Source organism: Thunnus albacares, chromosome 20, assembly GCF_914725855.1.
Source record: "Thunnus albacares chromosome 20, fThuAlb1.1, whole genome shotgun sequence".
Lineage (NCBI taxonomy): Eukaryota > Metazoa > Chordata > Actinopteri > Scombriformes > Scombridae > Thunnus > Thunnus albacares.
In genome coordinates, this window is record NC_058125.1 from 25,777,260 (window position 1) to 25,919,995 (window position 142,736).

At 39.6% G+C, this 142,736-nt stretch overlaps 10 protein-coding genes across 27 annotated transcripts in view; 2 read left to right on the forward strand and 8 right to left on the reverse strand.

Annotated features, from left to right (window-relative positions):
• Positions 1-8,283: 8,283 nt before the first annotated feature.
• LOC122971098 (galanin receptor 2a) lies at positions 8,284-11,212 on the forward strand. The gene is made up of 2 exons (XM_044337586.1): positions 8,284-8,898; positions 10,429-11,212. The coding sequence occupies exons 1-2, from the start codon at positions 8,537-8,539 to the stop codon at positions 11,066-11,068; spliced, it is 1,002 nt and encodes a 333-aa protein (XP_044193521.1). The 5' UTR covers positions 8,284-8,536; the 3' UTR covers positions 11,069-11,212.
• A 4,193-nt stretch (positions 11,213-15,405) lies between these two features.
• On the reverse strand, positions 15,406-33,622 carry exoc7 (exocyst complex component 7). Of its 6 annotated transcripts, none has more exons than XM_044337579.1 (20): positions 33,404-33,622; positions 33,171-33,236; positions 32,043-32,227; positions 31,844-31,949; positions 29,996-30,218; positions 28,611-28,778; positions 28,264-28,275; positions 25,494-25,586; positions 24,040-24,185; positions 23,376-23,528; positions 23,161-23,259; positions 22,522-22,584; positions 22,232-22,298; positions 18,979-19,041; positions 18,739-18,859; positions 18,234-18,393; positions 17,046-17,087; positions 16,820-16,953; positions 15,624-15,766; positions 15,406-15,589 (listed from the first exon to the last, which is right to left on the reverse strand). In XM_044337579.1, the coding sequence occupies exons 1-19, from the start codon at positions 33,479-33,481 to the stop codon at positions 15,664-15,666; spliced, it is 2,082 nt and encodes a 693-aa protein (XP_044193514.1). In that variant the 5' UTR covers positions 33,482-33,622; the 3' UTR covers positions 15,406-15,589; positions 15,624-15,663. The 6 variants fall into 6 exon arrangements, with proteins under 6 accessions (XP_044193514.1, XP_044193520.1, XP_044193513.1 ...); XM_044337585.1 differs by adding an exon at positions 24,456-24,524 and having other exon boundaries at positions 15,406-15,766; XM_044337578.1 differs by having other exon boundaries at positions 15,406-15,766.
• Positions 33,623-35,517: 1,895 nt separating this feature from the next.
• tvp23b (trans-golgi network vesicle protein 23 homolog B (S. cerevisiae)) lies at positions 35,518-40,291 on the reverse strand. Its single transcript, XM_044337150.1, has 7 exons — positions 40,190-40,291; positions 39,060-39,136; positions 38,302-38,446; positions 38,119-38,208; positions 37,795-37,920; positions 36,572-36,700; positions 35,518-36,476 (listed from the first exon to the last, which is right to left on the reverse strand). The coding sequence occupies exons 1-7, from the start codon at positions 40,199-40,201 to the stop codon at positions 36,450-36,452; spliced, it is 606 nt and encodes a 201-aa protein (XP_044193085.1). The 5' UTR covers positions 40,202-40,291; the 3' UTR covers positions 35,518-36,449.
• A 3,104-nt stretch (positions 40,292-43,395) lies between these two features.
• On the reverse strand, positions 43,396-54,904 carry trim16 (tripartite motif containing 16). 3 transcript variants are annotated; one of them, XM_044337142.1, is made up of 8 exons: positions 54,830-54,904; positions 54,554-54,615; positions 53,433-54,252; positions 48,256-48,351; positions 46,788-47,021; positions 46,484-46,655; positions 46,025-46,120; positions 43,396-44,116 (listed from the first exon to the last, which is right to left on the reverse strand). In XM_044337142.1, the coding sequence occupies exons 3-8, from the start codon at positions 54,123-54,125 to the stop codon at positions 43,509-43,511; spliced, it is 1,899 nt and encodes a 632-aa protein (XP_044193077.1). In that variant the 5' UTR covers positions 54,126-54,252; positions 54,554-54,615; positions 54,830-54,904; the 3' UTR covers positions 43,396-43,508. The 3 variants fall into 3 exon arrangements, with proteins under 3 accessions (XP_044193077.1, XP_044193076.1, XP_044193078.1); XM_044337141.1 differs by having other exon boundaries at positions 54,554-54,894; XM_044337143.1 differs by having other exon boundaries at positions 53,433-54,445; positions 54,554-54,894.
• Positions 54,905-58,796: 3,892 nt separating this feature from the next.
• On the reverse strand, positions 58,797-73,036 carry fads6 (fatty acid desaturase 6). The gene is made up of 6 exons (XM_044337149.1): positions 72,742-73,036; positions 68,331-68,497; positions 66,476-66,656; positions 66,081-66,268; positions 61,151-61,330; positions 58,797-59,494 (listed from the first exon to the last, which is right to left on the reverse strand). The coding sequence occupies exons 1-6, from the start codon at positions 73,019-73,021 to the stop codon at positions 59,345-59,347; spliced, it is 1,146 nt and encodes a 381-aa protein (XP_044193084.1). The 5' UTR covers positions 73,022-73,036; the 3' UTR covers positions 58,797-59,344.
• Positions 68,417-85,214, reverse strand: ush1gb (Usher syndrome 1Gb (autosomal recessive)). 6 transcript variants are annotated; one of them, XR_006399338.1, is made up of 5 exons: positions 84,873-85,214; positions 78,859-79,306; positions 76,588-77,411; positions 73,488-73,556; positions 73,365-73,387 (listed from the first exon to the last, which is right to left on the reverse strand). XR_006399338.1 is itself a non-coding variant. In XM_044337148.1 (4 exons), the coding sequence occupies exons 1-3, from the start codon at positions 85,034-85,036 to the stop codon at positions 76,590-76,592; spliced, it is 1,434 nt and encodes a 477-aa protein (XP_044193083.1). In that variant the 5' UTR covers positions 85,037-85,214; the 3' UTR covers positions 68,417-68,497; positions 76,588-76,589. The 6 variants fall into 6 exon arrangements, 5 of the variants coding, with proteins under 5 accessions (XP_044193083.1, XP_044193082.1, XP_044193081.1 ...); XM_044337148.1 differs by lacking the exons at positions 73,365-73,387; positions 73,488-73,556 and adding an exon at positions 68,417-68,497; XM_044337147.1 differs by lacking the exon at positions 73,488-73,556 and having other exon boundaries at positions 73,302-73,387.
• A 4,862-nt stretch (positions 85,215-90,076) lies between these two features.
• LOC122971843 (cytochrome c oxidase assembly protein COX11, mitochondrial) lies at positions 90,077-94,973 on the reverse strand. Its single transcript, XM_044338599.1, has 5 exons — positions 94,820-94,973; positions 93,492-93,864; positions 93,251-93,406; positions 92,075-92,200; positions 90,077-91,175 (listed from the first exon to the last, which is right to left on the reverse strand). The coding sequence occupies exons 2-5, from the start codon at positions 93,807-93,809 to the stop codon at positions 90,987-90,989; spliced, it is 789 nt and encodes a 262-aa protein (XP_044194534.1). The 5' UTR covers positions 93,810-93,864; positions 94,820-94,973; the 3' UTR covers positions 90,077-90,986.
• A 3,348-nt stretch (positions 94,974-98,321) lies between these two features.
• On the forward strand, positions 98,322-102,198 carry LOC122971577 (chromobox protein homolog 2-like). 2 transcript variants are annotated; one of them, XM_044338288.1, is made up of 5 exons: positions 98,322-98,475; positions 98,560-98,603; positions 99,624-99,689; positions 100,468-100,537; positions 100,640-102,198. In XM_044338288.1, the coding sequence occupies exons 1-5, from the start codon at positions 98,410-98,412 to the stop codon at positions 102,074-102,076; spliced, it is 1,683 nt and encodes a 560-aa protein (XP_044194223.1). In that variant the 5' UTR covers positions 98,322-98,409; the 3' UTR covers positions 102,077-102,198. The 2 variants fall into 2 exon arrangements, with proteins under 2 accessions (XP_044194223.1, XP_044194224.1); XM_044338289.1 differs by having other exon boundaries at positions 100,643-102,198.
• A 13,541-nt stretch (positions 102,199-115,739) lies between these two features.
• On the reverse strand, positions 115,740-118,605 carry nog3 (noggin 3). Its single transcript, XM_044337844.1, has one exon. The coding sequence runs from the start codon at positions 117,447-117,449 to the stop codon at positions 116,778-116,780; it is 672 nt and encodes a 223-aa protein (XP_044193779.1). The 5' UTR covers positions 117,450-118,605; the 3' UTR covers positions 115,740-116,777.
• Positions 118,606-142,405: 23,800 nt separating this feature from the next.
• The window catches only part of ankfn1 (ankyrin repeat and fibronectin type III domain containing 1), a 146,348-nt gene continuing 146,017 nt past the window's right edge, over positions 142,406-142,736 (reverse strand). For all 5 annotated transcript variants that reach the window (XM_044337848.1, XM_044337847.1, XM_044337851.1 and 2 more), the window contains exon 25: positions 142,406-142,736. This exon is cut by the window's right edge and continues 858 nt beyond it. The gene's annotated coding sequence lies outside the window, so the exon portion shown is untranslated.

Consider the following 142,736-nt stretch of genomic DNA (forward strand, 5'->3'; position numbering starts at 1 on the left):
TCCTTTAAGAAGTCCTTCATCCTATGTGCCATCATCAGTGTTCTTAGCTCTGCAAAGCAACTGATAATATTTAAGCCATAGACATGATGTTAACTGTTTTTAATGCATAATGTGTCCTTGTCTCTATGTTTGTTATACTGACTGCTTTGCTGTCTCTTTCTTGTAAGAGCAAGACAATTTCCCACCCTGATGAACAATAAAGTAAAGTTCTTAGCTGAGGATGATGAATAAGACACATTTAATCAATCAATCAATCAAAAAATCATTTATTAAAGGTATACTATGCAGCATTAAAAGTTGGCTCGACCAGAGAGAGAGAGAGAGAGAGAGAGCAGCGGCGGTGGTCGAGCGAGCCGGAGAGTGAACGAAGACAGCGAGCAGCGCTGGCGAGAACAAAGCCATGAATCAGATAAATAAAATGTTATTTTCTTATTGTTTCCCGGCGGTTACGTTCGAAAACACAAAGAAAAAAACACACCCATGCTTCCACACAACCCTGTGGGAAAGTGCCGCATTGCCGGATTGTGTGTGAACGCAGAGCTTCATCCTGTCGGCTGCGGCCTCTCCGCTCTGCACGCGCGCGTATGTGTGTGTGTGTGTGTGTGTGTGTGTAGCTCAGCCCCGCCCTGCAGCTCTTTATGTATCCATGACGCAGAGAAAAGAGAGGAGCAGAGCGGAGCAGAGGAGGTCCGGTCACTACGCTACGAGTCCTGACCTCATACCCTGCACGCTGTCATCGGCTGGGGGGGGGGGCTTCACACCCACCGCCCAAAGGTTGACGCCCAGAAGCGAACACAGCAAAATAATAAGAAATTTACTCCGCCACACACTTCTAGTGGGTCATAAGTGATGATTGAGAGGGATTACTGTTGTATAGTATACCTTTAACGACCATACGACTGAGTTTGACCCTTTAATGTCAAAGTGAAAACAGGTTCCTACAAAGTAACCTAAAGTCATTACAAATATATAAAAAAATATATGTATAAAAACATAAAACATTACATTGTTTTACATGTAAAACCTTGATCTGATCAAAGTAACTATGAAGTGGAGAAAAAGTACAATATCTCCCTCTGAAATGTAGAGGAACAGAAGTATAAAGTAGCATAAGAATGGAAATACTCAAGTAAAATAAATACATATAGTACAGTACTTGAATAAATGTACTGGTTCATGCATTGCAAGCATCAGACGAACAGGCAGGTGCAGGACCATGACATGCTTTAAAAACAAGTAAGATCATTTTAAAATCAATAACTGACAGATAAGCAATGTAAGCACTTTAAAACAGGTGTGATGTGTTTTCTTCTTCAGGTCTTTTTTTTTGGGGGGGGGGGGGGGGGGGGTAGACCAGATAAGAGAGCATTACAACAACAGTCTAGCCTGCTGGGTATAAAAGCGTGCATCAGTCTTCTGTAATGATTTCTTCTGATTAAAGTCCAAATATTCCCATGTGTGGCCACTACGAGTCTGCGGCGTCTGGTTACCAGTCTCACCCAGCTTTCAACATTCCTGCGCTGCCAGTACAAGGAAAAACTCAACCCCCCCCCCCCCCATGATGTCATTTCCTCTCCGCGATGACATGAAGGTTTTTCAGTGCAGCAGACGGTATCTGCAAGGTGACTCATGTTCGTCTTGATCTGATACTCATGATGGTCAGGAGAAAACTTCAAATCAAATTTTAAACTCCTGTGTTTCCCAGATTCTAAAAATACACCCCCCTTTTTTTATCTTATGTCATTTCTTACGCTTCATCAGCTTTGACTAAACGCTCGCAGGAGAGCATCACGCAAAGAGGAGGTCATCTTTTGTCAGTTTTTATCACGACCCGGCAGGAAAACCCGACTTAATGCATCACAGGAGCTCAAAGCGCCCCGTGGTTTCCGTGAACGTGATTGGTGGATGGATGCTGAGACAGGAGTAAACATGAGCCACCACCATCTGTAGCTCTTCTGAGGAAACATCCACTGATGGAAGTGTGATGAGCCGCAACTTACTGTTCACTGTGCTGCTGCTGCCATCTGCTGGTCAACTGAAGAAGTTCATTTGGTCGACTCTCACTTAACTACTCAGGTCAAAGTTTTTACACTACAAGTTGGTAGTTTGTGTTTCACGGTGTGTGATGTTGTGTTGAAGGGATTCTTTCTGGCCTTTGAGAGTTTTGTGATGGTGGGAAGATCGTCTGCTTAATCGGTGCTATATATTAACAACAGGTGTGCATCATTAGCTTGCAATAAGCAGTGAGTCACTAGGCTCTGTCAAGTTGACGGGGGTGGTGGGGGGGTGGGGGGGGGTAAAACTGCTCTGTATAATTTGGTGCACTCATGGCTGTGCATGTGTGACTGCAGTAAGAGAGAAATTCTACATTAATGTTGTTCTACATGTTTTAAAAGTGTGGTAATCTGAGTAGATGGTACGTTCCAGTTAGGTGATGCTGAGAAGGTAAAAAAAGCTGTGAGGCTGCAGATTTTATTTGTTTGCTTCAGCTTTTAGTTATTTTTTGTTGAATTTCCCTTTAATTTTTTGCCTTTTTAATTAATATTTGTGTTAGTAAAATGTCATCTTTCTTAAACATCCCCTTAAAATGTTCCAGTACCAAACTACATAATCTGGCCTTTATATCGAAGTGAAAGTGCAGATAGATTTGAAACAATAATGATTCAAGAGTCTGCTGATTGATTTTATCTTATTTTATGAAAATGAATGGGTAAAACATGCACAAATACTGATATTAAACAATATCTGGGTATCAACATGTCAAATAAACTAGGAAAAATCCTAAAATATCACATTAAATAACAGGTGAAGAGGTTGTAATCTGGGAATTCTTTAGAGGTTGACATATATATATATATAACACAGCCTGCTGTATATTCTAGTAAGATCACGTATACTCTTTAGACTTCCTGAGCTTCCTCAGACTTCCAGGATGTTTGATCGTGGAGTAATTCAGACTCCCGGCGGAGCAACAAGAGGAGGAAACAAAAGCAACTGAGACAGCCGCTTCCTCCTGGATACTCCTGGATAAAAAAAGCCACCCGTTAAATTTAGTCTTGTGTGGGTGTTTGCATTTGTACAGCTGTTGGAGGACGTTAACGTGTCCTTGTCTGAAGGTGTGTGTGTGTGTGTGTGTGTGTGTGTGTGTGTGTGTGTGTGTGTGTTGGTTGGTAGGAAACTGTGGATCAGTAAAATGAGGATGAAGGGACTCAGACGGTGGACAGGCCAAACAGGACACAGTGAGGGGGGGGGGGGGGGATGTGGGTCACAGCGGTGGGGCCTTTGGGTGCTCAGACAGGGAAAGAAGGGAAACACTGCCCGGCTCCTCATTGGCTAATTTTGTTTGCAGACTATTTTAGGGTTTCTGACAAACAGTGTCATCGACCTTCAAGCAAATTCTGCTGATGGTGCTCAGACTTCTAACATATATATATACACATGTAACTAAATCAGCTATAATCTATATTATTTATAATATCAACGTATGACCTGTCAGTCTGTGATGTGTTTGGCTCGTAGTGATGAACCTACAGAGAATCATCAGTGACTCTGCAGCTTTATAGTGAGTTTCAGCTCATTGTTTATCTGTCCGGCTGCAACTTTACTGTTCTGGTTCACTCTCAGCGTCTCATAGCATCATTTTTAGCTGCAGCAGGCAGCTGTTTTCAGTGAAAAAGCTCTAAAAAGCCACTGTACACTACCTGCTCAGCAGCAAACAGCAAACAGACACAGTTAGCTGTAGACTAGCTGCTGAACATAGCAGACAAACAGCATCAGTTGATGCAGGTTTAACTAGTTCTTAAAGGCGACATGTCGTGCTTTTTACGATTGTCTGTTAAACATGGTTTAAGTTCCAAAACTTGAGGTTTAATGTATGTAAGTCAGAGCTTCAACCTGCTCTGAACGCTTCGTATGCAATGCCCCCTCCGCTTCCTCCTCATGATGACATCAGCGCCCTCGTCGACTTCCAACTCGGCACTCGCTATCTGGGGACTCCCCGCCGCCATGGTGAGCGTCGTTCCATTTGAACCTCGTGAGATCAAACCTCGGAGGGCCGAGGGAGTGAGTCAACAACGATGCTCACTCCAGAGGTGTATATCGCCCACAATGCATTGCAGTTATGCATTTGGCACAAGAAAATACATCCATTGTTAGGTGGCAGCAATGTACTCTGGTTGCTTACCACCGAAGAACACGCCAACAAGGCCAACATGTCATCAGAGCAAACAATGTAGGAGTGTAAAAACACAAATATATTTTAATTTATTCAACTTTTATAGCTCTGTGTGGCCTATTTATCTCACGTTACAGTACTGACAAAATAAACCTGTATATATATTTTAAAAAGGAAAAGAAAAAGATTAGAAAATGTTTGTGTTACTGTTGTGTTTGACCCCGTACGGGACCTGAAAACGACGCCCCCTGCTGGAGCTGATCAGAGACAGACGACAGCAGTGGTTTTCCCTGATGCACGAGGCAACTGGGTCACGGCCATCGATTAGTCCTCTGCTCCTGAATGTCCTCATGCACAGGGGAAGATCAGCCATCATCCAGCACAGCCACTTGTCTGCCGGGGTTCCCTGAAATCTCTTGTGAGGAAGGAATCCCACCTCCTCCTCCTCCTCCTCCTCCTCATCCTCCTCCTCCTCCTCATCCTCTTCCATCACCACAAGACACGTCATCCCTACAGCCTCACCTGGAAGGGCTGCATTCTACAGAAGAGATGTCCAGTCCGCCAACGTCAGAGAGATCCTTCAGTGGAGGTAATATTAAACGGAGGCTTGGAATTATCCAGAGAACAGTTGACAAGATGTAAATATAAATAATATATATAAATATTTTTGTTGTGATTTTCTAATAAGATTGTCTCTGGCTGAGATGTATTTTTTTGTTACTTATTATTTTATTATCATCTTCTAAAGAAAGAAACTGCTGTGTTTAATGTGACTTGATAAGTAGTCGTGGTCCAGCAGCTGATGGATGCTGCACAGCGGGTGATAATGACAGAGACAGATGTAGGGTCGACCTCCAGGGCCTCGAAGATGTTTTCATCATTTTCCAAAGGTCCTCTCGATGACATCCTCTACAATGAAATAACCCACAGGAGGGTGCGGGTGATTTGTGGGCTGTTTTTGAGCACTCTGGTGTCACGCACTGATCCTGGGTAGCCAGTACAAGGTTTCCAAGAACTTGCCTCCGCTGTCATAAACAGCTTGGAGCTCAGTGAGATGAGATAGTTTTCTGTTAACGTGGTCACCGGAGGCGGTTGGTAGCACCCGTCAACAGCACCCACACGTTTTCTGAATGCCTCATTCTCCAACTGTGATCCAGCTCATGAGTGTTTGGGAAATGGATGCAATGCGTCCTCATGTCTACTATTTTATCAGCAACCTTATGAAGAGAACAGAAGATGCTTGTTTTTGGAACAGCAGATGCACGGGACACTCACACTCACACTCACGCCCACACACCACAATCTCCAGTTGAGGTTTCCAGTCATCAGATTGTCGATGGCATCACGAGACGGCCTGTAATCTGTCTTCATATCCTCCTCATCATCAGGATAAACCTTCAGTAATGGAAGTTGAAGTGTTGCAGTGTCACATAGAGTGAAATGCTGCTTTCCTCTCATTTGAAATTGAAGCAACCACCATGTAACCGTAGTAACTCCAGTTCAAACACCTTCACTCGCTGAAATAAGTTTCACTTCCCTTTCAAAACTCAGTTCCTTTAAACTTTGCACATTTCTGTATCTTTTTTTATTCATTTTTTTTATTTTAAAGCAACTCTAGCTGCATAGCTCCATAGATGTAGATGACTGAAATATCTCAACAACTATTGGATGACTTTTCATTAAATATTTATACAGACAAAGAAAATTTAAATTTGATTATAAAACATTATGTACCACACAGTAAACATACTGCCAGTACAGTAAAACTCCTGTAAGAATTTAATTATACACCTTTTGCTATTAATACTTAAGTATTTTCACACAAGAATTAAAAATAATAGTACTCAGTGTCATTCACAAGGGAGGGAAATAACCTCTGACACACAGTATTTATTTATTATTTCCACCGACGCTGCAGTGGTTGAGTATGAACTCAGGAGGGCAGGCTGCTCTCAGCAGACATGAAACAACCAGAGAGTCAACCAGCGAAACATCTGAATCATTGCTGCTGTCCATAAGACAATGAAATCCAAAATAATTATTAAGAGTATAATAATATCCTAATATCAGCATTAAGAATGTGTCTCTGGAGTTTTATTGTGACCAGATCATAAGAAAACATTGTTCTTTGTACTTTACTGTATGTCTTGTATGATGCATATTATAGTTTCTACTTATTCCTGAATAATTAAGTTGTTTTTTTTTTTACATATTCCTCAAATCTTAATAAACTGTGTATAGTTTCGTCTTCTCATTGTCATAAATCATCAGCCTTTAGTATCAACAAACTACAGACTTGTATGTTTTGTTTTGTTTTAAACACAATTTTATTTCAGTGTGAACATTTCATTTATTCATATTCTACTGGACAATCTCAACATTTTCATCTTCCTTTAACTTCCAGTAATGTGATTTTGTAATTTTCATTTAGATACACAGTAAAAACCTGCATATTGTCCATCACTTTGTTTACTTTTAAAAAACAAAACAAGAAAAACATCTTAAACAAATATTAATAACTCATCAAGTACAGTGTTGACTGTTCAACAACTGGCATGAAAAATATTTGATTATTTATATGATGCTTTTACACTACTAGTCAAAAGTTTTAACACCCCCATTATTTCACTTTTATTTCAAGTTTAACTGTTCAAATCCAGTCAGTAACCTTAAATGGTGCACAAGTAAGAATTCAACTGCCAGAGATTAAAAAAAAAACAAAAAAACAAAAAACGTTTCGGTTACTACAAACTGAAAAATTATGTAAAAATAAAACAAAAGAAAACCTAATGTTTTCTGCAGCAGTGGATTAACTGAAGCCTTAAAAGTTGATGCACATGATTCCTACATGTGTCCAAACTTTTGCTCATCAACTTTCTGTCTGTATAAAGTAGGGGTGTGCCCGAATACAAATACATTATTCGGCAAAGCACAAATAGTGGGTTTTATACAAATATTTGTTTCATACAAATAATTAAAAAGTGATTAGTTGGGGGTGTTCCCCAGAGATAAAGCTGAGCTACTGACACAAGCAAAGTGGTCCCAACAGACTCTCCATCACCTGTTGTTCCTCTTCTCCTTTCCACAAAGTTAGGTTGTAAAAAATAGGCAATAAATGAAAAATGCAAAGCAAGAATCACCTTTGAAGTTCTACTACATGTTAAACACTGTGCTGTCTGTGTGTTATGGGTGTATAAATAGGTAGAGGTCTGTCTGCAGTGAGGTGATGAGTAAAGTTTTATCTCAGTAGTCAGCGCAGTCGTCTATGATCTGGAGACTCCAGTTCAATACCTGGTGTGCGGACCTCCTTCATAAGATAGTTTATTCATGAGCACTTATTGTAACTTTAATTTTCTAAAATTAAAAGTGTCATAAAAACAAAAACAGGATTTTTAAACCTCTTTCCACTTTTATTTAAATACAAATACAAATACTGGGATCTCTGCACGTCCCTAGTATAAACCCTGGAGGAGGAAGTCTGATGGTCTGAGACTCTTTTGCTGGATCCAGAGTTGGTAACTTTCATCCTGGGCGACCACAGCATCCTACAGCGAGATAATGACCCAAAACACTCCTTAGAATAAAAGAACAAGACGCTCTGATTCAGATCAAGCAGCTGGTTTGAGATGAACTGGACAGAAGAGTGAAAGCAAAGCAACCTGCAACACATTTAACTTCTACAACAGAGTTGGGAAGAACTTTTGTTTGAGTCATTTGTTTGTATATTGAGAAATTAAATGTAAATTTCAATGAAAACAGGAAAAATGGAAGTGTTCTAAAACTTTTGACAGGTAGTGTAGGTACAGTATATATTTATATCTATTTACTTTTTCTTTTTTCTTCATTTTGTAGCAGCCTTTCCATCCTCATTATTCACAGCAATTCTGTTTATCTTCTCTTGTGTTTTTAGCAGAAAACTTTATATAAACTTTCAGCTTCATTCTTCTCCTGCACAAGCGTTTATTCACTTTGTATTTCAGCTGTATTTGAGATTATGTAGGTTAAATGTGGGTTTTTTTTTTTTTCCCAAATCAAATCAATTTTAATGTGCAAACAGAAAATAGTTTTATTCAAAAGCACCAAAACTGCGATTACCCTTCCGTGTTCCTTCAGTTAGCGCCATTTATCTGAGACAGAGAGAGGTTGGGAGCGAGAGAGAGAGAGAATGATAATCAGTCTTTTTCAAAGCCTCTTGCACGGCAGCGCAGTAGATGTATCACAGTTGGATTACAAGGATTTTCCGGCTCTTTCGCTGCGTCTGGATATGGAAATGTTGCGCGCAAACGAGGCGCGCGTCTCCGCGAGCCGCGCGTTAATGTCGTCGGACAGACACAAAAAAAAAAAATCCCCACCGTGTGAATTATGAATGAATACAACATGAAGATGAATTTATCTTCCACCAACTCCTCTTCTTGGAAAGCAGAGTCTGTGGTGATTTCTTTGACGTTTTCGCTCATTTTCCTGGTCGGCACAGTTGGAAACTCTCTGGTCCTCGCTGTTCTGTTCCGCAACGGACAGATGAACACCAAAACCACCAACCTGTTCATCCTCAACCTCGCGATTGCAGATCTCTGCTTTATTGTGTTCTGTGTGCCTTTTCAAGCCACCATCTACACTCTGGATGGATGGGTGTTCGGTCCTGTGGTCTGTAAAGTCGTTCACTTCGTCATTTTTCTCACCATGTACGCCAGCATCTTCACCCTGGCAGCTGTTTCCCTGGACAGGTGCGTAATGAAGTATTCCTACAAGTAACCTGCGAGCTGCAGGCTGCACAATCAAAGAAAAAAATACTTTAAATGTTTATTGGATTGACACTAAATTAATACCAAACAAGGGCATTGTTGTTTAAGACAGACAGATACTGAGGCAGTTCAGCCAAAACACAATTAAAAAGCAAAAAAATGACAATAACTAAATATATTAAAACAGAATAAACAAGTGAGAATGAGCCACCTGGAGAAATATAGGAAATCAGATCAGATTTGTGTTTTTGTGTCTGTAATCTATAAATCATATCATATTTCTGTCTCGTTCCTAAAGACCAGATTTTCAACGTGTTCCCTCATTCCATCAGTGATTTACAAAACCCTAAAAACAAAGATCCAGACTCTCAGACAAACCCATCACCGGCAGCTCGGTTCATGTCCTGGTATGTTCAAGTCAAACAACACAGTCAGGCAGCGTTAACAAACACTTGTCACTCACCTCCTCCTGCTCAGCTCCCATCCTGGTCCTCCTCACATCACATCAATCAATACTCAAGGGCAGAAAAATTGAATATTGAATTAGATAAAAAAAAAATAATTATACCTATATAAGAAAAGAGTAAAAACAGCAGCACTTCTACCGTCCTGTGCTTAAAAAGGTGGAAGATAAGAATAAGACCGACACCGAAACATCGAGCTCCTGACAAGATCTCAAATCTGTACAGTAATACAACATCCTCTATCTGTAGAGCCTGGATTCAAATAAGTAAACACTCCCTAAAACAAACAGAGGAGGGACATGCAGTACATGTGTGCACAGAATAGAACGAGAAAGCAAAATAACAGTATGGAAAAAAACGGGGATGCAAGTCTGTATTAAGAGATTCAGTCTTTCACAGGAGTAAAAAGAGTGTAAAGCAGCGAAGCTCTAACCCATTAATATACATCTTTAGCATTATCAGTGTCAAACTAGCATTAGCATCCATATTTATCATTGTTAAAGTCCTCCGCCAGTCAAAAATGTTTTTCCTCTTCTTCCTTCAGTTGGATGTTGTTCTCAAAGTTTCTCACACACACACGTATAACCAGGATTTGTGACATCACGACTAGTTTGGAGCCAATCTAGATCAAATATTCAGTGTGGAAACTTGAAGCCGTCAGTGCACAAACACTGAGAATGGATTTTTAAATGAAGTAGGAGACAATTTATGTCCAGCAGTTAAAACTTTTACAATGAAAATATTTACATATTCAGAGATTCTGGATTGTGTAACGAGAGAAAAGGAGGAGACGTCATTTTAAGGATTTTAAAGTGGTAATTATACTTTTTTTTATGGTGGGAAACCATATCAGACACACATTATTGTTCTGAGCGTTTTTATGTCTTATTACATGTCTGGAGGGAATCCTGTTACTCATCTATTTATTTTTGTTTTAATCATTTAACTGTATTTTATATTTCTTTGTAAAGTTCTCAGGTTCTCAGGCCTGTTGTGTTGCTTTTAAAGAAATGAACATCTGGATCACGTCCTTCCTCTGATCTTACAGGTATTTGGCCATCTGCTACCCTCTCCGCTCCAGGGAGATGAGAACACCAAAGAACGCCCTCACCTCCATCGGTCTGGTTTGGGGTTTGGCCCTGGTTTTCTCCGGACCGTATCTCAGCTACTACAGACAGATGGACCTGTCCGGCGCTGTGGTGTGTATCCCCGCCTGGGAGTCCAAACCACGCATCATAATGGACGTTTGCACCTTCATCTTTGGCTACCTCATCCCCGTCCTGGTGCTCAGCGTCACCTACGCTCGCACCATCAGGTACCTGTGGACCAGCGTGGACCCTGTGAAGGACATGTCCGAGTCGAGGCGGGCCAAGCGTAAAGTCACCAAGATGATCATCATCGTCGCCGCCCTCTTCTGCCTTTGCTGGCTCCCCCATCACCTGGTCATCCTCTGCATGTGGTTCGGACGCTTCCCCCTCAACCACACCACCTACGTCCTCCGCATCCTCTCCCACCTGGTGGCTTACGCCAACTCCTGCCTCAACCCCATCGTCTACGCGCTCGTCTCCAAGCATTTCCGCAAAGGCTTCAGGAAGGTTTTCAGCTGCTCGTTGAGAAGGAGGGAGGTCACCAAAGTGCATGTCATCCAGGCGGTGAACACGGTCAGCAGCGTGGAGACGTCCAACTAGAGACGGAAGCCTCCGACCGGACTGGAGGACGAAGAGGAAGAGCCAACTGAGCATTATGAACTGACAATACCCAGAAACTGTCTTTAGATGACATGAAATCCCAACAGTATTAATTTCACCAGAGTAAAAAACAATCATCTGTTTGGAAAGTATGAAGACCGACATGAGGAAGACCTCAGGACGAAGAAAGGCTGCAGGGCTGCCACCACTGAATTATTGACCACCTCGGACCACGACAGAGGAAAGAGATGAATGAAAACCTTTATCTCTTGTATTTGACACAGTTAAAACGACGTGAAGCTATCGTTGGTCCAGGATTACGGATTACTATGAAATGAAGCCTCCTGACTTCTGTGATCCTTTGAGGTCGACATGTTTGTCTTTTAGTGAGACGTCAAAGAATCGTAGCAGGATTTGTGCTCTTGAATCCAGGCTTTTGAAAAGATAGTGTCAGGTGCGTGCGGCCAAATTAAACAAAAAGATTTGTAGTAGAAAAGGCTCTTAAGATGCAAAAAAGAATCCATTTACTTCATGTGCAAATAGTGACACAATGAAAAATGTGACAAAAAGTTTGTTTTCAATGTTTGGTGTAGATATCCATGGTGTCCAATTCCATATCAGGTCAATGTCCATTTCTCCAATACTTTAATGACCAAATATCTGCAAAACTAATAACATTCCCATCAGCTTCAGCTGTACATCGTTTAACGCTCAGTAGAAGACACACAGGCAGTGTTGCGGAGCGTTACGTCAGGTATTTAGACATTTAAACGACTCCATCTCTCCAACTGTGTCACTTAACGCCACCAGTTCAGATGCAATGGTTTTAAACTCTTAACTCTGCTCCAACTGCTTCAATGTCAGACCTCGTTTTGGTCTGACGACGTCGTATTGTAAAGTTGACGGTATCTTGCTCCTAAAAGCTGCGGGGTTAAATGTAGTGTTAGTGGTAGCGGGCGTGTTCTGTCCCCTCTTGTTCTCACTCGAGAGTCGGAGGTCAAAGGTAGGGGGGGGGGGGGCTCGGATGGCTGGAGGTTTGTGGATTTAACTGACATTTTGCAGCGTGAAAAATGGCAGTCAAATCAAGTTTGAACATGTTCTGCGGAGCTTTGCGAGATGCGGCCCCCCGAGCCATTTAAATTAGTTACCTTTGAGTGTCATGAGCTTATCTTTTTATTAGTGTCTAAAAAAAAAGAATAATGACGATTGCCACTTTTTTTTTTTATGTCTGTCTGATGTATAAATCAAAAATCTTATAAAACAGTTTCATGTAGTTGTTTTTTAAAAAAAAACAAGTTGCAAACTAAGGATGTGCAGAGATCCCAGTATTTGTATTTGTATCTGTATTTGTTGAGGCAGCAAAATTATTTGTATTTGAATAAAAGTGGAAAGAGGCTTAAAAATCCTGTTTTTGTTTTTATGACACTTTTAATTTTAGAAAATTAAAGTGTTACAATAAGTGTTCATGAATAAACTACCTTATGAAGGAGGTCCACACATCGGGTCTCTAACTGGAGTCTCCAGATCATAGACGACTGCGCTGACTACTGAGATAAAACTTTACTCATCACCTCATTGCAGACAGACCTCTACCTGTTTATACACCCATAACACACAGACAGCACAGCCTGTAACATGTAGTAGAACTTCAAAGGTGATTCTTGCTTTGCATTTTTCATTTATTGCCTATTTTTTACAACCTAACTTTGTGGAAAGGAGAAGAGGAACAACAGGTGATGGAGAGTCTGTTGGGACCACTTTGCTTGTGTCAGTAGTTCAGCTTTATCTCTGGGGAACACCCCCAACTAATCACTTTTAAAATATTTGTATGAAACAAATATTTGTATAAAACCCACTATTTGTGCTTTGCCGAATAATGTATTTGTATTCGGGCACACTCCTACTACTACTACTACTACTAAGTGCTTTACAAAAATAATAAAGCCAGGAAAATGTATAGCTCAGAGTGAGATGAAATATAAATTAAACACAATGTTGACAAATTAAATCAAAAGAAGTAAGAAGGCAACAAAACAACAGAGCTGCAAAATACAAAAAAACACACAAAGCAATTTAAATGGCGATGAAGAGCTACTTTGCCTGATTCACGCCACCGTCGCCCAAAAGGTTTGAACAGAGAGCAAGTTTGCAGATGATTTGATGTTTTTTAGATTGAAAATGAGATGAATCGTACATGAGGAGGGTCGGTGGTGCAGAATTTGTGCAGGAAGCTGCCTGAAGAGTTTGTGGGTGGACTGAAAACATTTTTTTTTTTTGGATATCCGAATATACGTCTGTTGTGTTGCTGATTCTGCATCTTGTACAGATACTTCAGTACTTCAGTGTTATCTCTACTGAAAATGTGCTGCATGATAATTTATTGTCTCTGGAGGGTTTCGTCATTTAAAGAGCCTCAGTGTTGTTTAAGTGATGTTTTGGCAGATTATATTTTGTGACTGGCTGTGCAGCTGACGCTCTGCCATCATGTCTGAGAGCATAAAAAGTGATTTGTTGCTGTAATGTGAGCTGTACAAGTAAACTTTCCTCTGTGTTTTGCATGCAGACGGTATTATTGTCACTGGAATAATAAAATCATCATGCTTGTTACACAACTCGTCTCCCGGCGTGTGCTTTAGAAACATGTTACGACCCTTCCATGTTGTATTTTCACAGAGCCGTGAAGGTCGAGTGGATTCTTTATGAGATCTTTCATAGAGATTACACTGTCGAGCTGCTGCCTGATACATGATATAACAGAATAATGTCTTCAAAGGTTGACAGAAGCACAGCGGTCGAGTTCATTCAGAGGACAGTTTTCTGTTGTTTTGCAGACGTGAAGATTCCTGACTTCAGGGTTTACATACTGTGGGTGTGTCACACTGGGTTTCCGGGGAAACAATCACAGAATAAACAAACAAGAACCCAGAAAACTGACAGACTGAGTTTTACTGTACAGTGATAATGACCTAACGGGCTGTCAGGAGGATATGAGCTACATTAACCTGCATTACCCTTGCGTGAGGAATAACATCTGACAGATTCATTAATCAGTGTTTGCAGAGTGTATTTTTTCTGTTTGTGCAGGTTTGAATCACATAGATTTCTCATATTTATATTTTTTATTGAAGCTGAGAACAATAATCTGTGTTTCAGGTAGAATTATCCTCTTGTCTGGGTGTGAAATTTTACACTGAAACCTGAAATAATGGCTTTTTTGAGGAGTAGTTAGCATCTCTACTGCATTTAACTTATATATTTTTTTTGACTTCTCTTTTCTGACATCAGAGACCAAACTGGTATCGACCCTCCATCAAACTACCAGTAAGACCAGAGACATAATGCAGTTAATATTTTGACTATCTACAACTCCAACGCAATGACACTTATTGACACTATATTGCATTTAATAGCAATACTGAACAAGAAAATGTTAGTGAAAAGGCTTAAGACTCATAATGTTAGTAGTAAAAACAAATCTCCTAACGTCCGTCCTGTTTTGTATTTCACTGCTGCAAAGCAATAATTTTGCTACTAATAACAGCGAAGGACAACAAGCTAACACTGAGGTTAATGACTTGTGGATTAGAGTCAAAAACCACTTTAAATATGAAAAATTCTGAAGCTTGAAGTAATTTACAAAATTCTTTCAAGTCGTTCTGTTTTATGGCTTGTTCATACCTCACACTGCGGTTAACGATTCAACATGACTTCCAGCTAAGATCCTAATTAAAAACACTTGTTGTGAAAATAGAATTTAACAATTTCTAAAGCTGACCTTCAAACTGTCCCAGTAACAGAGGGTTACTGGGATGAACTGTAATGTAATCACAGGTTGTAGGTCTCTTACACTGATGCGATGCGCTGCTCATTTGACCAATTAATATAAAAATATTGATTATAGCAGTCAGTCTTTTTCCATGCAGACACACCGTCGAGCTCTGCCCACGTAACATCTGACTGTGGTTAAGTTATGTAAATGAAAACCAAACACAGTCTGCTCCGAAACGCTCGGTGACAAGTGTTACTTGACAACAGCAAAACATCACATCTGTTGAGGACGTCTTACCGAACAGAGCCGGAGCGTTTCATAAAACACTTGAACGCTCATCAGGATGTAGACGACTGGTGACCTGGTTTTTTTTTTTTTGTTGTTGCACAAAACAAAAAGATTTTTTCCTGATGTTATTTATTCAAACACAAGCTCCTGTGTGCTAATAAACATCTAATTATGAATCCGAACCTTCTGAAGCGGATAACAAACACTCAGCTCCGTCTGTTATTTTTCATATCTGTTGTGTAACTCGTCAACAAAACAAATAATGAAACGCGATGCTTCACAGAGTTCCCTTTATTTTATTTTATTTTATTTATTTTCTTGAAATGTTCATCTGGAACAGCTAAATTACATAAATACATCACGTTCATATCTTTGTACAAAACGTTCATCAGACACGACGAGGGTAACAGTAGTGTGAGTGAGGAGAGCGTCTCTGTTGTTAAAGGAGCTTGTGTTTTGTACGGAGGGAGGCTGAAGGGGTGGGGGGTGGGGGTGGGTGGGGGGGGGGACATGAGTTTGGGTCTGAACAAAGTGCAGCTCAGGCGGACGTATCGAACAACTTTTCAATCATCTCCTCCACTTCCTCCGGTCGATACTTGTGATACTTCTCCGGGTTCTTGGTGAAAGAGATGTTGGCACATCTGGAGGGAAAACACAGAAGAACGAAGACTGACGTCAACATGTCATGTGATTATTATCAATCTAATGATGAGACTAATTGTTTGGTCCATTAAATCCCCCAAAATCAAAAGGTGCCATCTTCATATTTTTTAGTCCAACTAACTAATATTCCATTTCTATAAAAACAGGAACTAGAGAATATTTATTGTTTTTCTTCATAAGTGACTTCAACTATTAATCTATTAACATCTGATTTACTCAAAGTTAATCCAGCATTTCAGCATCATTTAACATATATTTATCATTTATATTTCTATTACTGACCTGTGAAAGAACAACTCTGAAGATAAATTCTTGTCAGTGTTAAACGCACAATATGTAATTTCAGCCACTAGGAGTCTCAATCAAAACAATAACAGTGTTCATCGTTCAGGATGTTTTTATCCGCAGAGGTCTCCTCCTCTCCAAAAACAAACATACACGCAGATTAAAATCATTAAAATACTAATTAAAGCTGTTTCACCTAAAAAAAAAAATCAATATTTCTCCAAAGATGTTTGGTGACCACCGGACTTCCTGGAGGGGCTGTTAGCCGAGCTGCTGCTAACGTTTGTCCAGTTTATTTCTCTGATAACTTAAGATCCAGACGTCCAATGACTAAAATCCTTCTTGCGGCTAAAAGATATAGTTAAAAACCACCTAAATTTATCATGAAAATGTGGAACAACCACAACGCCGATGTATTATCTTGTATGTGTGTAAGTTACTCTTTGGTAGACGCCATTGTGGCGGACAAACACAGCGCCGCCGTATGCATCTGGTGCGTGTTTACTCTTTGGTAGAGGAGGTATGACGTCATCGACAGGCGACCAAATGAAACGGTCCGTTACTTTGATTAAATTACAGATTTCTCTGAGTTTGAAGGTCTAGTTGTTTTTACATATTTTAATGTGGAATAATTATTTTTTTTTAAATGTTGTATTAGTTATATAACTTACAGACACTGTAAACACACTGCTGACATTCATGAACCCGTTTTATCTCCGTAATGTTTCCAGCAGCGTCGGTCTCACCTGTGCAGGAACGCCCTGTACGCATCAGACACCACCTTCTTCTGACCCTGACGGATGAAGTCTCGTTGCTCTTTGTCGGGGATCGCCCATCCCTTCTGGATCTTACACAACTCCTCCAACCCGTCATTAAAACCCTGAGAGGCACACACACACACAGAGACATGCTACATGTTTCCAGGACTCGGTATGTTCAAAGATATTTGAATGTGTGGTGCCAAAACCTCACCTTGAATTTGTCTTTGATTACTTGCCGCTCTTTATCTTTCAGCTGAAGAAAGAAAAGATTTCAGTTACACAGTTTCCACGGAAACATTCAGGACGGAAAAGCCAAAAAGATTAACGGTGAGACTCTCCAGACCTGAATATGAAACATCTTTTTATAGATTTAATACTTAAAAGATACTTTTGAAACGTGTTACATTCAGTTGCCAGATCTGTTTCTGGATTTTATAACTTCATTATTCACGCTTTAGTACAAATTAAACATCTGTATGACGATCATGTGGATATTTTTTGAGTATGACATCAGGGATGAGTTCTGATTGGCTGCTCTGGTTCCCGGTTTGCAGAATAGATTCGTTAAGCTAACGGATCTTTAACGGATGATGTTTTCTCTCCTCACTTTTTTTCTTATTAGGAGAGAGAGCAGAGGGAAACATAAAGCGAGCAGCTTGTTGTTTTTAGCAATTATGAGAGTTATTAATAGTTATTAATAGTTTTCGCACCAACTTCCAAGTCATAATAATTACATCTGAGACTTTTCTGAAAGTCCTGATGTGTCCGACATGATGCTTCATGACACAGAAGTACAAACACAGACATCAGCCGACGTCCATCGTTTATGGTGATAAAACCCAAAGTTTCTGATTATAGTGTTATGTTGTCAATACACAGTATCTTAACCATCATTCAACCAACCGTCTTCAGTTGTCAGATGACGTGATCGCTCACAAGTTGTAAACAAATCTTTCCCATTTTCACCATCAGTCCTATAGTTTCATACATGATGCTGCTCACTGCCACTAAAAACTGCCAACAAGAGATGTTTTAACATCTATGAGTTGTAGTTATTTCAGCCTTTTTACTTGCAAATTCAATTTAAATCGATTCACTTTGGAATTGCTGAAAAAGTGAAAATAATTGGATTCACTATTTCATATAAAATGCTTTTGAACTCCGTCCTTATATGACATAATGATCCAGGTTATTATCAGTGAAACTCTATGTCCTAAAGTATTTATGGACTGACCTACAGGTCAAACAGCCCCGTCTGGGCCTCTGCAAAACTTGTCACAGTATGAATATTTCCCTCAGCGTCAAAAATCTTACAGCGATGTTAAAGTTAACACTTGTGCACCAAAGTTTGTGGACAGTCTGCTGCTTCTTTAAGAGCGAAAGGGATTAAAATTCGGACCTTGGTGCCAGGTTGGAAGACGGGCATGTTCCTGTCTGTCAGGTGCTCGATGACTTTCACCCAGCTGCTCCGGTACACCTGGATCTGCTGCTCTATCAGCTCTCTGTAGGAGTTCTCCGCTTTCTTCTGGGTCACGGTCACCAGCTGGATCAGCTCGGACCTGAAGACGCGCAGAGGTGAGACTGAACATTACGGATTCATACGCTCGCTTTTAAAAAAAAGATAACACATGTTTTAGACTTCAAAAGGTTTGTGTAATCCATCACAGCGAACAAAAGAAGGACTCGGCTTTAAAATCAATCTGCACGTAAACCCGGTTACCAAGCAACACCGGTGCATCCTTGACGTTCACTGTGATAGATGACACGACTCATTTCTACTGTATCCATAAACTAATGGCAACAAAAAAACAATGAAAAACCTCAAATTTGCAAATTGTGATACCATATGGTCTTTAAAAACTGTAATAAATTGATTATTATCTTATTAATTAGATGTTGCTCACTTTTCCAGCGACTTGAGGATGTAGTTGTAGTTGTTGTGCAGGAAAATGGCGCTCAGAGCTGAATCCTCGTACACTTTGGATTTGCTGAGCAGGTTGAGCTGCAAGTTCCCCAAAACCTTACCTGCACGGGACGAAGTGGAGCGTCAACACGAATACTTTTTTTTTAAAAACGTACTAATAAAAAAAAAAGAAAAAAAAAAAGAGGGGAATGTCATGGGGTTTGCTCGTACAGATACGTACAGATGTAAGTGCTGAGGAGCCTCTTGTTGAAGTCGGAAGTGTAGCTGCTCGCCGAACTGGTTTCTGGAAAAAATACGGAATGTGTTGAAACGCGTCGTCTCCTTTAAATTCATTCAATAACACACAATAGTTCGTTTGAGCTCATTTTTATATTAGATTAAATCTACATCATCAGCTGAAAACTCCCCTTTTGACTCTTAAGTACTCATTACAGTGGAAGCACATGGGTTGCCATGGTAACACGTAAAAGTACTTTTCTTTCGACTCGCACTTGAGCACATGCACATCACAGACGAGCGTCACATTATCACACTCCTCTCCTGTCACTTTGCATTAATTAGCTGCAATTACAGTTTCAAGGATCAGCAACAAAAAAACATTCACGACAAAACATTCAGAATCGGACTCATCAGGGGCCTAACGCACGGTCTTTTGCTTACCTCGGGGGTCTAAAGGTATATTGTAAGTGTCCCCCAGTACTAAGGGGCCGAGGGCAAGGCAGAAGAGAAAGAGAAAGAGAAAGAGGCACAAGTGCAAAAGGTTAGAAAAGATTTGTTAGTGCAGAGTAAGCCAAGTAGCACACACAGTGGTCAGCCAGGCGGCGAGCGGTTGAGGGTTTGAAAGAACAATGAAAGGAGGGAAAGCGAAGCCGCCATCATCGGGGGGCGGGCGGGGGATCAGGAGGGAGCCGCAGACCTTCAAATGCTAATTTATAACCCACAAATGAGTGCTGGTTGGATTTAAACTCATAACAAATCCACTTTAATCTAAACAAACGTGTAGATCTTTTTTTTAAAAAAAATGTCCCAGCCCCTGAATGTGAACACGTGGCGGACAGAAGTGCGTCATGAAAGCTCCGTCTGACAGAGGAGAGAGAGAGAGAGAGAGAGAGAGAGAGAGAGAGAGAGAGAGAGAGAGAGAGAGAGCAATTTTGAAGCTGCACATGGCTGGAAAAGAGGAAAGGCAGCAGCAGAGCGGGGGGGTGAGGGTGAAAAACACATTAGAGGAAATCACAGATATAGAATGAATGAGGAGAGAAACTAGGAGACCTATAATGGTGTTAGATTGTTAGACTGGGACACACACAGCGCTCGTGAATTAGCTCCTGAGTGGTGAGACATCCACGTGACTGGGTCAAGACTGGAACAATGTGATCATCTGTCCACCTCATACATCAGTATCAGTGATCTACTCATCTGTATGTGGATTGATTTTTGCATAAATACAGGGACGTGTTTTCTGGTTTTTAGCTCCAGCACTTTGGATTTGAAATGACAACATGAACATGAGCTTAAAGCAACAATAACTTGACTTTTTTGGCCACTTGGGGGCACGACACAACAATAACATAAAGTTAATACGGCAAACATTTCAAGCAAGCGGTTGCTTAGTTATACATGAATGCTGACATGCTAAACGTTTTGTTAAATGTTAGCATGCTATTGACATCTAATCAAGCTAACGATCGCACAGCTAGTACAAAGAGTCAACGCATCCAGCAGTTACGGAGCAACATTATCATTCATGTGGAGTCGTGTTTCTGTCCATCTGGTGAATGTAAGTCCAATATTCACTCTCTACCAACTCCTGAGGGAAATATCTGGCTCTTTATCTGCTAAATGCTCCACTATGTTCACCAGCTAGTCTACAGCTAACTGTGTCTGTTTGCTGTTTGGTGCTGAGCAGGTAGTGTACCTAATTTACTTTATTTATTCAGTTCTTTGTTTATTGCTGGTGTTTTCTTTTTATATATATAAAAAAAAAATCCTCCACCATCCATCATCCAAGCATCTTTGATTGCAATTAATACATTTCTGGATTGGTCCTTAAGATGCTGTGTTTAAATGTGCACCCACATCAGATGTTCCATGAGCCAAAACGCCTCAACTAGGGATGCACAGTGTTGGATTTTTTGCCGATATTTCCAACTCATTGTGGCCGATTGCCGATATATGCGCATATTTTTCCCAGCTGACTTAGGAGACTATTATGCATGCAAGCACTGATTGTACTAACTATGATCAAGAAAGACAATATATGAAGGAAGAACTGAGGAAGACTGGAGTTCAGGAGCTCAGCATTAAAACTGTAATGAACCTGCCAAGTGGGAGCAGCAGTAGAGTTTTCTTTGAGTTTATTAGACAGACAGGATTAATGTGTAGGATTTAATCTCTGGTCCACACTCCGGAGCAGAAGGTGGCGGTAATGCACCTAATACGCTGGTTTTTTTTATTTTTCAATCAGAGTGGTACATCCTGTCAGCCGAGGTGTTTCCTATCTGTGCAGCCGAACACCGCAGCACCTCGATGGACTGTTTCACCCTGACGGTCCCGGTGTTTCCTCCGCAGGCTCCACTTCACTCAAGCTGCCCGTCAGACCTGCTGCTTCTTCCCACTTTAACCCGAATAACAAACCGGGGCTCCGTGGTCCAGTTGGATCCACATGGAGAGCCGCCGCTAACCTTAGCTGGGAGGCTAGCGGAGCATTAGCCGCAGCATGACCGGAAGGAAGCACAGCCAGCTAGCCTCCCAGCTAACGTTAGCCCCGGCTCTCCATGTGGAGCACCGAGCCCCGGTTTGTTATTCGGGTTAAAGTGGGAAGAAGCAGCAGGTCTGACGGGCAGCTTGAGTGAAGTGCAGCCTGCGGAGGAAACACCGGGACCGTCAGGGTGAAACAGTCCGTGGAGGGAAGCACAGTCAGGCGGCGGAGGAGATGGCGTCATATCAGCCTCTCATAATCGGCAGAATTAGCCGATATTTCATTTTAGAGCTTTTGTCGGCCGATACCGATGACGTGCCGATAATATCGTGCATCCCTAGCCTCAACTATCACTGTTCATATGAATGAAAAAAAACTTGGTTGCTCTAACTGTTTGTTAAGGATCATTAACCTGCTGTATTGTCCTAAAATTTGGGGGGTTGTGTATAAAAAAGAGCTTCAAGTCTGACACTGTTCATTCAAATTAAAGCTGAAAGTCACCATTTTAACCTCACTGTGTCCATTCAAATCCAACGTGTTGGAGAACAGAGCTAAAAACATGAAAAACACAAGACTGTCCATGTATTTTCTGGTGAACAATAAGTGTGATATGCAGGTGAAGAGAAGCCCTAACCTAACATAGGTTAATATAGATCATCGACCAGCACCACCACTGATGTTGGCACTAAAGGAAACAGCACCTTTACAGCCTAGCGGGGGACAGCAGGAGGTCTATGCTAACAAGCGCTAACAGGCCGTGTTGATGCGGCTCTACCTTGTGAGGCCAGCATGGCTCCGGCTGTCTCGTGGAAGTCCAGCAGCTGCTGCAGGAACAGGATGGCCTGCAGGAGAGAAGAGGTGAATGTAAGCATCAGCTCGGCTTATTCATTAAACCGAGACGCTCGGCCGGGCGCCGTTAGCCGTTCCCCTGGAGACCACCACTTGGATCCTCAGAAAGGGACAAACAGCGAAGTCCTCGAGGGAAGGTGTTAAGTTTGAAGTGCAGAGTGAGCAAATAAATCCGCCGGTGTTACGCAACAAAGAGGTAACTGAGCGTTAGCTTACATTGCTGGTCAGTTCGTGGACTGTTCCATCCTTGGGCATGTTGTACTCCTTATCAGGGTCGTTCTGTTAGAGAGAGAGAGTTCAGTCAATAACGACTGAATGATTGATGACAAATTAAAAGGACAGGTTCACAATTTTTCAAGTGTCTTAAACCAGCAGTCAGGTGTCTGTATGAACAGTGAAAGAGGTTTTCCTCGCTGTAATCATTCCTCCTGTTCATACTGGATATTAAAAGATCCTTCAAATGTGTTTTCAATGGAAGTGATGGAGGATAAAATCCACAGTGTGTCCACACAGTCATTTAAAAGTCTGTGTGAAGCTTCTATTCAGCTTCAGCAGTCTGAGTTAGTCATATCAAGTAACTAAAAAGACTGTAACGTTGAAAGATATCTACTTGATTTGACTCATTTGGACGCTGAAGCTTCATATTAACTTCAGATAAACAGGAGGACTGTAGATTTTGTCCTCCATCTCTTCCATTGTAAGGTCATTATGAAGGGATCTTCTAATGGTCAGTAGTAACAGGAGGAATGATTACAGCAAGAAAAACAGCTTTAATGTTCATTTGGGCTCCTGACTGTTGTTTTAAGACAGACTTTAGAAACTGTGAACGCCTCCTTTAAAACACGAGCTTCTTGCCTTGATGCTGTCTGCAAACTCCTCCAGCGCTTTGGCTCCGATAGTTTCCATGGAGGTGATGAGTGTCGGCAGCTTGTTCTTGGTGCTCGCTGCTGTTCCCTGCGCACGCAGCAAATATTAAGAAATGTAATTAGATAAAAGACAATAAAAGATTATTATCTACTCCGCGTGTTCTGTTACTCCCTCAGCAGGAGGATCTGTGTGAATAATGAGACCTGCAGCGTTGAGTCAAACTCAGACTTGTTCATTTTCAGGTGTCTGAGGATGGGGAAGATGGTGAGGACGGCAGAGTAGTCGTGACGCATGATGGCCCTGCGAGCTGCGGACACGATGTTGTCTCCCTCCAGCATCAGGTTGTCCAGCGCCTCCTGTGGACACGCGAGACAAATAGAAACTGATGTTTAGTCCATTCTGCTTGACTTAAAAAGGGGACACTCCACCCAATTTACTAATCATGAGAAGCACTATGTGATTTTAACTTTTAAGCTCTGAAGAAGGCACCTAAACATCAGCTTAAGGAATAAAGTCATTGCTGCCTAAATGTCAAAGTGCTTCTTTGCAAGTTTGTGTTCCTGTTCACCGCCTATAAATTTCTCCCTTTTGGTTTGTGCACAGGACAAATGCTGTAGGAGACAAAAAAAAAAAATGCAATTTAACTCTCATGTCTGTTCATGAAGTACGGACCAGGAGCCAGGAGGTGGTTAGCCTAGCTTAGCATAAAGACTGGAAGCAAAAAAATACACCTACCAGCACCTTTAAATCTCACTAATCGACATGTTGTATCTGTTACCTGTTTAACAGTTTAATGGTTTTATGTGCTGAACTTTTTCCTTTAAGCCGCACGTGTCAGACAGGTGTTCATTAACGTTCATCTCTGACCTGAATGAGGGAGTCAAAGGTCTTCTTCTGGTGGTGCTCGGGGATGATTTCAGTGAGGAGGGCGTACTCGCTCTGGGCCAGCTTGACGAAGGCACTGATACAGTGGATGTAGGAGTCGATCTCGATGTCCAGGACGTCGTCCTTTCCTGAGAGGTACACGAGGAAAGATCGAGTCAAGACGGGAAACGGAGAGATTGAAGAATGAGGAGCTCTGTCTGGTGCTGCGGCTGGTCGTTAAGAAGCAGTTACTGAGTATATATTGAGATGACGGTGATTATCTCTATGTGTTTATGCTGCAGGCTGTGACTGAAAATGAGACGTTTTAAAGCTGCAGTAGGTGACATTTCTAGTATTTATTTATTTTTTTATTTTGTGGTAATGTTCCTTCTCTTCCCCCACATGTTCCCGTCACTCACCTGCGGCGGCCCCGTGCTTCTCGGTCAGGGCGTCAGAGTGGTGTTTGACCCGCAGGTCGTGATCGTAACCTGGTTGGGTGGGGTGGTGGGGGGGGCAGCAGGGAGACAGGCCTAGTTAAACCACCGTGGGTCGTGACTAGGCCCACTGGGGGTGGGGGGGAGGAGGGTGGGACACAAACCTGAACCTGGAACACCTGTACTGACCGCCACCAAGCACCCAGCAGGGGGGGAGGGTTGGGGGGGAGGAGGAAGGGGACACCCACTGTAGTCGTGTGACGGGGGGCTGAAAGTGCCCTAAAGAGCTTCGGTTGTGTGACTGATGATCTAAGTTAGTCAGTGTGTGTTAAACTACAGCTTCAAGACAAATGTCACAACAGCCTTTAATTCATTTCATTCATAAACTCCATCAGTTTAACATCACCCACCTCCAGTTTAAAAGTAAACCAGTGAACCTGGTTTGTTGATCTCTAGTTTTTAAAAGGGATTTAAAAAAAAAAAGTTTCACCAACACTCACAAGACGAAACTTCTTCACTGATTTAGAAGAAATGAGACGATAAATCAATATTTGTAACGGTGAGTTTTTAAAAATGTTGAGAATATTGATTCTAGTACAGATATTTTACCATGTTTTCATGTTTTCATGTTATAATTCACTGGTGACCTGTTTGTTGCAAGGAGAATTTCCACTAAAGCGACAATACATTGAAGTAAAGTCATTTTTTACTCCAAAAAAAATGAATTTTTGCAGTCAAAGTTAAAGATCTTCATCATGCTGTCATGTCTAGATTTGACTAGTTATCCATGAGGTTGAGAAAACTACAAATCCAACTGAATATCTGCTACGTTCTGTTTCTTCAGGATTTATTAGTTTTGCTCTATCAAACATCTGCAAAGTCTAAAAGCTGTTGTGACACAGAGGAGGTTTATGTGTGCTGGTTGCTGTAAATGAGAAGCACAACATAACACCGGTACTGTCAGCGAGGAAGGAGAGAAAATAAAAAAAAAAGACACCAAAAGAGAAGACCGAGGTGCGTTACCTTCCAAAGGAGTGAGGTTAGAGCCCCCCTTTTTCCCATCCAGCCCATGCTGTGAGTACTGTTTCAGAAGGTTCTGAGCCTTGCGAATGGTCCCTGGTCCCATAAACACAGAGACAGAGAGTCCAGAGGTGGAGGAGGAGGAGGAGGATGAGGAGGAATGAGGAGGAGGGGGCGGCAGCAGCGAGGTCCAGACAGCCGAGAAGAAACGGAAAAAGAAGGAGGAAGAAGAAGAAGAAGAAGAAGAAGGAGAACTAGGAAGTGAGTGATGAAACACAGACACCACATCCCTCCAACACCGAGACAACAGCCAGCAGAGGTTTGTATTTCGGGTGGGGGGGAGGGGGGTCGGGGGTCAGGGGTCAGGGGTGAGAGACAGAGCAACTACACACCTACACCATGAAAACACACCAGGGCACATGTGCCAAAAACACTCAGTATGTGTTCATGTAAGAGCAGAATAAACAGGTTAGATCAGTTATAAACAGGAAACAGCCATCACAATTAATATCACAACAGTCATATCCAGCATTATTATCTCTAATATTACCATAACAGTTTGTTACAAGGTTTAAACAGGCAAAAAAAAAAAACATCTACAGAATATTAATAACACAACATGTTGGCTTGTTAGAGAGTTAGTAAATATTTAAGCACATTTAAAGCTGCGTTCGTTTTCTGCCACTTGGGGGCGACAGAGCTCTGAAACACTGCAACATCTCTGACTCGCTGTCACTTTATAGAAAGCTGTTAGCAGACAATGACCTCTTTACACATGCAGCAGACACGGAGCAACATCAGCGTCTCATCTGAATTGTGTTTGTGACCACCTGATGGCTGTAAATCCAGTGTTCGCTCTCCTCTCGGCTCTCCATCAGCCCCGTTTGTGATGTAAGCACTTCCTACTTTACTCTGTCATATAATGTTCCTCATGCAAATAACAAGAAGAGAAATCTGTAGCTGTAGCTGTTTGCATCTTCATTTTAGGAATTGGATTTAAATATTTTATCACACCAGGCAGATAGAAGACATCTGCGAGACTGCAGTCAACAGTGTGTTTGAAGATGCTTGATAACAGGTAGAAAATACAGTTTAGGTTCTTCCTCTATGATTCGTGGAGGGAACGCTGTGAGACTGAATCACGTATGAAGAGCTGAGATCACAAATTCTTACTCCACCAACTCCTGAACATGAATCTCTTTAGCTGCTCCACGGCTGATGAGAACCGTGAGACTGAACCAAACAGTAAATGTGTTGTGAAACCAAAACACTGAGCTAAAAGGAGCTAAAAAAAAAAAAAGCTGCAGGGTTGTTTTTATCTCGCACGCAGTCATTTGATCCATTGTTGATATAAAAAAGATATCGATTAGTGGAGCTTTAGCGTAGATTAGTTCATTCCTGTAGCTGCAACAGATCCTCTGATTCTTATGTTTACATCTGATATCTGTCTTTTTCATGTGAGTGTTGTTATTATTGCATTTCAGCACAAGCAACAGTGAGACCAAGCTGTGAGCGCACGTCAACGGACGTGTGCAGGTGTGCAGGAGGAAGGAGATTATAAAAAGAGGTTTCTGATCAACACGACACACAAACTTCTATTACGAAACCTGTCACACACACAAAGCACACAAAATCAACTCTGCACGACTCGTTGACACAAACACAGTGACGGAGCCACAGCCTCTAGTTTCACGGTGGTGAACTGCTGGTAACACCACAGGCGGCAGAGAGTCTTTACTTCTGTCTGAACACAATCTGTGTTTGGATTCGCTGCTCGTCTGCAACACACAAACTGAAGCTACATGTTTAATTACTTTGCTTTTCACTTTTTTGGAGCAGTTTCAATGGATAATGATAGAAATACAGTCTGCATCTCTCTATAACTCATCTCCTGCTGCTTCTATGACGTAAATAAAAGACACAATCTATTTTAAAAATCCCTTATTTGGTTATTATTTCGCGTGTGCGATGAATTAGTTGTTTGTCTGTGGAGAATCTCGGTCATCCAGTAGATTCTTGAAGATGTTTCCACTCTGACTCTGACTCTGAGTCGCAGGTATTTTACCTCAGTAGACTTGCTGAGGTCACGTGTGGTTCGTTAGTTACCTCAGTGTGTCATGTGACAGTCGTTAAGAGCCTCTAACAAGTCAAATCTGAAGAGGCCTTTTGGATAAAAGTCTTCAAGAATCTACAAATCCAGTTGATCTTGACTCATTTTTTTGGGGAATTAGAATCTGATAAATAATCCACAAAATACTAATCTGACAGAAGCAGCTCATCAACACTGTGTGGGATTTGATGATTCTTATATACAGTATGTTGGACTTTCTAAGTTTTCAAAGGAAAAGTCTTTATCCATATCACCCATCTCCTTTTTAAGATGTTTCTCTTCAGTTTTCTGTAAGTAGCTGCAGGCGTTGAGTGAAAGTTTTATTACACTGAGAGATTCTCGGTATCGGCGGCTGATTGGGCTGCTAGGGAGACGACCCACACGGCTCGTTATTTTTAATTAACTTCATTTTTTTCCAGCCTCTTCACTTTGGCTTAACTCACGCCGTATCCGTCGTTCCCACAGTGAAACTAGAGGCCTTCATCTATACTGGAAATAACCTACGACGTCTCCTCCGCAGAACAAAAAACACTCTCCGCTTTTTTTACGCTCCTACAAACAACAAAACAAAAAACACTCTCATGCTGTCACTCATTTGCCGTGAAACGTGGCGTCCGACGGACAGAAGCAAGCACGAGGCACACACTAAAGCTTTCTGTTTACCTGGGATGTAGACTGTCATCACAACATAGGAGTTATGAAAGAGGAAAGGATGAAGGAACAGTTAGAGACGACTGTAAAAATCACAGGGACGGTGAGTAGGATCATTATTAAAGAGATCGTGGGGGAGGAAACAGAATAACGTGGCTGGATGGTGATCGAATCAAACAGACTGAGTGTGTAGAAAGGTGCTGCTATTATTTAATTATCAACATTGTGCAGAATCATGCTCCTTCATTAGATTAATCTGTAAAAAAAAAAAAGAGGGCTTGGTACGCAGGAGTGTGTGATTACCGCCTGAAGAGGTTCGATAATGGATTTCTTTTGGAGGGAGCGCGTGTGTTGCTGACCTGGTCGCTTGGGAGCCTTTTTGGTGGGCGTGTCCTTGCGTTTGGTTTGGACGGCGGGCGAGTAGAGGATCCCGGAGGAGGCGCTGTTCTTACGGAAGTGATCCTTCAGGCCTTTGATGGAGCGATCCAGCTGGTTGGATCTGATCTGGTAGTAGACGTTCATGAAATCTGCAGGTGGAGAGACACGAGACGTTCAGGATCACAGCAGCACTGGATGACAGGTGTTTATTTTACATTTAAATCACATGAATTAACATTAAAGAGGACATATTATGCTTTTTGTGATTTTTTTTTTTTTGGTCATTTATATACAGTTATGACGTTGAATGCTAAATGTGGTCCAAGTTTCAAAACTCGAGGTTAACATATGTAAAAAATGCTGCCTTCGAGTCAAAAGACAGAAGGGCTGAAAGCTCCATTAGCAAAGCTAGCTCTACTTCCTCCTCGAACTGATGTCAGATCGTTTGCACACGCCCACAAACGGTCGTCCATCGGTAGCCTTTGTTGTTATTACGTAAAAATCCGACTACTACTGTTTAGGTTACGTAGCCTCTGGAGCCAGAGGAAGCTTCCTGAAAGCTGACCAATCAGAACAGAGTGGGCTCATCGGGAGGCGGGGCCTTAAAGACGGCCTGTTTCAGACAGAGGCTGAACTGAGGGGCTGCATAAAGAACCAGTAGAAGATAAATAAGGAGTTTTTAACTGGAAATCATGCAAAGATATTCCAGTAGAGCCCCAGAATATAAATATAGAGCTGGAAATGTGCAGAATATCAATAACTTGTGTCAGCGGATTCAAAAAAGTTGGGATTGAAATATTCAAACCACATTATTGTATTTATACCAATTTATTGCTAATTTAGCCTGACTCTTAGCCTGAAAAAAAAAAAACATTGTTTCAAGTATATTTTTGTAACTTTGAATAAATTTGTGGCCAAATTAACACAATATCGTGTCTTGTGTAATGTGTTACATGTTTTGTGAATCAATATTTCATACTTGAAGTATATTTGAGTAAGTAATTTGCATGTAGAGATGGAAAGCTAACATCTTCCAAGACAGACTCACATCATGTTGCACTGTGATGATTAAACTGATTACATTTTGCTGTGTAAAGAATATTCCACGTTAACGTCACGCTAGCATGATTTTCTACAATGCATCATGTCTCTATTCTCTAATTATAGAACAGATACTATAAAAACAAACCAGTAGCCATGGAAACACCACTCTCTCTGGAATACAGGAAACATAAGACAGGAAGTGGAAAAGGAAGGAAACACCGAGGAGCAGCAGTGAAGAGAACACCGCGGCGTCGGACAGGATGTGAGAAATTAAGAGCATCACACAGGCCGCGACTGATTTTTAACAAATTAAAAGCGGTACCCTGGTTGCGTCCGTACTCCACCAGCCAGCCGGCGATGCAGATGATGTCCTGGAGGACGGCTTCAGGCAGGTGTTCCAGCACCACCTCCTCCTGCACCTCCAGCTCGTCGTCCACGCTGATGGCGTCCAGGATGAGGATGGGGGGAACCGGTTTACTGTAGCGGGTCAGGAGGCTGCGGAACTCGGCCTCCAGCAGCTCTTTGCCCTTCTCAAAGCGCGCTTTCTGCAGCGAAACAACAACAATCTCACTTCAGGGAAAGTCCTTTTTGTTTTCTTATGCTGCTCATATAGAAACTTTTACACCTAAACTACCTTTTAGGGACGTGCAGAGAGCCCAGTATCTGTATTTGTATCTGTATTTATGCCCGAATAAAAGTGGAAAGAGGCTTAAAAATACTGTTTTTGTATTTATTACGCTTTTAATTTTAGTGTAAATTACAGTGTTACGATAATTTACACTGTTTTTTTTAATAAAACAACAAAAATATTTGCTGTTCTTTCAATAACAAACTTAAAAGACAAAACATTTCATACTTTTTTATGGTAATAATTATAATAATAATAATAATAATAATAATAACACAGTTCCCAAGAGATAAAGTGTGTAAAGCCCCTTTCAGACATGGATTATGTAACATTGCTGGCTTCATCATATATCATATAAATATCATTATATATGAGGGCAACCTGAATATATTTGTGTTTTGAATGTTGATCAGATGAAACGAGACATTTAAAGATGTCAGCTTGGGCTCTAAGAACTTATTAACGTTCATATTATTACAAAACAATGAGTTGAGAAATTAATCAGCAGCTTCATTGATAATGACACTGATTGTTAATCGGAGAACAAGTTTGTTAGGTTGTTATTTCTATCTGCTGTCTGTTTTATAAAGACTCTGATGTCGTCTACGTCCGCCACTCAACCGCCTTCCTTCCTTGTTTATTAAAACCTTTATTCATATCCTGGTGTTACATCCTGATGCACTGTGGTGCAACATCTGTTCTTCTTAATGTGCAATATCTGCCTTCCAGTATTACACTGTGACTGCTGCTTTTAACCTGACTGAGTGATCAGCGCCGGATATCCAGAGTGCTTTCTTTATCCAAATATAGGGAGAGAGTGCTGCTCAGATTATTATTGTGGTTATTCTGCGTCATTCTAACCATATCCATAAGAATATATACTGTATATAGCAGGATGAGATATCTCTGTGTAGTGCTTAATTAAATATAAATGCAGTAAAAGTGACCTGAGTGAGTTAAAAAAGGTGCAAATGGATTATAATAGTATAAATGCATTACATATGTTAACTCATGCACTTTTGCTCCGGTTGCACTGATCTGATATGAGAACAACTTTAAATTTCACAGCTTATTAAACTGATCACATTGTCTTTATAGATACTGATATAATACATTCATTACTTTGATCTTAGAAGGTGCATCTCTCTCTCTCTCTCTGCATGTTTTACCTGTCGTGCTGCTGCAGCCTTCACGTTAATCTGACGGCGTTTAATTCAGACGAAAGTGATGCAGAAATATTAATACTGAAGGTTGTGACTCATCCTGCACTTATTCAAACATGAGACCAACCGTTACATTTTTGCGACAAGCTGCAGGTCTGAAACGTACGGCGGCCTCCTTCCTGTTAAAAAGACAGACGGTGCGTCCGTCCAATCAGCAACGAGCTCTGTCGATAGCAGGTGACTACCTTTTCCCGTAGAAGTTAATGTTGTTGGTGTTTTCTGCTTTTGCGGTTGTGTTTTGCACTTCAGGGCCACCGTAGAACGGAGCTTAACTGTAAAGTTGTGCACACATATAAAAAGATAAAGTTGAACACTGTACCACTGTGTTGAGTTCGGGGCTGTCGGGGTTGTTGTCTTGAAAGTATTCAACAGCTTTCTGAATCTTTGCAATACAAGCCAGATACTCATCCAGTCTGCCTGTCGGTCTGGAACAGAAAATACCTTTTTATGATTCATGTAACCTTTTTTTTAATTTATATATCTGCTCGAAATCCATGGAAACCTCCTCAACTTCTCACCCTTCTCTGATGATCCTGTCGGTGTCTTTGGCTACGTGGTAGTAGCTGATGACGTGATCCATGCAGGACAGAGTTTTGTCTACGTTCTCCTGCAGCCGCTGCAGGTTCTCCGTCTGCTTGTGAACCGGGATGATGGAGTTCTCCAGCTGCATCAGGCGGCTCTCGAACGAGGACAGGATGGAGACCTTTCAGGGAGAGAATGACATCAGCACAGTTTAAAAAAAAAATGGAAAAATATCCTGAACTACAACCAGAATATAATATATATTTGCCTGTAGTGTAAATATATTCTGAATGAATGTCATCTAAATAGTCTGTTTGGTATTTAAACTGTACTGAAAACTGTTTCCATGGTTGTATAGACGTTATACATTTAGATTTGACTACTTTCAGGCGAAGAAATGAATAAATAAAAAGGATTTATAACGTTGCCTCCAGAGTTTTATTCTTGGCATCGTGGAGAATGATTTGAAACAGCACTTTCATCTTCATGTTGGGATATAAAATCTATAAAAAAATACAGTTAACTGAACAAAATATGGTTTTAAAAGAGAGGTTTTATTCTTCGTGGTTAGTAGTAGTGGGTTTTTTTAGTGTCTGAGGGAGAGAAGATTTGGATTCATGGTGACAGGTTGTTTTAAACCTCATTTCAAATATGAGAAACCTTTATTCTATTTGTGAAAATAGAAAAAGGGAGGTTTCACTGTTTTTTCACCTTCCAAACTGCATTAAATCAAGTCTATATTACAGATGTGTTGGGTTAAAGACAGTAAAGACTCTAAAGACTGTTTATAACCAAGTTTCAGACTCATAAAACCTTTCTTTGTGAAAACAGAGAGGGAGATTTTGCAGGTTTTCTTTTGTGCATCCAGGCGTAATTGGAGCAGGTTTAGCTAAAACAATACTGTGCTTAGACTTGTCAAACCTGGACTAGATTGAACTCTTCAACTATTAAAAACCAAGGTGCAGATTTGTGAAACCTTTTTTAAACATCTACACCGCAAAACAGCTAGTGTAAGACACTTGTCAGAGCCTGAATTATTCTCTAACTATAATTAAATAAGCGTGTTTTATAGTTTAGTAAACGTAAGATTAGGACATTCTGTATCTCTGTTTTGTTTTTCGTACCATGCCCTTGGTCAGCTGATCACTCTTCTCCAGGTTTTCTCTGATGAATGACAGCGTCTCTTGCTCCTGAAACACAAATGTAGGAAAACAATGACTTCGCTTATAACTATAAATGACTATTTATTCGTCCATGCTTAACAATTTAAGCATGCGATTTTATCCAATCTGATGAACATTAACAAAACAAGCTCGTTTTGTGATGCTTGCTTCCTGTCCAGCCATGTCTGTCTGACCTGCTTCAGCTTCTCCTCTATCTCCCTCTTCCTGGCGGACGCATCCTCGGTAGGAATCATCCTGCCGGTAATTCCCATCAAAGGACGGCCACCAGTCACTTCAGACAGGTTAACAGACCTGTTCAGAGCATAAAAAAAGCACAAAAACGACGCCCCAAAGCTCCTGCTGTGGATAGCTAAACAACGAATTCAAGCTAGGCAGGTTAACGGTCACAAGGCAGGAGGTTTCCGGTTAAAATTTCAAGGTAAAATACTTTGCTTTAGAATTTTATACCACAAGATGTTCAAGACTAACTTCCCAGCAGCTGCTTTACTAACCCAACAAGTTTTATTAATATAATAATATTTGAATATTGATATTATTTACAAATTTTCGAACCAATGCTGAAAAACTAACACATCTTCCTCAAAACAGATACAGACAATAACATCATGGTTGTTACTTACCAAAAGATTGAAGAGTTTCACATTTTATCAGTAATATACCTCATATATACTGTGGCTTGTCCCAAAGTTAACTTCTGAATCTGCATCCGACAGATACATATAAAGCGTTTTAGGTGCGTGAAATAGATCGCCTTTATTTTGAAGGTGTAATTGCTCCACTTCCGGCGTGTAACTTGATGAAATGGATGAAATCGAAAAGGTGAGGCTTCTCTTCCGTATCCGTCTTGTCCCCCCCCCCCCCCCCCCCCCCCGCCCTCCTCTGCTTTTAATTGGCTCTGACCCTGACATTCAACGAGAACTAGCCAATCAGAGGCTAGGTAGGGCGGGTCTTCGCAGAATGCGGGTGGGGGAAAAAATAAGGCGTTTGGAACCTCATATACGCCATGTTTGTTGTGGCAAATAAAATATCCCGTTTTTAAACTAATAATAAAATAATCTCACTCATAGTAGCGCTAATACTTGTAGAGGTGTGTAAATACTTTGGGGTCTATCATATATATACTGATATATACTGATATTGTTTATGCCTAAACAAACCACTTGGGGTCGCTGAAATTAAGAAGAATTAAATTTGATTATAGTTTTAATTTCTTCACAAGTTTATGTAGCTTTTTTCCAGACAGGAGTGTTTATACATTAAATAACTGATAGAAATGTTTCAGTTGGTACTTAATCACATTGATTCAAAAGTCTTTTAAAGTCCCCCTCAAGTGTATTTTGGCATTTTTAAGATATTTCATAGTCTTCTGAGTCATTTCCTGACAATGTTGATTAACCACACTGTTTGCCATATATTTTTTGTCAAATAAATTAATTTTGGGCTCAAAGTTCAAGAAGTTAAGCTGTTTCTAAAACAGGACAATGATCCTCCAGGCAGACACACTAAATGCCTTTTTATCTTCTGAGTGGCAAACCGATAAACATTGTTGTATTTTACCATAATTGTAGCTTTATAGCCTTAGTTATATTTCTCTGTGTAGCTGTGTCTGTTTCTTTATTTGTTGGCCTGTCTGTCTGTCAGTTTGTCTTTATGGTTAGTTAGCTAACTTAGGAGTAGTTAGCAATAGTTAGCGCAATGGCATTTGTCAGTGCCATCAATTATTTCCATAAAGCAGATCTGCTCATTGATTTGCAACTGCCCAATACATTTACAACTGTTGGGTTAATGCTGGAAAACATGGAAAACCGCAATGGAATGGTCATTCAAGTCGGAATTCCTGACGTCACAGCAATATGGCGGCGCACACAGTGAACAATAAGCAGAACGACCTTTTCATTCATTATTACCATATGTAGTGTTTGTGTTGTGAAACGTGCTGTAACAACTCTGTAGTTGCCATTTCCATTTAGTTGATTTGTGCTTGACAGAAGTCTTTGTTAGCATGTGGTACTAGCCTACTCTTCCTGTCTCTACAGTGTGCTTTCTGTTCAATCAGCTGCTGTGGTGTTGGGTTGAAACCCTGCATGTACATGTGGTCCTCCAAGCAGATGCACTCTATTGATGTTGATATAGATGTCTCTATTGTTTAAACCTCTGAATGGTTCTCAAACTAATAATGAAGAATATATCATTTCTTCAGTCGTTTGTTCAACAGCTCATAATAATAATAATAATAATAATAATAATAATAATAATAATAATAATAATAATAAAAACTTCCACACTGTTCGGAAAAATGTTACAAATGTATTTGCACAAAAGAAGATGTTCCACATACTGTTTCTTTACATACATATTTACAAATCTCCTGGAATACTTTACACTGTTACTTTACAACCTTCTATATTATACAAACAAAAATGTTTGCACAATACCTCTCACAAACATCATTTTTAATATTATAAAGATTAAAGTTAGGAGGCAACGTAAACAAACTAAGATATCCGAGGGTTCTCTGAGACTGTATGACACATCAAAAAACTACGCAGTTGAACATCTGGAGCCCTTGCACCCTCTCAGTCATGCATTTACGCTGAGCAGGCAGGTGACGTTAGTTTAAAGTCTTTAGAGGGTTTAATTAGAGAATAGAGTACAAGGGCCACCAGTCTGTAGCCATTATAAACCCTCTGAGCTGGTACAGAGTCAGAGGAGAGGAGGCAAAAACTAAACAAAAGAAGAAAATTCAAAAACGTGTATTCCATTCATGATAAAAAAAAAGGAAAAAAAAAGGTTTCTGTTAGGGCTGAACAATTCATCGAAATGTTATCGAAATCACAATACGGACTACTGCAATTTTCAAATCACAGGAGGTGAAATGTGTGTCAAATTACCATTTAAAACTAAATATTGTCGTCCAGGCCTACACATTATGTTCTACAGATTTAAGAAAACATCTTTGATTGGTACAGATCCCTGCAAAAAAAAAAAAAAAAAAAAAAAATCACACCATAATCATTTTAGTGTTTTTCGATTAAAATGAGAAAAATGTAAAAATGATCATTCCTTCTAATATTGCAAATCATATCGCAATATCACAATTAGATATTTTTTTCAAAATTGTTCAGCCCTAGTTTCTGTATCCGCCTGCTGCTGAAGGAATATATATATATTATAGCGTTAAGAATGATGTAAAACATGTTCAAATCGAAGAGCTGCGCTCTACGATTCCTCCTCTTTAGACAGCGCCTGAGGATGAAAAACACAAGACATTTGTAAGATTTTCTGGAGCAACGACAAACAACACAATTATCAATGTGTTATACTAAAAAAAAAAAAGTCACCTGTTTGAGGAACTGTCGTCCGAAATAATTCGTAGCCATATTCTTTAAGCTGGTCTTGCCTCCTACTTTACACCGCACGTAGCCGTAGAGGTTGGCTCCTTGCAACACCAGACCCATGATCACTACAGGCTGTGTGGAGGATGACAGTCAGAGTTAAACCTTGTTAAAGGAAAAGTCTGGTGATATTCTTTTATTTTTCTTATTGTCAACAAACCTCATGAAAAGACCAAAACCAACAATGACTGTATCCTGTTAAAAAGTCTATCTTACGCCTCTCTGCCACAGCTCTACTGTTGTCCAAAAATGACTGAAAAGCACAGCAGAAAGTAATCAAGTAAATTAACTCAAGAACTGTACTTAAGTACAATTTTGAGGTACATGTACTTTACTTGAGTTCTTCCATTTTCTGCTATTTTATACTTAAATTTCAGAGGCAAATATTGTCATTTTTACTCCGCTACATTTATTTGAAAAATTTAGTTACTTGTTAATTTGCAGATTCAGATCAATAACACTAAATATCTGCTATGATATCAGTGATCAGACATTCACAAACTAACCAACAGTATATAAAGTGATTAAAATTAGACAAAACTTCTCCAAGTTCAATATTAAAGTGAGCATGAATGCATTAATAATTAGATTCTAATACGATAATAATCATGATCCTGAATTCTGCAGAATAACTAACTTTAACATAACTTTTATTTTTTGGTACTTTAAGTACATTTCACACTGATGCCCTGGGTGACATGTTCCTTCATCACCATCAACACACACACACACACACACACACACACACACACACACACACACACACACACACACGCTGTAGTTTGTTTATTTTAACTCAATCCCACACAAACCGTCCCGCTGCCAGAACTACTCCCTAGAGCACCAAATGTGGATTCATCCACCGCTGAAAATAGTCCCAACAAATGAACTATGTCCTCCTGTTTGAGTAACGTTAATTAGTAACTACAGTGCCCAGCTGTTTTAGGAAATTACTGAGACTTTTTAAAAGATTAAACTACATATTTCTAAATTGTTTTTAAAGACTTACATCTTGGGGGCTGAGTGCCACACACAAGCTAGGGAAGCTAGAAGTACTGATAGGTGGACTAACACTGGGGTTTGTTTTTGGTGTTTTCATGGGATTTGTTGACAATAAGAAAAAATAAATAATGATACCAGCCTTATTTTTTTTGCATTTGAGGACTTACCATCCATTTAATCTTGAAGGAAAAGAGGGTGCTGAAGGCGAAGATGACCCAGATGACCGGACAAACAATCAGGCCGAGCCAGAAGATTCGAGACTCAGAATCTGACGCTTGTTGCTTCCCAGTACCCTGAACAAAACAGGATATTCTCACCATTAAGACATCTGCGAATACCATAAAGCTTCCTGACAGTAAACAAGTGTATTCAATGACCCCAACTGTACAAGAGGTCAGTATGACGTGGGGGGTCAAGGATCCATGTGTGGGACAGAACAACTACTGTAACACCAAAGCACACAAAGCAACGTGCTAAAGGGGGCATCTTACCTTCCTCGCCTCAAACACCCAGTGGCTTCGTCCATCATCATCCACCTGGTTCCACCACCTTAGACCGACCATCAACCTCCCACTGATGTTCTGTAAAAAATACATAAAGGATATTGTTGGTCTTAAAGACTTTCTGTTATAAATGTAACATAATTCATCTTGTAAAAGTAGTAAATAGCTCACCTTTACTGTCCAGAAGTCACATGAGAGCAGGAGGATTATCGTGACCATGCAGGCGATGAAACTTCTACTAAAGATCTCGCAGAGCAGGTAGACGAGGATGGCGCTAACTCTGAAGAAGAGGTGGAAGAAGGACGCCACCGGATGCCTGGTAACATAGTTTCAACACATTTAATGTTAAACATGTTTTATCTAAAATGGTAAATGTGTATTAATTCTAAACAAAAGCTCCAAAATCTAAAAAAATATTCAGTTTACTATCATGTATGACAGAAAAGCTTCAAATCCTCACATTTGAGAAGCTGCACCCTGCTTAAAAAAATGAACAAATTGATTGTTTGATTATCAAAATGGTTGATCGACTAATCACTTAACAGCTAACAATTAATCAACAAGTAATTTATTATGAAAATACTTACATTACAGCTCTACCTATTTACTTTATTAGTGTAAAAAATGCCAGAAAATAGTGAAAAATGGTCATTATAATCTTTAAAACCTTTACATTTCTTGTTGTATTCAACCAACAGTCCAAAACCCCAGAATATTGAGTTTTATATCATATATGACAAAGAAAAGTATGAAATCGTCACATTTGAGCAAATGTTTGGTATTTTTGCTTAAAAAATAATAATGGATGAATAAAATTAAAGTAAAATGATTATGAAAATAGTTGGTTACAACTCTACTGTCCAACTGTGGTTCAACTGCTCAGCGAGCGCTGAGGGACGTTCAAGGTCAGCTGTCCTCTGTTAACTTACTTGATACTTGTCTTCTTTGACCTTTTCCCTGCGTCTTCCTCCGCGTCGAACAGAGACACATCTTCATCATTGGTATCCTGAGGGATCAATAAGGAAGAAGCCAAACCCTTAGAGACTTAGAGCACAAAATCCTCTCAGCTAAAAGTGTCACATTTCATCACATACACATATGAACTGGTCCTGGATCACATGAGCTTGAATGTTAACAGCATGTTTTAATCGAGAATCCGTGTACTTATTAAGATTACTACACTGCTTAAAGGACGGGTTCAAAATTATTCAAGTCTGTCTGAGGTTTTCCTTGTTGTAATCATTCCTCCTGTTCATACTGACCATTAGAGGATCCCTTCATAATGCACTTAAGTGAACAGGAGGAATGATTACAGCAAGAAAAACAGGTTTTAATGTTCATATGGGCCCCTGATTGTTGTTTAAGACACATTTGAAAGATTGTGAGCAAGTCCTTTAATTACCAGTACTTTGTTCACTAAGTCATCTCGCATTCAGTAAATATAATAATTGCTTGTACGAGTTCACAAACGTCGTTTAATAAATAACTATCATCATAAATAATCATCGTAGTAATAAACTTGTCACTTTATGCTATTTTATGACAATTACTCGCTCTACTTAAAGATATTTAATGTACGTGATAGCGGAAGACGTCAAGTTTCTCTGCCGGAGTGCTGTCATTGCATTCATTTGAGACTGCAGATTATTTTTAGGTGATTTTATTGATGAATAACGTCGACGTGTAAGTTGACTGTTACACTCAAAACACTGGAGCTGCGGGCTAACGTTAGCTTAGCTGAATGTGGTAGTAAAGTTCGAACACACATCTACAAGGGTGAAACCACATTTTTCTCCCCATATAACAAAACATTATGTGGGTTTTGTGAGTGGTGATGTGACGCTAAGTTAACATTAGCAGTGCAGAGATGTAAATAGATAAGTTAGTAAAGCTAGTGTGCTAGCATAGCAACAATAGCACGACAGCTGTTCAACGGGGACAAGAGAAATATAATTTTTTCAGGCTTTTTCAGCCACTTTAAGTGACGCCATATTTGCTGTAAAATATATTCTACGTAGCAAATAAAAGAATAACGATAACGTTAATATTTGCCACTTACTTCTGCTAACATGTTGAAATTTCAGCATCCACTTCCTGGTTACATGCTCAGTTGGAACACACGTCACTTTACATTTTGGTCAGGTGACAAAGCGTAGAACGTGAATTGTTACGTCATTGACGTGGTCACGTTCGAAGCTTGCTGCCCAAATTTTATTGATATTATGAGCAACAGATGCACCAGTAGACATATTAGAGAATACCTGTACAATACCAGGAAAATATCACTATGTGGAAAATCTTTTTGAAGCTCTCATTTTACAGACATCAAATGTTCCTTTTAGATTCTTTATCACAAACAAAATTAGAGAAATACATCTGAAATATTACATAACATGTATCCAACAAACGCTTGGAACGTTTATTTGAAGATTTTTACATGTTGATAATAAACGTACTTTATGCAAGAAAGTGTAACTCATTTGTTTTACAGTTGTCCACATAGTATTACATTTTGGAAAGACTTTGGGAAACATATATTGTGCAAAACAAGACATGCAATTATCATTGAAGGGAAAAATATTATCACTTATTTTGAATGTAAATATAACAATTTATGCACTATTGTTAACTTTTTTAATGTCTGTAAATTTCAAATCCATGAAGCTAAATTTCTTAATTCAACCCCATCTTTGAAATTGTTTCTAATTGAAACTGTATTTTATTTGAGTCTTTTAAATTTGTAACGAATAAGAAATGCATGTCAGTAATTAAAATTTATACAGAAATGTTTGTCTGAAGAAATCTGTCACCAAAATTAATCTTAATTCCTTTGTTTGTTTGTTTTTGTTGTTTGCACATTGCTGTTAATACAGTGATACTTTCTACTGTACAGCATGTTGGATTTCTATGTCATTAAGACTCAGTGAAGTGTTGAAATAATTCAATGTATATGTACACATCATACATACAGTAAGTAATACTATCATATGATTTGGATGTTTTTCCCCTGACACTGTTAGTGGGTATTTATAACCCAGATATTTAGCATTTTAATAGACTTTTAACAATGGCAGAAAGGAGGCACAATACACAAGTCAAATTAAATTTATTACATGAATTGTTGCATTTTTTACTGACAGAATGTGATCATGTTGTGTACATCATTACTGGTGAATACAAATCCAACAAAACAATACCACAATGATTTATAATGTAGAATTCAATTTATGGGACCAGTATGAGCTACTGTGCATGTTTCATGTGTGCACTGTACAAAGATTAACCATCTCTTCTAATCATCCACAGGAAAACATGTATTTAATAAACTCAGGACTCAAAGTGTCTTGGATTTTTTACTTATTGTTTACTATTGTTTGTACTGGTATCACATATCTTGTAGGGATGTGCAGAGATCTCAGTATTTGTATCTGTATTTGTTGAGGCAGCAAAATTATTTGTATCTGTATCGAATAAAAGTGGAAAGAGGCTTAAAAATCCTGTTTTTTGTTTTTACGACACTTTTAATTTTAGAAAATTTAAGTAAGTCTTTTCATGCTTTGATAAGACATCTGGCATTTAACCATGTGGTGCCTCTTGATTGCTGCATTCTTTCAAACTGATGAATTAGGCCTGACTGTTTATGTATGTAATTTACAATAACTGTAAAGACCCAGCACCATGTGTGTCTTGGTAGGTACAGTTAGAAACACTACATCCACAGCTGTCTTCCCTGCTGTCTCACAAACTCTCTACTCTGGTCCTCTGGAAACTCTGTGATAAAAGAAAATGTTTTGTTAAGTTTAAAACAGATGTCTTAAATAAATTGTGTGCTGGTAAGTCTTGCCAGCCTGTGACAGATGAAACAAAGTAAAGGAAGCCAGTGTGGTGGTGCGAGTGAGTAGACCTGAAAAACATTGAGGCAAAATTCCCTGAAAAAGTCCCAACATATTATCTGTCTACTCCAGTAGAGCCACATATGTAATGCTAAGTTGTTACATTGACATATTGAAACTGTTATTCGGTCTATACCTGCACGATGTTACTTAATACATTTATAACATTTCGTGTTTGTGTAGGCTTTGGAAACATGCGCTGTGCAACATCTGGATGTTGTTTTGAAGTGTGAAGAAACTTTTTAATTAATGCATGAAAGTTTCCATGTTCATTTGCACCTGTTTATGTTTGGAGCTGCACTTTATTATCACCCAACAATGAAAAACTAGAAGATTATCATCATTTTTACCTGCTTCTTCTGTACATGTTTCTTACCTGTTTTTGTTGCTTTCATTGTCCATACCGAACACTGACGGAAGGCTGTTTCATTCCCTTATATACTGATATACTGTACAGACTGACAGATTCTACCTTAAAGCTTGAATTATTATGTATTAACTACAGACATTATAGTTGTGATTCTGACTTGCTCTCTTGTATATCAGTAGTGGTGTGTCATAAGAACATGGACTCAGCTTTATTTGACGATGACATTCTTTATTCTTTAACTCTTACATGCCGTCACTGAGGCAGCCAAATTGACTCTAATCTGTGTGATCTACTCTCACTGTTTTTTGGCAGATTTCCCATTTATCCATCAGACAATTTCCAAAGAAATTGTACCACAGGTCAGAATAGTCAAACACACTCCTCTTGATATGATGCAGCTGAAACTGTGAACAAAAGCAGACAGTTTTTCTCTGTTTGTTTGTTTTGTTTTGTTTTTTTTCTTTTTTGCATATTTTATTTGCATACACTAAAGAACAGAAACTTCTGGCTTCACAGTGTAATGAAAAGTAACAGTGATCCCAAACGTACACAAGAGTATAAATATGACTTGAGCCCAAATATACATGACGTTTTCTAAAGACAGACTGCTGTAAACAGTTTTAACTCTGATAAGGCTTTCCATATTTGGATTTTTGTCCCTTTAAGTTTCAATAAGAGGTTTATTGTTGGAAGATAAACATTTTATACAACTATACAATACTCTCATAATTGTCACTTAAAGGACGGGTTCACAATTTTTCAAGTCGGTCTTAAAACAACAATCAGGAGCCCAAATGAACATTAAACCTGTTTTTCTTGCTGTAATCATTCCTCCTGTTCATACTGACCATTAGAAGATCCCTTCATAATGACCTTACAATGGAAGTGATGGAGGACAAAATCCACAGTCCTCCTTCTGTGCAAAAAATGTATTTAAAAGTTTATCTGAAGCTAATATGAAGCTTCAGCGTGTGGACACACTGTGGATTTTGGCCTCCATCACTTCCATTGAAAGCACATCTGAAAGGGATCTTTTTAATATCCAGTATGAACAGGAGGAATGATTACAGAGAGGAAAACTTAAATGATGCAGGAAAACCGACTTGTAATCATTGCTACGCTGCTGTTTTTGAAACAACTCCGTTTGCAGGTGACGTGGGAGGAGAGGGGCTTTTGAGCGGTAACGGCTCCCCAGGTGCCACCAAGGCGACGATATTCTCCTTCTTGGACAACCAGAAAGCCGGGTAAAGAGGCTCCAGGAACTCTGCTTTGTACTGGTGTATGAGCGTCATGGCGTCGTCCACGCCGTAAAAAGCGAGGAGACCTTGCGTGTAGTCCACGTACACCCCGATACGGGTGAACTTCTCCACGCTGAGAGGTGTTTCCACGTCGCTGTGCCAGGCGGAGAAGGTGCGTCCATTCCACTGGATACACCAGGAGAAGTTGTTTCCCGTGATGCAGCTGTTGCCTTCGCTGCCCTTGCGGTCGATGCTCTTGTAGGTCAGGCCGATGTGAGTGCCCTCGCCGCTGATATCCACCTCGAAGTAGTGCCGTCCCAGATAGAAGCTCTCTGTTGCAAGCACTTGGCGGCAGTTCTCAAACCGCTCAGGTACATCAGGATAAGGATGTTGCCAGGGTGTGGTATTAGTCACCTTCCTGTTTTCTTCTGTCAGGCGCAGAAACTTGTGAGCTGTTTCAGCATCGAAAGTCACCTGGGCGGCATCTGTGGGAGGATTGTGAGCATGTTTACTCATGTAAAATGTAAACACACTGTAGTCAAGACTGAAACTACTACTGGAGATATTCACACCTTTTATATTTTCTCTGGGAATTTAAAGGTTTTTTTTTTCAGAAACAAAAGGGGCAGTTTACAGTTTCTAAACCGGTGGATCCATACTGGGGATATTGGGCCATTGCCAAAGAGGAAATGTGCAGACATAAAGCTGAATGAACGTGATTCATTTGGGAACAATAACCGACTACAAGTACTCTAATGCTTGTAAAAGATGGTCAGACTGTTGATAGAAAAACAGATGGTGTGAATCGAGCAAATATGAAGAAGCCGATCTGTCTGTTGAGTTCAGAGACAAAGAAATTTAAAGGTTAATGCTTTATAATAAGGGTACGAAACAATAAAGCAACGCTTGAAGTCCCCGACTACTCAAAAATATGTTTTTCTTCTTCTTCTTGCTCTTACAGTCGAATGTTTGAGCTTCACTGAGCAGGATGATGTATGTGCAGAGTTTGACACTCGAAGTCTGTTTTCACATTTAATCTGCTGAAAGTAGAAAGTTTCTCTGAAGTCATTAAAAATCCAATTTTTTTTAAAAAAAAGGGGTCTACGAGTATAATTTGTGACATCACAAATATTTTGTAAGGTCCAATATTCAACTTACACAAGTTTAACTTCTTAAATGAAATATATCTGCATGTTTATAGACTCTGGAACTTAATGAAGGAGAAGAAGGAGAATGAACTGAAAGGATTTAAAGATAAAGATAATTTGACTTTTTTTGTGAAAGTAAAGTATTTTAAATACATCTTAAAACATGACTGGATCTTTAACTAATGCGTGACTCATGATGAATACCTGTGGCTCACCTTTAACAAATAATCAAGTCACTATGACTCTGCAGTTTGTGTTAAGTGAACACTTAATGGATCATCAGTTAAGGAACGTTAATTATATATTATAAATTATATAGACCACCAAATCAGATCAGTGCTTATTCTCAGAGACATACAAAGCTTTTTATTCATCAATTTGTTCATCAGATGAAAACATCTTGATAACCTAAGTTTTTTTTTTTATAAATGTATTTATTGTTTTATTATTACTGTTTTATTATATTTATAACATTAATTTGCTAACGAGTACGATGACATGACACAAGTTCGCATTTGTTACTGAAGTTAGAAATCCAGTGAAGTGAAATCAAAACATTATTAATTAGTAAATTAATTGTCATTTGAGTAGAGTGTGCTGACGGGTCTCCAATAACTGAAACCCACTTAATGTGCCGGCACATTAATTAATGTAAACAAACATGAATCAACTGATGATCTATTAAGTTTTAATTAATCACATAAAGTCGTAGTGACTTGATAAGTGATTAATGGTGAACGACAGGAATTCAGGATACTTTCTGCAAATGTGTCATGAATTAAGAGAAACATGCAGGTTGTTCTTGTGCTGTTTCAAGCGGTTGATGTGAGTTCACTGATTTACAGGTTGAGGATGGAGGTGGGGCGAGGCGGCATGAATGTTTGTTTGGCATCCAAAACGATGGGGTTTAGGCAGAAAAAGGTTAAGAAACGGGCATTTCTAAGCAAACCCAGGCAGGAACAAAGAGCTGTGATTGCACTTCATTCAGCCCTCAGGCCACCTAACTGAACCTTATAATAGAATTTAATTTATCTGATCCAGAGCCGCAGTAGCTGCTCCCCGAAATGCTTCACATGCACTGATTTTATGATGTGGGTTGGGAGGACTGGGACTCATGACCACAGTATTTCTAACATCTGGACTGTAGCCATGACTGCGGTCTCTGAGTGCATTGGCCCATATTCAAACATTGGCCGTATTATATTACTACATATTAAATATTAAATATATTTAAAAGACACTTACACTTGAGGAAGTCTGTACGAGTCTCTGGATCTGGTAATGACATGTCATGTTTTGCTGCAACAATCGCATGAACTGTTGTCTTTATTCCCATTTTATCTGAAAAGGAAAGAAAAAATATATATAAATCACAGTTTGGATTTTATTTGCTTGAAAATTAGTTTCACATCAGAGGGGAAACAAGTGGAGCAGCTCCTGCAGGTGACCTAGTTTATGTTAAATTGTGACACATAGAAGAGGTGACGTATGAAGCTCATGTGGCTTTTATATTTAGACAGCTTTTATATCTCTGCTTGGCCACCGCTGCGCACCTGAGCTCCGCACACTCAGGCGGAAAATTCTCCACATGTGTGAACACGCCCCGACAGCCAGAGAACTGCTTGTACATCTACAATTTGCTGCTGGAATGTTGTTTCCATCTGGAGGCCGGTTTTGTGCTGATGTTACAGAGTGTGAACTCACCATTCTTGCATGTTTCTTTAACTTTCTCTATGTACGAGGACACGAGCATGGCGCACAGCTCCTGCGTGGAGTCGACGATCACGCGGCTGAAGGAATTCAGACGGTCCATCAGGCCGATGTAGATCCCAGGCAGAGAGTTATCAGTGGCCTCTTTCTTCCACTCTGAATACTCCTGTAAAACAAACACAGAGCCCTTTAACGGATAAGAACATGAGGATATTTGTAGCCTTCGGGCGAGACTTTCATCTCGGTGTTCTCCTTGAACTTTCAACCCATGTCTGAGATTTGATCCTGGTGGTGTTACCTGCAGGAAGTCCACATCGTTTTTGTTCTTGGAGAGCTTCTCCACCTGTGCCTGCGTCTTCTTCAGCTCCGTGCACCTCTGCTCCAGGTGAACCCGGATGCCATCGGCCTGCCTCAGGGCCTGATTCTCCTCGACCTCCAGGATCTCCGTCAGCTCCTGCTTTGCCCTCTTCACCACCGCCTGCAGCTCCTCGAACTGGCTTTCGATCACCGCTCGTACCTCGGTCACCGAATGCTGTGGGATAAAGCTTTTAACTTCAGATTGTGCCGATTGGACTGAGCGTTTTTTACATTCTTTACATTCTGCGAGAGGAAGTGATGCATATTAGAGCTGCAACATAACATCCCCGTCACTTCACATGAGTACAAGCTCAAACAGGGAATGCTTTGTTGCTCCTCAAACACTCTCAACAACATGACAAACATCCCCTCGCACACCTGTCCTGATGGTGCTATTTTACAGATCCATCACTTTCTCACTGATCTGTTGGAATTTAAAACAGGAATCAATTTGGGAAATATTGTCAAGGCAACCATCTCTGTCAGACATTTATCAAAGCTGAATCAAGACCATCCTCTCTTAAAAGGAATTTGATATCCTGCCCTCTGCTCAGAGATACAGGTTTCCAAAAAGTTGGTGCAACAGGTTCAGGTTTTCATTATTTTTCTTGCGGGTTTTCCTTGTCTTTAAAAAGGATAGGCTCACAAGTCTGTCATAAAACAACAGTCAGGAGCCCAATTTCATAATGTACATAGAATGGAAGAGATGGGGGATCAAATCTAAAATCCTCCTTCTGTGCAAAAAGTTTTTGTTACTATACTTCCACCACAGCTCAACAAGGAAAAACTGTTGAGACACAAAGAGGGAATCTGATGCTAAAAAGACTGTAAATGTGTCAGATATCCACTTGATATGACTAACTCAGACTGCTGAAGCTGAATAGAAGCTTCACATCAACTTTTAAATACATTTTTGTCCAAACTGAGTCCTGGCTTTTGGCTCCCATCACTTACGTTGGAAGCACATTTGGAGATCTTCTAATGTTCAGCATGAACAATGAGGAATCATTACAGCAAGAAAAACTTGTTTCATTGTTTATTTGGGCTCCTGACTGTTGTTTTAAGACATACTTGAAAAATTGTGAGCCTATCCTTTAACATACATCCTTATGGCCTGAATTGTGTGTATACTGTAGTACTGGCACTTTTAATGTCTTTTATCTATCATGCTGTATTTTCATGGTTTTAAATTTGATCATTTTTGTCCTCTTGTGGGACAATAAAGACCTGAACTGAACACCTCGGGGGAAACCTGTCTGGTTTGGGAGGTTCCGATACCTCGGGGCTTACAAGCCGGTGGATTCTCGAGCCAAAAATAGCAGCCGCCAACTCGTGTGTTAAATACACATTGTGACATTCTTGTGACACACGCGGTGAGCTCATTTCAGATTAGTCACAAGTGTGTTTACCTCGATAGAGACGGTGTTGAGTTGCAGTTTGTTGATGGCGTTCTCCGCCGCGGTCACCGTCTTCACCATCTCGGTCTGCTTGTCTCTCAGTTCCCTCTGTGAACATGAACAAGAAAAGAACAGATTACAGCCCGCATGTTTCCTCACAAACCTCATCTCATGCTGTCATGCTGGAAATATGTCAGATCCTAACAGAAAACACGTGTATTCGGCTGATGTAAACCTTTAGGTCGTTTCAGGAAAACTCTGTTGTTTCCTAGTTTCCTCAACTCTGTGTGGGGTCACACATCCTTTCCTTTGCTCAGACAATTGTGTTGGTTTTTTTTTTGCAGAATTGACTTGTTTTCTGTTTCAAGCCTGAATTCCTTTGGCAAGTTCAGGCAGCTCTGGAGCTGAAGCTGACTTTCCATTTTCCATTAAGTTTTAGACCCTCGGGGGACGTTTTCTTCGCTTGAGACAGTGTGGTGGGCATCAAGTCTATGTTAGGGAAAAAAGCTACAGTTTGAAGAGTTATTAAATACTAAACAGCCTGGATTCCAATAATAATTTAATGTATGAGGAATTTATTTTTGAGAGGGGTATAAGGCAGAGATGTCCTCTTCCCCCAACTCCTCTTTACATGTTTTTACACATGGTTTACCTATTGACTCTGTTTGTTCTGAGGTGCTGCCTGCCTGTTACTGACCTGTCTTTTAACTTAGATTCTCTGCCCAGTAAAAGTTTAAATAAATTAAATCTTAAATCATCTCACAGCTGAAAAGTTTTGTGCAGCTTTTAACCCAAAAGCAGTGCGGTGTTGTTTTCTTCAAGCAGACGTAGGTTGTCTAGTCCAATCTTTTAACACTCATTGCTCCACCATCTTGGATAAAGTGGCTCCTTGTAAACTGCGATCTGTTTCCTCCATAAATTCATCTCCCTGGTTAAATGAAGATGTCAGAGGGCAGAGCGAGTGTGGAAATCCACCAAGCTCGATGTTCACCGTCTTTACCTCAAAGACCTTTTAACCGAGCTAAACAACATGATTGAAGATGCGAGGGCATCTTATTTTTCCAACCTTATCTCCACCTTTAAACACAACCCCAAAGTCCTGTTTGACGCTATTAACAACATCGTCATCAGAGCTCAAATTTCCATACAGGACCTCACTGATCTGGTGGTTAGTATGAGATCCTCCTCCTGTCCTGTTGACATTTTATCCACTTCTGTGCTTAAAAATGCACTTGAGTGTATTAGTCCATGCCTGGTTTCTATTATAAACAACTCCCCGCAATCTGGTTGCTTACTAAAAACATGCAGTTGTTCAGCTCCACCTGAAAAAAAACTAACCTTGATCCAAACAGTCCCAATAACTACAGGCCTATATCCAAGCTGCCTTTCATTTCTAAAAATTTAGAGAAAGTTGTTGCCGAACAGCTCACTGCTGTCTTGACTGCACACAACATTTTAGATAAATTCCAATCAAGTTTCTATCAGAAGCAGAGTTTCATATGATATAATGATGTCTTCTGATGTGGGTGAGTGCTCCATTTTAGTGCTGCTGGATCTTAGTGCACTGTGGATCACAGTATCATAATGATTGAAAGGCTCAGACAGTGTGTGGGTGTCTCAGGGAACGCCTTGGACCTGTTCTCCTTCCTCTCAGATAGGAGTATCTCTGTGTCTCTTGGTCCTTACACGTCCGAAACTGCTGCTCTTTCCTGTGGTGTGCCTCAAGGTTCTGTTTTGGTCTATTTTGTTTGCTTTATATGCTGACGATATTCAGTTCTATGTCTCTTTTAAGCCTGATAACCCCGACAAACTGTCTGACTGCCATTAAGGACTGGATGTGAAACAACTTCTTACAGTTTAATACTGACAAGACAGAGGTTCTCATCATTGCTTCTGACGGTATAGCTCCCAAGGTTGCTAAGAGTATTGGGTCCCTTTCGTCAGCTAACTTAAGAAATATTGGTGTTATATTTGACCAGGTTATGCATTTCAATCAGCATATTAAATCACTGACCTGTACATGTTTTTTCCAGCTAAGAAATATTGCAAAACTCAAGTCCAGAGCTCAAAATGATTATTCACGCTTTCATATCTTCCTGGCGGGACTAGTAATTTGTGACTAAAAACAACAGATACATGAGATAATTTTGTTTCGCTACTTGATTATATGAAGGCCGAGTTAATTAAATTGATTAATCTTCCCCATAAATATTGCAAGATTATTTAATGCATTTTTATTGTCTACTGTTTTAATTACAACAATTAAAAAGCTTTTATAGAAAAGCACATTCGATCCTTACTGACTTTATGTAGTCAAATAAAACTCATGAGATTAAAAGGGAAGTCAGACGGAGGATTGAACTTAACAGATTTAGGCTGCGATTGAAGATGCAAACGTCTCTCAAAACTATAAATAATATAAAATGTACAATAACAGTCACTGTAAGTATATTCTTTATATCATCCAATATTTATCTTCATCAGAAGAAAATCCCTATAACTTGATTTTAATATTTTCTTCATCAGTGACAATTATTATTTTAAAGCTTTTCTACCCCTTTAAGCTCTGAGTAACTTGTACACATGTTGTATCTAATCCCAAAACAGAAGCTCGGTGATGACAAGTGGACGCTAACGTCACCAGAGACACAAACAGTCATCGTCTGGCACCATGACAGATATCTGTCACAGCCACTAAATCAACAGCTATCAATCTTTTGTGGAGGAATTTGTGCCAGACATGTGTAATAAAATTAAATATCAGGTTTATGTTTTGTTTTTGATTGAAGCCCCAGAAACCAAATCATTTTCTTTCTTTTTTTTTTTTAACCGAGAGTAACGCTCCCTTTTTCAGGAACACCCTGATCACATTCATACCTGGAAGCTGCCCAGTACAACTACAGTCTGATCTGCTGGCCAAGGGCCTTGCTCAAGGGCACGTCAGTGGTGGTAACGAGGGGAGGGGCTTCACTTTCCCCGCCTAGATTTATCCTGCCGGCCCGGGGGATTGAACCGCGCCCCTCTAGTTACAAGCGCGCTTCTCAAACCTTTAGGCCTGAAAATCTACAGTGGACCGTCAGGATTCAACTAAACAGAGATGTGAGTTATGTAATAGTTTTCTCTAAAAGGAGGGTTCAGAGTTACCTTGTGAGGCAGCTGGATTCGCGAGACCATGAGATCATGCAAGAATCCATCTTGTCAGGCTTCAAGTTATGCGCTCTCATATTATCAAGTAGCGAAACCGACCAGCATCCTAGAACTACTGACAGCTACGGGCACAGTTCAGGTGTGACGACAGCAAGAAGTCATAGATAGTTTGCACTGAACAAATGTGGAACATGAGCTCTGAAGAGGAAGTTATTTCACTCTATTGTCTTTTATGTTTTTCTTGCCTGTCCTGTGGAAATCTCTGTAATCATAGACCTCTTTAAAAAAAAAAACGGGAAATGTTTGAGAGTTGAGAGTTTTTCCATGTGAACAACGCATGGAAAAGCCTTAGCAACAAAAACTATGGAATGGACGGCCTTTTGTGGGCATGAGCGAAGGATCTGATGTCAGTTCGATGTGGAAGATTCATTTGCAAACGGAGCATTCAGATCAGACTGAGGCCCTGGTTTTTGACTTGAAGGCAACATTATCTACAGACAAGTTTTAACAGTCAACATTAAAAGAGTATAGAAATGACAGAAAATCACAAAAAGCATGTTGTGTCCACTTTAAGACAGTAAATACAAATGTGCTGAATGAGATCATAGACAGTGAAAGTAGGATGCAGTATTTTCAGCTACTCTATTGACTCTATGGTCTATCCCAGCAGTGTTTGCCTTACAGCTCTAATGAAGCTGTTTGAGGTTTTACAACAACACACCGCAAATAACAGGTGTAGGCTAAAAGCTACAGATCTCTGCAGGAATCTGGACTGGAATGCTTGAACCTGAGGGTCACCCGACTGTCAAAAAGAGAGACAAATGACACTTTAGCTGAAGCTTGAGCTTTCTCTGCGTCAGCAGGGCAAAATAGATTTGAGTATTAAGTTTCCAGGATGCTGCAGAGCCAAAAAAATTTTGTTAATCACTGAAAGCAAGCTCATGATTTGATTATCTTTGCAGCGGATATTAAGCCCGAATTAGTCTTAATTGGATTTAGGCAATAAGAGGGGCACTGTGAAAACAACTGTGATGGATTTTGAGTGTAAAGTTCAATCTTCTCACTGCTGGTGTTGAAAGTTGCATCCATCAAAGCCCCTCAGTTAGACGCCGCTATAAATATCTCTTCTTCAATGTGCGGAAGCACCAATGTGGAAATGATTTTCATGATCAGTTGAAAAACAGACCAAATAAAAGAGGCCACTTTCTTTTTGCTTCATGTTATCACTCACTAAGAATTCTTTTCATGTCTATTTACCTGCTGAGACTCAAAAAAAAAAAAGAAAAGAAATGAATGAAAACACTCATTGAGGCTAGATGTCAGATAACAAAAGCTCACAGGAGACTTGCTGTAATTTGAGAATGTTGTGGAGTTGTGTTCAAGTACACCTAATGGAAGACTTGGGCTGCATGTGGATATAAGTTTCATTAATCTTTTGATAAATACTTTTTAATTAAGAATTTTGTTTATAAAATGTCAAAAATGCTGAGTCACAGTTTCCCACAGCCGGTCTTCAAATTGCTTGTTTTGTCTCACTAACAGTCCAAAACCAAAATATATTCAATTTACAATGATATAAAACACAGACGCAGGAAATCTGGAGCCAGTGGATGGATATTTTGCTTGTAAATGATTTGAACCGGTGATTTTCCAAACTGAAGATCTGGCTGATTATAAAGAGATAAGGAAGAAAATAATCTGTTACACAACAGTGTTCATTCTTTTTCACTTTCTCTTTGTTTTCTTGTGAAATACCACATAGTTTAACCTCTCCGAGCCCCTAAAAAACCTTCAAAAGAGGACAAATCGGAGAAGAAAATATCACTTCTTGGTTAATTCATGTCCTGACTGAACTATGACCTGTGATGAGGGGGCAGAATTTTAAGGAATCACAACCAAAAAATGTTGAGAACCACTGACTAAGATGTAAAAGATGAACTTAATATATATATCTATCTATATATATAGATAAATGTACTGTATGAATGTGCAGTGTTAAGGAGTTGTAATGAAGGGGGAATAATAAATCTGAGAACACCTGCCTCTATCCGTCTGCGAGCCTCCACCACAGGCACGGTGTTGTGGCCCTTGTGATCCTCCGTCACACAGTCTTGACAGATGCAGCAGTCGTCGGCGCAGCAGAAAAGTTCCAGGGGCCACTTGTGGCTCTCGCATGTCCGCCTCTCGATGTCCCTGAGCGGCTCCACCAGCCGGTGGTTCTGAAACTTTGGGTTCTCCAGGTGAGGCCGGAGGTGGGCCTCGCAGTAGGACACCAGGCAGGTGAGGCAGGACTTGAGGGCTCTGCAGGGGCTCTCGATACACGAATCACACACCACGTCGTCGGGGCCCAAAGGTTCCACCTTCGCCTCCTCTTCTGCTCCGTTTGTCTGCGGCTCTTCCTCTTTCTTGTCCTCTTCAGGCTTCTTGGGGTCCTCAGACTCCTTCAGATCTTGTTGTATTTTGATCTCCTCTGTTGTCTTTGAATCTTGATTTTGCTCCTCTTTGCTCTTAATCGCCGGAGCTTCAGCTTCTGTTCCATTCTGTTTGACAGGTTCAGGCTTGTCAGGGCTCTGCAGGCATTTGGGACATCCTTGACTCTTGTCCCCGAGGCAGGAAACGCAAACAGAGTGTCCACAGGCTGCCGGCTGGTCTCCACTCAGGACACCTGAACAGACGCTGCACAGCTTCTGCTGCTTGGAGATGGGAGCTGCTTCTTCAGCTGCTGTAGCTGCCATGTCTCCAGTCGTCCTCTGTCTGCCCGGCTTCACTTCCACACTCTTATGCTCCCTGAATGTGACTGGCTCAGGCACTTTTACAGCCAGCAAGTTCCTGGATCACACTGAAGAGCCGACAAAGCCACACCTAGATGATGTGAACGTCAGTCAAGCCGCATAGTTTCAGTCTAAATGTTATCCGCCCACTTCAGCACTCACATGCAACCAGACAAACCAGCAGGCAAGTAGGCAGGCAGGCAGACACACAAACACCCCCATGCACAATCACTGCCCTCCCCTTTCCCCCGGAGGACAAAGAGAGCCACAGGGTGGAGCCAACGCTGCAAACGAGGAACAGAAGTGTAGAGTTGCATTCTCCCACATGCACTGTGTTTTAAGATGACACTGAAACTTACAACTTTTATCTGTTTACAGCCTTTTTTCCTTACCTGACTGATGAACTCATCGTCTGTGCTTCTGTGTTATCTGTCACACCAATGATTAAGACTATCTTGATAAAAAAAATTGAGGAAATCATCACTGCAGCCTTTCGTCTGTTCTCCTGCTTCCTCTTTCATATCAAGTGAGCGTTTCTGCCGGTCCAAAGTACAAGTGAAAATGCAAATATTGAGAGAATGAAACTTCAGGGCAGATACTGCTGCCATGTGACCAAACCCTGCTGTTATCAAAGTTTGAGAAGTATTTGCTCTTTACAGACAACTTACTGTATGTGTGAAAAGGGTTTTTTTTGTTGTAATAAAGAATAAGAGACATTATCAAGTGACTCACTCCTACTCACAGTGAAGAACGGGTGTAACATTTAGAGCAGCTCTGATGTGGTCATATGATTAATCACATGTGTGTGCAGAGAGGAACAGCCAATCAGAGATGTGGATTTCATCTGTGTCTGCCACATTCAAGGCTGGATTTCCAAGTTGGCAAAGCAGGCAACTGCCCAGGCGCTGCAAAAGGCTCAGTTTACTCCGTGTAATTTGATTAATTGCATAGTTTTCTTTAAAAATTGCACCACTGAAATACGATATCAGCTTCGACAGGTCCTCTATCCTCCCTCTTCTGGTCCTGGTCTTGAAGAGGGAATCTGTCAAAATCTAGTTTTAATTGTTTTAGTTTCTGTTGAGCTCATTAGTCGTAAAGTTTATCACTGCACACAGAAAACTGAGGGAAAGGATGTTTTAATCCATCCATAGAAGTACTGTAAGACTGTAACCAATAATTATTTTCATTATCAATAGGTCTAACATTATTTTCTTTAATAATCCATTGATTGCTCAGTGTGAACATATTCATATGATTTGTTTCAGTCAAAACCCCAAAAATATTGAGTTTATTATCATGTAAAATTAAGAAAATTAGCAAATATTCACATATGAGAAGCTGCTACCAGAGAATTTCTGACATTTTTGCTTAAAAAGCCTTAAAAGATCAATTAGTTATCAAAATAGTCTCCAATTAATTTTCGCAACAGCAAACTTTCTGGCCACAAAAATCTTTACATGTATGTGTGATGTAATTCAGTCCAGTATACTGTATTTACAGCCTGTTCTGCTGCCCCCAAGTGGCCAAAAGAATCAGTTAATGCAGCTTCAAGTATTTTGTATTTTGAAGTCAAAAAATAAATTTGATAAACAGCTTATATGTGTGTGAGTTTTAAAAAGTGATTTTTTTAAATTATACTGTAGCTGTTACCAGGTCTGTGAACTAGGTCTCAAATAAATGATGGATAGTTGTATTGTAGGTTATGTGAGTATAATCTATTTAAGCAGTAATGTCACTTTAAGAGCAACTTAATATAAGCAGCATATATGTTTGGATACTGGAATATCAGACAATTAAGAAAATAAAGGCACTAAAAAAATGTTTAGCTCATGAAAATTCTTGTTAAAATGTATTATCAAGAAAAAACAGTGAGACAAAACTGTGTCCTCATGTACTGAAACTACAATAAAGACAATGATGTGCCTTTGAGTGGGGTTAGTGGGGTGAAGCGGGGTAGAAAACAAATCAAGTTCAGAATGCCTGAGAGCTAAAGAGACCAACATGTTGTTTTTGCACCATAAACTGCACAAATAACTATAAAGTAATGGAGAGTGCATAATTAGCTGTTAGCATCTGATCTGGATTTAAATAAAGTATTGAATTGTCAACTGGTTTTACATTAGATTTAGATTATATTTTTTATTTGCACACATATATCCAACAGCACCAGTAATAGAAGTAATAGCGCCAAGTCGGATATTTCAGAGCTTTCAGAAAAATCAGTTTCCCAGATGTAATTATGAGGTCGACGTGAACGTTATTTACAAGTTGGAAACTCATAATTACAATGATCCGTTATGACATGAACACAGCATCATACAACAGACCTCTCCTCAAGACAAACAAACAAAAAAAAAAACAAGATTCAGCAAAATACAAAGAAAATAAAAGACAATAACAGATCATCAGACAGTAATCTTATAAACAGAAAAGTCAAGTCAGTTTTTAAAACAAAGTAGTGAGGAAGAAGACAGCTCACACTGTTACAACATGATGTTTAATGAATCTTGGTGGTGACAAGTGGCTTTAGACTGGAAATGCGTCACATTGTTACACTTCAGGTGTGAAGAGTCTCATTTCATGATCCTTTGTGGCTGATCAATAACACCGATTATATCCTGTATTAACCGTGGATGTATTATAAGAACTGGACACCGGAATCAAAGATCTATTATTGGATTTTAAAATGGCTTTTCTAGGCTCGAGGAAATATAAAACCTTCATGGATTAAAATTTCATGGTAGAGAGAGTAATAATTCACCGTGTTTGCAGTTGGAGATGTCCTGTCAGCAGTTTTATAGTGAGTGGCTGAGCGCCGTATCCAGTTTTTATTAGTATACATCCACGGTATGAACACATTCCCCTGCAAACACCGTCACTGTAAATCCAAACAGATCGCTTCACTTTTAACAATAATCTATTGATGGTTCATTTAAATCTGTCATGTTCTGCACATTTCCAGGCCTACATTTATTACACTTATATTCTGGGGCTCTACTGGAATATCTTTGCATGATTTCCAGTTAAAAACTCCTCATTTATCTTCTACTGGTCCTTTATGCAGCCCCTCAGTTCAGCCTCTGTCTGAAACAGGCTGTTTTAGCTCCTGTCTCTTTAAGGCCCCGCCTCCTGATGAGCCCACTCTGTTCTGATTGGTCAGCTTCAGGAAGCTTCCTCCGGCTCCGGAGGCTACGTAAACAAACTATATATAATCAGTTTTCAATTTTTTTTTAAACCTCTCAACTACATCTGAACATGTTTGAGCCAAAATCTGAACAAGCGAGCAGCAACAACTTTGTGGTCATGAAGGAAGCAGTTTTACATAAATGATGATATATAAATGACAGAAAATCACAAAAAGCCTCTTATGTCCCCTTTAACACATTGTTCAAGAGTAAAACAAATAGAGCTGCAACAATTAGTCAATTAATCAATTGAATGATTAGCTGCCAACTATTGAACTATTTTAATAATCGATTAATTGCTTGGAGTAATTTTTTTAAGAGAAAATTGTTCAAATTCCAGCTTTGAGAAACAGAAACAGTAATCAAGATTTTTCACTTTTAAGGATCAAACAACTAATCGATTAATCAAGAAAATAATTGAAAGATTAAGTGATATTAATTAATAATCATTAGTTGTGGCCCTTAAAATAAATAATGAATATTCAGTAAGTTTAGACACTTCTGAGCCTCTACGTATCTCAGTGAATCAGAAGGATTATTGCATTTCTTCGTGTAAAGTGAATTTCTTCAATGCCATTTATCTCCCTTTCACAACATTTTACATGTAAATTCAACATGTATTTTCAAAGTGCACTGAACATTTATTTCTAAACGGTGATTAGAATGAACCATCAGCAATTTCCAGGTTGAACTGGGAAGTCTTAATTGTGTTTAAGACACCAGCAACTAAACAACACATGTATAGTGTCTGATACACTGTTGATGGTAGACAGCTGGACGTTACAAAATAATATAAAAGAACGAGGGAGGTCTTGTGCTCTTAAGTTGTGCAGCAGCCAAACAGCAGGACTTTCATGTAGCCGGATGCTAACGTACCTCTTTTCTTAATGCTAACATTAGTGGTGTAAAGGCGGCTTCTTAACCTGTGCTGCCTGTTGACGGTTTGGGACGTAGACTCATTTCACACTCTATGTGAGAGGAGGTAACTTTATGTAGTCTGTGTTAACACTTCGACTAGCTGCCATTTCTACACCGCACTCCATGTGGCATGTTAGCTAGCCTAGCACCCACAGAACCTGTCTACGTGTAGTGTGTAATAAAACAGTTTTGGAAGTGCAAAAACAAGATTAGTGCACACATATTTACCAATAAGTAAGTAATTTTACTGGTTTCCGGCAAGTTGCTTTATTTCTGCATACTGGAAATGTCCATATATGAACTATCATGATACTGTGGGAGCACTATTCTCTCCAAAAGAAACACCATTACTCTTAAAAGTTGTTTTTTCTTTGAAAAAAACAACACAAATCTTTGATGTTTAAAATATGAAACCTGTATTTAAGCCTATAAATTGTACAGTATTTACATTAATTTCTAATATATTGCTTGTTGCATATTTGGTTACTTATTTTTATATTCTAGTGTTGTGCTTGGTTTTTGCAGCTTTAACCTCACTGAATCATCGTTTTCCTTATTTCCCAATGGGAATGTACAGTAAATGGTTATCCCAGAGTTAACAGAGCCAGTTAGTAACCTGAATTGTGAGTCTAGTAATCCAGAACTGCCAATTTAAGGTTAGTAATACCTCAAAAAGAGCCTGACTAAACTTGAAACTTGCCTTTAAGACAGACCTAAGGTCAGTTCAAGAGCTGTGATTAATCTCTTACTGTGACTTTAAACACAATCCAGTCAGTTTTGGTTGAGTGCTTGTGTTTGTGCTGCTTATTAAATGACTTCTGAAAGTGTAGAAAAAATAAAATATTAGGATGTCATGTTACTTTGGCTCCTAATATCAAAGTGAACTGCTGTAATATTTAATATGTCAATATGTTATTCATTTTAAAAACTATTCTGTCTGTATGAGGCTGTTCGAACCGGGACTGTGGAGGTTGTAACAGCAGCAGAAATTCACTTAAAACACCGGAGCTTGTGATTTTGAGCAGCAGCAGTCTTATAAACAGCGTTAGTGGGAAATAGTTTTTCTCCTTCACCGCGTCGTCACTGCACTCCCACCAGCTCTGTGATCGGAGGGGCGAAAACCATCAGCTCCTGGTATTTGTGGAAGAAAACGCTCAGGCGGGAAAGGTAGCTGTCCTCCTGATATGGAAGCTGCTTTTCAGTCAGATACTTGGACACAACAGGCTTCACCTGGAGAGGAGTGGAAGAGAGACATAGGGATGGTTTTATAGGCCTATGCAATATAAATTAACAAGTCAAATGTGGTTCCTAACAAACTGTTTTTCAACCTTTGTGTACTGTAACTCTTAAATAATTGACTTTTTAACTCTTTATTAGATTATATGGTATATTGTGGTGTTACCCTGAACTATTGAATTGTATTTACAGTCACAAAATAAAGCAGCAGCAGTCGTGATATCTTGACTTTCTGTTCCTAGTTTGGGTGAAATGCCAAAAGACACTGAATCCTACATTTCCCATGATGCAACTCAATAGCATCATTCGTTAGACCCTCCCTATCTGGTAAATGACCATATGTTTCAAACACAGTATCTCCAGTTTGTAACACAGACTTCTTATTTGAAATGTACGTAGCCCCCGAGGGATTAATAAATGGTGGGAACTAACTGTTAAACTGTTAAAACCTCTGTTCTGCCTCATACTGCTCTCTGTGACCACCTATACTGTGTTTTAATGCAGTCAATAGTTGCTCCCATTGACATATTTTTCTGTTTCTGTTGTCAGACAATGGAATGTGTGTAAGATTTAAGGCGATCTACTGGCAGAAATATTGGCACAAATGGAATATAATATTCATAAGTACATTTTAATTAGTGTATAATCATCTGAAAATAAGAATTGTTGTGTTTTGCTTCCTTAGAATGAACGCTTTATATCTACAGAAGGAGCGGGTCCTCTTCCACAGGGCCCGCCATGTTGCATCGCCATGTTTCTACAGTAGCCCAGAGCGGACAAACCAAACACTCTAGAGAGGACCTTTCACACTTTCACCATAGGTTCTCCTACATGCTTGGAAGGGGGAGGGGAGTACGCAGTTGATTGCAATATGCAACCTCACTGCTGGATGCCACTAAATCTCACAAACTGATCCTTTAATTATTACAACAAAATAATAATTACCATTAAATAACTTATAAATACTGCAAATTAACATATTACCGGATAATACTATAGTAATTACTTGTACACAATATGACAGTAGATCAACATAGTGATATAAAAACATATATGATTTATTTTGATCCATATATATCATTAGGTACCACATTTGCAAATATGCTAAGAAGAATATCCCAGTGTGTCATCATGTAAATTTACAGAGTTTGACACAAAAAGTGCCTTATGATTGATTACCTTGTAAATGCAAAGTAATAATTGCACAGGACAGTAAAGTGTTTTACCACTGTGAATACATCTTTGTCCCTTTTAACTCATACAGCAATCTCTTTTAGCAGTAGTGGAACAAAGTACATTTAATAAAAGTACTGTGCTTAAATACAATTTCGAGGTATTAGCTTAATTTCCATTTTAAGCTACTTTATACTTCCACCACACTCCATTATTCAGAGGGAAATATTGTACTTTTTACTCCACTACATTTGTTTCACAGCCATAGTTACTTTTAAAACGGATGATGTATTTTATAGTTGTAATTAATTAATCACTTTATAGAGATCTGTTCTCACTTTGACATTAAAGGGTAATTGTATGTAGATTAGTGTTTTACCGCTGTAAAACCAACACATCTACAGTGAAATCTGAGGTAAATGTGTCAATGTGGAAGCTGATAATATCTAACGATTGAGGGGTTTTGTTGTTTCCTACCTTTAAACACATGTGATCAGACAGGAAGGGGAAGAGATGATGTTCCACATGGCAGTTGATAAGCGAGTGTCCAAAAATCCAGTCCAGCACGGGGTTACGTGGCAGGTTCAGGACTCCGTGGGTCATCTGGTAGATCCTCTTTGGTCGGCACGTCGGGGAGAACATGGGGAGGCCAATGTGCTGCCAATCAGATGCAGTTTTTACAAGTTTAGTATATAATATATTTAAGATGATACTAGTAATGGCATGCTGGATGCTGGGCTGTATTAATATCACAATATTAAGTTTGACATTTTGGAAAATACACTTATTTGCTGTTATGCTAAGGGTTAGATTAGAAGATTGATACTCTCATGTGTGTGTCATGGTTCTGTCCCAGTCTGGCTTCATGTCCCTCCACCAGTCCACCAGATGCCCTCTGACTTGTTCCCTGTTTGTTGAACTGGACTGAGTGGCAGTCGGTTGAAATATGTGACTGAGGAGTTTGACAGTTCTAGTTAGACGTCAGAGATGCAGCAATTTACACACACGTCAGAGACTGACAGGCGTTTGTTCAACTCATCCTCAATACATTATGTAAAACAGGAGTTTGTTAACAATTATTTCTTTAGATTTTAATAATTTGCATTTACAGTATTTAAACTTCCCTCCACGCCTGCCCTCCCCAGCCTATCAGCTCCTTTCCTGCTTGTTGTCCTGCTTCACCTGCACCTCATCCCCTCATCAGTTCAGTTCAGTTCAGCTTCACTTTGCCTGCACTCCTGTCTCTGAGTTGAGTAAATAAATATTGATTCTTCAGTTCCTGCTGCCTGTTGTCTTCTGCATTTGGATCCACCTGCTCCACTACTCTCAACATGTTTGCATGTTAAATATTAAAAATCTGTCTACCAGTACCTCTAAAGCTCACTAATGAACACATTATATCGTGTTTGTTTAATCTGTACAAAAACAGACTTGTTGTGGTTTTATGTAAGGTTATGTGACTTCAGTTTTTGTACTGATTAAACAAACAAGATATAACATGTTAACTTTGGGATTTGTCAAATGCTTCAGGACACAAATACAATGCTGGTTCACCACACTGACCTATCATCACCTTTTAAGTTGATATGTTGTTTATTTCCACATCCAGCAGTTACGGAGCAACATTATCATTCATTTGGAGTCGTGTTTCTGTCCATCTGGTGAATGTAAGTCCAATATTCGCTCTCTTTTAGCTCTGTTTTTACTCTTTACCAACTCCTGAGGGATATATCTGGCTCTTTAGCTGCTAAATGCTCCACTATGTTCAGCAGCTAGTCTACAGCTAACTGTGTCTGTTTGCCGTTTGGTGCTGAGCAGGTAGTGTACAGTGGCTTTTTACAGCTTTTTCTCTTAAAACAGCTGCCTGCTGCTGCTGCTGAAACGACGCTATGGGAGCACTGAGAGTGAACCAGAACAGTAAAGTTGCAGCCGGACAGCTGAACAATGAGCTGAAACTTGCTATAAAAGTTGAAGGGAGCTGCAGAGTCGCTGATAATTCTCTGTAGGTTCATCACTACGAGCCATGACCAACACATTACACACTGACAGATCAGACCTTGTTAAAATAAAAAATATAGATTATAGCCGCTTTAGTTACGTGTATACAAAGATGTCTGAGCACCATCAGCAGGATTTGCTTGAAGGTCGATGACACTGTTTGTCAGAAACCCTAAAATGGTCTGCAAACAATATTAGCCAATGAGGAGCTGGTCAGTGTTTCCCTTCTCTCCCTGTCTGAGCACCCAAAGGCCCCAACGCTGTGACCCACATTCTCAGCTGCTAAATGCTCCACTATGTTCACCAGCTAGTCTACAGTTAACTGTGTCTGTTTGGTGCTGAGCAGGTAGTGTACAGTGGCTTTTTAGTGATTTTTCTTTGAAAACAGCTGCCTGCTGCATAGTAACCTTCAAGACTGTACATGGTAGTTCAGCCTCATACCAACAAGTACTCCTAAGCTAGAAAACTACCTGACTCCCCCTGTGACATGATAAAACACAGGATTAATTTGGAATATGTTCAATATATTAGCAACTCCAACTGAAAAACATGATCTATATTTTGAAACAAGATGTCTCTACAAGACAGGGCCTCAGGATAAAGTCATATTCACCACTGTGGGACCATTATTATTTCAGTAGATGTTGTGATTTAGTGGTGCCGACTCCCCCCCAAAAAACTTTGCCCCTTGTTGAATTACCATGAAATAAATGACACAAAGTGAACTTTCAGGTTCATTGGACATCTGGGCCAGTTGATAATCCAGGAACCAGCTCAAACTAACTGGATTTCATGTCCATGAACTTCAATATTGGTTTGACACTGACAGGCAAAACCACTGCCACCACTGCTTGTGTAAAAGTGAAAAATATCTATATATAAAGTGTATTACTTTTTATAACATTTAAATGTGGAAAACATCTGTTTAAAGGAAATGAGAATAATACAAAGTGTTTTCAAAAGAGACCAGAGTAAAGGTTATTCTCAACTAGAAAGTTCAGGGGTGGAATGATCGGACAATAGCCAACAACAGCACAGAGGGTCAGGAGAGAACAGGTTTTCAGGTCAAACTCCTTGGAGAGAACAAACATTTCCTCCTGTTAGATTCCTGACAGATCAAGAACCTGTGTTTTCTAATCCATCTTCACACACTTTGATCAGAACAATGCACAATGACCTGCAGGACTCAGACTCCATCTGGGAAAATCATGCATGAATTGTTCCTCTTTATCCCTTTAGTTCGCTGACTGGTGCGGTCTATGAGAACACAATGCCGCATTGAAACAGAGTTTCTCTAAAGGCCGTGCAAGAAGAGGTGCTCTCTTAATCATTTGGTATGAAATAACACAGGCAGTACAGTCTTAATTAAATCTGTGAGACTTTATATCTGGGAACTTTTTATACAGCACCAGTCAAAAGTTTGAATACACTTTTCCCGTTTACTGGTTCTGTATTTTCCCTTAAACTAAGTGAAATGACCCAAATCTTTACTCATCACTTACTTGGTACTTTTATACTTTAGTACTTTTTATGTAGTTTTTACCTTTCTATGAATTTCCTCTTTATTACTTTACATTTACAATATGTTGGAATGACATAAAACCTTGAAAACCTCAACTCATAAAACCCAAGCAATACCAATTAACCTGGAGAAATAAATATAATATACACTTAACTCATCAATATAAATACATACATATACATTTCACATAGGTCGTTTGTACAGTCTGCGCTCCAGAACAGTCACAAATCACTGTTGTTGTTGATGATGATGATGTTTTATGATGTGACAGCACTGTGGTTAACGTCTGGTTAGTTTTAGGGAAAGATCATGGTTTGCCTTAAAATGTCCACTTGAAACACGGTTACTGCTTCCTTAATGTTAGGCAGCCGTTGTTGTCATGGCAACAGTAAACACTTTTTGTCATCTAACTATCTAGCCGTCCACCCTCCTCCTCCTCATAAGGAAGTCACCTTATATTCACGTCATTTCTCTGGGTCATAATTACTATGGCCGCTAGATGGCGTCTGTTACTCAAACGTAACTATAGGTCGTTTTTGGCGATTGAATTTATGACCTAACGGATTGTTTTTCTTGGGAGGACGGGCTCTACTTAAACAGGTACAAACAATGTGATAATACAACAAAAAACAAGAAATTATACTGGATTGAGATTAGTCTTAGTTGGTAAATCGAGGTAAGGAACTAATCCGTAGCCTTTTAGTACATTATTCCAATTTTACATCACTTACTTCACTCAGCCTTACTTGCACCTCCTGAATTGTATTTTTTTATTATTTTTACTGTTGAATCAACACTGTAAAACCACTTTACTTGGAGGTAAGAAAACAAGCACACCTGAAACATCTGTAATAATCCCTCACTGCTCAGGAAACCTGTGTGTGCAGACCTACATTAAGTAAAGCGGGTCAAAGTTAACTGTGGTGGATGTTGATGACGGACTGTTTAGGTAATAATTTCACTCTGTGGCCCAAATAAGTGCAGCTAACCTTGTTTCCAACCTGTCTGATCATCTGACTGTTTGTGTTTGCTGACCTGTCTGACTTCTGTTTAGCAATGTTTCCACTTTCCCAGAGCGCAGCCATGAACTTGTTCAGTACAATGTTATCTTCACTGATAGGTGATAGATAGTCAGTGTACTTTAAACTAAAACTTGTCATTTTACACTTCGGTTTAAAGTGTCGATCTGAGCTTTAAAGGTGCTGGTGGGGGCTTTCTTACCTTTGGACAGAGGCAGACTAGCTGATTTTCAGTCTTTATGTTAAACTAAGCTAACCAGCTGCTGGCTGCAGTGCTTCTTACTGTAAGTATTAGACATGAGAGTGATATCAGGCATAGTTTGACATTTTTCCCAAAATATATTTCATACTGGCCCCTCATGCAGCTCCTCAGTTCAGCCTCTGTCTGAAACAGGCTGTTTTAGCTCCTGTCTCTTTAAGGCCCGCCTCCTGATGAGCCCATTCTGTTCTGACTGGTCAGCTTCAGGAAGCTTCCTCAGGCTCCGCAGGCCACATCAACAAACCATGAAACAAACTATGGTAGTGGTATTTCGCTTCTTAATCTTGGTCTTTGTTCAAAATGTCAAGTCCTCAAATACATCCGTACATGTTCAAGCCAAAATCCAATCTGAAATATGATAGTGGACAACATGAACAACCCATGGAACAACCTTAGCAACAACCTTAGCAACCAAGGCTACAGAATGGACAGCTGTTTTTGGGCATACACTTGTTGGACTGAAGCCCTGGATTTTGACTTACTGGGATCATTTCTACTTACATTAACCTCAAGTTTTGGAACTTTGACCATGTTTAATATGTGACATCATGACAGTATAAAAATAAGAGAAAACCAGAAAAAGCATAACATGCTGCAGGTACTTCTCACCTGGAAAATGTTGACGTGGATGTACGGCACAGAGAACATTGCTCTGCAGACGAGCATGCAGAGCAAAGCGCTGAGAGGCGAGTTGAACCCGGAGACGTTGATCAGCAGCCAGTACTGCGAGTACAGACCCAGCGTTATCATCAGAACGGTCCGAACGACGTGAGCCAGAGAGTGTCCTTTGAGCTCACCTGCAAAAACCAGAGAATCAGAAACCGTCACAGCTATGAGAATAAACTCTCACCTCAATGACGGAGATGTAGTAAAGGTGGGAACTCGAACAGGATAAGAAGGTGAAAATCTATCTCGACGTTATGTTGATAATCACATTTAATGTTGAAATATCTGAGTAAACACTAGAAGCACTTGTTCCTCATTGGTCTTTCAGCACCTCTTACCTAATGCAACAAGTGGAGTGATGATAGGCACGGCCAGGGGCGCTATGAACAGGTAGACAATGCGAGGCAGGAAGGGGACCTTCCAAACGCTGGAGTCACCCAGTCCAATGACATTAGTATGAGCATGATGCATCTTAATGTGGCCTTGCACGCCGGCTCGCGCTGAGAACGAGCCGCAAATCTGAGCGGATGAAGGACAGATGGGCATGTTTATGAACATCCAAACAACAAAACCATGATGCAACACATGAATCAGTGAAAATTATCAGGCAGGAAAATCAATATAACTGACTTCACCCCAGGTTTATGACATGTTATGACTACTCTGGCTCTGAGGTTATTTAAAGTTACGAAACAGACATTTAACAGCTGGATTTGTAGAGTTAAAAACATCATTCAGTCCTTTTACGCCTTTACTTTTGTTTTGTAGGTTCGCTGAGCACGAGGCTTCACACTCCCTCACACACTTTCACACCTGCCTCATACAACCACAAACACACCAGCTTCACTGAAACAGCTGGAAATACACTTATTTACTTTTAATGAAAAGACTGTTACTGTGCTTAGATTGTATGTGAATAAAGCTTAGTTCAGCACAAAGACAGGAAAAAGGAGGATAACCTGGTTCTGTCAAAAGCTCACTGGTTTATAAACCCAGTAAAGGCCCTTATATCTTTAGAAAGTAGTTAACTGGTAGATGCACAACCAGATACTATTCTGCACACAGAAGGAATCAACTTCCTGATTATCTTAAATGTGTCCCGACTCTCGCCACTTTCACATCTAACTTAAAAACTCTGCTCCCTTTGATTGATCTTTTTTTTTTTTTTTTTACTGCATTTTTATGTCCTTTGTTGCATTTGGGACAATTTACAACTTATTACTGCACTGTAGGGCTGCAACTAACAATTATTTTCATTATCGATTAATCTTTCGATTGTTTTCTTGATGAACCAATTAGCTGTTTGGTCTATAAAATGGCAGAAAATGGTAGAACATGTCGATTACTGTTTTCCAAAGCCCAAGGTGACGTCCTCGAACATCTTGTTTTGTCCACGACTCAAAGATATTCAGATTACTGTACAGAATTAGGACATTTTCTTTTTAAAAAATGGCTCAAAATGATTAATCGATTATCAAAATAGTTGGTAACAGTTGACAACTAATTGATTAATCGACTAATTGTTGCAGCTTTACTGCACTGTAACTGTATTTCTAGTCTATTACCTATCGTGTATTTATGTCCTTTTAATTTCCATTTAAAAAGGTTTCTATTCTTTTAATTGACATTTTCATGTTTTTATGTTGGTTTTTTTTTTTAATGTTTTAATGCATTACGTAAAGCACTTTGAATTGCTCTTGTGTATGAAATGTGCAACACAAATAAACTTGTTTGTTGTACAAAAACTGTAGTGTGAAATTTGTGAGTTGTGGTTTTATGGAGGGTTATTATTTCTTGCTCTGGACTATTTCTTGGCCGGGCTTCAGGCGGACTACCTAAATAACTCTCCATAAAACCACAACTATTATTTTTACACATCAGTTTTTGTGCGGATTAAACGACTAAGGTGCTTGAAGGTGGATTTTATTACCATTGGGCAGTGCCAGGCTAGCTGTTTCCAGACTTCATGCTAAGCTAAGCTAAGCTGCTGCTTACTGTGGCTTCGTATTTATCTGAGAGTGGTATTGATCTTGCTCGTCATGTTGTTCTCGGCATATATCGATTAAGTGCAACTATCCCTTTAAGTGCCTTGCTCAAGGTCACAGTGATGACAGTGATATTTTTACAAAGCTATCCTCTAAAATAAGCTTTGCCTCAGGTGATTAACGATCGCTTTATTTCTGAACATTTCACCTCGATGAAGAAGATGGCCCAGAACTTCCCCCAGGCCTGTGACTCGCTCAGCCCCCCGTGGCTGGCCAGATGCGTCCCCTTGATGGTGATGACGGCGTGAGCCACGCCCATCAGCAGAATGCCCGCCGAAAACCACAGGAGCTGAGCGGAGGCCAGCAGCAGGAAGGCTGCAACACAGAACACAGACGTTTGACCTCAATATGAACTCTAAATAGGAAAGATGCTTGTATTTACAATACTTACACATTTCATGATCTAGAAAGTTATTGTACAATCTTTGTGCAAAAAAACTTTTTATTTCTAAAAGTGTCCTGATGTGTTTACTGACCTCTCACAGTTCAACAAGACTCAAAGTCTACGCTAGCACCCCCGTAAGGTCATTACACGCTAGAAAACTAAATTGCTGGATAGATAAAACATTGAGATTTATCCTTTGTACAGGGGCATCTCAGAGTTTTGGTTGGATTTTACATGAATATCATTGGGTTTAGTGGCATTTACCTGCACTTCATCTGAGTAAAAGTCATGTTTTTGTAACTGTTACTGAGTGATGAATCAGCCCTCAAGTTTGTTTGTAACTTAACCTTCATCCAGTTAGCAACTTTATTCTCTCTGAATGTTTCTAAAGGGTGAGTCACTCTCACAGTCATCCAGGCTGTGATACATCAGGGCAAGTATGCAAACGAGTAGCACGTAAGGTTTTAAACATTTAACATGTTCCGAGTTAGCATGCAAATCTTAAAGCTGCTGTGATGAATCTTTTTACATTAACAATGGATCAAACGACTGTTTGAGGGGATCACTCATATATGACCTGTCAGATAATTATCACAACACTCTGTGGCTCCTTTAAGCTCTCTGGAGCCTTTTAGCATCTTTCAGCTTTTGGTTTTCCAGCCAGCAGTTTATTGCTTGACACAGTTTTTCCAGGAATAGGAGAAGCACATGTCCAGGAGAGTACTCATTTTTGGGTCCCCCCCCCCCCCCCATATATCTAGCATGATATTATACATTGCTAACAGGAAACATGTTCTTGATTTACAGCTCAAGCTAACAGGAATTCAGTCATGAACTGGAAATTTTGACTGTTGCTACACGAAAAGTCACCAAAGTGATGAGAATTAATGTCTGCGAACCATAAAAGTCTAGTTTGATGGCAAACTATTCAGTAATTGCTGAGATATTTGGACCAAAGTGGACCAACTGACCAACATTATATCTCTTATCTGCAGTGGTTGAAGAAGTACTCAGATCCTTTACTTAAGTAAAAATATCAATGCCACAATGTAAAAATACTTATTACAAGTAAAAGTTACTTAAGTCAAAGTATTGAAGGTAAATTCATTTAAAGTCTTAAAGTATTTGTTTTGCAGAGAATCAGGTTGTGACTGATATATTAAATAAATCAAAGTAAATTATTAATACCGATGATTCAATACATAAGCAGTATTTTATTGTAGCTGCTCGAACTGGAGCTAGTTTGCTTTGAAAGGGTCACAAGATAAATCTGAGGGGTCTTGAGACAATAGATTGGGTAGGAACAGTTCTGCTACTTAAATCTGGATTAATTTTTCAGAACTTTTCTTTAATCTTTTGTGAAATACCGGAGAGTTTTACCTCTTTGGGCCTCAGGCAGTTATTTAAACCATGTGAGGGGAAAATGTCTCTTTGGTAGAACTGCTAACAACACATTAACATCTGAAGCATGACAAAGAGACACAAATACATATTACCAAAAAGTTTGGGAGCTGCTGGTTTAATTTTGAACAATGCAGCGTCATTTACAATCTCATCATTATGTTATTTTATGTAAAACTGGAATCTGAAACTAAAGCTGTCATATAAATGTAGTGGAGTGGAAGTATAAAGTATCATAAAATGAAAATACTGAAGTAAAGTACCTTAAAATTGTACTTAAGTAGAGTTCTTCATTCTACTGCAGTAACGGTGTGACTTTCAACCATGACGGGCAGAGAGATCAGGTGAAAGAGTGAAACTTTATCCTCTACTGGAGGTGACTGTGCTGGTGTGTCTGACACCGTTTCATCACACCGCAGGTTCCTGACATGATTACATCACTGCATGGTTTTTGTTTTTGTTTTTTTTTATCTGTTGTTCAGGTGAGTTTATCAGTGTACTACTATCTATTCTAGATATCCACATGAAGCAGAAAGTATGTTTCTCTGTCCTCTACTCTCATTATTTTGATCTTTTAGTCCGATATTCACTAACATTTTTACTCCTGCTCATACTGAAGCTAATATGAAGCTTCAGCGTCCAGATGAGTCAAATCAAGTAGATATCTTTCAACGTTACAGTCTTTTTAGTACCAAAGTCCCTCTTTTTGTTACTATACTTCCACCTGCAGCTCAACAGGGAAACACTGTCCGAGGAAACACAAAGAGGGAATTTGATGCTAAAAAGACTGTAAATGTGTCAGATATCCACTTGATGTGACTAACTCAGACTGATGAAGACTCATATAAGCTTCACAGAGACTTTTAAATGCATTTTTACACAAAATGTGTGGACACACTGTTTATTTTGGCCTCTATCACTTACATTGAAAGCACATCTGAAAGGGATCCTGTAATAGCCGGTATGAACAGGAGGAAATCTTAGTCAGAAAAGTCAAGCAGTGTCTGTACTCTGATAACAACCTGGAAGTTCTAACTAGAATAAACCAGCTGCTGGTGTTGCAGCGTCTCTGGCTGGTTTTCACAGCAAGGGTTTAGATGACATGTTCTTTTCCTAAGCCAATAAAACGTTGCTAATATACAGCACCTCCTATTTCAAAGCAGCTTATTTCGAGGTGATAAGTCACAAGCTCGGTGATACACAATGACAGATGCCTCCTCGGTCCCACTCTGGGACTTAAAAACCAACTAATGCTACAGTCAAGGATATACTGAGTGGCTTATTAGAAGAGGGTTTATAAAAGAGCACCTGCTGTTATGAGAATGTTAACCGCACACGTCTACAAGTCTAGATTACATATCAAGCTTGAACCAGTCGGTTGTCAGTTCCAATGATCGAGTGACATGAGTCACAATAGGCACCAGTCCTAATCGAGGTCAGTCGCTGGCCACCAGTGACCCAGATAGAGGGGAACCGTGGGATGCCATGAATGTGTAAACTAGTTATGACAACAATGTTGGACTGAGGGGTGACAGAGAGAAAGAGCTGCATTTGTATTTCAAAAGCGGAAAGGAAAGTTATCAAGTGACACATTAAATATAATCGTTAATGAGACGTTTAGAGCTTAAACAAACAGTTTTAATAGTTTTGACATCATTTTTAAAGTCAAACTTTCTCTGGTTTTCAGTTTCTCAAATGTGATGATTTTCTCCTTTTTTTTTTGTTTTGTTTTTATCATTAATTTCTGTTGGTTTCGGACTGTTGGTCTTAAACAACAATGCAATTTGAAGACGTCGCTTTGGGTTCTGACCCAGTCTGGCTCTCCACCAGTCCCTGTTTGTTGAACTGGACTGAGTGGCAGTCGACCCTTGAAGTTGAAACTGAAGTTTGCTTTCACACTGGTTGCGTGAAATGTGACTGAGGACTTTGACACACCTAGTTAGATGTCAGAGACTCAGCAATTTACACACCAGGTAGTTCACTCCGCACGTCTTCTGTGTTTACATTCAGGCCATTTATAGCAGATGTTCTTATCCAGAGACTGACGGCTGTTTGTTCAACTCATCCTCAACGCATTATATAAAAAGGAGTTTGTTAACATTTCTGTAGATATGAATAATTTGCATTTACAGTATTTACACTTCCCCCCACACCTGCCCTGCATCAGTCTCATGTCTTCCTCAGTCTATCAGCTCTTGTTCTCCACCTGCACCTCATCCCCTCATCAGTTTAGTTTGTATTTAAGCCCTGGTTTTCAGTTTAGTTCAGTTTTGCTTTGCCTGTACTCCTGAGTTCTGTTCCTGAGTTGAGTAAATAAACATTGATTCTACAGTTCCTGCTGTCTGCTTTCTCCTGCATTTGGGTCCAGCTGCTCTGCTGCTCTTAACACTGTGGGAGATTTTGAAAACCCAATTTTCACGTCTTCTGACATTTTACAGTCTTAACAATTAACCAATTAACGGAAAAAAGTTTTCTTGCAGTATAACTGCACTGTCGAGGCAAAATTCATGCTGATAAACAGAAAAAAAAAATATGCATGTTCAGTTTTAATGTTTGCAGCCATCACTTGAAAAAAGTTTCCGTATCTGTCAGAGTAACTGGTCCAAGACATAAAGCCATGTAAAGACGTAAACTATATCTTAAAAGTACAAAATAAATGACACATCTCATCAAGAATTTAGGTCATTTTAACTTTCTGTAATCTTTCTGTCTTCGCTAACAACTTTGAGGACTTTCCATACATTGATCCTCACAGCTGTGTGCAGAGTCTTACCGGGTGGCAGACAGAGGAACGCTGCTGCCAGGATGCTGCAATCGATCCCCCTCCTCTCCCACCAGCTGCTCTCTCTCACCATCTTCTGCACCAGCCTGGTCAGCTCCATCATCAGCGACTCTTTCTCCGAGACCCCCACCTCTTCGACTCCGTTCTCCTTCTTCCTCGACTCTCCATTCATCTCCTCTGAATCCACTTTCCTCTTGACTAACGTCTCCCCATCCTTCGCGTGCCTCCCATCGTCCCGTCCTTCCCTCCACTCATCCGGTACATTCTGCATCTCAGCTCCTGTGCTGGGGTGACTGATGACTGGCTCAAAACTGTGTCACCATGCACTTTGCGTCCTCTCTTGCAGGCAACTCGTACTAAAGCTGTCTAAAGTCCATGGGTCAAAGTTAGCGTTGCGAAAGTCCTTATTGGCAAGAAGCATTATCAGAGAAGCCCAGCCCCTTTCCTGCTGCCTCAAGAGCCTCATGGGTCCTCCTCTCCCACCTCCTCCTCATCTCTCTTACAGTTTCCTCCCTTTTTTTTTTTTCACCCAGTCAGTCAGCTGACTCCTGATGCAGTCCGCCAGCAGAGGAATTTATTGTCCTGTAGCCCAAAGATGTAAGGCTTTTTACTGTGATGTGATGGATCCAAAATGTTCCTGTAAAAACACAAAAAACACATTCACACAAAACTGCAGCCACTCAGCTTAGAGTTTTCCCTCCCTCTCTGGTGTCTCATGCATTCTGCATGTCGCTCACCCCCTTCTGTTTCTCTTTGTGTCAGCTCCTCTCTGCTCCCCTCCCATCTCTGTAACCTTGGCAAACATCCTGGGAAAAGAGAGGGGGAAAAGAAGGGCTGAGGAGGAGGAGGAGGAGGAGGAGGAGGGGGGATTAACTGTGCAGTTGTGTCTTCACTAAGGGAGGATGATGTGCAAAAATGTGCCTGGATAGTGTGTTTATGTGTTGGCTCAGGTGATAGCATACGCGAGTTGCATACATATATCTGGTGTCAGTGCTGCTGCTTCTTTCTTTTTTTTTTTTTGGTGAGAGGCCAGTGTTCTGGGCTTGAGGCCACCCTGACTGCAGCGTGCTCTTTAAAAGATCCAGTGAGTGTATTTACTACTCAGCAGATACTGCAGAGAAGGGAACATAAGAGCACCAGGCTGTCTGACAGCTCCTCTTACACCCTCAAGGTTGATGTTTTTATTTATACAAGCACTAATAGTCCGTCAGTGTCAGGCGCCGTCTTCTCCAGACAGAATGAAACATAGAGGTCACAGTATGTATGTAAAGGTATTTGTCATGTGGAGCAGCTGGTTGGATGAAAACAAACTCACACAAAAAAGCATTAATTTCCACTTTAATTTAATAAAAGATCATTCTGTTTGTGGATACACCTTCAGATTTTCTTGGTAATACAAAAACAGATTTTTTTTTTTTTCTACCAGCGTAAAAATGTACATTCATGCACAGCCATACTTCAAGTGCACAGGGAGACCTTCACTGAAAACAAATACGTCTCAGAGCAACCCGAGATAACATTGTTATTTAGCACACACTCACGTAAGCTCACAGTATGACCTCCATTGTTTTTACTATTGCAACAGTGTTTGCAGAACAACAATCAGTCTGTGGCTCTTTTCATTCATCATAAATATCAGGTCATAATTGTGTATGTGCCATGGAATAAGTTTATCTTTAAGTAAGAAAACTGTACAATGGAAGCATAATAAATAAATGACAACATTTCAAGAGGAGTAGGTACATCCACTAACACGTAAATCATTCAGTGATGCATGAATAAATACAGTAATAATAAGAACCAGATGTTACAGTAACAGACTGGAAGAGTATGTATTCAAAGACATTACAATTGGGGTGTGCATGTGTTTGTATATGTGGCAAAACTTTCCCATAAAGTGTTTATTTATGTATTTACCATTGAAATAACAATCATGAATAACCTCTTCAATGTGTTTCCAAATATAAATAAAATAAAATAGCACATAACAAAACTGGAAATGTATTACAGGCATACAAATAATAAGAAAACCTCATCCCGTTGTATCATAACTCACCACTAGATGGTGCTGTTTATTCAGTACAAAATCTGTCTGGTCTTATGGAGCTGCATGAGAAAAAGACCACACTGGTGCTCTGTTATTCATCCCTTACCTTAGGTATGTGTTTGTTTACCAGTTGAACATATTTATGTTGTCTTCTGATTGGATAGTTGATGGAGGCAGCTTCTACGTATGGATGTTTATACAGTACTGTGCAAAGGTTTTAGGCACTAAAAGTAAAGCGAGGACGCTTTCAAAAATAATGCCATGAATAGTTTTTATTTATCATTTAACTTCATCCAAAGTTCAGTAAACAGCAGAAGTCTAAATTAAATCAATATTTGCTGTGAACAGCTTTGCCTTAGCTTTGCAGCAGTTCTCCTCGGTTCACCTGCACACAGCGTTTCAGGTTCTCAGCAGGTCGGTTGTTCCTGCTTCTTGGAGAAGTTGCCACAGTTCTTCTTCTGTGGATTTCGGCATCTCAGCTGCTTCTGTCTCTTCATGTTAATCCAAGACTGACTCCATGATGTTGAGATCAGAGACCATCTGTTACAGGACTCCTTGTTCTTCTGGTTGCTGAAGATAGTTCTTTATGACTCTGGCTGGATGTTTACAGTCATTGTCATGCTGCAGAATAAATTTGGGACTGATCAGACGTCTCCCTTATGGTTTTGCATTATGGAAAGAATCCAAACATCTAAAGAGCCTAAACTTTTTGCACAGTACTGTATATACAGTATATGGAACAGTTGTGATGCTTGTCCAGATATTCTGATGAAGGACGAACACACCAAAACTCTGTAAACTAGTAAATATTACAGCAGTAAACAAGATGGTGTGCAGGAGTTTTCTCATTTTCATTCAAGTTGTGCTTTCCTCAAACACCTGTCACAATTTTAAGTGTGCAAAGACTTTTTCAGTTGAAAGAGCAACCAGCTTCAAGTATGGCATGTTGGGGGTGATGATATTGGACATGGACTGATGCAACAATGGTGTAAATCTAATATTCCCATGAAGTAGTCCTGCCCATTATAGAGAACTTGATAGAAATCTGGTTGACAAATGTGTCATTATATTGCCCAACCCTAGGAGTAGCTAATTAATTAGCGTCTCACTGCAGATTTGGTGACATTAACAAAGGCCATCCACACCTTTTCATGTCTTTACTATTCTGTGATGAAAGTCATATCAAATAGACCGAATCATCGTGATGTCGTGCTAACAATGACAGTCACTTCCAGGTAGACAACTGGCAGTTGATTTGAATTGCAGAGATATGTGAAATCTGCAAACTTGTTTATTTCTGTTGTCATTTTCAGCCATAACTGTAACATTTAAAGATATATAGTTAAACACAGTGGTCCGACCTATCTGACATTTCTGCTACAAAATAGTCACATCTCACTGCCGGCTGGACTAACTGGTGGCTGCCTTCATCATAGTGGGAAGCCGCCTTACCACTGCTTTACTCATTTATACTTACTTATGCTTAATTTGAATTACTTTTACTACTTACTTCTTATACTTACACTTATTTACACACACTTCGTTGTTTACTTCTTTACTTGCTTAAACTGACATTTATTTTTGCTCTGCACCCATTAAATTGTATGAAGGAGATTTCTACACAGAAGTTTTTGTAAACAAACATTGTGATTGGTTCTATAACAGTCATTTAAAGGCTATGCTGATGCATGCAAAGACAGTAGCTTATGTGTGAAAACAAAGGTTTATCTGGGAGGAAAGCCAAGTGGTGCATCCCTTTTAAAACAAAATGCGGACTACTCCACACTGACCTTCAAAGCTCAGTGTCTTCAATGGCCTCTGGTTCTTCTATGGTGTCAAGACGTCTCTTGCAGGCATCCAGCAGTTTCTTCCTGGGGCCCAAAGGGATGTGAATGCTGGTGAGATCCTGATCTGAACAAAGCAGCAGAGCCTCTAGATCTATTTTTTCCCTCCTGAAGATGGTCATGAACTCACTGAGGTTCTGCGAGGCCAGAAAGGTCTCTAATGGACTGTTCTCTGGCTCTAAATCCACATCCAACCCAACATCAGTCTCTTCCCAGGGCAACTCCTGCAGGTTTCTTTCTTGCAGGCTCAACGCGCTGCCAATACTGTCCTCATCAAAACTGGGTGAGCGTGGAGGCAGGCGTCCACGTAGACGAACATTAGGCGCCCGTCCCGCAGGTTCACTCCCTGCTACGCTCCCTTCATCCCGTGCCCCGATACTGAACATCCCTCCACTCGAATAGTTCCTCCTGAACACCATGGTGCCGAGCCCGGGCCGGGTGAACAAGGAATCATGACCGGAGTCAGCGCTGATCTCCGAATACGCAGCCTCATGGAGGCCCGGGTCACTCATGGCACGGGAGATGGTGTCGGCATCGTCGTCATTGTCACGGTGGAACATGTCGCGGATGTTGAGGCGTGAACGTTCCTTGGGATTGGCGTAGGTGCCCTGTTTAAGGAACATGACGTCGTTGCCGAGCTGCAGGCCAGAGAGCGAGCGCACACTCTTCCTCCCGTCCTCATAGATCTTGAATGTTCCATCAACCTGCTTCTTCTTCTCTAGCTTCTTCTGAATCTTGGCCTTGCCCTTGGCTGTGGAATGCAGGGTGGCCTGAGGAGAAAGTGTAAATTTAGAGAAGAAGAATTTGCAAAGTTTCATTTAGACCATAAATGTTACAACTCACATGAAGTTGAAGTCTTGCCCTCTTTTCAAGCTAGTCTCTGTTCCAATAGCTTTGGCCTTTTGAGGATTTTCGCTTATTGGTCTAGAATCTAAAAAGCTAAAATATGATACTGGGTTTGCTGCCCATATTCTAATAAATGGGTATCTACACTAAACTGGATGGTAACATATCAGCACCTCATCATTTTCAATGAAGTGCATGAGTTTGACTTGGGGTTACATCCTGTCTCCAACCAACAGTCAACAACAGTGATTTCTTTAACAATGCCCATGTTCTTTCCATGATTGTCTCCTAACCTTAAACCTAACTAAGACTTAACCATTGAAACCATTAAAAATGCTCATTTGAATTATTAACATAGTCCAGACATCAGGGGGAGATGGCTGTTCGCATCATGTTTCATACTAACAGTCAATGTTGGTTTATTTTAACAGAAATCACGATCTTTCCCCTACCTTAACCAAGTCGTTTTAGTTGCCTTAACTTAACTAAACCTTAACCCTAGTGGTAGCAGATGAGAAAACACTCCCATTTTATTTGCAGTGTGGGAAGCATTAACAAAATGATGTCCTGGCAATAGGTGTGCAGTATCAGAAAACACTCATATGGGTCATTTTGGAAGGCAATGACAAACAACCATTTCAGTCATTTGAGTTGGAGGACTTATTGACTAAAAGCTGGAGGAACAGAAGCTAATCACAAAGTACAGCAGGTCTTTGACTATATTATATTCCACATTAAAGGGGACATAACATGCTTTTTGTGTTTTCTGTTATTTATATACTGTTATGATGTCGGAAATCTATGTTAAACACGGTCAAAGTTTCAAAACTTTAGGTGAACATATGTACAAATGCTACCTGCAAGTCAGAAGCCAGGGCTTTAACTTGCTCTGAACGCTTTGTTTACGACGGTTCTTTCTACTTCTTGCGGACAAGCTGACGTTGGCGTCACTCGTGCCCATAAATGGCTGTCCGTTCCATAGCCTTGGGTGCTAAGGTTGTTGCTACAGTTTTTCCATGTGTTGTTTGTGTTGTCCACTCTCATATTTCGGATCAGATTTTGGCTTGAACATGTATGGATGTGTTTGAGAAGTTGACATTCCAAGTAAAGAGCAAGATAAAGTAGTGACATCCTAATACTATAGTTTGTTACATGGCTAACCAATCAGAACAGAGTGGGCTCTTCGGGAGCTAAAACAGCCTGTTTCAGACAGAGGATGAACTGAAGGGCTGCATAAAGGCCAGTATAAGATAAATAAGGAGTTTAACTGTAAATCATGCAAAGATGTTCCAGTAGAGCCCCAGAATAAGAATATAGACCACTGAATGTGCATAATATGTCCCCTTTAACATGTAGTAAACAAGCAACCACCTGCGAGTATGGCATGTTGGAGGTCACAGTGTTGAACTTGCGGCTCAGTGTGCTGCTGCTGGTGTAGCTAGAAAAGCTAATAGCATCCAAGTTGTCTAAAGCTGCTGATTCCTTCAGGAACTTTTTCTCCATGTGTTCACGGTGCCTCCTCTGGAGCTTTGCGCAGTCTTTGATGCGGCGCTCTGCAGCGCGGAAAGCCCGGTCCTTGAGTTTGCTGACCAGCTTGGGGTTGAGGGTGATCTGCTTGGCAGCGATGGAGTCCAGGTAGCGAACACAGTCCATGTGGCCCTTGGTGGCGGCCATGTCCAGCGGTGTGTGGTAGTCATTGTCCAGACACCACACGTTGGCACCGAAAGCCACCAGGAAGGACAGGCAGTTGTGGTGGCCGTTGGCAGCTGCCAGGTGAAGCGGTGTATTCCCCCAGATGTCACACTTGTCCGGGTCACCTCTGGAAGAAGAGCAGACAAGAAGGCATGTTGAATCTTCACATTACTGGATTTACACATATACAGTATTCTTATGTCTTATGTGCATATCAGTGTTCTTTTTATTTCAAATCATGTTAACTTACATTACTGAAAACCTTTTCTCAAAGCAAACTCCAGTGTTTGTTGCCTTTCTTTCACTTACCATCACTGGTTTCCATTCATTTCACCCCATGAATATCAACTTGTATAAAACTGCCTGAGATACAGGTAAGTAATCTCTCACAGACTGCTTTCACTAATATCAAATATCATTTCAACGAACTGACCTGAGTCTCAAGAAAATATCTGCAACTTGGTTTTTATAATACCTGAAAGGTGTGCAAAAACAGCTATAGAAATTCAAATTATGTATATTCCTCTTTGACTGTTGTAGTAAATTTACACATACTGGATCTCCAGTTTCTCTACATTTTCCAACATAGTTTGTAATTTGTGCATCTTCTCAGTGCTCAGTGCTGACATTACAAATAGCAAATAACAGCAAACTTGTGCTTTCAGAGTAAACTTCCCTCTTTTCTCTCTTTCAAACATATTAGTGCATTACTCTGTATTATGACACAGTGGTACAGTATAAATTTACTAAATTTATGACCCCCTTTCTGCAAGGTTTCTAATTTGTGATCTGGAATGGTGCAGACTTCACCTACATTCACAGAGAAACTCAACCTCACTTTGCTGATCCGATTACTCTTCAGACTAAAGTTAGGAAGTAAGACGACTCATATGACCTGCAATTATGTCAGTTCATCTTCTCTACAGCCAAAAGGACCCTTAAGTTTACAGTCACAGGTACGGTACTTTCATGGATAACAGCACATCATTACTTACATTACTAGTAAGGTAATGTAATATAATATAAATCAAATTATTTTTCATCATTGTAATAAAACCTGGGTATTATATCGACCACAGTAGACAGTATTTGATTGTTTGACTAGATAAAAATCAAAATATTACTGTGATATCAGTAGAATATTACCCATAATGCTGTGCAAGCAATAACAGGGTAAACAAAAACAACAGCACATATCAGATTTTGTCTTTTTTTTTTGGTTACAAATTCATTATAGTTCATTGAAACACATGCAACATGTTGAAATTTCCTTTTTCACCGCACACTCGATAAATAATATAACATGAAATTGCAAAGATTTCCTTTTATATTCTGAAAAAACTCAGATACAAATATAGAGCATGAAGTCAATGTTATTATTTTATTAGGAAAATTCTACATACATAAATATTAATTTGATGGGACAATTTCAAATTTGTCCTCTTTTAAACATGATTTTTTTTTTCTACTAAAAGTGTTAAAATTACAGTGAATCACTATGAAATAATAGTTGTTTATTGTTTTGTTGTTGTTTGTGTTTTTTTTTCTCCCTTCTTTTATTTATATTATATTTATATATAAAAAATCTGTTATTATTACCAATAAAATAATGATGTTATATATTTTTAAATTTAAATATATATGTGAAATTAATATTTCATTGTTTTGATTGACTGTTCTGAGTGTTTAATGTTTTGATGTTAATAAAGTTTGGGGGGAAAATGCTACAGTGGACAATACTGCTTGTGCATGGATGTGTTGGTTACTGTGTTTATGAACTAAACTCACATCTAAGACCCTCCTCTTCCTGTTTTCCCTCCACCCACATGACCAGGCAGTGGCTGAGCCCTGATCAATAATTGAAGTGCTGCAGGTTAAACATGACAGAAGTGACGTTGCATTATTTATCCCACACACCACAAGTCTTTTTTTCACAGACACCCAGAGACACTGTTACCACACACTGCAGGGTCACCACCTTTATCAACATGAACCCTGATTTCAGTTCCCATCACAACCTGGAGAAGTTGTGCCGATACGACACTTGATATTAGAACAGAAAGTGTTTATTTTATGTTCAGAGCATCGTATTTTATATCTGTTTATTTCGGTGTCAGCTGGAGGGTCAGTGAAGCAGATCATGTTATTATATCAGTAGTAATCCAGTGGCGTAATCACATCGAACTATTTAAAATGGTAACGTGACAACCTGAGGCTCTGTTAGCGGCTCTGAGTCACAGGTGATACAGAAGTCGCCAACCTCAAAAACAACCTGTTGACTAGCAACAGCTAGTGTGGGACTTAAAGGACGAGTTCACAATTTTTCTAGTCTCTCTTAAAACAACAGCCAAGTGCCAAAATGAACATTAAACATGTTTTTCTTGCTGTAATCATTCCTCCTGTTCATACTGACCATTAGAAGATCCCTTCATAATGACCTTACAATGGAAGTGATGAGGGACAAAATCCACAGTCCTCCTTCTGTACAAAAATGTATTTAAAAGTTGATCTGAAGCTAATATGAAGCTTCAGCGTCCAAATGAGTCAAATCAAGTAGATATCTTTCAACGTTACAGTCTTTTTAGTGCCAAAGTTCCTCTTTTTGTTACTATACTTCCACCTGCAGCTCAACAGGGAAACACTGTCCGAGGAAACACAAAGAGGGAATTTGATGCTATAAAAAGACTGTAAATGTGTCAGATATCCACTTAATATGACTAACTCAGACTGCTGAAGCTGAACAGAAGCTTCACAGAGACTTTTAAATGCACACACTGTTTATTTTGGCCTCTATCACTTACATTAAAAGCACATCTGATCTTTTAATAGCCTATCATTTAATACTTTTGCGCACCAACAAAAGCACTGAGTATCAAAAATTGTGAAGTAATCATGGCCAGGTTAACTTGTTGGGAGGTCCCCAGAGCAAAAATATGCTTGTTGAACCCAACCAGTACTACTATTAATACTATCCTATTTTTAGTCACGCTGGCAGTGTGGCTCTATAATCTTTATTTATTGATTTACATATGTTTTTAACATGTGGCAATGTATGTATATTTGGTATTTTATTCTGTCCTTTCTTCCTCTTTTACGTCTGCCATTGTACAGCACTTTGTAATTGCTGATTTTGATAAGTAAGATAAATAAAGATATCCAGTGAAATATCACAACACTTACTTGATGGATTAGCACTTAATCGATTGATTGTTAGGTCCATAAAAGATCAGAAAACTGTGAAAAATGACCATCACAATTTCCTAAAGTCCAAGGTGATGTCATCCAGCGTCTTTGACTAGCAGTCTAAAACCCAAAGAAATTCAATTCACTGTCATAATGAGGAAAAGCAGCAACGTATGTTTTTTAATTCAGTTTCAGTACCCAGCAACCTGTGCAGCACCAGAAGACAAAAGTAATTACATAAACTAAACAGGCCCTCAAAGAACGGCCTACAAAGTGAAAATAAAAGACGTTTTCTGTGAAATGTATCACAACACTACCTTTTTCTTTCTTCATTTACCTTTTGCTCTGAAGTCTGATCTGCAGCTCAGCTTTAGTCATCTCTCTTTGCTTCATATCCGCTCTGCGCTGCATCCTGCGGGCACTGTCGCAGGAAGAAGGCACCCTATCCATCACAGTGACCTTTCCCTTTGCTTTGTAATCTGTGTGTCTGCAGTCACTCACCAGCATCAGACTCTTGCACGCCTTATAAACCTGCCACCAGCGGCGTGACATATATACTGTTTTCTACCCTGCTCTGAGTCTGCTGCAGTAAATATTACACTGTATGAAAGGCGGCTTTGTGCAGCTCCTTAAACCTCAAACAAAAGACTTCTCTGATAGCAGCAACTTATCATGGCAGCATATAGACTTACTCTTAAACCCCCTTTATGATTATCTCAGTTCTCTCTTACAAATACGTAGAAGCTCTCTGATAAACAAAGCAGAGATCATATCATCTATCTGCCGCTTTTGAACTAACAATCGGTTTCTGTAAAGACGTCTGGCGCCTTTTCAGTAACCGATCGGTACAAAAATGGCTTCTGTATTTAGAGCTTCACCTGCACAGGCTCTGCTATGTAACGGATCAGCCAGAGCCACATCTGTGAGATTAAATATAAAGTTATCACGCTTAAATATATGCTACTCAGTCATTGTGTGTGTGTGTGTGTGTGTGTTTACGGGTGTGTTGATGGGGATATCCTGCAGCGAGTGACCTTTCTCTGTAATTAGGCTGTTAAAATATCGAGCTCTCCATCTCCTCACAGCACTGATTAGATTAGTGACGGAGCCAAAGCAAAGGTGGCAGAATATTTTTTTTATTTCTTTGTTAATGAGCGGGAACAGATCGGTGAGGTAAAGTTATAATATACAATAAATATGCAAATGTTTCGATTTTTATGACACTGATAAGAGAAATTTCATCTAAACTAACAAACTAGGAAGCAAGTTGGGAACATAACGCAATTATCCGTGAAAATTATACATTTTAATAACTTTTCTGCTAACAGTCCACCTATTTAACATTTATAAGCAGTATATAAACAGTTAATAAATGGTCTAGAACACACTATAATGTAGTTGTTTGTGTATATAAGTGTTGACACATAAAGGATGTCAAATTTCTCTACATTTTCCAACATAGTTTTAGTGTCAGTATGTGCATCTTCTCACTGTTGACATTACAAACAGCTGTCGCTTGTAGTTTAACTCAAAGAAGATGAACTTCCTTCTTTGCTCTCCTTCAATTTGTAATAACATACGGCAGCATTATTCTGTATTATGACACATGCAGAGGAGGCAGAGACTTCACCCACTTTCACCGAGATACTCAGCAGGGTTTATTAATACATTTGTCTATAACTACAACTCCTCATGTGAGCAAACATAACCGGATGCTGCTGTATAAACACATAATGAATGACATTATAGTAAAACACAGTTACAGTAATAATATAAAATATGTCTTCATAGGAGATGTTATAAACACTGCTCATTAATATACACTTCAAATGCACCTATATCTGATTATAACTACATTATAGTGTGTTAAAAACCATTTATTATATTGATTATAATGCTGAAGTGAAATGTTTTTGATTGAAATATGTGGGGGGGAAAAAAACAAATGCTTTCCTTTGACAAAAATGTAAAAAATAACAATAATAAATTGTCAAAATCTTTACACAAAAGAGAAATATCTCTCCTCTAGCATGTGTAAAATCACACTTTACACAAGAAAAGGTGACTTGTAGTCATATAAGGAGATGTGTGAGATTATTTTAGCCTCACAGTATTTGTTTATCAGTCAATTATGCAAGAATACAAAGAATGTTTCTTTGCATTTGCTCCCACAAGCAACATGGAAGAAAGAAAATATAGTAAGGTAATAATAATGATGACATAAACAAAGTAGTAATAAACTAAATGGAGAAAGTAAAATTTTAAATCTATTGACAGAATGGAATATTAATAGTTTTGAGATGGGATATGAAGTGTATGAAATATATGGTGTGCAATAAATAATATAAATTATGTAACAGTGAAGGTTGACTGAAAATAGTCCAGTTTGATGAAATATATGAAAGTGACCAGTGCAGAATTACTCACTTGTTGAAATAAAACTATTTGTACTGCTGGATGAGATGATAATTACATTTACACATCAACCTGCCAGGTGGACGCAGACTCACCCTCTCCCTACGATGAGCCGCAGCGCCGGCAGGTTACCGTGGTAAGCGGCCCATAAAGTCGGTGTCATCCCATCCTCATCCGGTGCGTTCAGCTCCTTCCGTGTGGCCTCCTTCAGCATGTCCAGGTAGCCGTCCCGGGCCGCCCGGTGGTAGCGGTCGTTCATGGCTGCCCACGGCTCCGGCAGCCCCGGCTCACTCTGAGCTCGCTTCCATGGAGGGTTTCGAGGGTTTTGCCCCACCCCCTCACCCCTCACCCCCACGGTATTTAGGCGACTTTTAGTCCGGGAGGAGGCGAGTCCGGACGGCCTGGAGAGGCACGGAGCTGGCTGACAGGCTGGTTGCTAAGAGACAAACACGAGGCGTGCTGGTTGTCAGGGAGGGGGCGGGGTTATGATGATGAGCCCCGCCTCCTTTAGGCTGTGCTATAAAGTCAATGAAAAACTGGTCACATGATTTAAGCTTTATGGTAGTGATATTTTAATTTATTCTTAAAATAACTCAGTGGGCAAGAATGTTAGATTTTTAAAACTCAATATAATGAAATGAACCAACAGAAAACCAAACTTTACCTTATTTCTTAAGTGACATTGAGCTCTATTACATTTCTCTAGTCAAGCTGCAAAATAAAAAAATAATTTTTGAAACACATGAAATTATTGACAAACGTTACTAGATTATTAATCTTTACCCCCTTATTTATTCATTATTCCTCCTCCTTGTGTCATGGCTCTGTCCCAGTCTGGCTCTGCCCTCAGACTTTTTCCCTGTTTGTTGAACTGGACTGAGTGGCAGTTGAACCTTGAAGATGAAATTGAAGTTTGCTCAGTTGTTTTCTCATAGAAACTATGTGCAAAAGTGAACTGAAACTCAGTTAATTTACTTATCTTTTTTAAAAATAAGCACGTGTTGCACATGTCAATATGTATGATAACAAAAAACACTGTCAGGGCAGCATCTCACAAAAATAACAAATGAAGTCATCAGCCCTCACAAGTAAGTGTATATCACTTTTTTAATGATGCACAGCAGCAAAAAACAGACAGGTTTCAGCTCTAGACTTGGATGGAACATAGGATACAACAAACATACATTTTATCACCATTTGGTTTTAATATGTAGCCCCAACACTAATATGTTGTGCATCAAGACCTAAATGCAATAGCTCTCTTCAGCCTCAAATAGCCTATAAATGCCAGGTTCTGAAGAATGATGGCAGCGGACACACAATATATAAAAAATATCCCTGTGAGTGTCAGATGGATATATTGGATAGTAATTACTGTCAAATACTTTTTATATACATTAAATCTCACACATTAATTGGAAAAGTCTTTAGATATGTTGAATAGTTGCTTGTAATTACTTTCAAATAATGTCTATATAAGGTAATGATTATTAATATTATGTTTTTGTAAGCCATTTTCGCATGATCCTATTTTTTTTTACAGTATCAAACCAATATTTTTTTTACCAGGAATTTACTGTAAATAGATGAGATAATCACATACAATTAAAGCCTAAAGCTCTCAAGATACCATTAATGGGTGTTAAAGGAGGATAATTTGAATATAATTTTACATAATTTTTTTGTTTTACATCCAGAAATTTGTGCTTTGATGGGGGAGTCTTAAGGATAAATTGGATAATTCTATGAATTTACAAAAGAATAATAAATAAATAATAAAACAAGCCATTATTTAGATTAAGTAATTTTAAAGTATTTCTGCAATGTTTTTCATTTTTTGTGCACATGTATACATTTATTTAGCATTCTAGCAATATTTTTTGGTTTTTTTTGTTTTTATTTTACAACAGTTGGACTGTAAAAATGCAGATAATGTCTACAGTAAATATCTGTATTCAAAAAAAAATTATTTGTAGAATAACTAAAGGGTTTTTTACCGTTATTTGATGGTAAACTTTACTTTAACTTTTTTTTTACATTCAATTTAAAGTAAAAAAACAGAAAGTTGCCTTAATTTTACATTCAGTAATAGAATGTGTATTATTTGTATTTTTACATAGAATTCAATGTTACGTAACACATGTTGTGTTAAAACACACCTGCTGTTACCACGGTAACCACAGGTGTTGCCAACTCAACCCAGACTGAAATCTGAAGGATTACAACTTTAATAATAATTCCCAAACATTTTGACAGTTTTGCATTAATTTTGTAATGTACATCAAATGAATATAATTTACATTTAAAACTACACAACTTTGAATGTTCTTGCTAACTAAAGTCTAAAGTTATTAAGTGTGATGTAACTGTATATATTTTTTAACTTAATTATAAATCTTAATATCCACAATGATAATAACAAAGATGTTAATATTACTCTGGTACTTAGCCTACAGGAACTCCAGTGATGGTGATTCAGTATTTAGTCTGCATTGAACAATATTTCTGACATTAAAAAGCAGCACTTGGTACCAAAGGATCACCAAAACCCAAGAATTGTTTAAAGGATGTTTGATGCAGCTTTTATCTCTGTATATCTTCTGCTGTCTGGACACTGGATCCTCCCTCACAGCCACGGCATTGGCCCATCGAGGTGCACTGATTAGTTCATCAAGTGTCTGATGTCCAATTACAGCCGCATGCAAATAATTTATATAAACTGCAATTACAGCAAGCAATAAAAACCCAGTTACTGCAAAAAAGGAAAGCAATTAAATACAGAAACATTTAAAATATTCAAACCACAGCAAATATATAACACTAATAAAACAAAAATATTAATATCTGCTGTGTGACATGAAGCTTAACTTTGATCTTTAGATAAATGCTGTAAATCAGCTGTATGTTGTTGTGTTGACACAATCAGTAGCTGCACTCTGTGTACATTTACTCAAGTACTGTACTTAAGTACAACTGAGGTACTTATATTTCATTTGAGTATTTCCATGTGATGCTACTGTATACTTCCACTCCACTACATTTCAGAGGGAAATATTGTACTTTCTACTCCACTACATTTATTTGACAGCTTTAGTTACTTTTCAGATGAAGATTTGTTTGCCTGTCAGCTTCACCTGGAGGAGGAACATCTGGAAGGTTCACTGCTGGCTGTGATCCCTCACTGTCTTCCCACCCTGAACACACATTACTGCTGCCAGGAGTCGAACCGAGCGAGTCTGAAAGAGAACCTGTCAGTCTAATGTCTCATTTTCTAATGACTGTTTAATGTGTGTGTGTACTGTAATGACAGCGTGACCTGTTTTCAATCTGCGTTGTGTTATTTCCAGTTTTTGGGTTTTTTCTCTAATCTTTGATTTTTGCTGAAATATTGGATCATTTGAACATTTATTGAAATGAAAGCATGTGAGAAGTTTAGAGGGAAAAATCACTATTTGGTGGAGCTGTTAACAACTCATAGACATGTGAAATGTGACCCCGACTACACACTGCTTTTTGTAAGACGTCAAAAGCCAAAAAGGTTGGAAACCACTGGTTTCATCTTTAACAATGTGTTGTATTTTAAAAGCTTGTTATATTATCCATTGTGTCAAATCTTCATTGTCATGCTTCATCTTGGACACCAGGGGGCAACAGAGAAATAGAAATGCTTTAAAAAAAACACAGATATTTAAAACAGTTGAGAGTTTACTGTGTGATGAAACTGTGGGAACTGTCTGGGAACACACATAGATGACAGAGTCTCACACACAATGTTGATTTTATATATAAGAAAGCTACACTGTAAAAAAAAAAAAAAAAAAAAAAGTCATTTCACAGAAATTTACTTCATTATTTTACAGTTTTTTTGTTTTTTCTACATTAAGTGTAAATGTCATAAAAACACAGTAAATTATTTTTATTAAAAATATTCACCATAAAATAAAGGCTGTAATCAGTAGTCCTCACTGTTAGTGGTCAGTTACACAATTGTGTGTCGAGTAGTATGTCGTACATTTTGGTACAAATCTATAAGTTTGCCACTTGTGAAAAGTGCAATTAACAGCAATGTTAAATTACTGTTAATTTACACTGCTTTTAGCAGAATTTTCACAAGTGGCATTTTTACAGATTTTTATTGTAAACTACAAAATGGATGACATACTAGTGGAGGATCAAGAGGAACAAATACAGAGCAGCTTCCATCAGGAACATCACATGACATCACTGAAGTGATGACGAACCAAATGACAGATGAAGTTGACTTGTATTGGAGCTAAAAGCAGCTTGAACTCTGCTGAAATGAACACGTTCCACCACTAGATGTCTCTGTTGTCTGTATTAGTTCCATCTAGTTGTATCCACAGACTGACTGTATATCTGAGCTTTCAGTCTCCAGCAGCTACAACAGTAACATGCTGCTCTAACACTGATGCTTCCCTATTAATAATCTAATGATGTCATATATAATAATATATCAGTCAGAGGGACCAAACCACTACTTTTACTGCAATACTTTAACTACATCAAGCTCATAATACTTATGTACTTTTACTGCAATACTTTAACTACATCAAGCTCATAATACTTATGTACTTTTACTGCAATACTTTAACTACATCAAGCTCATAATACTTATGTACTTTTACTGTAGTAGGATTTTTCATGCAGGACTTTTACTTGTAATGGAGTATTTTTACATTGTTTTTTTGGTAGTTTTACTGCAGTAAAGGATCTGAATACTTCTTCCACCATTATTAGCAAATACATATTCAATAAAGTTTTCAAGTTCTTTATGTGTGCACTCTTAATATCACTGGGTCAAAATTTACCCAGTTTGAGTCTAACTGAACTCGTTGTGTGGAACACAAAATTAATTAACACAAAATAAATTACAGGTCAAAATTACAGACTGGTACTTGACAAAGTTGACCTAATCTTGCATTGGTGCCATATTGACCCAGATCAGGTAAAATTCTCACCCAAAGGAATTTGTTTTGGGGAAACAAATTCCTTTGTCTTATTTTTTTTTACCATGAAATTAGAAACAATTGATTAAATATCTCAGCAGTAACAGACACAATGACACCAGTCGATCCAGCACTAAAGTCAAATAATGAATCTCTACTTCCTTCCTCTAACATGCAGTTATTCTATTACTGTAATTACTTTGTTTTTCTCCCTTTTTCTGTTGTGTCTTTAATATATGTTTAATGTCACTCTTTCAAATTAAAATTAAAGGAAATAATAGATCACAGCTTGTTACATAAACAAAAAAACAGTTTAACAGTTCAAGACCAGCTTTAATTTGTCATAATTTATTGATTTCTTTTCAGTTTAAAGAACAATTAATTATAACTGTTTATCAGAAGAAACAGTAGCTGTTAAATTATAAATGTTCTGATTTATATACATTCACTCACACACACACACACACACACACACACACACACACACACACCGACAGTTTGAAACAGTTCGGTCTCTGAACTTTTGTCCATCGCAGCATCGACTCCTGAAGTTTCATCCTGAACAGTCGACTCGTCACTTCGACCACAAGCGACGTGAAAAACAAACATCTGCAAGTGAAATGTAGAAAAATAATCCAGGTTCTCTTCTTTTAGAAATATTACACCTACAAAGAAATATTTTGTCTTTTATTAAAGTCTGAAAACCTTTTTAACTCGTAAAATAAAAGTGAGATTAATTTATCTGTTTCTAATTCTTTTAAGTTCTTTCAAGAGTTTTCTAGAATCGACACACAAACACATGTTTGTTTGGTTTTTAGGGAATTTTCCATGAATTAATTTCTGGGATAAAATCTGTACAAAAGAGACGCTGCACTTTGAAAAGACGCATTATGGTGCAACTTTTTCTTGTTTTAAGCAAAATAAGAAACCTAATGAAAACAAATGTTTTTCAGCGTAAAATGTCGCTCTCTGGGTGCGTTCCAGTATCCAGACTACCAGACTATTTAATATGCCAGAAAAAGATGCCAAAAACACCAGAATGTCCTGCTGCATCCGGTCGTATTTTGCAGATTAATTTACTAGTTGGCAACTAATCTATGAATTGACTAATTATTACTGAAAATATTTCCATTTCAAAGAAAGAAAAGAGTCTTGGATTATTTTTCTCTGCTTTTCTGTTGCTCGGACTCTAATAATAACCCCACAAACAGGTCCGGGTTGAGTTTTTCGGCGTCCTCTCTGTCAGTTGTAGCTGTATCCCGGCAGAGGGAGCTTCTGACCCTCCTTGGCCTCGAAGAAGGTGTAGGACAGAGTGATGGTGTCCACTCGGGCCATCCTCGGGTCCTCGTCGAACTCCGGGTCGATGTAGAAGAAGACGGGCATGTCGACCTCCTCGTGAGGGTTCAGACGCTGCTCCTCGAAGCAGAAACACTGCGGAGATAAATATTATCTTGTCATTTGTTGGGAGACACTGATGCAGAACAGCTGAGAGACGTTAGAAGAGACCATCGATTTGATTTTAGAGATTTATAAACGTCAAAACCAGACAACAAGTTTCCTAACAGAACATTTTAAGTCCTTTTAGCACATAATTCTGTCTGTTTGTTAGGAAAGGTGAGTGTAGGTGAACGTATGTAGAGATGCTGCCTGCAAGTCAAAAGTCGGGGCTTCAACCTGCTCTCAAAGCTTCGTTTGCAACGTTTTTTTTCTACCTTGCTGACGAGATTTCAGCTCCAACATGTCATGACATTTGGAGTAAAGAAGGAGAAAAAGAAGTGAAATCCTGCTGCTATAGTTTGTTTACGTTTAACTGGAAATCATGCAAAGATATTCCAGTAGAGCCCCAGAATATAAATATAGAGCTGGAAATGTGCAGAATATGTGTCCTTTAATGCAAAGTAACAGTATATTACTACAATAAATTAAAGTTGATTATTTTAGAAGTATTTTCTGTTTTAATGTTGTTATAGGGCTACTATAATGATTCAAAATTATGGAATAGAGACTCAATAAGTTCTTCTGAGTCTGGTATTGGTGGACAATATTTTCCCACAATCTGCTCCAGTCAGACAGAGGAAGCAAAAAAGACGTATTAAACTTTTTCTCTAAAAAACGCTCCAGAGCTGCTGTTTGCATGTTTTCCTTTATGTATAAAACTGTTATTTATGTGGATTTTTGTGAATACTTACTGCTAAAACACTAGTGTACAATGACAATGACTTTATGCAGAAATACAGAGATTTCAAAATCGAGTAATGAGGAGCAACATGAGGACTCTTCTTGTCTCTGTAAGAAGGTGAAACTCTGACAGACTCGTCCTGCTGGATTACCTGGATCTTGTTGAAGTACTGTCCCGCCTCAAAGGGCACCACGTTGTAGGTGGAGATGCCGATGATGGGTTTGTCTGTGGGGTTTCTGGCTCTGTAGAAGGCGAGCGCCGTCTCACCTGGAACCACCTGCACAACAACAAACACAAGTGAGGAGAGGATCTTCCAACGTTACGGTTCATGTTTCTGTCTCTCCGCTCGGCTCAGCAAGGAAACACACAGAGGGAGTTTATACTAAGAAGACTTTTTCTACATTTCTACACACAACAAGAACCTTGTATTTTATATTTCTAGTTTTCTCTTCTATTCTATGGATTCTAGGGATGTTTTTAATCATTTATTGAGGTTGTAAATTGGTATTTGTGGCACTAACATAAAGATTCTATTGTTCATGTTGTGAGTTTGATGAAGCTCTACAACCAAAACGTTGACTTTAAATAATGTTTAATTGTCAGTTTATCTCTAATTTTTATCATTGATTGCACAACAGTAAAGCTGACTTATAGCTGGAAAGTCACAATGTCGTGAACACTTGTGTTACAAACAACTGTTTTAGGAGGAAAACTAAGCGTAGAGCTGCAACAATCAGTCGATCAATCGTGACAACATTTCAACTATGCAACTATTTTGATAATCGATTCATAATTTCAGTCATTTTTCAAGCAAAAGTACCAAATATTTGATGGTTCCAGCTCAAACGTCTGAACATTTTAGAAAAAATATCTGTGTTTTTAACATTTAATCGACTAAATCAATCTAAATTTATCGACTCATTGAGAAAATCACTGGCAGTTAATGAAAGTGATCATTCATTACAGCCCTGTAGAAGTGTACACATGTATAAACTGCACATAACCACCTGCTGAGTGTCCATTAAGAAGCTTATTACATTTATTTCAGTTCTCCTCTCAGCACACACTTAGACCTGAATATAAATATAAAAATATTTTATATATCATTTTATGTTTTCATCTACTTTTAAATGCTTAAAAAAAGTTACTTTATATCTTTATATTTACTTCTGAGCTGCAACAGTTCATGCAATTAATCGATTAGTCGATCAATACTGTTTTGATTATCTAATAATTACTTCACTGTGATTTGTTTTTTAACTTTTGTGTGACTTTGTTGAGAAGCCTGAACATTTGGTTTTGTGTTAACGGGGGAGAAAGATCTTACAAAGATCTCCGTCTGTTGCGGCCTGAAGTTCCACTGGATGCTGGCGTGCGTGTCGGCGTTGAACGTGATCTTGAGGACGCGTTCCTTCACCGGCTTCATCGTCTCCACCAGATCTGCGTCGTGGCCGGCCACTGCCGTGCCGCCGAGCCCGGACGCCTGGAAGACAAACACATCAGTCACACGGGTAAGCTGCAGGTTAAAGACGTCGGCTCAGCGGCTCCGGAGCAGGATGTCTCCTCACCTGGCAGTAGAGTCTGTAGAGCGGCACTGCAGCGTACGACAGGCCGATCATCCCCACCCCGGCGGCGACGATGTACGTCAGCACCGTCTTGTTCCTGGTTTTCCACTCTTCCTCTTGGCTCTTGCTCTGCCTCTTTCGGCTCTTGGCGCCACGGCTCTGAGTGTGGAAGCGCAGAGGAAGCCTCCGCCGCAGGAAGTGCTCATCCTGAGAGTGCAGCACCTGTGGAGCATCACACCGAAGCGTCCGGACGCATCGCAGAAACAGCACAGGCGTCTGAGGACGGCAGAGGGACTGACGCACCAGCAGAGGTAGCAGCATGGCCGGTACTGCTGTCAGGCCACACCTGAAGCTGAGACAGCAGGGAGCAACTCACCTGGAGGGACGACAAACATGGACAAATGTTCATAAACAACTGAATTTGAAACATGTAGGAGAGACTCTTAATTCTTCACAACACAAAATAAATAATAATAATCTGTGAAAAATGTCCATCAGAACCTGCAGCCAATCATTTGTTTTGTATTATTAAATGGAAAATGACCTAAAAAATGACTCCTTTACTAAAATATGTGCAGTTTAATCTTCTGTCTGGCTGATGGTCCACTTTCAAGACTTTACATGATGTTCCTTCTCATAAATCAGCTCACCAAACCAAATTCTATTCAAAAAATGTACATTTTCATGCAGCCTTACTTAACATATGCATTATGCATGTTGTAATATCATTGAACACATTTTTTAAGTTGATAAAGAGTCACTCTTCAATTCGGTACGTGTCTCACTCTCTTAACAGCAACTATTTTAATATAAATTCAGGTATAACAGTTAATTTCTCTTCTTATCCAGACAGTCACATGTGCTGTACAAAGCTACGGGAGCCTCTTAAAAAGCGGAAACTTCACTAATATTCAATGTTTTTGGTGAATCATATATACGCCGAATTCTCCAGTGGACACGTAGGATTTATAAAATGTCTTCAGTTTTTTTCTGGTATGTTTGTTTGTTTACTAAAACCAAGCAGAGTCTTAATTTCTGTGTTTTTACAGTGGAGGTTTGAGCGCTTATTTAACCGTGCAATAAAGCATCTATAGGGTATCGAGCAAACGTTATTACATTAAGGTTTAAGTTAAGTTTAATTGATGTTGATTGAACAAGTTGTTAATAGAACAAAACGAGCAAACAGTCAACATGTTAACATCTCTGACCTGCAGCGTCCAGGAGTCACCGGCTGCTAACCGGCTAACAGCTAACAGCTAACAGCTAACAGAACTCCATTCAGAAAGCGGCTTCATTTAGTTTCTTAAAATCATATTTAAAAACACAAATACCTTCTATAATGAGCTCAGCAGTCATTCACCGCCGGACAGAAACACACATTACCCAACATGTTTGAGGGTCTCATACATAACAGTGGTGCAACACACAAGTAGCTCCGTCTTAAACACAGAAAGAAAGGTTCCGCACACGTTTTTGTACTTGTCGTATATTGTTATTATATTTAATGGCACAAATTAACGCTATTTCAAGCTGAATATTTACACACAACTGCGGTAATATTATTTTAACAATCAGCCATTTTTAAAATAAAGCAATCCAAGAACGTTTTTAAATATTTTTTTATGTTTTTTTGATTGTCGGCTGCTGTAACGTTTTAAAAAAGGACCAATTTATCAGGATTTAGTGACATCTAGCGGTGAGGTTGTAGATTGCAGGAATCATCCTTTGCAAAAGTGTCACAGAGAACGAGAGAGATAATCCCAACAAGTCCCCTGAGGATTATATTCCTGTAGCAGCTTTTAATGAACTTTTTGAGCTTTTGGTGGAATAGAGAGTTTATAATATTTAGTTCTGATTGTTTTGGGGTTTTTTTTTTCAATTTGATATTTTGAGAAAAACTGAGATTTGACTGAAAGGGATACAATGCATCAACACATTTCCAAATTTGTGAATTTTGAAGTTTGAAATCATACAAGAACTTACTGTAAATGTTGAGAAAACATAATATCAAGGTACAAAATAAGTACCTCACCTACATGGTAGCACTTTCTAACTTTTTACAGTGTTTTACACTGTAAAAAGTTAGAAATCACTTCAATTATTAAAAGATCACTAATAACAACAACCTTTTAGTTTCTAGTTTGTGAAACTCCCTCTGGCTGCTGTTTATCCTCCTCCAACATGACACTTGTTCTAATTAACACTTTATCAGCCACTGAGCAACCAATGACGATGTTATATATTATTTATTTTTACGTATTATTATAAGGATGCTGCTCAGTATGTCTGGTTTTCAGATGAAGGGTACAATATAAGTTATGAATATAACAACATTATAGTGTGGTATCAGCCATTTATTAAATGTTTATATATTGCTTTTACATGCTACGGATGGACGGCTAAAGAAAGAGTGTTACTCATTCTGGGTATCATTATCATTAAAGGTACACGATGCAGGATTTTCCTAAAAACAATGTATAGACTCATACAACAGTAACCCCTTTCAATCATCACTTATGACCCACTAGAAGCAGTGGGTGTGTCGCCTCCAGCCAATAACAGCGTGCAGGGTGTGAGGTCGGGACTCGTTGCATAGCGACCAGGTTACATCATCACTGTCTCCGTCTCTCTCCTCTGCTCCGCTCTGCTCTCTGTCTCTGTGTCATGGACGTATAAAGAGCAGCAGGTCTGTGTGTCTGTCAACCGAGGGCGGGGCTGAGCTACACACACACGCAGAGCAGAGAGGCCACAACGGACAGGATGAAGCTCTGCATTCACACAAAATCCAGCAATATGGCGTCTTCCTGCAGGGTTATGCTAATTGTGCTAAACGCTGTGAAACAATCAGGAAATAAAGTTTTATTTCTGTGAGCTTTGATCTCGCCAGCATCACTCGCTCTCTTCATTTAATCTCTTGCTCGCTCAACCACCGCTCTTTCTCTCTCTCTCTCACTCCTTTTCCTACAGCCGGGGCACGATCCGGCAGGAAAGGGTGACGAGTGGGAAGGATGGAGAATATCTATTAAATGGAGGGGAAAACGATGACAGATAGAGTTAAAAGTAGCCTTTGATATCCTCAAATTTGGGATGAAATCTGTTTCACACTGGAATCTGATGTTGGCCACATTTAAAAAATAATGTGAACCAAATAAAAACATCTGATCTGAGCAATAAATCTGAATTGAGCACTAAGGTTTGCAGTGCGAACGTGGTTGAGGTAGGCGTACACGCTGCTTTTGCCTCTTGCATTGTATGTGCCAGCTGAGATGCTTTTTAAATGGGGCGCAGACTCCGCCCACTCGATGCACTACAGACCGGTGTGGTAATGCTCTCTCTCTCTCTTTCTCTCTCTCTCTCTCTCGCTCGCTCAGAGAGAGGCGGGGCCAACTCTGAGCGTTGTGTTTACAAACACCAACCAACAAATCCTGCACAGTCTATCTTTAATAATAATGTTTTTTATATATATTATATATTCAAATCCACATTACAAAGTGCTTCACAAAAAACTTAAAATGTCATTAGATTTATGATAAAACAGAAAAAAAAAAATTCTAGTAATTTAAAGTAAAAAACTAACATAACAAATAAAACCAGAAATAAAGGACTATTATTATTGTTATAACTATTAATTACAAGAGTGATAATATTTATTTTTACTGATAAATCTACATTACAAAAAATGCAACAAATTAAAGCCCACAAATTATAATTAATAAAAAATATTAATACATATTTCTTTATAATAATAATAATAATAATAATAATAATAATAATAATAATAATAATAATAATAATAATAATAATATGAATGATAATAATCTTTTCTGTTTTCTTTTTAATTTCCTTTATTATTATTATTACAACAGCAACAGAAAGTCAGAAATACACAATAAGAGTATTTATTGATTTTTTAAAAAGTGTTTTTTGATACTATAGATCACACTGTCTTCATTTCTAAATGACATACACGCAGTGAGAGGAGTCATTCTAAACTGGTTAAGCAGCTATTTACATTAAAGACAACAAAATGCACAGTTTGTACAGTTTGTACAGTTTGTACAAGGCTTGATTCTGGGGCCTAAACTTTTTATTTTAATTTTTAGTTCAGAGATTAATTAAAAGCTTCAAAAGAAAGCATTTTAAATGTAATGGTCAAACAGTTCTTGTTTTTTACTGATCAAAAAAAGGATGAAAAAGTTTCACTGTCTATAAATGGAGTTTATATTGAAGAATATTTGAATTTAGGTTTTTGGGTGTAATAACAGATGATAAATCTCATAAAGCACATGTAAAAACAAAAGTATCTAAACATATTTATGCTCTCGACAGAGCGAAGTACGTGTTACAAAACAAATTCACATACAAAACAATGTGAATTCTGTACTGTAACAGACATTATTAGTTATGTACAGGGCAACAAAAAACAACAACAACAGATATTTAAAAGTAGGAAACATTAAAACGATTAAAAACAAAGAAATAAACAAAAGTTGTTTGTTTAGAAGGAAATGTAATTTTAAGTATCAGTATGCAGGACTAGTGTGAAACGTGTATTTCAGTACATAATGAATGAAACAATAAATTATTATCATTATCAATAATAACATTACTAATACTAATAACTATATCATCAACTAATAATACTAAGAATAATATTTTTTTATTTCTTTTTACTGTAATTTTCTTTATTTTCTCTGTATTAGTAATAATATTGATACAAATAGGAATAACACTGCTAAGTTACTACTTATAACAATAATAATATCTATAATAATAATAATCCGTTGCCTCTGGCCAGATGTTAAGTCATGAATGTAAATAAATATCTTCTCTCACTAAGGTTTATTATTTCTGCAGCCCTACGGCGGCCGTGCGGGGTCAGACGCGCTCTCGCCGGCCGTTGTGAGGGGCTGCTGTAGTAATGGAGGGGGTCACGGTCGGCCAGGTATTTGATGCGGAATGCATCCTCAGCAAACGGCCGAGAAAGGTAAGCAAACAACAGGGCGGACGGACACTGGCTGTCACCGGAGCCGGTTCTTTACGCCCGTCTGACGTCTTGTGTTCTCCGCAGGGGAAGTTCGAGTATCTGGTGAAGTGGAGAGGCTGGTCGTCCAAGTGAGTAGCTGCTAGCAGGAGCTAACGCTGGAAACATGGCTCCAAACAAAGCCTGGCTGCGGCTGCCGGGGGTTTCTTCTCCTCACCGGGGGAGAAACGGCCGGTTTCCCGGTAACACTGACCGGTGTTCGGTTTGACGAGTGACCGTATTAACTGTCGACTTTCAACCGTTAAAGCATTAAACACGGTCGTATACCGGTGTATTGGTTTAACGAGTGACCGTGTTAACTGATGTCTTTCAGCCGTTAAAGCATTAAATACGGTCGTATACCGGTGTTTCGGTTTGACGAGTGACCGTGTTAACTGCTGACTTTTAACCGTTAAAGCATTAAACACGGTCGCATACCGGTGTTTCGGTTTAACGAATGACCGTATCAGCTGTCGAATTTCAGCCGTTAAAGCATTAAACACGGTCGCATACCGGTGTTTCGGTTTAAAGAGTGACCGTGTTAATTGATGATTTTCAGCCGTTAAAGCAGTGAAATATTGTCACGTACCGGTGTTTCGGTTTAACGAGTGACCGTCTTTCAGTCAGAATGTCACCAGTTAACACGGTCACTCGCTAAACCAAAACACCAGAACGTGACCGTGTTTAAATGACTAAAAGTCTCTAATAACGCCATTTCTCCTCTCATTTCTTGGCTTTTCTTCGCCGTTTTCATTCTCAAAGCAATAACACAAGCTGCATAAACTAGAAACAGAAGAAAACAGCTGCTTTTTACATTCATAAAGTCATAAATTATTATTTTATCATACACATTATCATATCATACACATTCTGAGGGGTGAAACCTCAAATGAGCTTCAGTATTTACATAAACTCATCATAACTTAAATATAAAGCTGCAACGATCAGTTGATTAATCCACCGATATGCAACTATTTTCATAATCGAATGATTGTTTTAGTCTTCACCTAACGACTAATCGATTAATAATTGATTTAACTAAATCTTGACTTGATCTCTTTCAGATTTTCTGTGTCTGTTTTATTGAAATGATTCATCTCTGATGTCTTCAGGCACAACAGTTGGGAGCCAGAAGAAAATATTTTAGACCCGAGGTTACTAGCAGCGTTTCACAAGAGGTGTGTTTTCATCTAGTTGTTTGTTTATCTAGTAGTTTTTTGTCACATGTTATTATAATTTATTGTATTACAATTCAATAAACGGGTCGGGTTTTGTTACACTCTTCTTCCTCCATAGTCACATGTACAGTATTTATCCCGTATGTTCACTGTGAGACATAAACAATGATTTGTTGGGGACATTTTTATTGATTTACAGAATAAACATTAAAATCATAAGAAACATCTGTATCATTTAAAAAAATGATGCAAGTTTAATTAATGTAAGTAGTAACAATAACAAAACATGTAAATGATCAAAGACTGAAATTGTTGTAAAGCAGGAACATTTAATTAATATTAAAGTCAAACATCATTAAACTGACAGAAAGTTAATCGCCAACTATTTTGTTAATTCAATCATTGTTTTGAGTAAAAAATTTAAAGAAAAAATTCAAAAATTCTCCTATTCCAGCTTGTAAAATGTGAATATTTTCTGGTTTCTTTAGTCTTTTATGATAATAAACTGAATATTTTTGGGTTGTTGACTGTCAGTCAGGACAAAACAAAACATTTCAGGTTGCGTCTCAGGCTTTAGGACGCAGTTTTCTACCAAACAGCTAATTAATAAATGGAGAAAATAATCAACAGAATGATCATTAGTAAGTTATCACAGCTGTAAGAATAAATCTGTAACAGCTTGTTTATTTTAAATGTCTGTGTAACATGGAACAGATGTGTGTGAATTATTCTAATGGTGTTATTATCATTATTATTATTGTTGTTATTATTATTTTAGAGAACAAGAGAGAGAGCTTCTGTTCCAGAAGAAAGGAAAGAGGCCGAGAGGACGTCCGCGGAAGATTCTGGTGATTTATATTTATTTCTCTACTTTAGTTCAAATGTGTAAATTTTATAACTTTGTGGGTTTCGGTTTAAACATCAACATGATTCTTATTTTACGTTTCCAGCAGCCTGTTCCAGCCGCCACAAAAGACAGCCGCTCCTCATCCTCCTCTTCCTCTGGCCTTTCGTCATCTCCCTCCTCCTCTTCCTCCGAGGATGAAGATCACTCCAAGAAGGCGAAGCCCGGCCCTCGAGTCCACCCCGTCCCCCAGAAGAGGCCCCAGATCATGCTGGCCAAACCCGACCCCCCCTGCAAGAAGAAGCGAGGCAGGAAGCCGCTCCCCCCCGACCTGAGAGCTCTAAGACAGGCGAAGAGCAGACCGCCTTCTCCTCCTCCTCCTCCTCCTCCTCCTCCTCCTCCTCCTACTCTTCCTCCTCCTCGCCACCACCACCAGGCGCTCAGACCGTCCAGGGAGGAGCCTCGGCCCGGCGTGAAGAAGCCGCTGCAGCCGGCCAGCTTCACCTACACCGGGCTGAGCCGGAGCTCCAGAGACGAGGCTGCGTCCGCCTCCCAGACCTCCGGCAGCTCCTTCTCCCAGACCGGAGCCTCCAAACCCGGATCCCTCAGCTGCATCTGGACCAACCGCTCCCTGTCCTCCTCCTCTCCCTCCTCCTCCTCCTCCTCCCACAAAGCCAGCGCCTCACAGAGTAAGAACTCGCTGTCCGAGCTGAAGCGCTCCATCTCAGAAACAGGCGGCGGCAGAGGAGACGGGTTCAAAGTGTCTCCTCTGAAACCAGGTGGCGGTTCGGGGTCGCTGGGCGGGTTCGTCGGAGGCCAGGCGGCGGTCCATCGCTCCGCGCTGGGCCAGAGGAGGCAGGAGGGCCTCGGAGGTCAGAGCGGGTTGGTTCATCACAAGCAGCAGAACTCCAGTCTCCAGTCCAAACCGTCGTCCTCGCCCACGCCACGAGACCGAGCCAACCAGGCGCTCAGCCTCCGAGCCCTCAACCTGCAGAGCGTCAGCAAGCCGCCGGCCGGCAGCAGCCTGCAGGGGAGCGGCGCCGCGGCGTCCAGGTCCAGTTTAAGGAGCGGTGTTGTCGTAAAAGGAGCAGCGGGAGGCATCAAAGACACTCGAACATCAGCCGGGCAGCGCTCGGGTCTGCCAACAGCAGGCGGCGGCGGCGTGGAGCAGGCGAGGTTACGAGAGGACAGGAAGGAGGTGTTAGAGGAGACTAAGAAGCTGGCGGGAGGCGGCTCCGGCAGGGGGAACGGCAGCGTGAGGCAGGACGAGAGGAAACAGACCCGCAGCCTGAACGAGCTCAGCACCGGCGACTCCGACGAGACCAGCAGCAGCGAATCGGAGCACGACGCCGTCCTGTATCCTAACAACAGCAGGCCCAGCCTCGGCAACGACGCCACAGAGTCGGACACGGAAACGGACTGGCGGCCGACCCGCAGCCTCCTGGAGCACGTGTTCGTCACCGACGTCACGGCCAACTTCATCACGGTGACGGTGAAGGAGTCGCCGACCAGCGTGGGATTCTTCAACTCTCGAAATCACTGAAGGACGTCTGACGGATGCTTCAGTCCGCTGAGCTGAACTGGACCCCAACTGTCTTACAACTCTTCCTGCAGCAGCTCTCAGGGTTCCTACAGACGCTCGCTCTCCGCTCTTTTTACACGCGGAGAAATGCACAAAACGTTTTGGAAAGTATCGTTCGATACGTTCCGCAGTCTCACAAATCCAGAAGACACAAACACAGCGGAGATCATATCGAATAAGAAACTATTTTAATCAAGTATTTATCAAGGAACAACGTAGGAACCCTGATGTTTAGACCCCGTTTACACCTGATTATTAAAACGCAGTCTGTGTCCGAAAAAACGCGTCGGCGCGGCGTTCCCGCTTCAGTTTTCCGTCCTTTCAAACGTTCAACTGAAGGAAACAGAATCTCTGTTCTAACGAAAAGTCACAAAAGTCGACGTTTTATCCACCGCCAACAGAAATCAGGAAATCAGCATCCGGCGTTTTCTGACGCGCTGCTGCAGAAGTTAGTCGCTTAATTGATTAATTGATTTACTATTTGCAACTGTTTTAATAATTGATGAATAGTTTGAGTCATTTATCAAACATTCAATAGATCCAGTGATAATAAACTGAATATCATCAGAACGTGTCTGCTTCTGATGTTTTAAAGACCAAATGATTAATTGATGAAAACTAATGAGCAGATTATAAAGATGATACTTTTTACTTCCTGTAATGTTTCTCCTCCAGCAGCCTTCAAACATGAAACACTAACTTTAACCTTTTAAAGGCTCATTTCACCCAAATCACAGACACGTTTTCCTCACGTCCGGATCCGCATTAAATTGCAACTTTTTGGTTCGATGAAAGGTTCAACTTTCTAGCTGTTTTCCCCCAGAGCTTTCAAGCACAGCTCATGGTCTTCATCGGCGGCTAGAGTTAGCTCAGTCGTCGTCACGTGAACGGAAGTTTATCAGTGGGAACGTTTGGTCGTGTGATGACGCGACACCGCAGGTAGTTGACGAGCGTCTTCACTCAAGGTGAACTTGCTGGCTTTTTTTTTTTCACAGAGCTTTCGAGCGCGGCTCATGGTCTTCATCAACGGATAGTTTGCTCAGTCGTGGTCATGTGATTGCACAGGCGGTTGTATAACATAACACCTGTTCGCATGTAACCCCCCCCCCTCTGTCTGTTGATGAAGACCATGAGGTGCGGTTGAAAGCCCTGGAAAAAAATATATAGTAAGTGGACCTTGAGTAAAGATTTTTTTTTTCACCTTTCACGTCGACTTTAATTGAACTTCTCAGCAGCGACGAACCGACCGGCGAGTCACGAACACTACTTCCTGTCGCGGATTGCGTTTTTCTGAAAAGGTTTTGGAATCGGGGGTTTAAACCTCCAGATGGATGTACGACACCACCTCTCCAGTGCCTCAGGTTCCTCTCACAGCTCACTGCCACTGTCCAGCTGCTTGTGACCATTAGTTTGAGTAGGAACGTTTGTGCTTGTCGGACCTGTATCCAAACTTAAATATGTGGCAGCATGACGTTAAAAAAAACAAAAAAACAAACAAAAAAAAAAACAAGTGAAGTTTGTCTGTGATCGGTAAATCTTCATCCACACATCTGGGGTTTTTTTTTTTGTAATTGTCTTTCAGTTCTCTTTGGACCAAAGGTGTTACGAATGTGAATTATCTGTTTTTTATTATTTTAATTTGTATTATTGACAGTATTTCTTGCACTACGCACAATATAAATAAATGTAAGCTTATTTCTTTCCATCATCTCAAACAAGACATTCCACCATCACTTTATTTTTATTAATACATCTGCCGTCACAGTGTCTCTTGGAGTTGAAATATGTGTTAATTTATATTTGTAAATATGTTTTTTTTTTTTCTCATGTGATATCTATCTGGTGCTCATATTGGCTTACTAGCTTCAGACACTTGTAGCCTGTGTGCCTCTCTGCCATTTTGAAGGTATTTGAAATAAACCATAAGTACCTAAAGACTTAAAGACTTTAAATGTTTGTTTTGTTTTGTGCTTCATGTTTTTGGGCAGCAGATGTCGCCGTCGGGTCAGAGAGTGAAGTGTTTTAACTTCTCTTCACTGTTGGTTTTCATGTCTCAGTCTGCTGTTTGCTGTGTGAGTCTACAGGTGGACTCATTAACACGAAGAGATCAATAATCAGAGCAAACGGATTCATAAACAGACTAATCAATCAACAGATTGGAAAGTGGAGACGTGGTTTAGGTTTGAGTTTTTGAACATTTCTACAGAGATGCAAAGGTTCAGGTAGAAAATGTGTCTTCTACAGTGATCAGAGTGTTAAATAAAGAGATTAATAAAGAGATCGAATCAAGGGATCAATAATCTGTGATCGGAATGATGAACTGATTGAACAAACAGATCAATAAAGTGAACGAGTTAAAGGATCAATAATCTGCTATTGGAATAATAAACAGCAAACAAACTGATGATTAAACTGAGCAAATAAACGAGTGAACATACTGAATGAGTAGAATGAATGGATGGATTACTAATCTATGACAGAATGAACAGATTAATTAAATGAATAAATAAATATATAAACATTAACTGACAGTGAAGAAGTGAACGGATTAATAAAATGTTCAAACAGGTAAATAAAGCTAGAAAACAGACGGATTGATCAACGGAATGATAATCTGAGCAGATTAATAAATCCATCTGCATCATAAGACACATTTTCTAAAACTATGATATAAATATATCTATATGGATGTGAAACATTTAGTTATTATCAGTCCAGTTACCTGCAGCTGAGATTAATGTATTGAAATCTATATAATAATATGTTCACCTAAAATCTGAAAACACTGAAAGAAGTTAAATAAACGTACTTAGTTACACCAACAAAAACACACAGAGGACAGAGGAGAGGTCTGCAGGTCAGCTGACTGCAGCGTGTGTGTGTGTGTGTGTGTGTGTGTGTGTGTGTGTGTGTGTGTGTGACTGACAGAAGCTATCATCCCACAAAGCTGCAGATTCAGTGATTTATGGCCAGAGCCGTGCAGAGAGGTGGAATTTTCCCAAAATAAGTTTGAGTAAACAGGCAGCGACAGAGGGGCCCTCACAGCACACACTGGTATGCATAAACAGTTTGAACAGTGTGGGGCAGTGTAACCCCCCCCCCTCACCCCCCCACTCCCTCCCACCCCCCCTCCCTGTCTAACACACACACACACACACACACACACACACACACACACACACTCACTACAGTTTCATGTAATCATCATTTTTGCAGTTTGTACTTTGGCACTGATGATTCACGTTCAGTCACACAACTAACACACACACACACAAACACACACACACACACACACACCTTCACACTCTGTCAGTTTCATTCATTTTAATGGAGGATGAATGACAGACAGAAACACACTGCTGCCCTCTAGTGGCTGTCAGACCAGCCTGCAGGCTGCTGGATGATGGACAGACGGGGTTTTCTCAAATTTGCTCCAAAAATCAGCCTGTGATGGAGGAAGTACTCAGATCCTTTACTTCAGTAAAAGTAGTAATACCACAATAAAAAAATACTCTATTACAAGTAAAAGTCCTGCATGAAAAATCCTCCTACAGTACATAAGTATTATGAGCTTGATGTAGTTAAAGTATTGCAGTAAAAGTACATAAGTATTATGAGCTTGATGTAGTTAAAGTATTGCAGTAAAAGTACATAAGTATTATGAGCTTGATGTAGTTAAAGTATTGCAGTAAAAGTACATAAGTATTATGAGCTTGATGTAGTTAAAGTATTGCAGTAAAAGTAGTGGTTTGGTCCCTCTGACTGATATATTATTATATATGACATCATTAGATTATTAATAGTGAAGCATCAGTGTTAGAGCAGCATGTTACTGTTGTAGCTGCTGGAGGTGGAGCTAGTTTACACTACTTTATATACAGTTAGCTAGTTTAGTCCAGTGGTTCCCAACCTAGGGGTCGGGCCCCTCCAAAGGGTCAGCAGATAAATCTGAGGGGTGGTGAGATGATTAATGGGAGAGGAAAGAAGAAAAAACAAAGTTCTGATACACAAATCTGTTTTCAGTTTTTGGACTTTTTCTCTAATCTTTGATTTTTGCTGAAATATTGGATCATTTGAACATTTATTGAAATGAAAGCATGTGAGAAGTTTAGAGGGAAAAATCACTATTTGGTGGAGCTGTTAACAACTCATAGACATGTGAAATGTGACCCCGACTACACACTGCTTTTTGTAAGACGTCAAAAGACAAAAAGGTTGGAAACCACTGGTTTCATCTTTAACAATGTGTTGTATTTTAAAAGCTTGTTATATTATCCATTGTGTCAAATCTTCATCTGAAAAGTAACTAAAGCTGTCAAATAAATGTAGTGGAGTAGAAAAGCTTCAGTTTCTAGTTGTAACAAAATCATTTTAACTTTATCATAAAATATTTTTAGTCATGTTTGACATTTTTTAAGAAGAAAATGTCGAAATTCTCTGATTCCAGCTTCTCAAATGTGAATATTTTCTGGTTTCTATGACAGTAAACTGAACACATTTGGATTTGGGAGAGAGAGAGACTTTTTAAAAAAAAATTTCTACCATTTTCTGACATTTTATAGAACAAACAACTAATCGATTAATCGATAATGAAAATAATTGCATCTTTAAAGCGATTATTGTATGAGAGGCACAAACCTGGCACCTTAAGATTATGCAACAACAACTTTCTTCCTTTCATCTCCATCATTTTGGTTTCTGTGTGTTTTCCCCTTAAAGTTTATTCAAAAAACTGCACTTAAGGATTTTTTGTGGAAAAAAAAAAACACATTAAACACAAATTATTATTCCAAGCAGAGTATTTTTATGTCTTAAAACCTGCTACAACAAATCTTTGATGATCTCCGTTACCCCACAATGTGACTGTAAATAGATTTATGTCCCCACAACATGAGTTATACCTGTTACATGCACACACACACACACACACACACACACACACACACACACACAGTGACGGCAGCCTGGGATTACCTAACAGCTAACTGTGTGTGTCTGTCTGGGCTCGAGGAGTCTCCCTGTTGGCACAAAGACAGCCAGACTGTCATCAATCTGCTGCTGTACTAACACCACTAACTGTCAACACAGACCTGCAGCCTGTTCACACACACACACACACACACACACACACACACACACACACACACACACACACCTTTGTCTGTATACGCTCAATGTCACGTGTGAGAATTTACTTCACTTATCTTTCACTGACATGAAAAAACAAAGCATTTCCAATAAATTGTTAAATTGTTTTAGTCATTTTTGTGCTCAATTAACATTTTACTCTCTAGCAAGTCCTCCAGACGTGATTTACAGGACACATTCTGCACATTTCCAGCTCTATATTTATATTCTGGGGCTCTACTGGAATATCTTTGCATGATTTCCAGTTAAAAACTCCTTATTTATCTTCTACTGGTCCTTTATGCAGCCCCTCAGTTCAGCCTCTGTCTGAAACAGGCCGTTTTAGCTCCTGTCTCTTTAAGGCCCCGCCTCCTGATGAGCCCTCTCTGTTCTGATTGGCCAGTTTTCAGGAAGCTTCCTCAGGGGAGGGGTCATGTTCAGCTTTTAGTGGTTTTCTGTTATTTATATCCTGTTCTGATGCTGGATGTTAAACATGGTAAACGTCAGATAAACGTGTGTAGAAATGCTGCCTGCAAGTCAAAAGTCAGGGCTTCAACCTGCTCTGAACTCTTCATTTGCAACGTTACCTCTACTTCCTCCTCATGATGACGTCAGATTGTTACAATTACAAGCAGCAGTCTGTTCAGTAGCCTTGGTTGCTAAGGTGGTTGCTAAGGTGGTTGCTAAGGTGTTTCCATGTGTTGTTCAGCTCCAACATGTACGGATGGATTTGAGAAGTTGACATTTGGAGAAAAGAAGGAGAAAAAGAAGTGAAATCCTGCTACTATAGTTTGTTTACGTAGCCTCCGGAGCCGGAGGAAGCTTCCTGAAAGCTGACCAATCAGAACAGAGTGGGCTCATCAGGAGGCGGGCCTTAAAGAGACAGGAACTAAAACGGCCTGTTTCAGACAGAGGCTGAACTGAGGGGCTGCATAAAGGACCAGTAGAAGATAAATAAGGAGTTTTTAACTGTAAATCATGCAAAGATATTCCAGTAGAGCCCCAGAATATAAATATAAAGATGGAAATGTGCAGAATATGTGTCCTTTAAAATGTAACAGTGCAACCTGATGTAGTAAATTACTAGTTAATAGTTACTTAACTTAGGAATCCATCACAAGCTTTGTAATAGATTTACAAAAAGCTTGTGAAACACAGTCCAGTCGCACAAAAGTTATTTGCGAGTGACACTCAGATTGTAAATGGCGGCTGTGTGATGTTCACAAATGATTGTCGATGCTCACATTGACATGTTTTACCAATCAAATCTCATGTTGTAAACTTGGTGAAAATGGCTGCTGGATCTTTAAAGGGCTCTGAGACATTTCATTTATTCTAATATTGAGAAGTATTTGATACGTACGGTACGAGAGGCAGTTAGTGGTTCTGGTGGCATTTTTGGGTTTCCAGCTGGATTTAGATTGATGAGTCAACAGCGAGGATGTGAAACAATGTGGAGTCTTGTTAAGACTGGTGTGTGTGTGTGTGTGTGTGTGTGTGTGCCAGGTATTCCTCTTATTGTGGGGACTCGCCCCCCTTATGGGGACAAAAAGCAAGTCCCCTTAATGGAAATCATTAATTTTAGGGTGAAAACTTGGTTTAAAGTTGAGGTTAGTTTAGGGTTATGTTAAGGTTAGGATAAGTCTAATGTCCTTTGAAGTGATGGAAACACAACTGTGTATGTGTGGTGTGTGTGTGTGTGTGTGTTCGTGTGGTATGTGTGGGATACTGGCGGCGGCGGGCCTGCTGGTGGGCGGCTGCAGAAGCCGGCTGTCTCCTCGCACCAGAGTGAAAACCTCGAAACGTCTCGGTGTGACATCCGACTTCTCCTGGCTTCTCCCAGTCCGACCTGTCAGAACCTCCACAGTTTGTTTTCTCAGAGCTCCGTCCTGCTGTGTGTGTGTGTGTGTGTGACTACATATATAAACTGGATATATATATATGTGTGTGTGTGTGTGTGAGTAAGGCTCAAACTATTCTACGTATCACTACTGGAGACTTTTTATGGCTTTTCTTCAAGAAAATGACAATATGGTGGTGATGTCACTATCTGTCATTCAGTCCACCATTGTGGTCCAGACAGAAACACTATTGGATGAATCATCATGAAATCTTATACAGACATTCAATTATAATAACTTTGATCTCCTGACTTTTCATCTGGCGCCACCATCTGGTCAAAATGTAACTTTGTCCAATACTTTGGTTTATAACTAAATAACTGCGAAAGTGATGACTTTCCCATCAGCCTCAGCTGTACAGTGTGTTTATGTTATGCCAGCATGGCTGTAGACTCCGACAGGATCATTCTGGTGATTTTCTGTAACATAACAGCATCACGTTTTCAGTCTCCAGAGAGTAGTTCTTGTTTTTAAAAGCAAATTGTTTTATTGACATATACAATTGCCCCCCACCCCTCTGATTTCATCAGGTGGGGGACAATGATATAGTTTGTTGGTTTTCTTCCTGTCCTCCCCAATTTTATTGAGTCACCAGCCGCCACTGATACACACACAATACTTGTTAGTAGATCAGTTCACTGTTGGTTTGGATCCAAACATGAGATTTGTTGACAATAAGAGAAATATAGAAAAGACAGCGAGTGTTTGCCGTTGTTGATAGAGAACTGATACTTCATTATAATGTTGTATTTGTGCTTTTTCTACAAAGAACAATGTACTATACTGTTGTATCACTGATTGATGTTTTATTTAAGTGGTAAGAGAATATTAACTGTAAATAAAACTATAAATTAAATGTTATTTTTTCTTAAGTGGAAAACATGTAGAGAAGGTGGAAGTATAATTCGGAGCCCTGAGTACTGCCTGCAGGCCCAAAAAAACATGCAAACAGTGTTGGCAGACTGTAGTCAGCCTGAGAGGCAAAACCCAGGGGAAAAAAGCTGCTTTTGCCCATCAAGCTCGTTGCTGTGAGTCCACTTTGTCATAACTGATGAACATCTTAAACGATTTTCCACATCAAAGTGTGTGTTTCCATACGAACACAGTTTTATGCATCATGGCCTCTGACCTGAGATCAGATGAGTGTATATAAAGGCATGATGGGTAAGAGGTTCAGTAAGGATGGCAGTGCCGGTCACCAGCCCCGTCTGACACACACACACACACACACACACACACACACACACACACACACACACACACACACAGATGTAGACCAACATCAAAGTCAGTCTATGACCTCGACCTGAATACCTGCCCACCCTGCAGCGATAAGAGTCTGTTTGAAACCCAACAATCCTCCACACCTCCCCCTCTTTACATCACCATCCCTCCTTCTTCAGACCTCCGCCTCCTGACAAATACACAACACCTGTCCCCCCTCTCCACCGTCTCTGACTGACTGATCGATTGATTGATTGATTGATTGACTCAGGACCATGGTTAGAAGACTGGGTGCATGGTGAGAGTTGGGAGACGTATTTGGAAAGTATTTCATGTGGTTTGACTCTTCAGAAAAGTCTTCAGAATGATACGATGAGATTTATTTATTGCTGTTGTGTTGTGTTTATTTTTCAACAAGACAAAATCAGACCTTGTGTGTTACTTTCACCTTTTCTCACCTTTAAGTGAGTACGCTGGAGAAAAACTATCAGTACTACACTGTAAAAAATACTGTCCTGCATTCATAGTTTTACTCATGTAAAAATACAGAAGTGTATCAACAAAATGTACTCACATTTAGATGAAGCTCATTTACGTACTGCTGGATAGTTTTAATATAGAACAGTGCCTCTCATCTTATTTCTTATTTCATCATATATTTTGTTTGTAAAATATGAATCTGTGATGTAACCAGTAACAAGCTTTCAGATAAATGTAGAAGAAAAACAAGTAATATTTTTCCTCTGTAATACAAGCGACTGAATCTCTCCGAGTAGAAGTACACAGATGCATTAAATAGAAATATTTAAGTAAAGAACAAATAACTCATAACTGTAATCAGCAGTAACATAATGTAGCTGTTTTGTCCTCACTGAACCAGTCAAAAAAAACCCAAACTGATAAACTCGAGTGACGTATTTGTACTGTATTACTCCAGATAATATATATCAGCTGATAAAATAGGATGTATTATAGATTATAATACCCAGCAAAACATGATCAAAATTAAAATCAAAAGTGGACAAATGGAGTACTTCATTGTTTAATTTGCAAGGCTTGTTGGTGTAATAATTCATTTATACACTCCCATTAATAACTATACCAGTCACTGAAGATCAGGGAAAGATTCTGCTCATAGTAGATAAAGGTATAAATGATGTTTAATATAAACTTTGTTGGTGTCTTCTTGTAAAGAATCAGATCAGATCAGTGAAGAAACTGCAGCTTTTAATCTCTCTGAGTCTCATTAGAACAAACCGAGTCAAGGACACGATGGAGGCGTCACATCAATGAAATCCTTCACATAACTTTAAATCACAAGACGAGTCAGATAAAAAAAAAATTAAAAAAAAAGTTCTGAGGTGCTTTGAACCTGCAGCAGAAAAACTAATTAAAATGATCTCTTCTTTTAATCAAGCTGATGAAGGACTGGTACTGTGTTTGGTTCTGATCTGTAAAGAACGAGGACTCACAGAGTTCAACAAGGATTCAAACCACATCTCCATCCAAACGAAGCTCAGATTTTAACCTAATTTACAGAAAATGATCAAAATGTTTGTTTCCATCCACTGCTGCTGTGTGAGTATCAGCAGATAAACAGCAGGTGGCGCTAATCCTCCAGTCGGCGCCGTTAAACTGTTGCAGAAGAAGAGGACACAACGAGATGACGTCATTAAAAGAGCGACAGTCAAAACTCAAACGATGGAAAACATGATGGAAATATGACGTTTCTGTTAGTTTCATGTATTGATGTGAGGAAGGTTACAGTCTCCTCATCATCATCGCTCCACACAGATCTGATGTTTTCAGCTCTTCAGTGACGTTTAAGTCACATGATTCATGACGTCGTCATTTATCCACACGACTACTTTTACACCTCAGACAAGCGTTGAAATATTTTTGCATTATTTCAGGATTTTATCAAATTTCAGCCATTTTCTCTCAGGTTTTTTGATGCACAAATTGAAAGAGTGCATAAACTCACATGGAAGAAAATACACTGAGAGACTGTCCTCACACACACACAATAGAAATAAATATTAACATTTGTAGTTTGTTCAAATAAAACACCTGCAACTGTATTTGTACGGCACCTTTCATACAACATGACGCTCACAGTGCTTTACATTAAGAGAAAATCATTTAAACAGATATATTAAAGGGTGGCAAAACATTAAAATACAATAAAACAGGTAGAATAATATGAATAAAGGATAAAGACAACTGAAAAGCAAGATGTTTCTTTAAGGAAGTCACAGAAGTTGCACGGTTGATATTTATGATCAGGTTCTGGCTCATAGTAAGAGACGGCTGCCTCTCCAGACTAGAGGTTCATTTAATGCTGCTTTTCATAGAGTAACTCAAACCACTGTGAGTCATATGAAAAGGTCAGAGGTCATCACTGACATGTACAAAGCATCAGCAGACCTGCTTCATTTATAAGTCTGAGTTATTTAACAACCTTAAAGGAGCATTCTGGTGATTTTCTATATTTATCTTCATGTTTGGATCCAAACCAACAATAAACTGAACTACGAACAGGTATTGTGTGTGTATCCAAAGTCTGATATATCTTATTCCTCTGTGCCGTAGACCTCCTTTGTTGTCCAAAAACTATTAAAAACACATCAGAGAGCCACATCGTTGCTCTGGGTGACATGTTCCTTCATCATGAAGAGTTTGGTCACGTTAGTTTGTTTAGAAACGGTTCCAAAGTCTAATAACTGTGATCACATTTTCAGTCTCCAGAGAGTAGTTCCTTGTGAGGCAGACGCCACTGAGCATGTATGTAAATATTTACACAGATATTTGGGGGGGTTTTTGCTGGCGTCTCATCTAGAATGACTGTCGTGAGAAGACAGGGACAAGGATGCTGCTTGCTGCCCCCTGCTGGACGGTTGTGGGTATAGCAGGCACATACGTATATGCAGGTCTATGGATCGAACCCAAACAACTTGGTTGGGCCAATGACGATTCTATGGAACTGTAAAAAAAAATTTTAAAAAGGAAAATACAGGAGATTTACGGAGAAATTACGAAACAGGAGCACAGGATATGATTGTATCATATCATATAGTATCGTATCTTGTCGTATCATATCACGTCATATTGTATCGTATCGTATTGTGTTGTGTCGTATAGTGTCATATCCTATCATGTCGTATCGTATCGCGTCATATTGTATCGTATCCTATCGTGTTGTATCGTATCGTATCTTGTCGTATCATATCACGTCATATTGTATCATATCATATTGTGTTGTATCATATCGTATTGTAACACAGCTTGAAGTCAGACTCTCGTTCTTCTGATGAACTTTAAAGTTTTACTTGCTGATATTTTTCATAATGTTTTTGATTGTTGTAATTAGTGTGTCTGTGTTTGAGTTTGATGATGTTTTTGTGTTTTGTGATGTGAATGAATCATCTTATTGTCTCTCTCTTCTACAAGAGATCTTGATCTCAATGAGATTACTTGAAATAAATAAAATTTAACTAACTGCTGTTTGATGACTTACGGCAGCCGTTGGGTTTATAGAGGAAGAGACAGTCGACTCTGACTGTCTCGCTGAAGTTTTCTTTTTTTATAGATGACATGAGATCTTTTATGCAACTCAGTAGATTCCAATAAATATGACTTTGTAACATCTTATAAACTCAAGGGATGAATGACACAGGTACGTAACATGATGTGGTCGATCTGATCAGAACAGATTTGTCAATAACTGCACTTTACTTACTAACGTAGGGGAAGTCCAGAATTGTATCGCAGAACTGGTAAAGATTAAGCAGTTATCTGGTTGTGATTTGATTTTCATTTAAAAGATGAAAAAGTAAAGTAAGTAATAAAGTAGTAGTAGTAGTAGTAGTAGTAGTAAATTAAAGTAGTAAAAAAATCACTTTAAAAGGACAGGATGGGTGTAAAGATGCTAAAACTGGTGCTTTAGCATCTCCCTTTGACTTGTTTTTGTTGTGGCAGCTGCATTTTGTAGAAGCAGAAGTCTGTTCGCTGATTCTCTCTTTCGGTAATCGAACTAAAAGACGAGACAACACCGACACATCAGTTCTGGATGACGAGTCACCGTTATATTGATAAACTCACAGTTTTCTGTCCTGAACTTTATGAGTCTGTATGTCAGATATCAGCAGTTAGGTTCAGCCATGGACCAGCTGTTTATTGTACAGGCGGGGGTGCTTTTAATATGTTTTGTTTGTTTATTTACTGTCACTCATTCAAGAGAAAAAATCTGGTTCATAAACAGTTTTAGGTTGTATCTGAGGACAGATGTCATAAATCATCAGTAAGTGAAGGTAAACAGAGAATCAGCAGCTCATTTGGCAAAAAAAAAAAGACTCAAACATGAACTGTGTTACACTACGAGACTAGAAATGTAATTTATATCTTATTTAAACACAATAAATAAGTTATTGACAAATCTCTTCTGATCAGATCGACCACATCACGTTCTTCATCTCCTCGGTTTATAAGATGTTACAAAGTCATATTTATTGGGATTTACTGAAGAGTCGCACAAAAGATTTCATGTTGTGTATAAAAAGGAAAACTTCAGCGGCCAAATATTTTTGTAGGAGGTCCAGATTTGGCCCACGGGCCGCTGCTTGCCAACCACTGGTGTAATGTGTTATCTGCTTTTCCACAATCATTGAAGGACTCAGACAGCAGTAATGATTATTCTCAGGAACCAGAGGAAACATGGAGAGCTTCCTTTTCAGGACCGGAGTCGGGAAAAGTTGCTGCATATAAGAATATAAGAAAATAAACAGTCGGATGTGTAACGAGACAGAAAAATATGCCTGAGTTATGCTTTTGTATCATTGCTTTGTTCTTATTCTTCATTTTCAAGAGAGAAGCTTTATATTTTGGTTGTTTATGTGTGATGAGTGAGTTTTTTTCAGATCCACAGCACTGATGTTAGTTTTAAAACAGGGATGAAAGGAAGAAAAGAAAACCCGTCTCTTCACATCGTTAATAAGAGAACTGCTGTCAGACATGCACACAGACTCAGGTAGACGTTAAAGAGCCTGCAAACGTTAAAACAACCACTTTAAGCTTTCTTTCCTCCCTACATCTATACATATCCTCCCTGTTTTGTTGTATGTAAATGATCATTATTGTGTCTTTGATGTGCTGCTGTACTGCTGTTATAGTTATAACAGTTATAATTGATATTTTATGATCTGATTTCACATTGAATGTAGAACATGAATCTGTAAAGTCACCGGAAACACCAGATGTGAGGTAAATGTAGTCGAGTAAAAAGAACAATATTTATTTTTGAAATGTAGACGAGAAAAAGTAAAAAGTCTCCCATAAATTAAATAACTGAGGTATAGAATTAGAACAAATTCTCATTAGTCTTTATGGGTTGTTTTTTGGAGTTTTTAAGCAGTTATCTGGTTGTGATTTGATTGAGTAGAAAAGAAAAGTCGTCTACAGGTGAAGGGTTGAATTTCAGACATTTGACGCGTCTCGGAACAAAAAAAGCTACACTTTTCTTTTGTTGCACACTTCCTGTGAGGCCGGCAGGTGAAACCACACCTGGAACCAAACGTCCGTTTGGTTTCACTTCAACACACCAGACGGGACAAGAAACAAACCAACACAGAGTCTGAGTCACATTATTTATAAACCAACTCTCCTTTTTTTTTTTTTATTTATTTGACAGCAGAGTTCTGATTCAAACTGACATGTTGTTAAAAAGTGAGCGCTGAATAAAAACATATTCAGTCTGTATTCATGATTTTTTGTCTCTGTCAGAAATTTGGAGTCAAACATTTGAACAGTTGGAGCAGAAATCTTCATATTTTCCCCACAGAGGTCCATAAATTCATTTCCGTTGACAGAAAACAGCTTCAAAAACTCCTTCATATGAACATTTTGATGCTCTCAATTATAAATATAAACAGATACAATCAAGATACGTTTAACAAATACAGTAGATTTGATTATATTAATAATACTGACCTTTTTATACAAAGTTCTGTCATAAAATAAAATAAAAACATGTACATCAAATATACATTCTGACACTGGACAGTGCACTGCAAAAAATGTTCAATTTTTAACAAGTCATCTAAGTTATATTCAGTCTTAAAATCGTATTTTCTTAAGCTGATTTTTTAAATATGAATCTTTTATAGACAACATGTTGAAACATCAGGCAGAAGAAGATTCAAAAAGCTGATTTGATTTTGGAATAAAGTTTTTTTATATATATATAATCAGTGGTACATTTCTTCACTTTGTTGCAGGAAAACAAGTTTTTAAGACTCATTACAGGTTTAAATGGCTTGTACAGATCGGTAAGTTTTGCAGCATGTGTATAAAAATAATCATGAAACTTTGATTTTAATGACTCGTCCAATAATTGCAGCAACAGAGAGTCATGTTCAGTTCGGGCAGGAGCATTTGCACTCTGATATAATGGGGTACTGAACAGGTATCCAGGCGCATTTCAGACCCCCCTTTTTCTGCAGGCAGCGCCATCGCAGGATCGTAAAATGAGTCGATTTGGCAGGTTTGCAGACCATCCCTTCAGGGACTGAACAAGACCGCTTATTGTAGCAGCTCCCCACCTTCACGTAGCGCGGCCAGAATCTGCTGCCCAGGTCGTTCCATGCGTAAACAACCGGGCAGAAGGCGTAAGACCACAGCCACAGTTGCAGCCTTCTCCGGAGTTTTTTACTCGGCTTCTGCTTCTTGCCATGCTGGACCTCGAACTCCATGGCCCGGATCTCTTTGGGCATCGCTCCGGAGAGCTTCTGCCGCAGGTCCGCGTCGCTCACATCCTCGTTCCCCGCGTATTTGTCCTCCGGCGGGGACACGGACATGAAGTGCGGGTCGAAGTGGCTGCCCAGAGTGCTCCTGAGCTCCGTCTCGTTCAGGTCCTTCTCTTTCGGGTCCAGCACTGGATCCGGATCCTCCTTTAGCTCCACTATGGGCAGAGTGTCACTGGGGATGGGACGGAGGAGATAGTAGTGTTGGCACATGCCCTCCTCTATCCTGAAGCCCAGAGAAAACACGAGCATAAACACAGCCATCAAATAACAGGATTTATCCATCTCCTCTGTACAGTTTCCAGAGACAGTCAGAATATTCAGGGATAAATCCTCCCGAAAGAACAGAAAGGCGCCGGGTTTCCCTCTGAGTGTCTGGCTGCAGGGAAGATATCCAAGTCTGAGCCGAGAGCGCGCAGCAGACGCACCGCTCGCACCGGGGGGAGTAACCGCGGCGCGACACGCTCCAAAACTTCTCAGCAACTTTCAGACAGCTGCTGGCGGGTCAGCGGAGCACAGAGAGGTAGCAACAGAGGGATTTCCCCGCCTCACTTCACAGTCCATGACCCGGGTCCCTGCTGGAGAAGAAAACGGACTCAGCCCTGAGCTTTCCCGGTCAGCAGGTCCCGGTGAGACGGCTCAGCGGCCCGCAGGTCGCTGCTCTCAGTCCACATGTTGGCGCACCGGCTGCTGCTGCTGCTGCTGCTGCTGCTGCTGCCTCTGGTCCTCCTGCAGCCAAACTGAAGGCGCCTCTGACTGCACCCAAATATCCAGCAGGGCGGTGATGTAATCCCGCTCTCTCTCTCTGATTGTAAAGAGACCAGCCCTCCATGCTGACCCGAAAACTCCCTCCCATCCCGCAATACGCACACACTTTACGCACAAGCACGCACAGACATAGCCGCTACTATAGCCATATGTTGATCATTATTAGGTGTATCAGCATTAGTAATATCAGACATCACTCACTGTTAACATTTATAATAACTGTACTATAAATATACTCACTTCAATAAAGTATCATCAGCACAATGTACATAAATCAAAAGTAAAAGTAACAAGTAACATGTTTGTGTGTAGACTCTTATAGTTTGATATTTTGATAGTTTGTTTGACCTTTGTTGACTGTTCCTTTAACCTGCAGTAACCAATGACTACTGTTGTCAAATAAATGTATCAGACTAAATGTTGGCAACAAATTCTCTCCTCTGAATTGTAGTGGAGTTAAAAAAAGTAGTATAAAATGGAAAAATACTCAAATAAACTACATCAAAATGATACTTTAGTACAGTACTTGAGTAATTTCCACCACAAACAGCAGGCCTGCTGTAAACAGTGTTGCTGTGATGGTCACAGTGGTGCTAATGGCTGCAGCGCTGACTGGTGCAACAGTAAGGCTGGTTGCAGTGTTGGTGTGTATTACAGTGTGTGTGTGTGCAGTGTGTGTGTATTACAGTGTGTGTGAATGTGTGCAGTGTGTATTACAGTGTGTGTGTGTGTGTGCAGTGTGTATTACAGTGTGTGTGTGTGTGTGTGTGTGTGCAGTGCATATTACAGTGTGTGTGTGTGCAGTGTGTATTATAGTGTGTGAATGTGTGCAGTGTGTATTACAGTGTGTGTGTGTGTGTGTGCAGTGTGTATTACAGTGTGTGTGTGTGTGCAGTGTGTATTACAGTGTGTGTGTGTGTGTGTGTGCAGTGTGTATTACAGTGTGTGTGTGTGTGTGTGCAGTGTGTATTACAGTGTGTGTGTGTGTGTGCAGTGTGTATTACAGTGTGTATTACAGTGTGTGTGTGTGTGTGCAGTGTGTATTACAGTGTGTGTGTGTGCAGTGTGTATTACAGTGTGTATTACAGTGTGTGAATGTGTGCAGTGTGTATTACAGTGTGTGCGTGTGTGTGTGCAGTGTGTATTACAGTGTGTATTACAGTGTGTGTGTGTGTGTGTGCAGTGTGTATTACAGTGTGTATTACAGTGTGTGTGTGTGCAGTGTGTATTACAGTGTGTATTACAGTGTGTGTGTGTGCAGTGTGTATTACAGTGTGTATTACAGTGTGTGTGTGAATGTGTGCAGTGTGTATTACAGTGTGTGAATGTGTGCAGTGTGTATTACAGTGTGTGAATGTGTGCAGTGTGTATTACAGTGTGTGAATGTGTGCAGTGTGTATTACAGTGTGTGTGTGTGTGCAGTGTGTATTACAGTGTGTATTACAGTGTGTGAATGTGTGCAGTGTGTATTACAGTGTGTGAATGTGTGCAGTGTTGGTGTGAATGAGCTCCAGTGCAGCAGCAGACGTGCAGAGACTCTTCGCTGCAGACAGACAAACTGCCAGAGGAGTTTTTTACGAGTTCTTCTGGTGCCAGGGTCGTGTTTATTTTATAACTCTCCTGGTGAGATGCTCTCAACGTGTGTTTAGACTGATCCAGCTTCTGCAGCACAGCAGAGCGCTTCTTCTCCTCCTGCTGCTTTCCATCAGTTGTTTTATGTCTTTTCATAACGCTGGACTCATAACAGGAGCATCCACCAACTGCTCGGTCAGCTGGGACATTAAAACAGATCTGAACTGGAAGAGAAGGTGACAAACTATAACCGCATATATCCATCTCAGTCAGCCATTTCATTTTAAACTTCAGCCTCAAAATGTGGAAAATCTGCCACCGAGAGGGACAGAAAATCATATGTCTGAGAATATAAATCAGCCTGGAGCTTAAATCATGCAGCATTTTCTCTATAGTGGACTAAACTGATGTGATGATGTTTTAATTTCTATATACTGACAGTGTTTTCAGGTTCATTCCTCAACCAACTAAGACTTTTATTAATTGAAAATTGAATTAAACAGGATTTTCTGTCTGACTGGCTAATTATATCACATTTTCTCTGATAAATATGTGGTTTTAAGAGTGAATATGAGACCAAATGAGTCTTTTTTAACAGCTTAAGTGTAAAGAATGAAAGCTTTTGTGGTAATAATTTAATCCCAGCAGCCGATAAATGAAGGCTGGAACCAGAAAAAGATGCTTAAATGGTCACACTTCAATTAGTGAGCGAGGCAGCAGCTCGGACTGAGCGCCTGCAGCCAGAAGGCAAAAACCGTTGGAATGTTTGCTCATGTTGTAAAGGTTAAATTATGAGCCTGATAAAAAACAACTCTTGTCTAAGACGCTAATGCTGAAAAAGCCGGGCTGAGATAAAGGGCCAACTGTGCTGAGCTGGACCGCACTGAGACGGGGACAAACAGGCCCTGAATGTGGGGAGCTGGTTCCTGTTGGGAATCCCGCTGCTGAGGGTTAACGTGCCCACACGGAGCTGTAACACTCTGCTGCTGCAGTGTTTGGTGTGACCTGTGACCGGCGGCGGCTTCCACACGTCTCTTTACTCTGTAAAAGCAATTAGTGACACGTCCGCCTCTCAAGTAAAAACTCCATTATAAAAAATCACATCACAGGCCTGCGACTGTGGACTTTACAGGTCTGTGGTGGAGGAGACGTCGCAGGTTCCATCGGCCCGAAACGTCCCACCCAACACTCCTTATGGGATCAGTCTGGTGATTTTCTATATTTTTCTTCTTGCCAACAAATCTCATGTTTGGATCCAAACCAACGATGAACTGATCTACTACCAATACTTGTGTGTATCCAAAGCCTGATGTGTTTGATTCCTCTGTGCCGTAGACCTCCGTTGTTGCCAAAAACTAATAAAACCCCGTCAGTGAGTCACACCGCTGCACTGGGTGCCATGTTCCTTCATTATGAAGAGTTTGGTCTCATTAGTTTGTTTAGAAACGGCTCCAAAGACTAATATCAGCGAACATGTTTTCAGTCTCCAGAGAGTAGTTCTTTGTACAGCAGAGACCAGTGACCATGTCCAAGAACGCAGTTCTAAACTATTTATCTTCTGAAATGGTGTGTGAGTTTTTATAATAGTAGCTTCTTCTCTCCTTAATATGAGAAAAAACTTGAGTATTTGCAATTCTCATACGTTCCTTCATTATGAAGAGTTTGCTCTTTGGTCTCATTAGTTTGTTTAGAAACGGCTCCAAAGACTAATATCAGCGAACATGTTTTCAGTCTCCAGAGAGTAGTTCTTTGTACGGCAGAGACCACTGAGGAAAAAACCTTGAGCATTTGCAGTTCTGACCAACTTCTTATGCTCCTCTTGTGTCAAATGTGTTTCTAAGAGAAATAATATATCTCCTTTTTCTTATTTTGGATGTTCTTCTTTCTCTTGATGTAATTATTGAGGCCATTTTAGTGATATTTAAATTTCAATCCAGCGGTGGTTAATTTGAACAATTAGGTCTTCAGTTGCTTGTGAAATTAAGATTATTATGGTCTTTCTTTGCCTCTAAAATCCAGCTGGTTGAATACAGATTAGAGAAGCTGTTAGCATTTAGGTCACCTTCAGTTAGTAGGTGAATATATATTGGGCGTTATTTACCCTGGGTTTCACCTCTCAGGCCACAAACAGGCTATCAATAAAAGTCTGACTCAAGATGCCAATATAAGGTGACCTCCTTATCAGGAGGAGGAGGGTTTGGGGGGATGGCTGGATAGAAAAAAGGCAGTCCCCATGGCTCAGGCGTCCAAACTATGATCTTTCCCTAACGCCAACTAAGTGGTTTTTGTGCCTAAAACCAACCAGACCTTAACCACAGCACCGTCACACCATAAAACACCATTATGTTATAAAATTGTCCTATGGGTCGTTCTTCTGGTCCCCATCTGTCCTCCAGAGGGCGCTGAAAACACTCATATAAGACATTTTGGGAGTCATTGGAAATAGACCTATTCTGTCATTTTGGTATGAGGATCTGTTGCAAAGCCTCATTACAAAGGCTGAAGCCTGTTGGAGGCCTGGCTTTGCCTAATTGTAAGTTTTACTATCGGGCTGCTAAATTCAGATTAATGCAATATTGGGTGCATTGGATAATTCACCTTCACATCCTATGTGGATGACTGTGGAGGCCTCCTCGGCTACACCTGCTTCATTTACAGGCTCTTATTCATGCCCCCATAAATTTTTTCTGTTTCTCCCTAAAGCACTTAAAATGTCATTGTTAAATCAACACTTAAAATATGGAATCAGTTCAGACGCTACTTTGGTTTGCAAACTCTCTCCTTCCAGTAGCTGTTAATCACAATCTTTCATCCTTCTCTAATAGGTGGAAACTTCTCATGTTCAGGTCCTTTGGGGTATTAGTAGCAGCAACATCTGCAGGTTAAGCTAACCCATTGTTGCTAACTTTGGAGCTAACCCCCTTCATTTTCCAGCGGTTGAGGAAACAACAGACATAACTTTTCTTGGTCTTGACACGCTGCAGCATTTATGAACTGACACACTGTACACTGTACTGTACATTTACTGCCAGATTCCAGATTCCTCTGCTCCGCTCACATTCACCGTCAACTTCCTGCTACACGCACAAAATACGTACTGCCCTATTCCTTAAAAGGAGCTACGCTACCAAGAGTTTCCCAGACAACAACACAGCGGTTAACTCACGTTTCGGAACAGTGCTGCACAGAAGCTCCCAAGCGTTATTGATTTCTGAATGAATAGATATTTGGTTCTCATTGGCGGCCCGCCAGGCCCGAACAATCATAGGGGAAACACTGAGTACCCTAAAGGATCAGCAGCTCTCTGAGAAATACTCCCAAATCAACATTTCTTCAGATACCCACAAATCCGTAGCTTTGTTAATCCCCATAGCCTTCCAGAGGTTGCACCCACTGACTCCTTTCTGACCCCACTGTCATCCACAAAGGGTATGATATCTGTCATGTATAATCACTCTTTACGTCCCACGTCCATATATAATATTAAAAGTCAACGGGAGGGAGATGTAGAAGAGGAAATCTATCTGTGCGAGGCCAATCTGGTGTAAAATCCCCCCCGGACAGCTAGAATCTACGGTGACGTCGACCCTACTGGTGACAGATGTCATTCAGCCCGTATAACATACACTCATACGCTTTGGTCGCGTCTCTCCCTGCACAGTTATTGGACAGGAATCTTTAACAGTATTTCAGTAAGTGTTGGAATAACATTTGAGCTGGCTGAACCTGACAGCTCTTATTATTGGAGTCTCTCCCTCCACTGTATCATTGTCAAAGTACGAGACAGACTCCGAGGCCGATGCTACGCTGCTAGCGAGGCGTCTGATTCTATTAAAGTGGAAATCCCCGACCCCACCTCCTCATTCTCTACGGGTCTGAGATATTCTTCATTTCATTAAACTGGGATGAAGTAGGTGTACGATGAGAGATTCAGCAGCCAGATTACAGAAAACACTGAGGTCTTTCTTCAAGGTAGCAGATAAATTATTCTTCAGTTAAGGTGTTCTGATGTCTATTATACTGTATATGTATATATATGTATTCATATATTGTCTCTGATGGGTGACCAGACTATGTGAGTCGTTCTTTCTCTTGTTGTTGTTGTGTTTTTGTTGTTGTTTGTGGAAATGTTAACTCAGGTTATACATTTAACAATTAGACCTTTACTCTTAGAAGAAGTATTGATAATTTTCTCTCATCTTGAGGATTGTATTGTTAGTTTTTTACTGTATTTTTTTCTATGTATTTATCTTTAATGAATTCATTCTTACTTAGATCTTTAGTATCACTATTACTATCTCTCTGTCTCTCCATGTTTAGTGGTATTTACACTCAATATGTCCTGAAATGTGCACTGAAACTCACAAACTGAACTAGTGATTCACGTTTGCCCTGAACACAAAACTGTTTATTGAAATTATTGTTTATTAAACTCATTTAATTAAAGCCACAACAGCAAGAAGATCTTTAGTGACTAAAACTGTTTCAACCTTGAATGCCTTTTTTAAAAAGACATTTTATTTTGCAGTTTGTATTTCGAGATATAAATACAGCATTTCCTGTGTTTTACCTTTCAGTTTCTCTCCAAATAAGTCGATATTTAAAGTGATCGTGCTTTTAGCTTCGTCATTACAGAACCTGTTTTGGCGTTTTTGACTGTAAAGGCTCGTGCACGCCGTCAGTATCTCGTAGACAGACGCGTTGGAGGAAATGTCCGTTCAACGAGGTCTAAGGACAGAAACGTATCTCTAATAAAGTTTATTGCGAGTAAAGGACAGTCTGCAGTTCTCTCTTCTTCTCTTGCATATTGGCATTTTTAAAATAACTTTGTTCTAATTCTCTTTTATTAAACATTATTGTATTTATTGGCTTTGAAAAAAAACTACTTGCTAGTTAATTTGATTAAACTGGAGGTTCGTTTACAATCTGACTGATCATCTGATTAATGTGAACATTTATGAGAAAAAACAAACAAACAATGAAAACAAGCTGTAAAAAAACCTCCAACGTTCTCCTTTAACTGAAGGCTGACGCTGTAAAGCTCAGCTGGATAAAAAAATGAAGGATTTACAGCATCATAACTCTGAAAACTGATGAACAGAAAGCTGCTTCACACGCAGACGGATTCTGTAAGAAGAAGATCGATGGAGAAAAATGTTCCTCTGACTTCATATTGAGCCGTTTTTTCTTCTTCTTCTTCTACTCCTGACCCCTCTTACCCTCCTCCCTCCTGTCTGCTGCTGAATTGGAGTATTTGGGTAATTTTCTGGCCTGCTGATGTGACAGTGTGTGACGGGCGCCGCTAAACTGTCATATCTCTGTGGGGAGGAAGTAAGTCGGTGGCAGAGAGGCGATGCTCAGATAAGACTTCCTCTCTCTTTGTAAACCTTTTATCCTTCACTTCCATATCAGGGTCACAGAGAAGGAGCCTCGGGGGACTCTGGTCACCGATTTGGGGGCTTAAAGTTCCAGGAAAAGTCACCACGGAGCCCTGAGGTGAGACAGCCAGTCGGCCTCTGTGAGTCCCAGAATGTAATCTTTAAGATTTTCTTTATATCAAACCCAAGTTGAAATTCGTCTTTCTTACTAAACACACACTGGTTTATTTCATAAAAGCTTGTCTCTGTGTTGTTGTACTCTACATATGAGGTTATTCTGTGTGTATGTTATATATGTTTTGTAATATTATGTGTGATATTAACATGGTTATCATGTATTTGTGAGATTTGTATTGTCAATGTGAAAGAAATTCTAAAAATTCTTCTAAAATTCTAAATAAATAAACATAAACAATTATCCAGGTGCTGAGTCCCAGGACATTGTAGGTGATTTCTGTTTCACAACACTGTAGAATAATCTATTTGATATTTTTCTTTACTGTATTTATAAAAAGTGCAACATTTTAAGTCCATCATCAGATGCAGAGGCACCTCATATTCACTGATTGACACACACCTGAGTCTGTTTCATGCGTTTGTACCTGATGAATTTTGGCTCAAAATGTTCTTTTTATAAATGTAATAAAGAAAAAAAGAATTTTTAAGGGAGCGTTCTGCAGTTCTGCGAGTCCTTGGAAAGCAGGAACAACTTTTTCAGCAACAACCGTTCAATGTTTTGACTTTCTGTATCTGCTGTATCTAGTTTTTATGTTACTGGAGTCCAACTTTGCAGCACACGATTCAACTGTTGTTGCGCCTGAATGCAGCATGAATACAATGATAAAGTGTGTAGAGTGTGTAGTAGAGAGACGAGATACAACAAAGATCTCCAGCCAGACTTGAACCGGGGACGCTGCGGTTCTCGTTCAGTGTCTTAACATTAAAAGTGACAGATTTATTATCAAAAATGAAAGTTGAAGTAAATCTTTAAAACAATGAGACCTTGAAAGATAAAACAAGCTTCCCACTTTCAGATATTTCTGTCAGCTGAAATGACAACTCTGGTTGTAAAACCTGTCTGACTTTTTAACGTCTCCAGCTGACTTTTATGAAAATTGGAGATCTGTAAAAGGATGTTAAATATGTATTTGATGGCTTCATCATCTTGTGCTAACTCAGCGCTTTGTAATAGAGAAAACACAAGGCTAAAGCTAACAGGCTCCCAGGCTAAAGGTCATCAGCAGCAGTTGATGATCCACGTAAGACATGAAAATAAAGGAGCAGTATTGTTCTTGTAGTGAGGGAGTATGGTCCTCATGAAGCTACATCCAGCAGCAAGTTAGCTTAGCTTAGCATTTATGTTTTTACACTTCAGTTTTTGTGCAGCTCAAACAAACAATATATGACATGTTAACCACTGAGCTTTAGAGGTGCTGGGAGGCTGTTTCCAGTCTTTATGCTAAGCTAAGCTAACCAGCTGTAGAGAATCTTCTTCAGTGTTTCTGTAGCTTCTGTCAGAAAAACAAGAGAAGAAGAACAGATTGTCTGTTTACTTAAACTTTAATCCAGTGGTGGAGTAAGTATTCAAGTATTATCAGCAATATGTAGTTAAAGTGTTTAAGTAGAAGAAGTGGAAATATTGGATCATTTGAACATTTATTGAAATGAAAGCATGTGAGAAGTTTAGAGGGAAAAATCACTATTTGGTGGAGCTGTTAACAACTCATAGACATGTGAAATGTGACCCCAACTACACACTGCTTTTTGTAAGACGTCAAAAGCCAAAAAAGGTTGGAAACCACTGGTTTCATCTTTAACAATGTGTTGTATTTTAAAAGCTTGTTATATTATCCATTGTGTCAAATCTTCATCTGAAAAGTAACTAAAGCTGTCAAATAAATGTAGTGGAGTAGAAAGTACAATATTTCCCTCTGAAACGTAGTGGAGTGGTACAAATACATCAAAACGAGTAAATATACTTAATTACTTTCCACCACTGGTTTAAACCAGCCGTGACGATCAACATAATGAACAACATTGTGCAGCGAAAAAAAACCACCAAAGCAGCCAAACTGTCACTCGGCCTCTCTGGACGAAAACATTACGTCACGTTAAAGTCCAGCGATCACGTTCACTTATCATCAAAAGCCTCGTCCTCTTGTACTGCCATTACCATTTTCCACAGATTCCACTTTGCTCCTTGAAGACGCAGCGTGTGTTTTTCCCTCTTCTTTCCACTACAGACAGACACAGATCCACATGTTTTGAATCACATTTTCCTTTGATTTTCCAGAACACGGCTGCGATACGGCCCGCCGCAGTGGATCAGTGGTTTCCAGCCTTCGAGTCGAGTGTGTGTGTGTGTGTGTGTGTGTGTAAATGCGCCCTGTGATGTTCGAATACACCGTTAGCTTAATCTTAATAGCGAATCAAAGGGCCTCCCAGGATGAAGCACAAACAGGCCGGCTGCCTCGTTCGTGACCCAGCGAGATAAAAAACTATGAAGCATATAAGAAAAAAAAAAAAAAAAAAAAAGAGGCTTTTGTTTGTTGTTTATGTAATTCCCCCCACAAGCAAGAGCTTTGATGGTGAGACAACCGGAGCAATTTGGACGCTCCATTTGGGTGAGAAGGCTTCAAGGTGGCAGAAATGGGTCACACAAACTCACTGACATGAAACTGGCATTTATCTAGCTCACATTTCACCCTGCCTCCCCTCGTTCAGACTGGCAGCAGAATTATCATTTCAAAGAAGCCAGAGGAATACATTATCTGAACTTCCACGTCCGAACACGAGTCGAGACTGGCAGTGAAATACAGATGTTAAAACAGATGTTTTTCCTGCTCACTACGAACCAAAACATACAGTGTTATTTTATCCCTTAAATGTCCTGAATACCGCCAATAAATCCAGATTAACTGTTCAATAAAAACGCCACAGATTCGAACAGTTAGGAAAGGAAAGGTCTAGTTATGAAATGAGTTATTTTAGTTCCTTTAGTGTAGCTTTACAGGATTATTGATGTGTTTTTAATGGAGCTCCAACACCAACTCGAGGTTGATATTGGACGACCGAGCAAAAATAATGAAAACAAATTCCCAGAAAATCATCAAAAAGAAAATGTTATGAATACTTGTTTCCATCCGCTGTTTTTTTCCTGTGAATATTAGGAGTTGATTCATCAAGAGAAACCATCTAATCCTCCAAATTAAACAACGAAATATGTCGTTTGACCATGCGGTTGGAAACGTGACACTGGTGAAATGAAAGTGAACTGCACCACTGCTCGGCAACCAGATGGATATGTCACTAAAACCTAACTGTTGTTTTTGGGTGACTGACATTATGACCTGTTTGCTTTCTTGGGAGGAAAGTGTCATAATAAACAGCAGGTGGCGCTAATCCTCCAGTCGGCGCCGTTAAACCGTTGCAGAAGAAGAGACACAACGAGATGATGTCATTAAAGAGCTCAAACGATGGAAAACATGATGGAAATATGACGTTTCTGTTAGTTTCATGTATTGATGTGAGGAAGGTTACAGTCTCCTCATCATCGCTCCGCACAGATCTGATGTTTTCAGCTCGTTCAGTGAAGTCACATGATTCATGACGTCATCAGTCTGTTTACATTCGCTTTATATCCACACAGCTGCTGTTACACCTCAGACAACAGGAAACACTTTTTTTTAAAAGGGGACACATTCTGTTTTTTGTGATTTTGTGTTATTTATATTCTGTTCTGATGTCGGATGTTAAACATGATCAAAGTTTGAGGTGAACGTATGTAGAAATGCTGCCTGCAAGTCAAAAGTCAGGGCTTCAACCTGCTCTGAAAACTTCATTTTCTACCTTGCTGACGAGCTGACGTCGACTCATCACACATGCTCATAAACAGCCGTCTGTCACATATATCCCTGGTTGCTAAGGTGGTTGCTAGGTGGTTGCTAAGGTGTTTCTATGTGTTGTTCAGCTCCAACATGTACGGATGGATTTGAGAAGTTGACATTTGGAGTAAAGAAGGAGAAAAAGAAGTGAAATCCTGCTACTATAGTTTGTTTACGTAGCCTCCGGAGCCGGAGGAAGCTTCCTGAAGCTGACCAATCAGAACAGAGTGGGCTCATCAGGAGGCGGGGCCTTAAAGAGACAGGAGCTAAAACGGCCTGTTTCAGACAGAGGCTGAACTGAGGGGCTGCATAAAGGACCAGTAGAAGATCAATAAGGAGTTTTTATTCCAGTAGAGCCCCAGAATATAAATCTAGAGCTGGAAATGTGCAGAATATGTGTCCTTTAAAGATATTTAAAGTTTCCACTTTAAAGAGAACATTTTTTTAACTACATAAATATAAATATATACTCATTTGTGAGTTTATGAGGTACGCCTACATAAAACTAATGCAACATAATACAACACTAAAGATCAATGAAGGTTATAATCTAGTTTTTATTTAATCTATTTAGAGAGGTGTGGATTTATTTAATGATCATAGTTTGTGGTGTTGTTGAATTGTTGCTGTTTGTAATGTTTAGTCTGCCCTAATACATATAATCAGATGGACAAAATATTAGAAACACCTCTCGTAAACTGATTACATAAGAACTATGTGGTGTTTTAGAGTCTATTGTTTGTGAGAGGCTGCAAGGAGACGTTTGTGATCACATTCAAAATGGATCTGGATAGAAAATAGGAAAACTATCAAGACACTGGAGTCCTCGGATTGATTTTTTTATGACAAAGAGGCAGCCTGAGAGCAGTTTTGTCCTGTTGCATGTTTCTGTATACAAAATGATTTGATTTGATTGTGGTAGTTTCTCTTCCCTCCACGTTATGTGTTAACTGGGCTGGACTTTGAAAGTGAAAATATACTGTATGTATGTATATATATATATGAAAAAGAAGAATGTATGAATTATGGCTGCATGGTCTGACATACATTCATCCACCTGATGAGTGTAACTGGCTGTAAGCATGAAAATAAATATACTGTGTTCATGTTGATCATTTACATGATTTCTGAAGGTCAGATTTCTCAAACGGTTCCCTCAGAGTTTCCCCACACAGCTTTTCAGGCGGGTCACAAGCTGGACTAAATAAACGAGTCTGCATTTCCAGAGCGCCGTGCATTCTCACTGACGGACTCCTTGTGTGAGGAGCCAAGTCCTTCAGCAGCGAGGGCAGGGGAGCAGCGATCCTGTGGCTTGGACCGCCGCTCCAAAATGCTTCGAGCGCTCCAGCGGGAAAACTCCCTGCCAGCAGTGGTGTGAGATTCCAGTTGGTTCACACCCTCCCACATGGCGTCCTCCGACCGCTGCAGCTCGGCCTGCCAGTCAGGAGCCGGCCCGAGCGCTCGGTCAGATTCTTCCAACACCTACAGTCACAGCTCTGCGAGAGAGACGCTGCACAGACCAGATCAGGTCACAGGAAATGAAACCTGAAACGTTTCCGTCCAGGAGACAGTTCAACTCCGCTGTAGGAATCCCTCCGGAGTCCAAACTCATGTCGACAGCTTTGCTTCATAGAAGAGTTTGGAATCTGTTAACCACCTACAGAATATATTCTCTAAAGCTTTACAGCGAGTGTTTTTTCTAACACGTTTTCATCGACATGTTTATTTTGTTTTTCACACAGTTCAGCTCCGTCGAAAGTTAGAAAGATGAACTTTTCACAGTTTTTACAAACTCGGTTTCATCTCACGGTCTGAAACTGTGTGCAGTTTTCTTGTTGTGACATAAAGATCATAAGTGTAAACATGACTCACTCAGAAAAGATTCAAGAGCTTTTACTGTCACATGCAACAGCAGCACTGAAGGCAGTGAAATTTATTCCAATTAGATTATAAAACAAATATTCACAATTATAAAAAAGGAGAGAGACGAAGTAAAAAAAACCAAAAAAACCCAAATAAACATATAAGTGTTTGCACATGAATCAGATGTGATAAATACTTGTGATTATCTGTAGTAACAGCAGATTGTGGTCACGTATTTCTGTGGTTTATGTGTGATAAATTATTAAAAATGTGAAAAATGAAAAGGAAATCACTGAAATCTGAGATATTTTGCCAACTGATTAGACTCTACAGTGTTTTAAGACTCACTGAACAAACCTTTCTGAGACGTTTAAAAGTTCGCTGACCTTCAGAGGAGCAACGTTGTTGGATGTTACCTCGGTTACTGGTTGATGTTCGGCTCACACACACACACAACTAATCAGGAATTTGTTTAACGAAATCACATAAGTGTCACTAGTCTGCATGAATATTGAACACAGTGAACATGTGCTGCTGTATCAGACAGACAGATGTTTCCGTGCTGTTGGTTTCGCTGCTTCTGGTGTGAATTCTGGTGAAGTCTGGCAGCCTTTCAGTTTGCTCTTTACGTGTCGGGATGTGAGGAGACGTCGCTTCAAGGGGATTTAAAGATAAACATGTTGATGAGGTGTGATTGTGTGGAAAGAAACAGGGGGGAAGAAGGTCATGTGCTTTAAGCTGCCTGGATCAAAGCTTGCGGAAAGGTCGCTGGTTTTCTCTCACTTCAGTACTCATCATGTGTAACTGTACTGTGTCTCTTATTGTATTCAAACCTCAGTATTTCTCATGCGTGCTACATACTCCGCATAGCTTACACTCTCTATCCGTGACTTTTATTTACCTCAGCGGCAGAGAGAAAAGCCTGTAATCACAGTTTCCTTTGTTCCCCGTTTAATTCAAACTCAACACTTCCTCCATGTTTACCTCTTTTTGACAGAAATAATGTTTTCATTCACTGATTACATTTGATTGTTTCTACTTTGTTGTTAGCTTTCAAGGTCTGGCCACACCACAGATTGGTTTAAGCAGCATAATATCTCCCAACGCCCTGCTTGCACAGTCTGCTAGAACTGATGCAGCGTATAAAAATGACCGAGATATTTATATTTATCTGTAAACTCATTTAAACATTAAATCGATCCACAAATTATCAGCAACATACTTTTGTGACACCCTGTGGCGTGAGATTAAACCTCAAAACCGTTGTTTGATTGTCCGTACGCCCAGCAGTCACCATCAGTTTAAGGACTAAACCTCCATCCTGCACATTTCCAGCTCTATATTTATATTCTGGGGCTCTACTGGAATATCTTTGCATGACTTCCAGTTAAAAACTCCTTATTTATCTTCTACTGGTCCTTTATGCAGCCCCTCAGTTCAGCCTCTGTCTGAAACAGGCCGTTTTAGCTCCTGTCTCTTTAAGGCCCCGCCTCCTGATGAGCCCACTCTGTTCTGATTGGTCAGCTTTCAGGAAGCTTCCTCCGACTCTGGAGGCTACGTAAACAAACTATAGTAGCAGGATTTCACTTCTTCTTCTCCTTCGTTACTCCAAATGTCAACTTCTCAAATCCATCCGTACATGTTGGAGCTGAACAACACATGGAAACACCTTAGCAACCACCTTAGCAACCAGGCTGTTTTAGCTCCTGTCTCTTTAAGACCCTCCTCTGTTCTGATTGGTCAGCTTCAGGAAGCTTCCCTTCAGCAGACTTCTGGTGGTTCGGGAGGTTACGTAAAACAACAGTAGTAGGAATAAACTTCTTTTTCTCATTCTGTACTCAAAGTTTGAGCTGAAATCTGAAATATGCGACCGGACAACGTGAACAACTTGAAACACCTTCGCAACAACCTGAGCAATGGACGTCTGAAATTATAACAGTATAAAAATAACAGAAAACTACAAAAAGCACATTATTTCCCCTTTAAGACATGCTTGTTTTTCATTAATTCATATATAATAACTTGGTGTTGTCCTATAAATTACACGCCATATGGAAAATGTTTTCCGTTCTTTAGACGTTCAGATTCGTTATTTCTGATCATATATTGTATTGATCATGTGCTTCATGTGTTTATGCTACATGTGTTGTCTTTTAAATCTCTTTAGATTAATTTTTGTCAGGTGGGGAAGCAGGAGGGGACCCAAACGCGGAGGCCGGAATGCAGATATGATGGAAAATCTCCTTTAATCGTGGATGGTAATGAACAGGAAAACAGAACAAGACGAAACAAAACGATCCAACCAGGACTGAACAGAAAACCAGAACAGGGCTAACGAGTCCAAATGCAGGGCAGGTGTGGAGGAGTACATGAACACACAAGAAAACAAAAACCCAGAAAACAAACTCAACCTCACCTACACTAACCCATCCAAGACTAACCACGAACACAAACCCAAGTACACAACCCAACAAACTAATAATGCGGTCCTCTAAACCCACCACCCAAATCATAAACAAAACCATATGACCAGGAGGACTGACAACAGGAGTGCAAACCCGGAGACCCCAAAGAACACAAGAACATAAAAAGACCAAAAAACACACAAAGTCCAGGCAGAGTGTGACAAATTTTATTCTATTATCTTTTTCTTTTAACCCACAAACAGTGTTTTTAGGAGGTGGTCTGTGTTATCTTATCATGAAAGTCGACTAAACTTAAATGTATCAGATAGTCGATTAAATGAATCACCAACTATTTTGATCATCGATAATCGTTTCGAGTTGAACCGAGCAGTCATGTTCCCTTCTATTAGACTTTATATTTACAGTTTAACATCTAGAGTTTGTAGCTCCGTCACATGATCTGCTGGGTTTTGTTTGTGTTGTTTTGTTACGTCATCATCTTCATTTATGGTTTAATAGATTCAGACAGAGTTTAAGTTCATTTATTGTTTATTGATTTACATCCTGAGTTATAGATTAGCTTCCGTTGTTCCCATCATGCCCTCCAGGAGACACTGAACGATTTTATTTAGTTCAATGTTTGGTTTTCTACTTATTTTGGTTGATGCTGTGGCTGATATGTGTGTAAACTGTTAACTGATACAAGTGACAGTATATATTAGGGGTGTGCCCGAATACAAATACGATATTCAGCAAAGCACAAATAGTGGGTTTTATACAAATATTTGTTTTATACAAATATTTAAAAAATTATTTGTGTTCAGGAAGAAAAATAAACCATGTAAAACACCAGCGTGCAGGTCGGTTACATCACTATCTCAGTGTCTCTCCTCTGCTCCGCTGTGACGTCTATCAGCAGGTCTCAGTGAGGGGAGTCACATCCACCTGCTACATGACGCACATTTCCTTGTTTGGACATCAGTCTCCTTAGAGATAAAGCTGAACTACTGACACACGCTTCATGAACAAATAATTTTGCTGCCTCAACAAATACAGATACAAATACAAATACTGGGCTCTCTGCACATCCCTAGTATATATATATATATATATTTATATATACTAAAGGACTCCGCTGCTGAGACTGATCGGAGGGTCTATTTAAGCAGAGAGTTGTTGGTTTGAGAGAGAACAGAAAGGTAAGTTAGATTTGCTTGATTTCATTTTATTTTTTGGTCATGAAAGCTTGAAATAAACTTTTTTGATCACCAGTTGTCATGGCGACTAGATTTTAAAGTTACCAGCCAATCAGAATTTCCACCAAGCAAAATGTTTTTCTTGGAATAAAGCAGATTATGAGCCACTCGATCAATTTAAACACACATATTAGTAAAAATAAAAGCGTAATAAATCTCTTTGACAGCCTCCATCTTGAAATCATTTGTCCAAACCACTAAATGGTTCGTCTTATATTTTCCAGACGTGTAGATCCGGTGATCCTGACATTACATCAGGTCTTTTTTTTTTTTTCTGGATCAAATATAAGCCACTTATGAGCCGATCACCGTTTGACATTAAATGTCCTCTTTTTCTTCTTCTTCCCTCCTTCGTCTTCATTTTCATCCTCAGTCTTCCTCTTCTGCTCATTTGGGTTTTTTTTTTTTTCTCCAATCAGAAATCTCCACGTTATTAACTAACTAACTTGTTAAATCAGAGATAAATCCACAACCATTATAGCAGTTCAGTTATATTTATATACAAGCAGGACGTAGTAAACCAGCCTCTGTCATGGCCGCCTTATGGATGATAGATGGACCAATCAGACTCCATCTTAAAAACTAATTTGGATTCTCACAGCGTCTGTATGCTCCTGATTAGGTTTTAATCTTGTGCTTTGACTTTAGTTTGTTAGGATGTCCTTTAGTTTACATTTGGATAACAGATTCTAACTTTTAAAATATTTACAGAGCAGTAATTCATCTACATACAGCTGTACTTCAGACCTTATCAGTGTGTTCATGTGTCTCCATCACCTGACGTCTGGGCTGCTTCTATGTGTTTCTCTTAAATCTTGAATCATTTGCACCTTCTTCCTTCTTCCATCAGTTCTTTACTTGCTTCTTGTTTTTCTTTCAGCACCATGAACGTTACATCCTGTGATTCTTCCTCATTTCTGTCTCGTCTCTCCTGATTCCTTCACTCAGTCAGGAACTGTAAAAAGTCTGACAGAGCATGAAGCAGAACTTTAACTTGTAAGGTGTTAATTACTGTAATTGGGAATTTAAGAGCAGTAACAGTAACATTACTGTGATGTAAAACAGCAGCAGCAACACTAATGTCAATTTAAAACACTGAAGAGTTTTTCTGGCTTCTTACTTTGTGCTCTTTTGTCTAACAGATTATTATTTAATGTCAGTTAATGTCACATTTCATCCTCTGAACTCTGATTCATCCGTCTTGTCTCATGAAAGCGGCTCCAGTCTGCCTGCAAGCTTCAGCACAGAGGGTTCGTTTGTTTTAACACCCGCGTAGCACAGGTGGGCGGCGGTTTGTTGCTCCTTGTTAACAGTAGCAACCGTCTCCGTGTGAGCTTCCGGGTTCGAGACCCGCTCAGAGCTGCAGATATTTGTTCAGTGCACGGCTGAGTCGTAGAAGGTTTGATCCCACCTGCAGGCGACGTTAGTCAATATTATTCAGCTTCCAGCAATCGCACACAGTTTCTTTTAAAAATTGCATTTTCTAGTTGTTATTTATTGCTGCTTTTTGGTTTCATTTTTACAACTTGAGCAGAACATGTGACTGTTACACCGGAACAATTTGCACAAACTGATGCTGTAATTTACTGTGTAATTAATGTAAATACTGTGGGAAATGTCAGTAGAGTGTTTGTGAAAATAAGAATATCATTAAAACAGAATTTGAAACATGCATGACATTTTTTTTAGTTAAAAAATAAACATAGAATATAAAAATGAGTCTATTCTGTACTTTTAAAATCATCCTAGTAGCCAATGACACGATCTGAAAACAGATTTTACTTTACTAAAATAATTTCAAAGCATAAACTCACATTTAATTTATTGCAGTAATATTAGTTTACTGTTTCTTTGCATTAAACAGAAATATTTTTCATTTTCCATCAACAGAATACTCTGTGTTACACATAAATGTTTAGCAACTTTGACTGATTGACAGTTCGGTGAGTTATAATATCTGTAAGAGCCAATAGATTGATATCTATGATCAGCCTGATGGGAAGAGTTGGACAAACAGAAACTTTGACCTGCTGGCGGCGCCGGAGGAAAAGTCAGACGAAGTTGTGAGAATTTATCCGTCAGGGGATTTTAACCCTTTCATGCATAGTGGTCACTACAGCGGACAGCTGTTCAAAAGCCGTTTTCTTATATATGCATGGGGGTTTTAATGGTACAGCTGCACATCAGCCAACACAGTGGACTCTAGTGTGTCGTCCCAGACGCTGCCATCTATTGGCCAGCCTTTGTAAGTTCAACACAAATTTCTCAAAACCAAGATGGCCGCCTGCCAGCCGGAAATGCCCCACTGCTCAGGAACATCTTGCCAATCCTTCTACAGTAATAGACCCGTGCAGGTAAATAAAACTTTATAACATCAAGTAACAACTAAGGAGAAATACAATTGTTAAAAAGTATTGATTTTATGTTGGGAGAAAATGACAATTAATCATCTGTCCACTAAGTTGGACAAACTCCTTGAAAAATGCGTGTTTAAATATTTTTTTTCTTACCTAAAGAGGAATAAAAACACTGACTGAGATTATCATAATTCATGCATGAATGGGTTAATATCTGTAGCAGATGTCATAACAATTCATCAAATAGTTGTTGAGATCTTTCAGTCTGGACCAAAGCGGTGGACTTAATGACACACTGACACCTTCATCCATAGAGCCGTGCTGCTAGCGTCGCTAAAACCAACAAAGTATTATCAAAAAAAAAACAAACCCCAAAATACAATAAAAATAAATTAAGCTGTGTACGTTATATACAAAACAATAGACATGTCTGCATTGTGCTCGTTCTTCATCTTTACTGTTTACAGACTGCGTCGGTCCTGCAGGTTTGTGTCTCGTCCTGAGCTGCTGTGTTTGTGTGTTTCTGTCTTCAGGTTCAGGTAGAGAGAGAGACTGTATTACTGCACCTGGCTCGTCCATCCAGAGTGTATTCAGGATCAGTAATCCTCATTCCTCTCTCTCTCTCTCTCTCTCTCTCTCTATCGCACCACGTTTCCTTTTCTTTGTTTAGTTGTGTTGCACTTCTCCTTACATGCACTCACCAACACCACTGATCTACTATTTTCTATTTTCTAAAGTATTTTCAAATAAATCTCTCATGGTTTTATCATCTCATGTTCAGATCTCACGCAGACTTATTTATTTATAATAATCTGATGATTTAACACCAGACAGTCGTCTATAATTCAGCAGATTATCTCCGGCGCGGCGTCGATATCACAACCTGCTTCTGATCAGCGTAGCCGACTGCAGACCCGACAGTCGTGTTACATTACTTCTGATTGGCAGAGCTTTACTCGCATACCCAGAATGCCACAGATATGGCAGCGAGCGGGCTGCGAGGACGAGGAAGCGGTGGTGATGAAAAACAACAGAACGGCAGCATCGCTTTTTTTTTTATCCGCAGACATCATCGACTTCTGATAGAAGACAAACTCACAGGTTTAAGTGCACAACATCCACATGAGACAATGTTTATTTCAGTTGTTAAAATACATCCATTCATGTGACTTCAGAGGTTGCAAAAATGCCAAAATGCATGAAAACACAGGAGGCTTTTCTTCAGTCAGTAAAAAAAACCAACAAAACCCTTTGATGCAAATAAATAAAGTTGGAAGAGGCTTTAAACTGGGTTTATGATGCCTTATAGCATAAATGATGGTGATGAAACTGAAGTTTGTTGCAGCTTTTGGTTATTTGTGTTTGCAGGTGGCGACAAAATGCTGGAGGTTGATGTGATTGTCATTGTCCAACAACGTCAGAAGGCTGAAAGACTGGAAACATGAAGACAGATGATGAAATAAATGATAAAAGATGTGAAGAAATATCCATCGTATGAAAAAAAGAAAATCAGAATAATGAAAGTTTGTCACATTACAGGCTGAAGTTCTGAGCCCTCAAGAGACCTTTAAGAAACAGTTTGAGTCGTCTGTGTTTGGAAACACTGGACTGAAACTTCACATAGAACCAGTCGCAGGTGAGGACGGTCGAGTCCAGAGTCCAGACAGGTAAGTCCCCAATAAGTCTGAGTCATAATCTTTGTTCTCAAATGTTTAAACTGACAGAAATAATGTTGTTTTTTATCTGATGTATCATCTGACAAACAAACCTCCTGCTCCTGCGACGTGATTGGCTGCTGTCAGATTGAGTATTTATTTATTTCTGTCGTCAGGAACATTTTTAATCTTTGGGAGGATATGAACTCAAAAAGCTAAAAGTCTAAGTGAAGTCACAAGAAAATGGTGTTAAGTCAAGTTGCAAATCTTTTCCAGATGTTTAACATGTTGGAGTAAAATCCTTCGTTACGTTAACGAACTTTAAACAGCTCCTGAGGACGTTAACATTAAGACGGGAGCCTCCAAATCTGAACCTCAATTCACAGACGTGATTAAGACAAAAAACAAGTCCGACGCTTCTAAAGTCCAACTTTTAGGTGGAAGTGAAGTGACTGGTCTGATTCTGGAGGTTGGTTAACAGAGAAAAGGAAGGATGTGACTGCAGTTCAGAGTCAAAGTTAAAGTGGATTTTCTTCTACGTCGTCATCTGTCAGTGATATTAGTGCACGTCTGGTTGTAAAGCTGAATGTTTTTATCTGTATTACACATTCAAACAAGAACAACGACTGTAAATTAATACTTTTTATCATCAACACTTTCGATGGACGTTATACATAAACAGACCTTCTTTTTTTTTTTTTTTTACAGTCATTAATGTTAAAAGCTGCCACGGTTAATGCCCAATTGCATCAAATATTCAATTAGCTTTTATTCCATAATTGCTATGTGCAAACATTAAAAACGCACTTTTAAAATACTGTGCATACATTTTAAGAATCTGTGCATGTTCAAACAGCTCTCAGACTTACTGACAGGAGTTTTCTGTGATTTCTCTATAATACAAATAATACAGTTGCAGTTTTTGGTGCATGTTTTAAGTAAAAAAAAAACAAACAAAAAAAAACACAAAAAACATAAAAAACACACCACCAACCTTTGAGGGAACACTACAGTAACTGTGGATGTTTTGTTACACCAGAAATTCAAAAACAGAAGAAGCTGAACAACAACAAAAAAAAAAGTTAACACAACAGTACGACACAAATACTGTCGGGTCCGACTGCGCTGTGAGTCCAAAGGGGGGCAAAGTGCGGACTGTTTTTAGCCCCGCGACCTCTAAAACCCCCCCCCCTGACCCTTGACATCGTCATGCTCAACCAGGAGGAGGCACAAACTGGACACAAAGCTTTAGTTAAAAACAAACAAACAAACAAACAAAAAAAAACGACAGCTACAAACTACTTCATGCCAACAAAATACAGCTCAGACTATTCATGAACATTCCAAGTAAAATAGTACATCTTTCAATCAGATAATACAAAAATACTTCCATGTTTTAAGGTTTCTAGTGGTCTTTGTTTAGTGACTGAGGCAGGTCACGTTTTTGAGACTCAAGGGAATAATATATAGATATATATATATTTTTTTTTTCTTTATATATTTTTTTTCTTTAAACTGACCACAAGTTTATTCGACCACATTAAGACCAATCGGAGCAGCTGAAAAATAACATTGATTGAAAAGACGGGATTCAATCATCACAGGAGACCACAAACAAAACAGACTAAACTGTACATTCACTTCAAGTAGAGGAGAATCCATCATGCTCTGATAACAGGGGGCCACCGAAATAATAATCTGATTTAATACCATCTGATTTTAAATTTGAATCTGAACTGATAAAAAAACAAAAAACAAAAAAAAACGAGCCTCAATCAATCAAACCTCGTCTTTTGGTCGAGAGTCGTGTGCAAAGTTACTGGTTGGAGAAGTAGTGCTTGGTTTCTCATTGCATTGATTATTATCTTTGTAACAGTCGATGCCGTGGGGCTCTGAGGCTTGGCGGAGTTGAACCAGCAACTTTAGTTTTGTTTACAATCTACAGAGAGGTCTGACACGCTCGGTCATCCGTCGTTGTGGTAGAGAGACGGAGACAGATAGAAAGAGAGAGAGAGAGAGAGAGAGAGAGAGAGAGGGAGGTGATATGAACTGAGACCCTTCACAAACAGCTGACGTCCAATTTTGACGCTCGCTCTTTACCTTTGACCAGAGTTTGAGAGTAATTTAAAGCTACACTTGGCAGTTTTTGAAGTTGGCGGCCTCTAGTGGCAGCTACAGATAGTTCTTCACTTACATTATATAACGGGGGACTAAATCTTCTGTTGTAAATAGTTACTACATGTAGAGATGGAGAAGAAAGTCAGCCGTTGTACAAATAATCATATTTCGCTCTTAAATTTGGATTCACTTCCCACCTTGTGTGTTCATGTGAGGTTTCCAGGACGTGAAGATGAAGAACAACATACCTGTTAGACAAAATAACATGTTTGTCAGACTAATCTTTGTTTGCTTTACAGGATAATAAAGTGTTTCCAACCAAGAACCTTTTGAGGAACTCAGGAGGAACCAGCGACTAAATTTAGTTCATGTACGGTAGCGCCAGGTGCTAAAAAAAAGTCCCTGCTCCTGTTGTAGTACTTTCCAAAAGTTTGGAGCGATGACTGTTCTCTGTTTAGGAGCGGCTGGCTAAGATTGACACTAAAATGAGAATAACTGGTCCACATTAAAGGTTAGTCCACCTTAAGTGAGCCTGTCGCTAACTTCAGGGATACGCTGCTTCACTTTTCCAGCAGTCGGGGACACAACGGACGAGACTTTTTTTGGTCTTGAGAAGCTGCAGCCTGAACATTTACTGCCAGACTGACAACTTCCTGCTGACCTTTTCCTCTGCTGTGCTCGCATTCACCGTCACTTTTCTGCTGCTTGCTCTCTCACTCAGTCAACCACACACTCGCTACGCACTGCCCTGTCTCTTAAAAGAGCTACGCTACTCTTATAACAGGACCTTTCACAACGAGGAGAGGGAGGATTCTGGGATTTGATGCACTAGTCGATGACTAAAAACAATTCCACGATAACGTAGAGTGTTATCATACTCGCATGCTGTGAAAATCATTAGTAGCCCATTGATATTAATCATTGTCTGACGTTTGAGCAGCGGTGCTCATAACTCTGAATGAATATAAGTTAGGGTTAGGGTAAGGGTTAGGGGTTAGGGTTAAGGGTTGAGGGTTAGGGTAAGGGTTAGGGGTTAGGGTTAAGGGTAAGGGTTAGGGGTTAGGGTTAAGGGTTGAGGGTTAGGGGTTAGGGGTTAGGATTAAGGGTTAGGGTTAAGGGTTAGGGTTAAGAGTTAGGGTTAAGGGTTAAGGGTTAGGGTTAAGGGTAAGGGTTAGGGTTAAGGGTTAGGGTAAAGGGTTAGGGTTAAGGGTTGAGGGTTAGGGGTTAGGGTTAAGGGTTAGGGGTTAGGGGTTAGGGTTAAGGGTTAGGGTAAGGGGTTAGGGTTAAGGGTTGAGGGTTAGGGGTTAGGGTAAGGGTTAGGGGTTAGGGTTAAGGGTTAGGGGTTAGGGGTTAGGGTTAAGGGTTAGGGTAAGGGTTAGGGGTTAGGATTAAGGGTTAGGGTTAAGGGTTAGGGTTAAGAGTTAGGGTTAAGGGTTAAGGGTTAGGGTTAAGGGTTGAGGGTTAGGGGTTAGGGTAAAGGGTTAGGGTTAAGGGTAAGGGTTAGGGGTTAGGGTAAAGGGTTAGGGTTAAGGGTAAGGGTTAGGGGTTAGGGTTAAGGGTTAGGGTTAAGGGTTGAGGCTTAGGGGTTAGGGTTAAGGGTTAGGGTAAAGGGTTAGGATTAAGGGTTAGGGTTAAGGGTTGAGGGTTAGGGTTAAGGGTTAGGGTTAAGGGTTAAGGGTTAGGGTTAAGGGTTGAGGGTTAGGGGTTAGGGTAAAGGGTTAGGGTTAAGGGTAAGGGTTAGGGGTTAGGGTTAAGGGTTAGGGTTAAGGGTTGAGGCTTAGGGGTTAGGGTTAAGGGTTAGGGTAAAGGGTTAGGATTAAGGGTTAGGGTTAAGGGTTGAGGGTTAGGGTTAAGGGTTAGGGTGGGTTAGGGTTAAGGGTTGAGGGTTAGGGTTAAGGTTAAGGGTAAGGGTTAGGGGTTAGGGTTAAGGGTTGAGGGTTAGGGTTAGGGTTAAGGGTTAGGGTGGGTTAGGGTTAAGGGTTGAGGGTTAGGGTTAAGGTTAAGGGTAAGGGTTAGGGGTTAGGGTTAAGGGTTGAGGGTTAAGGGTTGAGGGTTAGGGTTGATCCGCACAAATTTTTATGATTCATTTGATTCATATTTCATGGATTTTCCAAGAGAGAAGACATCGAGGATGAAGACTTAACTTTTAGGTTAATGTACGTCTAGTTAACTTCTCCATCTCTGATGAAGAGCAGCACGCGGCTGCTTTGATAAACTTTTCTAAGGAAACATCCAGGACTGCAGCAGATGAGATCAAATGTCTCAGTTTTTCTGGTGTGATTTAAAATAAAAGTTGTATTTTAGGAATCTCGCCCA

Excerpts from the sequence above, each read along its gene's own strand:
- LOC122971098 (XM_044337586.1), top strand. The coding sequence starts at position 8,537 with ATGAATGAATACAACATGAAGATGAATTTATCTTCCACCAACTCCTCT. Across the intron at positions 8,899-10,428 it reads GCAGCTGTTTCCCTGGACAG|GTATTTGGCCATCTGCTACC; the intron begins GTGCGTAATGAA and ends CTGATCTTACAG.
- exoc7 (XM_044337585.1), bottom strand. The coding sequence starts at position 33,481 with ATGGGAATTACCGGCAGGATGATTCCTACCGAGGATGCGTCCGCCAGG. Across the intron at positions 32,228-33,170 it reads ATCAGCTGACCAAGGGCATG|GTCTCCATCCTGTCCTCGTT; the intron begins GTACGAAAAACA and ends TCTCCCTGAAAG. Across the intron at positions 16,954-17,045 it reads TAATCAAAGACAAATTCAAG|GGTTTTAATGACGGGTTGGA; the intron begins GTGAGGTTTTGG and ends TGTGCCTCTCAG.
- tvp23b (XM_044337150.1), bottom strand. Across the intron at positions 38,447-39,059 it reads TCAAAGAAGACAAGTATCAA|GCATCCGGTGGCGTCCTTCT; the intron begins GTAAGTTAACAG and ends CTATGTTACCAG. Across the intron at positions 38,209-38,301 it reads GTGACTTCTGGACAGTAAAG|AACATCAGTGGGAGGTTGAT; the intron begins GTGAGCTATTTA and ends TATTTTTTACAG.
- LOC122971577 (XM_044338288.1), top strand. The coding sequence starts at position 98,410 with ATGGAGGGGGTCACGGTCGGCCAGGTATTTGATGCGGAATGCATCCTC. Across the intron at positions 98,476-98,559 it reads TCAGCAAACGGCCGAGAAAG|GGGAAGTTCGAGTATCTGGT; the intron begins GTAAGCAAACAA and ends TGTTCTCCGCAG. Across the intron at positions 98,604-99,623 it reads TGGAGAGGCTGGTCGTCCAA|GCACAACAGTTGGGAGCCAG; the intron begins GTGAGTAGCTGC and ends TGATGTCTTCAG.
- fads6 (XM_044337149.1), bottom strand. The coding sequence starts at position 73,021 with ATGCAGAATGTACCGGATGAGTGGAGGGAAGGACGGGACGATGGGAGG. Across the intron at positions 66,269-66,475 it reads CACTCCACTTGTTGCATTAG|GTGAGCTCAAAGGACACTCT; the intron begins GTAAGAGGTGCT and ends TGGTTTTTGCAG. Across the intron at positions 61,331-66,080 it reads TCCACGTCAACATTTTCCAG|CACATTGGCCTCCCCATGTT; the intron begins GTGAGAAGTACC and ends TCTGATTGGCAG.
- ush1gb (XM_044337148.1), bottom strand. The coding sequence starts at position 85,036 with ATGAACGACCGCTACCACCGGGCGGCCCGGGACGGCTACCTGGACATG. Across the intron at positions 79,307-84,872 it reads CGGCTCATCGTAGGGAGAGG|AGGTGACCCGGACAAGTGTG; the intron begins GTGAGTCTGCGT and ends CTCTTCTTCCAG. Across the intron at positions 77,412-78,858 it reads CCAACATGCCATACTCGCAG|GCCACCCTGCATTCCACAGC; the intron begins GTGGTTGCTTGT and ends CTTTCTCCTCAG.
- trim16 (XM_044337142.1), bottom strand. The coding sequence starts at position 54,125 with ATGGCAGCTACAGCAGCTGAAGAAGCAGCTCCCATCTCCAAGCAGCAG. Across the intron at positions 46,656-46,787 it reads ACGATGTGGACTTCCTGCAG|GAGTATTCAGAGTGGAAGAA; the intron begins GTAACACCACCA and ends TTTGTTTTACAG. Across the intron at positions 46,121-46,483 it reads TAAAGAAACATGCAAGAATG|ATAAAATGGGAATAAAGACA; the intron begins GTGAGTTCACAC and ends TTTCCTTTTCAG.
- LOC122971843 (XM_044338599.1), bottom strand. The coding sequence starts at position 93,809 with ATGCTGCTACCTCTGCTGGTGCGTCAGTCCCTCTGCCGTCCTCAGACG. Across the intron at positions 93,407-93,491 it reads TCTACAGACTCTACTGCCAG|GCGTCCGGGCTCGGCGGCAC; the intron begins GTGAGGAGACAT and ends TTTGTCTTCCAG. Across the intron at positions 92,201-93,250 it reads CGCAACAGACGGAGATCTTT|GTGGTTCCAGGTGAGACGGC; the intron begins GTAAGATCTTTC and ends GTTGTTGTGCAG.
- nog3 (XM_044337844.1), bottom strand. The coding sequence starts at position 117,449 with ATGGATAAATCCTGTTATTTGATGGCTGTGTTTATGCTCGTGTTTTCT.